Raw genomic sequence first — 144,179 nt, forward strand, 5'->3', positions numbered from 1 at the left:
CGTTTCTGCACAACACCCTAGACGCCATTTTTCAGCAAGACGATGCACGACCACATGAGACCAATGAGATTCTTTTAAGGAATTTGAAAGCAATATTTTATCTGCGGGTTCTAATAATAATCCCAAAAAATTTTGGTCGTACGTAACATGAACGCCACAAATAATTCGATACCTTCTCTTGCTGACCGTAAGGGTAATGTAACGGCTGATGATAAACAGAAGGCCGAAATTCTAAACCTAGCTTTCAAAAGCTCGTTTACGGTAGAGGACTGCAGTACCATTCCCTCTTTCAATCATCGAAAAACCGCAAAAATGGCTGACATAGTGTTTAGTGTATCTGGGACTGTAAAACAATTAAGATCCTTAGAAACCAGGAAGGTATCTGGCCCAGACGGTATCCCGTAAGATTTTATGTTGACTATGTTACAAACATAGCACCATTATTATCCATCATCTATCAGAGATCATTTGAACAGCGGAAAATCCCACGGGACTGGAAGAAAACCCAGGTCATAGCAATCTATGACTGGGTGTTGTGTGATGTCCTTAGGTTAGTTAGGTTTAAGTAGTTCTAAGTTCTAGGGGACTGATGACCATAGCTGTTAAGTCCCATAGTGCTCAGAGGCATTTGAACCATTTGAACCATAGCAGTCTACAAAAAGGGTAGAAAATAGGACTGGAAGAAGACCCAGGTCATAGCAAGAAGACCCAGGTCATAGCAAGAAGACCCAGGTCATACCAATCTATGACTGGGTGTTGTGTGATGTCCTTAGGTTAGTTAGGTTTAAGTAGTTCTAAGTTCTAGGGGACTGATGACCATAGCTGTTAAGTCCCATAGTGCTCAGAGCCATTTGAACCATTTGAACCATAGCAATCTACAAAAAGGGTAGAAAATAGGATGCACATAATTACCGGCCAATTTCACTGACATCGATTTGTTGTAGAATCATGGAACATATTTTGTGTTCAGACATGACTTTGAGAAGCTCATCTGCAGAAACCAGCACGGTTTTAGGAAACAGCTGTCATGCGAGACACAGCTGGCCCTCTTTGTGGATGATAAACAACAGGCTCTAGATGCCGTCTCCTAGGCTAATGCCTAGGTGTTCGACTCAGTTCCGCACTGTCGCTTGCAACAGAAAGTGCGCGATTACGGTCTGTCCGGTGACATATGCGGTTGGATAGAGGGTTTTCTGACAGAGAGCAGTATGTCGTCCTGAATGGGGAGACTTCAACAGAAACAAGCGGAACATCAGGTGTGCCCCATAGCAGCGTAATAGGTCCGCTGCTTTTTACGATTTACATAAACGATCTGGTTGATGGTATTGACAGCGGCCTTCGACTGTTTGCCGATGATGCTGTAGTCAACAGGAAAGTAGTTTCACAAGAAAGTTGTGACCAAATCAATGAGGATTTGTAGAAAATAAATGCGTGGTTTAATGACTGGCAGTTATCTCTCAATATTAGTAAGTGTAACCTAGTGCGTATAACAAAGCGAAAATCCCCATTAATGTAAGAGTACGAAATAAATGCCCAATCTTTGGAAGCGGTAACATCCGTCAAGTATCTGGGTGCTACTATTCGAAATGATTTCAAATGGAACGATCAGATTATCCAAGTAACGGGTAAGGCGAACTCTGTATTGCCGTTTATTGGTAGAATCCCGAAGCGATGCAGTCCTTCAAGAAAGGAAATTGCTTACAATACTTTAGTTCGCCCAATCTTAAAGTATTGTTCGTCTGTATGGGGCCCTTACCAGTTGGGTTTGATTCAAGAGATTGAGAAGGTCCAAAGAAGAGCGGCAAGATTCGTGACTGGTACATTTAGCCATAGCGAGAGCGTTACAAATCTCATAGAAAGTTTGAGGTAGGACACTCTTGCAGATAGACGACGAGCTAAACTGATGGGGCTGTTCACTAAATTCCAAAATCCGATCTTCGCCGAGAATGCAGAGCATGTATTATTACCACCAACTTTCAAATTGCGCAATGATTAGCATTCAAAGATAAGGGAAATTAGAGCTCGTACTGAGGCGATAGGAACAGAGTGGGGTGAAAGGGGGGGGGGGGGGGGAATACGACCTCGGTGCGAATGGTGCCCTCCGCCACACACCGCTTGGTGGCTAGCGGAGTGTATATGTAGATACAGACGTAGGCCACATGACGCTGCACGAAAACGTGCCTTCTTGGTGTCACAGGATGTCAGCTTTTTGCTCTGGCCCACCGCATCACCAGACTTGTCGCCATCGAAAATGTGTGAGATATGGCGACCCAGTGCCAAACCTACACAGATGAACGTTGGAACCAGGTGAACGCCGCATGGTAGGCTATACCACAGGACGCCATTCTTGCCTTATGCTCGTCGATGCCATCACGGATGGAATAAGCTATCAAGGCTCATGGCGGACCCTGTGCCTAATAGGCAACAGGAACACGCTGAACCGAAGTGACTTTAAACATTTCTGCAGATCATACTAATGTACATTTCCTGTGAATATGAACGTCCTACCTCTAGTCGTTCAAGGTTTACGGTTTTTTCTGAACATGATTACGCTTCGACGTCCGACCACGTTTTTTTGGTGCTTCACTTTTTTTGTCAGGCAGTGTATTTGTAATGGAATGACAGATTTTTGGATAAGTAAGTAAATACTGAATTTCGAGCGAATCAGGCCGTGACGTAGACAGCAATCTTTCATTCCTTTGCTCAACTTTCACAAAATCGGACAAGCTCGCTTCTGAACCGAGAGGGCTCTTTTACTTCAAAGTGTGTAACAATGCTCAGGGTCATTTTAAACACTTAGCATGACAGCTGTGATAATACACACACGAACCGTACCTGAGTTACATACTTATTTACATTTGGTATATTAGGGAAGACGTTTGTGGAACCTTTTCTGCTGACGGCAGGACAGTGATTTGCGGCACCGTTATCTTAATACCATATGATCAAGTCCCGTACATATTGTGTTGTTGAAGTTCTATTAGAAACTTCTTTCAAATACCGCAGAAAAAAGTCTATAGTTCCATTAGAAAAAGACAGTGTCGTAATTCGGCGACCTTAAAAGACAAAAATGGTTTGGGACAAACCTTACCTCGATATATTTATTCATTCTGGATATATTTGAGATGCCCTGCCTTAGCTGCCTCGCCCTGTTTACAGTTGATTGTGAAGATAGGAGCAGTGGCTTCTTCAAAGTAAACGTTTCTCTCCAAGCACACATACGTAATGTAGGAGCAGTTTCTATAAGTGTGTGTGAATAGATTAGTGTTAAGGTATACTATAGCTGTATAATACAAAGTGTTAAAAAGGTGTCCAATATCTTGAAAGGTGGCTGTAAAAACCATACTTTAAGAGCTATGAGCATCTGTTGAATAGTAGTGAACATGAACAAGTACTCAGCTCTTAAGGTACATTTTAGAGCCTAAGTTTGCTGGAGATTTTTATCTAGTTTTTGTCCAAACTGCCTCCTCCCAACACGTGGAATGCATAGAGTTTGCCAAGTGCTCATGGCTTTTAACATATGCATTTTGAGCCCATGTTTTTTTTTCCTTATTTTGGTGTGTGCGTCAACTCAAGTTTCGATACATTTTTTAACACAGTGCACATAACTGGACTCTTGCCACATCCCTCAAGGCTCTGCTTTATGATGGAATTTGTTGAACAAATGACTCAATGAAAACACATTCGCGGTTATCGAAAAGAACACGCAAGTTCTGCACATTGCACATAATGTTAAAAATCTATACCTTCAACATGTGCACAGTGGAATTCAGGAATTAGCAGGAAATGAAGTACGAGGAGGAACACAGAGGAAGATTGAGGAACGAAGAGGCTTAACTTGTACAATATGTTGGGTATGAAAGGCTTGACTTTTAGAACTTGATATATACGATTATGACGACGATGACAGTAACCATGGTGTACCCTAAAGAAAATAAAAAGCGAAGATTGAGCACTATTGGCAGAGAGGTCCCTAGGTCAACTTTCGTGGGCTTGTGGATGGCTTGTTATTGCACAATGCAGGCTGTCAGAGCTACGAGGCGGAGCTTACATCGGCTGGGATACAAGACGATTGCGGTCTGACATCTGAATAGGAGCCGAACACGGCTGCCGGCGCCTACGTCGATCTACAATAGTGTCAGCTGAATACAGTCGACGGAGAGCACGGCTCAGCGAAAGGAGCTTCCAAGCCGGTCGTGACGTTCTTAAGGCTTATAAATCCTCGGCCTTCCTTCTCTTCGCTTTGGGTTTTTGTTGCCTCATGTGTCTGAAACAGTATGCGAGTTTCAAGTCACGATGTCTTTTCACTCTCCGAAGACTTCAATGGAGAAGAAAGAAGGCTCTGAGAGAGTACTAAATGCGCTGTCAGGAGGTATCAATAGGTGTGTTGCAGCGCAAAAACTTTAGTCTTGTCAATTCTGGTGCTAAAATGCTTTGAGTTGCTAACGTCCAAAACTTCATCTTGCTGGGTTGAAAGCTCCTGGTGATTTTTTCTTCCATGTTTGCCACTTAAATTTGTTTCTTTAACTCCATCTGCAAAACACAATTTATTTCTTATTACCATTCTTTACCCAAACATGTTTCGTCACTGTATGTGATCCTCAGTTTCTCTTACTTCATTTCTGTTCAAAATGTTTAAATAGCTCTGAGCACTATGGGACTTAACATCTATGGTCATCAGTCCCCTAGAACTTAGAACTACTTAAACCTAACTAATCTAAGGACATCACACAACACCCAGGCTTCACGAGGCAGAGAAAATCCCTGACTCCGCCGGGAATCGAACCCGGGAACCCGGGCGTGGGAAGCGAGAACGCTACCGCACGACCACGAGATGCGGACTTCATTTCTGTAAAAATGTTATACATACTTCGTAGGTGGCTGTTTTCGGCCTGACAACTAGTGGTTGGCTAAAGTTAATGTGCACCTATTCGCAGAGGTCCAGTGCGTGCTCTATCATATGGCAGCGAAACTTGGTAGATATGCTAAAGCGTTAACGTCGAACCGATGTACACTGGAGAAAATTAGTTTGTTTTGGCCACCAGATGCAAATCTAACACTGTGAATGCACGAAAAACGTACAGAAATGTTTCCATATTAATGAATTAGGAACGGAACGTGAGCAGAAAAGGTCGGACAAGTGAGAAGGGCATAATGTTGATTTGATTATTAACCGGGGCTTACACAATTTGTTCAACATCAGCACCAGAGACGTCGAGAAGATACTGTATCCGTAAAATTATGTGATCAATTTAGGAATATCTCAGTCACCAACTTTCTCTTCCGAATGCGAAAATATTTTGTTGAGCGCAACCTACATAGGTAGGAATGATCATAAAAATAAAATAAGAGAAATCAGAGCTCGAGCAGAAATGTTTAGGTGTTCGTTTTTCCCGCGCACTGTTCGGGAGTGGAATGGTCGAGAGATAGTATGATTGTGGTTCGATGAACCCTCTGTCAAGCACTTAAATGTGAATTTCAGAGTAGTCATGTAGATGTAGATGTAGATCGTTAAGTTGGCTTTCTTCTCCGGTTCTGGGTGTTTAACATTTTTTTTGTCATGCGTTGCAGTAAGCAAGGGCTGCATCTTTGCTCCATTCAAATCAATCTGTTGCCCTTTTGTAGCGTGGCAGGTATTAAACATGCATATGCTGTCACCTCTTTTGAGATATCCTAAAAGGAAAGTACGGAATGGTGGTTTGTCATACTTCTGGCAGGAGCGTCCGCTCAAATGTAATCAACAAAGGACATACACTATTGCTGAGATTTTTTTTAACCTACACTAAATCCATAAATATTAGAAAACTTTAAGGAAAACCCATTCACTTCTCTTAGCTCTGAAACCACTGTTAACGCCAGGAATTTCAGTTCAGTTTTTAAATACCTCCATCCATTAAGAAACATAAAATTTGAACAAGATATCATGGCTTGTTAACGTAATTGGTATCCAGAACCAGACAGAAACAATCTCTTTTTCTTTCTGCGCATGTCAGAGTAAAAGAAAGCATTTCTTCTTAGCTGCCTAGGCTTGCCTCATTACTCAACTGCCCTCTTCACTTCCTTCTCCCCTTCTCATACCCCCCCCCCCCACCCCCGTTCTCTCCGCCCACTCTACTGTGTTTAGTGGTCCATTAGCGAGACATTGGAAGATACTTTGGCCTCTCCAATCCGAAGTCTACAGTGTCTGAAGAAACCAAAGCTGAACCCGCTAATGGGAAAGTAAAGCTCTTCAAATTGCAAGTGACTAATAAACCAAACTACCCGCAGAGCTCAGTCTAGGCACATTGCTTCAATGAAAGCAAGATTAAGGTTTCATATCCAGTTGGTATACACACGTTGGTTGTGTACGTGCTATGACGTCTTCATAGGTACATACACGCAAATATTCCTCGACAGTTGTATCATGTACCGCAGCCACGATATGTGCTTTTTCAGTTAGTGGCAAAGAATTATTTTAGATAGAAATAATCATGATCATGTTGAGCTCCACAACTGACACACTAACATGAATGATAACCACCACAGTTATGTTAATACACATTTACTGAGTCACCGCCGGCTTCATTCTTTTAGAACACTATCAGGATACGGAGTTGTGCCAGTATCATGAAACAAAACGTTTGGTTAAAGGCAAAACGTTACCTATTACAATCAAATCTTTTGTTCCCTCATACTGACGCAATTCGGCAATGTAATGATTTTCCAAAACAATGAGACCTGTCCTGACAATAAATCTATATTAATACAGATGTGATGGTTTTGATTAATCACCAATATTTTAATTAGAACAGTATCACAGAGACTAATCTGAGTCATTGGCGCTTTTCCTTAGCTCGCACTGAACGTGAATTTCTCGCACACCAAAGAGTACCAAACTACTGGAGAAATGTAACTATTCAACTCGTACATTGGAAGGGAAACAGAAAGGATGTGCGAACCTATACACCACTATCCATAACTTGGGTCTGCTACACGATTTTTCAGCATATTCTAACGTTGAATATAACGTGTTTTTTTTTTTAGAGAGAAAAGAGCTGCTTTCCAAAAATCGGCATAGACTTACGAAGCATCACCCTTGCGAAGTACATATCATTCTTCACCTTGCAGTGACTGTTATTTATGAAACTTTCTGTTCTTTGTTTGCTTTAACAATATATATATATATATATATATATATATATATATATATATATATATATATATATATATATATATATATAGAGAGAGAGAGAGAGAGAGAGAGAGAGAGAGAGAGAGAGAGAGAGAGGGGGGGGGGGGGGGCGTCGGAGGAAGATTCATGAATTATTTGTTAGTGTTTTAGTGGTTTAGTGGCTAACATAAATGAGTTGCTGCTTTATTGATTTGGTCATTAATTCTTCGTTAATGATAGCTTTGCTGTAATGTCAGTAGTCTTTGTTGTAGCTATTCACTGTAATAGTTTTCATGTCTTGCTCCATGTTGGATGGTTCATGTCCGTGTACTGTGTAACTCCGTCATGATAATTGTCAGAGGTGGAAGCTCGTACGTAACGATTTCGAATGCCTCATTCCTATGATAAAGACAATATAGCCATATTTCCACGTTCTGTCAAACTTCGATGGTTCCTAGCAACCCAGCTCTCAGGACTTTATTTTCTAACAAATGCATTTGTTAGAGTTAGTGTTTCGCAAGCGTGCCGCAGACGGGAAAGATCTGAAAAAATTGCATTACCAGTTGCGCAGTAACGCTGCAACTATTGTGGGTATACCTCGCACGTAGTTTCTCACTGGGTTTTTTTTCGGTCGATAACAACAGTCCACTTGTTCTCAAAAATTTTTTACGCTCTTTGGCATATCCCATTAAATGAATATCACATAAACAGAGATAATGCATAGTACTGTGTCACATTGCTCTGATCTTAACATTGGTGCTCACTTAAAACTGATGTAACTCCATGTTCTGTGAACAAAACCGTTTAGATCGCTTGCTGTATTTCATTATTTACTACTTCATTTTGGCTGCCGCCATCATCAGATAAACTGTTTATGAACTTCTATATGATGCTGTGGATAATAATATTGACATATTTATGTGTGTAAAATACCACACAAGATGAATTTCAAAGGACGGCTCTTAAAGTCAATATCAGATTGACTAATTTGACTTAATGAATGTATATCTCAGTTGTTATGCGATTACAATGACGACATAATTCGTTGTGGAAAGTATGTTGAATCTGTAGAGATTTACAAAACAAATAGTGTCCTCTGCTGTCAACTGAAATAAGTCATGTTTAAGGTTCAGTGTGTTACTGTTAGTTTAATAATCAGTTCATTGTAATATCTCTTTCACTTATCTGAATTTTAGTGACCAGTATTTATGTGAACGAATAGGCAGTTCACTGCATTATTTCTTTCATTGTTCTGAGTTTTACTGACCAGTAGGCATTTGAATGAATAGGTGTTGTACATTGATTCGCGTTCATTTTTACGTGGGCAGAATGGCTCATGACGAGATGACATTAGGATCCTGTTAAACAGATGTCAAAAGTAATGTTTGCAAATTACTTATATTGTCTCATAGGACAAACTGATTGAGCCACTCGGTGGATTACAGTCTTACCTCCATTTTCTAAAATGAGGCAACTTACATCTGGAAACCGTATTTTCTGAAAAACCAAAAAAGAAGGTTGCCGTTTGGTGGATTACAGTTCTATGCCCTTCTGCTGAAATGAACTTGTGTCTGCTGTAGTAAGCTGACACCAGAAACGTCTCCCCAGCAAATCTTGAGTACCAACGTGTCTACGGCAACTGACGAGTTGGTTTTTTCTATTTATCGTTAGCTCGTGTTCTATGAACTTTCCAATAGTATAATGCAATATTTCAGACTGCTTTCTATTTGCCGCTCACTTGCGAAACACTGTCTCTACGTCATATGTTTCGTAGCAAAAAAACTGCCGAAAACTGAGATGATAGTCACTATCGATGTTCTACAATCCTAGAGATATGACTACACTATCTTTACCATATGAATGGCTCATTTCAAAAACTTGCATAAGAGCGTTCTTGTCTGAAAATTACCGTGATGCAACTATATCTTCATCGCACAATTAGGCATATAAATATATAATAACACAATTACATAGCTCCCAGGATGATTAGATTTACAATGTTTCCATGGTGTTAAACACATTGAATTAATTATAATTATTTGGTAGGAACAATGAAATCGAGTGACGTATTCTGTAAGTGCGTTGAAAGCAGCCTGTCCTCAGGGCACGTTCAGCAAGGTTCCGGTAGCAGTACTAGAGTGAGACTTGGAGAATCGTAAAAGTATGACAACGTGGAACCATTCCTCTAAATATAAATCTACAACCATTTCCGGTGATTCATAACTGTGACTACAAAGCAATTCACGTCTGAGCATGCTACACAACTGTAGAATGAGCAAATGCGGTAAAACTACCATAAATTCACGAATGAGCGGTACTGATTAGCCTAGAACGGTTCTCTCTCATCCGTTGGATCCACTAAATTAACTGAAAATTACAAACCCTTTCATGAGGCTCTGATTCTGATGCATTTGTAGTGAAGTGTCAAAAAGTTGAAGTATTGAGTACCTATTGCTGTTGTGCAAAATCCCGTAGTTATGCTAGCAATTACTCGTGTGACGTTTAATACTCAAAACAGTTCATAAGTCTTTTGGCTTCCATGCTTCAGGTTATTTTGAGGATAGCCACGGTTAATTGCTTTGGGAATAACGAGTAACTTTGCAAAATTTCATTACAAATGTATAGGAACGACTTGATGGATGAGAAATTCTTCTTCTCGACCAGCATATTATTCGTAGGTGACAAATGAGCCACGAGAGCTTCCGTGAATTAAACGAGCAAGGAACTGAGGGTTCGCAAACTGGGAGCATCCATTTGTATAATGCCACTGATGGTAGGATCCTAAATTTGTCGCATGTCCTGTAGTTAATGTGAAGGTTTCAATTGCTACAAAGTGAATGAATGAATGAATGAATATCGTATGGCACCGAGCCCTGGTGAAAGCCTTTCTTCTGAGCGTCACTTCGGCGACTTGCTTGTCTTTAAGACCAATGACACACGGTTTTCCCCGGAGGGACTTGCTTGAGCTATGTAGAATAATACTTTCAGAAGCAAAGACATGTAGCTAATACAGGGTTATTACAAATGATTGAAGCGATTTCACAGCTCTACAATAACTTTATTATTTGAGATATTTTCACAATGCTTTGCACACACATACAAAAACTCAAAAAGTTTTTTTAGGCATTCACAAATGTTCGGTATGTGCCCCTTTAGTGATGCGGGAGACATCAAGCCGATAATCAAGTTCCTCCCACACTCGGCGCAGCATGTCCACATCAATGAGTTCGAAAGCATCGTTGATGCGAGCTCGCAGTTCTGGCACGTTTCTTGGTAGAGGAGGTTTAAACACTGAATCTTTCACATAACCCCACAGAAAGAAATCGCATGGGGTTAAGTCGGGAGAGCGTGGAGGCCATGACATGAATTGCTGATCATGATCTCCACCACGACCGATCCATCGGTTTTCCAATCTCCTGTTTAAGAAATGCCGAACATCATGATGGAAGTGCGGTGGAGCACTATCATGTTGAAAGATGAAGTCGGCGCTGTCGGTCTCTAGTTGTGGCATGAGCCAATGTTCCAGCATGTCCAGATACACGTGTCCTGTAACGTTTTTTTCGCAGAAGAAAAAGGGGCCGTAAACTTTAAACCGTGAGATTGCACAAAACACGTTACCTTTGGTGAATTGCGAATTTGCTGCACGAATGCGTGAGGATTCTCTACCGCCCAGATTCGCACATTGTGTCTGTTCACTTCACCATTAAGAAAAAATGTTGCTTCATCACTGAAAACAAGTTTCGCACTAAACGCATCCTTTTCCATGAGCTGTTGCAACCGCGCCGAAAATTCAAAGCGTTTGACTTTGTCATCAGGTGTCAGGGCTTGTAGCAACTGTAAACGGTAAGGCTTCTGCTTTAGCCTTTTCCGTAAGATTTTCCAAATCGTCAGCTGTGGTACGTTTAGCTCCCTGCTTGCTTTATTCGTCGACTTTCGCGGGCTACGCGTGAAACTTGCCCGCACGCGTTCAACCGTTTCTTCGCACACTGCAGGCCGACCCGTTGATTTTCCCTTACAGAGGCATCCAGAAGCTTTAAACTGCGCATACCATCGCCGAATGGAGTTAGCAGTTGGTGGATCTTTGTTGAACTTCGTCCTGAAGTGTCGTTGCACTGTTATGACTGACTGATGTGAGTGCATTTCAAGCACGACATACGCTTTCTCGGCTCCTGTCGCCATTTTGTCTCACTGCGCTCTCGAGTGCTCTGGCGGCAGAAACCTGAAGTGCGGCTTCAGCCGAAAAAAAACTTTGAGTTTTTCTACGTATCTTATGTCAATGAATGGAACTACAGTGAATTTATGAAATCGCTTCAATCGTTTGTAATAGCCCTGTACAAGATGCCAATAAAACTCTACCTACTAAACTGATTGGCGAAAATGCATAGATCAGTAACTAATTCAGGTGCCGTTACGAACTCGCGGAATCTGAGTCGGTGGTTGAACCTAGTTGAGGTTGGAAGAGAGGTCCTAGCTCATAGAGTGACGCAAAAATGTGAATTATTTTCTGTAGCATACCAGTTTCGTAAGGCAGACTTTGAGATCCATACAGAACTACTAAAGGTGTTTGGAGTGCGGAAAGACAAGACTTCAATTTAGGTTTCTGTTTGTGGCATCCTAATTTATGAGAAATCCACTACGGAGGTTAAGGATAGAGGGAGTGGTGGTACTGTATGAGGTGTATATTGGCGTGTTAATCTGTTACTCTTTCGTTTCGCTTCCAAAATGAGGTGTCTGGTACGAACAAATTGACTACTGAAAAGTTTAAGCATACGGCGTATTGCAGTGGTCAAACCGAATGTGAAGGCGTTTTGTTGTTTGTAGGATACAAAGGTGCTGAACCTGTTGTCACTCTGTTGTCGTATCCCAGGTGTCTGTCAGTTTGGCAGCTGATTCCGCTGCGTTTCTGAAGCGCAATCTTCACTCCTGGGTTGATAAGCCACTCAAGAAACACATCGGCTGTGGAAACGTATTCCTTCGTCCTACGTGTATGGTTGGAACTTGGCAACATTGTAGAATGAGACTAGCAACGCTGTGATAGTAGCGTTACTCACTGAAGTGACACAGAATTTCCTGCTAAATTAATTTGACATTTTCTTGGTATTTCAATTACATTTTTTGTACGAATTTACTTGCGGTGTGTCTTCTAACTATCAAATGCATGTTTCTAGCCCAAGCAGAAACTACAACCAATGAAGCTTCAATTTTGTAACTAGTTGGCTGTTTACTATTTCTACGAGAACGTGTCAGAATTATCATCCATTGTGATGTACCTGCTTTCCAATAAAATAATAACAACGTCACATGTGAAGTTTGCTGGTCTGGTGGATTGATAGTTAGGTTGGTATACTTGGCGTCTGGGTTCCAATCTCACTTCAGACGACAGTTTTTAATAGGCACGAAAAAAACCTCTTCAGCTCTTCAAGTTTTAACAATGGCTGCATGGTCAGCGACCGTTTAGAAAGTGAAATTAAAGCAATAACAGCCCTCGGTCTCAAAAATTTTTGCGACCGAGGACTGTTATTGCTCTAATTATACTGTTCAGCTCTGGTTTCTCTCGTTCCAAGTACATACTAAACGTCATGTCCCTTCCTAGACGACTAGAAGTTTGGTTAGGTCACAGAGGTGGAAGCAGCAATATGTAGAAACTTCTCCACCAGTAAACTTACTTAAACTTGTAATTTTATTTTAGTTAATAAACGACATGAATGTAACGTCACACCTCAGTTTTTATTTAAGATTGAGATGCTGAATGTACTTGTTCTGGCCTGGGATTCGTACTCGGATTTTCGCTTTCGTTGTATTTGATCGCTTAAAGATGATACATTTCAATCAATTCGTTGTTTGCTCAAGATTCCAGATTCCTCAAGGTCTGCACGTAAGGCACGTGTCTGGATTCGTACCTTGGTCCAGCATAAAAATTTTTGTCATGTCTCTTCAAGCTCTAGAATGAGCACACTTAACTGCTGGTGGAAAATAATTTCGATTTTTAACGTCTCTTCATTCGTTGTCAACAGTAACCGTTCTGGGGTAACCACAAGCGCCTAAACGAAGAGGAAGAACGCAAGAACAGAGAAGGTGGCGAGGCGACGTCCGTCAGTAGTCCGTTGACAAGGGCCGCACCACGACAGGAGCGACCTCTGCAAGAAGTGAATATAAGCGCCGCTCCTGCCATCCTCGGCCGGACATTAGTGGACAGGATTCGCAGAGTGTTAGCACGGCGTAGCAGAGAGTGCAACGATATCAGATTGTAGTGCTCTACATCCATTGCTTGTTTGAACATTGTGTATAGCAAAGACTCGAATTTATGTTGCATGTCACCCATCGCTTGCGACACCTTTGTACATTAAAGTATTGTCAATCTGCTTTACAGAAATACAACTACTTATTTTATTTGCTCGAATTGTTGTACAGCATTCTGAAAACGCAGCATCCCTTTAGCATCCTATATGAGACGTAACAGCTCTGAGCTGTGAGGACGGGGCGTGAGCCTTGCTTGGGTAGCTGCCGGCACTGTAGCTCAGCGTTTCCGGTCAGAGGGCTGCGTGCACTCTGTAATAAAAAAAAAAATAAAAAAAACTGAGTGAAGGAATTAACGATCAACTTGAACGAATGTCTTGTGTTGTCCGCCCAGACCAACCACAACGAACAATACCAAACAAAATCAAAAAAAAAAAAAAAAAGTATCTCAGTTGGTAGAGCACTTGCCCGCGAAAGGTAAAGGTCCCGAGTTCGAGTCTCGGTCCGGAACACAATTTTAATCTGCCAGGAAGTTTCATATCAGCGCACACTCCGCTGCAGAGTGTAAATCTCATTCTGGATTTAAAGTTAAATTTGCCACTCCTAGCTGCTGGCGAAAAAGAATTTGATAATGTCTCCCCGTGCGTAGTCAACAATATGTGCTGGGTTAGAGTCACAGTCAGCACTTAACTCTTAGCCATGTTATTTTCAGGTCAAACATGCGCACATCTCGCTACTTGTGTAATAAAATTACATGTGATGTCCCTTTTCCCTAGAGAACAACGGTGATAGATGCCGAATTCCATTCCAAAAAATTACTCTTTCATCTCATCCTTTCCGGTCCAGAAATCTCGCTAGTACTGAAAAAATTCGATACGTAACATCTGATTGTGCTTGGTTAACAATCCGTTTAGGTGCTGTGTTACAATCTATGTCCAACACAACTTTACTGTACGCTGTTCCAAGTTTGTGCATGAAAATGAAACCATACTTAACATCTTTTGTGGTTAGAAGGGGCAGTAGTTGATCAGTAGAAGTCCCGGGTCAGTATAAAGATGTTCGTCGTGTAGTTTCAAAAAATGTTCAGATGTGTGTGAAATCTTATGGGACTTAACTGCTAAGGTCATCAGTCCCTAAGCTTACACGCTACTTAACCTAAATTATCCTAAGGACAAACACACACACCCATGCCCGAGGGAGAATTCGAGCCTCCGCCAGGACCAGTCACACGGTCCATAAGTGTAGTTTCAGTTTCAGATTTACTAACTGATACTTGTTAAAAATTGGGTACTTTACGTTTCTTGATGCCTAGTTAGCAATGAAGATCAGCCCTGTGCTTGAATCTCGGCGAGGTATGAAAGCTGTGCTCGATTTTCGTTGCCTGTAGGTACTGCGTTTGTATCCATGTCCAGAACAGAACAACTGATCATGTCTTTTAAAATTCAGTCATATACACAACTAGGTGCTCATGATTTTAATTTCACATTGTGTAAAATAACAAACGACGTATCATGAATACAATGAAATGACTAGTGATTCGTTGTTGATGGTAGGGTTTCCATAGAGCACTTGACGCTGTTAATCGAGATTTTCTAACAGGTTAGTTCATTAATCACTTAATGCAAATAGCGAGTAATAGGTGGTTGGATAATCTTTTAAAGTGTAATGATACTTAGAATTATCGTCGAACAATCAGAGTCCAGATGTTATTAAAAAATCTTACTCCAAAAAACAAAAGAAAAAAAATAGTTGTGCGGAAGGTTTACGGAATGATTTACACGGCTAAGTTATGGGAAGAGGCCCCGCTAGAAAATTAAGTTATGTGCGCTGCATGCAAGTCAGTCGGAACGCAGTTCAGACCGTTCGTATATTTTTTAGCATTATAGTCCATTGAGTACAGCCTTTTGACAGATAGCGAATAAGAATAGAATATACAAAATGAATAAAAATATAAAATTACGTCAGCTGTTACGAACAACACATTGAACAAGACGGATGTAAATGTAATAAAATGTGTCCTTTACATTACGCGGTTACCGACTTGGACGTGGATCTATGGACGTACTAACATATCTTGCCCTGTCAAAGTTTAGCCAGTCTTACATGCAGGAAAATGGAGAAAACTCCGACATGAACTTCCTGTTTAAAACACTGTGGAAATTCCGTATATACATCTTATTGCATAGCTGTTCATTGACAACGCATAATCCGTATCTCATCTTGGATATTTAATAGTCTGCCTAGTATCTAAGTCATCTTATGTCGCTACTGTAGTGTATACAAAACCTTCTTTGTAATCGATGTTAATAAAGTTACATTTGATACTTCATACTCTGTATCAGACGTCACTGATATGCTATAAGACCGATTACCAGTCTGGCAATCAGGTACTTTTGAAGCGCAGATCATGGTGTACATAAAGATGTCCTTTAGCAAATACATACAGGATGCAGAGCATCCAGCGTACAAGATTTGCACAGGAATGATCTAGGAATCGCGGCCGCGATGGCGGGTAGTAACATTTGGTCGCACTAAAGCTTCAAACCCGTCTCAGTGCTGGTTATAATCAGGTGGTGGAAGAAATTTTCGTCGTCAGTTTGTCCAATAAGGGAAGAATAGTTGACTACACACTGGCCCTGATCGCTATGCATAGATTGCTGGTTAGCTAACTAATCTAGACGTAATGTGTTAGGAAGTGAGACATAATCTCTGTAAATCGTAGATGGTTATATGGATGACGATACAAGCTGTTTCATCGGTGTGTTACTTCGTGAGAGGGATAGGCTACGAACTAGCACCAGACTTCCGGATGTTCAAGGACTTTACTTAGTAATAAAGTGATAAACCAGACACGCGAACCATCAAAGTGTCGTCTGGTCTAAATGCTTATTCTAATATATGAGATGTATGAAACGTGCTGAAAATTCTTTCAGGCGATTTATACAGAGGGCTTTAGTAGTAATTTTTTTTTCTTTTGCTCGAGGAAGAACCAGTATTCGCAGTGTTTAAAACCGGCTCTAAATCTGCTCAGTTGACGGTTGCTTTATGTATCATATTTTGTGGAACTATATTAGCATCTATCGACTATGCAGACGATCGATGATAACAAAAACATCAGGTCTTTTATGCTTCTCTCCATAATCGGATTACTTATACCGTCACTGTGACTTACACTATGTGATCAAAAGTATCCGGGCACCCCCCCAAAACATAAGATTTTCACATTAGGTGCATTGAGCTGCCACCTAATGCTAGGTACTCTATATCAGCGACCTCAGTAGTCATTAGACGTCGTGAGGGAGCAGAATGGGGCGCTCCGCGGAACTCACGGTCTTCGAACGTGGTCAGGTGATTGGGTTTCACTAGTGTCTTAGGTTTGTATGCCAGATTTCCACACACCTAAACATCCCTAGGTCCACTGTTACCGATGTGACAGTGAAGTGGAAAAGAAGGGACACGTAAAGCACAAAAGCTCACAGGCCAACCTCGTCTGTTGACTGACGCAGACCGCCGACAGTTGAAGAAAGTCGTAATGACTAATAGGCAGACCTCTATCCAGACCATCACACAGGGATTGCAAGCTGCATCAGGATCCACTGCAAGTACTATGGCAGCTAGGCGGGAGGTGAGAAAACTTGGATTTCATGATCGAGCGGCTGCTCATAAGCCCACATCACGCCGGTAAACGCCAAAAGATGCTTTGCTTGGTGTAAGGAGCTTAAACATTGGGCGATTGAACGGTGGGAAATCATTGTATGGAGTTACCAATCACGGTACAGAATGTGTCGATCCGATGGCAGGGTGTGGGTATGGCGAATTCCCGGTGAACGTTATCTTCCAGCGTGTGTACTGCCAACAGTAAAATTCGGAGGCGGTGGTGTTATGGTGTGGTCGTGTTTTTTCACGGAGGGGGCTTGCACCCTTTGTTTTGCGTGACACTATAGCAGAACAGGCCTACATTGATGTTTTAAACACCCTTTTAGTTTCCCTCTGTTGAAGAGCAATTCGGGAATGGCGATTGCATCTTTCAACACGATCGAGCACCTGTTCAAAATGCACGGCCTATGGTGGAGTGGTTACACGACAATAACATCCCTGTAATGGACTGGCCTGCACAGAGTCCTGACCTGAATCCTACAGAACAGCTTTGGGATGTTTTGGAACGCCTTCGTGCCAGACCTCACCTCTCCTCAGTGCAGCACTCCATGAAATATGGGCTGCCATTCCCAAAGAAACCTTCCAGCACCTGACTGAACGTATGCCTGCGAGAGTGGAAGCTGTCGTCAAGGCTAAGGGTGGGCCAACACCATACTGAATTCCAGCATTACTAATGGAGGGCGCCACGGACTTGTACGTCATTGTCAGCCAGGTGTCCGGATACTTTTGATCACATAGTGTATATTACTAGAAAAGAAATGAGGATCAACATCATTTGCTGTGTTGTTAATACAGTCCTATTAGATGATAACTGATCAACGTAATAAGAGAAAACAGTGAGTCAATGCGCCGGAATATTAACAATAAAAGTAGATAATTCGTGTTCTTCTCAATGAACTTTAATTCTTTCAAAATTTCAACTAAACTACGAGGGTTGTTCGGAAAGTAAGGAACGATCGGTCACGAAATGGAAACTACAGTGAAAATCAAAACTGTTTTCTTTGCACATTTAGGTACACCTTCCAGGTACTTCTCGACATAGCGGCCGCTCCTACTTAGACATTTTTTGGAGCGTTATACCAAATTTCCAACACCATAGTCATAGAAGGCAGCCGTCTGTGATTTCCGATAATTCTCTACGCTGGTCTATAGCGTGTAGCCTACGCCCAGGTGTTGTCTTCGTGTCCAGTGTTTGATGTGAACAGAGATGATACTCAGGACGAGCCAATTAGGGCTGTGTTGTGGGTGATCGAACACTTCCATCGAAAAGGCTACAGGAGCGTCTTCACTGCCCCAGCAGAGTGCGGCTGAGAATTGCCATGAAGAAGGAAGTGCGTGGCAGTTGTGTTAGGTGGGCTGCATTCATTAAGGCGAAGCCTCTCAGCGGGCCCTCCTACTTGGCGGGAGACACCGTTGTTCTAGGCACCTTCACTCGCTCACAGTGCGCGCACAACTGAAAAGTGCGTCTTGATGCGATCGATGGGCATACTAGAGACACTGCCCAAAAGTCTGTCAAAAGCGTTGTCGGATTTTCACAGTGGTTTCCATTTCGCGACCGATCGTTCCTCATTTTCCGAATAGCCCTCGTATATTGCTGAAATGCATCGGAAAGACCCGTTAAGTTTCACTATCTGGGCCCTTGTCCAAGGCTGTCCAAGGAAGAACACCTAATGACAAAGTGAAGTACTGCACTGAAAAAGCGAGAAGGCTTAGTGATGGTGTGTTTGAATCTTGACATAGAGAAACGAGTAGAGACAATTTATTACACTGAAGAATTAAGAAAACAAAAGCTTTTGAGTCGGAATAAACCACAGAATACTTAAGATATCGTGCTCAGCGTAAATGACAAATTAGGAAATCCATCATGTCAGTGGAGAGAGAGAAATATCCAGTATAGCTACGAAGATAAAAGTGTTCTAGGGACATATTTAGTACTCATTGGGATTGGAGATTGCACTAGAGCCAAAGATGTAACGTCACTCACAGTGTCTTTGGTGCACACTCCTGTGTAATCTCTCGGTATCAAGTGTCTGCTTACACCCACCGGTGAGTGAGTAGCCTGCACTTCTGTCCAAGCTGTACCCTGCTCATACATAGCCTAATTTGCAAAGCCACTGATAATTAGGTCACAGTAGTTTCAAGCTTGGGAGGGAATCACTCTGTGGAAAAAGTGATCCGAAACATCCAGTAATGGATATGCATAGGAGGAAGCATAACATCACAATTTGTATTATAAATTTTATTTTATTAATCTTTACTGGTTTCGCGTGTTTTTTCACGCATACCAAAAATGCACATTTAGATTGCCTACACGATGCATGTGGAGTCCATAATGTTGGCTCCGAGAACTCTGGTCTTGATTCTTTTTGTAAGCGTGACTGACTTAATAACATTTCATTTAACGGAACGTAACTTACATACGTACTCCAATTCGTAATAAACCTGTAACTTTGTTAAATGTTCTGCAGATGAACGAACGCTATTTACTGGTAAAATATGTACAACTCAATAATGTTAAAATAGAATTTACGTCGCGATTCTCGTTAGTTACCCCACATTGTTGTTCAGTAGCTTCATTAATGTTTCCCCTGCATTCTACCAAAATTTACTTGAGCACCCTTGTAGGAAGAACGCTGTCAGTATTGTGAGGAAACTCCAGGGCTGCCCTTTGTATTATGTAGCAAATCTAAATGGGCGCCTTCAGTAGATGAGTGTCAAAACACGTTAAACCTTTAAATAATAATAAAATGTCTGATTTCCTAAATAATGCTTGCTTGCTGTAGCTCCTACGTTAATAATCACTTCTGCCACTATAGATCTCAGCTCGTTTGATAAGAATGGTACGGGAGGTGGTCCACTGGTAATCCTTTGGATGTGTAATCTGAAGGCTGACACTTCAAATCCCTACGTTCCAACTAGTATTAGGTTATCCATCCCTCTTGTAGATCACTTCACGAAAATGTCAGGAGGGTTGCTCAAAAGGACACAAACGGTTTTCTTCCTTGTCTTCATCTAATCAGCTTCTTCTCCAACAATAACGGCATAGTTGTTGGTAAGACATTAAATCTTAATCTCCCTAATTCTTTGGCCATGAAAGAGTATCTTTCTAAATTGTGCCCACCCTGTGCTGCTAATCACCTTCCCATATGGGCAGAGTGCAGAAATCACTCAGAAGGACCTCAAAAGCGACTCCAAATAGGTGGATAGTACTCAGTTCGGGTTCCTCATGTTCCGCAGTTACATCACGAATGTGGCCATCAGAGTGATGGAATTTAAGAACACTTCTAATTTCAAGTAGAATTCTATCACATATTCTCTCGTTAACCAGTTTCACGTACACAGCACTGCTCACTATAGACAGGTGGTTGCCAACAAGATCTTTATAATCATTATTTATTTCATCTTTGATAATCGGTTCAAGTGTCTTCAGTCACGCATATTCAGCCGAAAAGTTGATCTTCAGTGTCGATTTGCGGTGGGTGAAAGCCATTCTCCTCCTAAGACAATACAACGCTCTAAGATGGCTGAATTTCGTAAACCACACCGTGCGCGAGATGTGCGGTGAGGACGTAAACAAGACGTGTGTGCCGCTATGATGCAGAAGACAGAATGTGCCGCTTCGCCCATCTGGACGGGATCTCTGACCGACTCGAATTTCCATCTTATCGCACTCTGCAATGCAGCATTCCGCGTCCATTAACCCCTACTCGCAAGTGATTGATTACTGCAGGAGTTTTGACGATACTAGTGCATATCGTTGGACTGTCGGAGGATTAATGATGACTTGCACACAGTTTGCAGTTGCTGTGATAATGGCAGCTTGCTTCAAATGTAAATGAAGTTCAAGTGGATAGGTAAGGAAAAGGTCCCGGTATTCTCTAATACAGTATTGATGATGATATTGCGACATGAAATTAATTTTGTACATAACATAAGTTGTAGGGAAGGTGAATGGCCAGCCTCGGTTTCTTGCGGGAGTAGGGCGCTGGCGAAGGATACACGGTACAGAACACTTGCGGCACCAATTCTCGAGTACTACTTCAATTTTTGGGGTTCCCGCTGTAATGAAACTGGACATCGTTCCACGCTCACCAAGGGTGAAGAACACGATCCATCAGTCGTAGAATGCAGACTTTCATGGCAAAGGTATTTGCGTCCTTGGTGATTTTTGTTTTATGGGCATTAGGTAACGGGCATTGCTGATATCATCAGGGGCTATAACAACTCAGAAAGCAGTTACCATCTCAAACGAGGTCAGCAAGCCGGACTCTTACATGTATCAGTGCAACAGTCGGTCCGTTACGTCAACAAACTGTTGCAGGGGCCAACGTGATATACGGGCCCTGTGGCGTATCTCACAGCACGTGACACTACAGGTCTTATGAATTATCCCGAACGTCTCCAGTGGGGAGCATCAAAGTATTTCAGACCAGTTTAATACTTTGTAGCTCCACGTTCAAATAAAATCACGCTCTCGCTAACATATGGAAAGTTAAGAACTTTATTGGTTACCTTTTCATTGACATACTGGTTTCACTCCTGGCCTCCGACGTAGTCGAACGTTCACGAAGCATGCCGGGCAAGGCAGTTAATGTGACGTCACAAATTCGTTGCGAGGGCCCCTTTTTCCAGCGAGCCCCAATCACTGCCAAACATCGTGCACTAGTGTCGGCGTATATTATGGAACTTGTAGAGGGGACGAGTTGGTTCTGTTTGCTTTATAGGTATTGAAACGCGTACGTCTCATATGTACCAGCGATGGCGAGGCATGACAGAATCTCCGACCAGAGAGTTACTTATCGTTGCTAGTCTGCGCCTGACCGCGCGAGAGTTCAGTTGGTTGTTGCACTCAGTCAGTGCTAGTTGCGAGTATGAAGTTGCGAGTTGTACTCAGTTGGAAGCTAGTCGTGTGTGAGGAGTCGGCGGGCGTCGACATGGGTCTCTGGTCAAGGTTCGGGACGAGGTACATTGTTAAATAAGGTAATGAAGCAGCATTGCGCACATCTGATAATGTAATGTATGTTAATTGTAATTAATTTGTTCAAGAAATGCCCCAATAATAATTTTGTTTTCAAAGCAATCGTTTTTTTTTTAAAAAAAAAAAGAATCATTTCAATTGAAACAATATTTCCTATGCTTTTCCTCCCTGAATCAATTTATCAGATTAATTATTGCACAGGGCCTAAGGTCAGCGCAGCTGCCCTTATAAAATTATCAGGTTGATCTTAGCGTTAATTTTGTGAGGACTTAACATTTTTACACATTTTTATTATCATTGACTTTTATTACTGTGGGAAGCTAACATTTCGCTCTATTCGCAATTCTATTCAATTCTTTTCATTTTCATATTTTTACGGGGAGGTTACACTTGGCTGCATTTATATTTATTTAATAATCATTCATTTATTTTTGTGAGGAGGTTACAGTATTTAGCACTAAAACCCCCAACTTGTCTATTTTCAGTCGATCTTCATTTCTGTTGAAGTCGTTTTTGCATTTTTGAATGTCTGTGGGTCCATGAAGACGCTAGCGTAGTAATGATTGGACCTCGAGAAAACCACAACATGTACAGGAGCAACGAACTCGGTGGTTCTCTACTTCCAGTGCATGAACGGCTACAACTGATCTATTGGTGCTACCCAGACGGTAGTAATTCTCGAGCCCCTTAAGGCGGGGTTAATGCTTCTATTTGTAATTCCAATATACACTTGACGGCATGTGCAGGGAATTTTATACACTAGTTCTTCGCAGTGTTCAAATATCCGCCCACCTTTCTTCTTGGTTTGAACACTGTACGAAAAACATGTCTGCTTATTACACTGCTGATAACAGTTTTTACAAATTGGAGGAACATTTTCTCTTTCGTTGACTGTCTTTTAGTAGAAGCTCCAGATCTTTTAGCGGGTAGTGCCCTATTTTTCTTTTTGTCAGAGTAACTGTTTACTCTGAAGGCAGAGTAATGGAGCTTGTCCTTAAGTACTGAAGTCACAGATATTTTTAGCTCGGTCCTCCAATGTGTCAATTACTTCTTTTATACTTGGGATGACGACCGGAATCTCTGCAAATGTATCTATCCGTGTCAATGGAATTTCTGTAGACTTTTTGCCCGAAGCTAGGGTGGGGATTCCCAAGTACCTCCAAGAATGAAATTTGGCCTTCTTTCCCTTTTTCCATAGTGAACTTTATAATATAATTAACATCATACAGAAAATTTTGAAATTAACAGTTCTTTTTCTCCATGAGGCCAAAGAAATTCAAAAGCAGAGAAACAATTGCATCAGGAAAGGAAGAGGATTAAAATTGGACAAATTCGTATGAACAGTTCGGCTTTCGGACATTGTTTGAGATCGTAACTGCTCTCTGTGTCGTTATAGCCTTTGACGATGTCTCCAGCAATAGAAAAAGGAACATTGGGGAGAGAAATATACCCTGGGGCACAAAACACGTATCACAAAATACGATTTACCAAGTAATATTTTCGCAACTTGTTAGTAGCAGATTGCTTACATTAAGATTAGATGAGTGTAGCTACTATATACTTTTATAGGTTACTTACTCTCGAGAATATGAATAATTTAACAATTTCTTTGGAAAATGCTCTTCTTGCACATTTATTACAGGAAGACGAGAATTTTTAACATCTTACCATTACAAGATTTTTTGTAATCAAATTATTTCAGCTAATTGTCTTTAAAGTTAGTTTTGTAATTTTTTGTTGAAAATACCTTTGTACATATGTTTTGGAAATATGTTGCTGTTGATCCAGCTCGAGTCATAAATGAGTTTTATTAAAATGTTGTCAATACAACAATAAAAATAATTTATGCCGGCATAGGAAGTGTGTCATTTATGAACGAAATGAGTTGTATACTGTAAAATAACTGCAATAAGAGTCACTGAATGACTCATGATTTCTCTGAGCAGTTTTGATATGTAGTTTTTGTTAGAAGTACTGGAGAGTTTGCTGTTGGACGTGGCAATGTATAATTGTTTTAATTAATGTCTGCAATTTAGTGCCTGTGCGTTAATGATCGCAGCAAATCTGGAATCAAGTAGAAAATGACTATACATTTAATCGTATACGTGAAATTGGAGAAACTAAAAATTCCTTTTGCAGTGAATTAAATCATCGAACGAGACAACAGAGCCATTTGCTGGATATTATACGAGAAAAGATAAGCAAATGGCATAATCACTTGCCTTATCATCCTTGTGATCCTCAAACTTAAGAGTCGTTTGATGCAGCTCTGAACGCTAGTCCATCCTGTGCAAGCCATGTCTACGTAATTACGACAAATTATATTCATTAGAAGATGCTTTACTCCCTCTCCCCTCCCCTCTTCCTCCCCCCCCCCCCCCCTCACACACATACACACACTTGCTTGAAGGGTTCGTTGATCTCTCAGGGTATTTTCTCTCAACAGACCGCTACTCTTAGTCTGACTGTTCCTTAATTTTCTTTTTCTCACATTCAGACTGAGTACCTCCTGATTAGACACACCCGTGTGATCTTCAGCGTTCTTCTGTAGCTTCAAATTTCAAAAGCTTCTATTCTCGTCTTGTCTGAACTGCTTATTGTCCATCTTTCACTTACGTACAAGGCTACATTCCAGAAAAATGCCGTGCGTAAGGACTTCCAAACCTTAAGTTTGACAAATTTGATTCCATACGGAACTGTCGTGCAAGCGACTATATATTACAAGGAATGATATCAATACAGTAATCAGTCGCACTCCCATTGGTTTTTTATTATTCTTTTTATATTATTCTTGCTATAGCTGAAATCTGGATATTTAAGAATAAGAAACTGATTGCTGTATTTCTGTCCTTCCTTACTTACATTTATATGTGACGTAAACAAATTTATCTTTACGTACTTCCAGCGTATTGGAAGAATTGCAGGTCAGCAGCTTCTGTTACTCAGTACAACGAAAAACCAGCCAAAGTCGAAAATTTCACTTTTTTTATTTATTCGATGTCTAGTTTCGGACCGGGACCAATTTTCAAATCACCGTAGCACACAGTCAAAATGGTGTTGCGGAAAATACAGAAACCATATCAAAAATATAAACTTAATATGAAATGCAATTTGTTACCACGCATGGAGATGCAACGTTGACTGGTTTTTCGTTGGACTGAAATTTATCTTGTTTAGAAATGCATTACATGCTGTAGCCAGTCGGCATTTTAAATTCTCATGAGTTTAGTAGCGATACACGACTACTACTTTTAGTGCCCCATTTTCTGATCTAATTCCCTCAGCATCGTCTGATTCAGTTCGACCTTTGTTTTACTTTTGTTGATACTCAAGTTATAACCTCTTTTCAAGACGCTATCCATTCCTCTTCCAAGAACTTTGCTGTCTCTGAGAGAAATTTAGTGTCAACGGCAAACCATAAAGTTTTTATTTCTCCTCCCTGGCCTTCAATCCCTTTTCCGAATTATTACTGTTTGCTGAATGTGCAGATTGAATAACATCGGGGGGAGGCTACAACCCTGTCTCCCTCTCTCCTCAACTAAGAGTTCCCTTTCATTCCCTTCGACTCTTCTGCGTCTCGCTTCTAAATGAACATAAAATACACAACATCTAAACAATCCTCTTATTTTATATTAAGGCATGAGGCAATACCCACCACAGAGACTTATAAAGTGTAGATATGAGGATGGCTAAATAACATATCACCTATGTTGCGTGTCGTACTAAAGAGGAGGTTAGACACCAAACTGGATTAGAGGAAGACATCCCAAACAATTCGGAGGTGTCCTGCTATGCTCGTTTCTGGTTGTGTCATTGCGAAAGTGTTCCGGAAATGCTCCGTGAGCTTAGAAGAGAATTCGTAGAAGGAAGAAGACAACATTTTCGCGATACCGTACTGAGGAAGTTCAGAAAACCACCTTTTCCAACAGACTGCAGAAAGATTCTGCTGTTTACAGCGTTCATCTCGCGTAAGTATGGTAACACTGCTGCAGCGATCTCTCCTGTCGCGGTCAAGGCTCACACAGAGGGGAAAGTAGAGGCTGTTACAGTAAGTAGTATCAGTGGCAGTCATAAAGCTATGTTGAAGATTTTGCGACCACGGCTACATTCCAAACCGAACTGTTTGCATCTCGAGCAACAACTAAAATTGGTAGATCATGTCCGTCGCGTTCAAAATTGCATCTCAGTGCAGAAGCATTTGAGGACGAACATTTTGCCTCCAAGTTGATTTTCAACGACGAATCAACCATTCATTAATCTGGAAAGGTCAATCACATCAAGGTACGAGCGTGAGGAACTGAAAACACTAATCAAATAGTGGCACATGAACGAGATTCCACCAAGGTTAATGTTTCCTGTGCAGTGTCACTGACATTGCTGTATGGGATACTGCGACGGGTACATCTTACCTTGATATGTTGAAGTTTTGATTGTTTTTCACTGCTGATTCCGAAAATTTCATCGTGCAGCAAGACCAGACACTCCTTCATCGGAGCATCGATCTTCATTGCTACCTGAACTACGAACTTCTCCATCTCTGGATAGGACGTTGGGGTGAAGATGATGTGGTTCTATTCCCTTGGACCCCCTGGTCGCCTGATCAAACCACCTGTGGGGGTACGTTAAGAACCATGTATACATACCACCACAGCCAAGAACAGTTGGACTGTCCAGAGAAAACGTCAATGCTGCTGAGATAACCGTTGACAGGATTACTACCTAAGGTATGGAACGAACTTTATTACTGCCTGGACGTGTATTGTGTCACCAGAGGTGCACTCACAGAACATTTCCAGAGTGGGAAATTTACGTACAGTACGTTGCAAAATATAGAACATTAGAAATGAATGAATCACTTATCACGTATAGTAGCCCTGTATTAAATTTTTTATTCACCGACCTCACCTTTCCAGAGATTTTAGCACCACTAACCGCAGCAATAATGAAGCGTTTGGAGAGATCTTTAATGAAGTGTGTTACTGAACTATATTTTCATAAAAAGCGAGTATCAATACAAAAAAATCACAAATTGGGGTATTAGCTTCAGAAACACTCAAATCGACATGATGCTTTCTCGAATTGCTTCTACGAGCCAATCACATCACGAGGAATGGCGATCTCGTCGTCCAATCACGGCACAGGACATGGGTTATATTTAATCATGGTACAGGACACGTACCTTCAAGGAGACGTCATTTTTTCGTCGTGCGATCACACAAAACCAGCAAAAAACATTAAGCATACAGAGCCAATAAACTAAGAATCGTTGATGTCTCAGAGTAATATTCAAACTGTAAAGTACGAAGAAAAGTCTTCATTGGTGACAAACATGTCAGTGAAACGAGGAGCAGTAAAATATAGTTTTTTTTTGTCTGGATACTTTCATACTACCTTATTTCTTGTATGTTATGGCACGTTTTTAAGATGATTGTCGCTGTTTGCGGCATATTTTCTGTGCTTTTTCTGTTGCAATTTTTTTCCTCGGCGTACATCATGTCATCTGCAACTGTGTGAGCGGCCGTTAGTGAACGAATACTAAAAGGTGAACTTACGTATGTATTCTTGCTCCGCGTTCTTCACGTTGTTATGCTTTCACCACTCTTCACACTGGACATAGAGTGAAATGAAATAGACGCGAATAGTAAATACGTCAAAAACTAAACTATGAACAAGATTTCGAGTGAAACGCCGGCCGCTGTGGCCGAGCGGCTCTAGGAGCTTCAATCGGGAACCGCGCGACCTCTACGGTCGCAGGTTCGAATCCTGACTCGGGCATGGATGTGTGTGATGTACTTAGGTTAGTTAGGTTTAAGTAGTTCTACGTTCTAGGGGACTGATGATCTCAGATGTTAAGTCCCATAGTGTTCACAGCCATTTGAACCTTTTTTTTTTTTTTTTCGAGTGAAACGAAGTGAAATGCCAGTCCTTTTCTACACTGAAAACGTATTTATTAAAAGGTTTACATATTATTGCACTAGTAATATTAGTATCAAAAAGTAACATTTAGAAATGTAACACAGAAACATGGACTTGTGCTGTATCTGGGGTTTCTTCCAACACACAAATAAAAATTCGGCGCTTTGGAACATTTCATTCTTAACCGACCACTGGTGCAGCTTCCATTTTTTGTATTGTAAAGCACTGTAATCTTACAATGAAATACATGATAATACCAATGCGATGCATTGGGTCCTTATGTCAAGACAATAATGGTCACGGGCTGGGAAATCTGTGATCACTGGCCTACATTCATTTTTCCCCTCGTTGTAGTGTTGTCATTACGTTCAGCATGTTACCAAATGATTCTGCTTAGTTTTTACGGAATTTTGTTTGATGTTATCCTTTTTTACGTGATTCATAATCATTGAAGACGCTGATCGTTTCCGAATAATGTAAGTAACCAGCTGTGTGATCTATCGTCCTGTGAATTAATCGCCGAGATAACATGTTTTGCTGTGACAGATGGGCTGAGCTGGATGTCGTACAATTTTTCGTTAGTTGCTAATTTTTTCACTGACGATCATATAGTACGTGGCTTCAATATTAGATGTTGGGACACTGAAAAGCCGTCCGTAAATGGCTTGCTTCCTGCAGTTGATAGGCAACGAAACGACGCTGTTAAGGTATTAATACCGTAGAATATCATGATGGTTGAATTAAGCTCATCTTTCAGGAAACAAAAATTCGATAACAAAGGATGTAATTTCTGTTAGGCGAAGTCGAGCGGATGAAATGATTAATGAAACAATGACAGCCAGCCACTGTGGAATGATTACTTTCTGGTGGTGACACACTTGGTCGGGACAATGGAATGACGCCTCACACAGTGATGTTAGTCCTCGCCCAAAAGGGGCGTGACCAGCCGTAGCGCCCAACGACTGCGTCCTCACGTGACTTGTGTGTGTGTGTGTGTGTGTGTGTGTGTTCGTTTGTTTGTTTCTTTGTTTGCTAGCGTCTTCTACGTCCTAAATTTATCCCACAGGTAGAATGTGCCCAAGTTCATTCTGCGAAATCTCTCGCTCTACACGCACTGTGAAAAGACTCTCGCCGAGAAATCAAATGACATCGACCTGTATCGATCAATTTCTGGCTTTTACCAACGTTCGCTCTGAGAAAGGTTACTTTTAGTTCGGTATGTCTAATAAAGAGGAAATGACACGCTGAGTTAACTACTGCTGAAATGAGTATAAAATCATCGTCATTATACTTAAGCTGGCTGCTGTGGCCGAGCGGTTCTTGGCGCTTCAGTCTGGGACCGCGCTGCTGCTACGGTCGCAAGTTCGAATCCTGCCTCGGGCATGGATGTGTGTGATGTCCTTAGATTAGTTAGGTTTAATTACTTCTAAGTTTAGGGGACTGATGACCTCAGATGTTAAGTCCTATAGTGTTCAGAGCCATTATACTTAAATTGGACACATTGAACACTAAGTTGTCTGCTCTGCATTTGGGGCTAGGGGGGGGGGGGGGGGGGACTGGAAAGCGTTCACGAACACTCGGCGCATTTTGTATCGATAGACCTAAATGCATTAGCTCTCTCGCAGGGTGTCCTTAGAATGTGCATATAATAAAGTGTGTCCCAGTCTTTATCTGGTAACAAACATCCATAAGGCGTAGAATATGAATGTGAGACAAACAGCTTTTATCTTGAACTGCGTTGGACATATTAAATATTTTACGTACATATGTACTTTCTGTTACTTTGTTTCAGCGCCATTGACGTGACAGCGGAACCCGACGCCATTTGCAAACAACATGTACTCACACTAGGAGAAAGCCCGTTGTGTCCTCTGGTATCACGAGAGACAGGCAACAAAAACAGTCCAGAGAAAATTGTAGACGAGATACCGTAGACAGTCACCATATGTTACAAGCATCAAATATTTCCTGGGACTTCTCACAAAGGCATCTCTCACTGTCTCAATTGGCACGCACTAGCTTCAGGCGTGTCTGTTGCAGGAAGCTCACAGACGCCCCCTGTTTCCTTAAACTTGGCATACCATATCTGAATCCTTTTAACTGTCTACGGTATACCACCAGGATGCTTTTCTGGACTGTCTTTTATGACTGTGTCTCGTGATACCAGCGGTCACATTGGGCTTTCTCCTGGTTTGAGTGCATGTTGTTTGCAAATGGTCTCTGGTTCCATTGGTGTGAGCCGGCCGTTGTGGCAGAGCGGTTCTAGGCGCTACAGTTCGGAACCACGCAGCTACTACGGTCGCAGGTTCGAACCTGCCTCGGGCATGGAAGTGTGTGATGTCCTTAGGTTAGTTAGGTTTAAGTAGTTCTAAGTTCTAGGGGACTGATGACCTCAGTTGTTAAGTCCCATAGTGCTTAGAGCCATTTAAACCATTTTTTTCCATTGGTGTGATGTCACCGAGCCCAGCAACAAACAAAGAAAGTGAGTATGTATGTACACCATAACTTGAATATGTCATATCCAATTAAAGATAAAATGTATTTGGCTATGTGCCATATTTGATGCCTTGTGAATGAAGGTAATCAGGGAAAGACTTCTGACACACCCGGCATAGTAGTGTCCGTCCTCCAAACTGGGTCCCGCAATGTATGGCTATCTATTACAACATTGCTCTACGTAAGACGCCACATGCGTTAAAAATGAACATTATTGACAGGGGTGAACAAGCACATTGCATTTCTGAATTGCTTATCTACAGGGTCTACAAAATACCCGTCTGGGACGGGAATGACATTTTCATTTGTGTCGAAAATGTTTCATCTGCAACGTGTTCAGATGTAGGGATAAGTGAAAAATTTGAGGGGGCCAAATCACCTATGACGGTACAATACTGTTCAGGGTTTCGTGGCCGCTTGTTGGCTTTGAGCTGTTACCTATTGGCTTTTGTATCGGGATCTTCGGCCTCTACCAGCAATGGAGGGTGAGTCTTGAACAGTGTCAGCTACTCGAGCTAAAGAAACGTCACAAAAATCCTTAATCGAACATCAGACGAAGATACCGAGTCAAAATGGTTCTTCTTACAAGACTTCATACCTGAATGTGTCAGTTTTCTCTTCTGCAACTATTGTGCCCTTTTCGTCGGTCGCAAAATGTTTTCCAGCCACAAATTTCTTTATTTCTAAAAATAAGTAGAGATAAATGTTAGTATCGTGATGGATGTTGCTACAGTTCACGCATAAGATGCCTCACGTTTCACATTGCCATAGCATGTTGTCGAGGAGCTCCATTGTATTAACTCAGTTCTTATCATTTTGTAATTTAGGATATTTTCCATCGAGTTGATCATGAATAGTTACGCGGTATTCATTGCTCACTGTTTATATTTTGCAAAGTAACCAATAATTACGATATCTCGTCCATCCAGTAGTTTTATCCTATCATTTTGGTGAAGGAATATGTACATACACATACACCGTCCATCCAAAAATTTCCAGGCTGACTTTACGCCTGGCGTATAAGCGAATTCGGCGTAGTAAGTACTGTGGCTGCTTGAACTAACAACTGTAAGTAACAGAGCTCCACTCGACCAATCAGTTACGAGCAGTTAGTGTTTAGCAGGGCACGTGCGGCCGTAGTGTGTCAACATCGTTGTGCCATACATTGCAGTGCAACATCCTCTCTAAATCAAGCGTTTTTAGACAGTCTACAGGATGTTTTGAAGAACATAAATGTGCGTGCAAAGTTTGTCTCGCACACCACGGCACCCGAACAAAAACGACGACTCGTGGACGCCAGCCGTGACTAAACAGAAACACAAAACGCTGACAGTTACTTTCTGAGAAGCAAATAGCAATGACAAGACTTGGTGTTATAAGAACCTAACAAAAAACAATAAAGTGCAGAAATAGTAAACGCTTTGATGACATAAACGATATTCAAGTCAATGCGATGCGCGAGTTGAACAAGACACCAAAGGAGGCCTTTTCTAACATTTTCACATGGTCTTATGAACGTTCTGTGCGCTGTACTCAAGTGGGAGGGATGTGGGGCACCTGAAGCGTTAAAACCATTACCTTAAATTTTATCTGTGTTTCGTTAATCCAGTCTCGGAGACTTTCTGAACAAATGGGTGTACTACTTTGATTACTTTTTTGGTCGCTGGTGTCCGGTGGGGTGTGTGTTCGCACGTGTCGTCCAGAGCCACAAAGATTTTTCTCAAAACTGTCCTGGTATTATTAAAAAATTTAAGACATACGCCTATCTGCTGGACTCCATAAATGCGGTCGCCTACTCCCAGATTTCTCATCTTTCGGTCACATTTAAAATGCACAAAAACTCTTTCTTCTAATATTTGTTTGGCGTCCCTTTTATTTTACCCTTAACCGCCTATCTCGCAACAGCGTACTGTGACCTTCCTCAACGGTTTCATGTATGCGTGATACCCTGACGTGGCTCATCGTTAAGAGAAGTACTCCCAAATCTGAATTCAGTATCTCGGCGCGTAACTTTTGAAAACGATGAAGCAGACTGCTTATAACCTCTAACCGTTTGGGTGAAATTCCGTAGGTGGATAACGCGCTGAAAGCAAAGCGTTTTTTCATTTTACCCACTTCCAGGGAAAACGCAAACAACTAGTATTTTAAAAAGCTACATGTACAAAAACTACCTCAAATTAATACCTATTGACATACAAAGAAGAGACTATTATCCTGATAATACTTTAGCTTATTCTGACATTGACATGATTGTCACACGAGGGCAACTATTATCGGCAACATATTGCTATGCAATAGAATTTTTGTAGAAGCTTATAGAACCAATCAGGTAAGGACACTATCATGGAACACAGTGACAGAAACAAATTTTATCCTTGGAGATGTACCGTGTAGAGGACTCCACAATGTACATTACGAACAATTGCGTCGTTCACACGGGGCAACTATCACGTGCGAGCTTCTGCACTATGCTTTAGCTTTCCTTTCTACGGAAATTTCTTAGCCAGTTTTTGTGAAGCGAGTCGATTAAAAAACTTGAAGCTCTTATATCTGGCAGCTTCACGATGGTCTAATTGTAATTCCATTATGCGTCACGGTAACAGATATTCCGAATGTAGTCGAACAGTCGCGCATAATGTTTCGATTTTGTGTTGTTTTGCATGCTCTGTGGAGACTTTACGTAACTGTAAACGCCATACACAAATTAGCTGTTTGATGTTCTATTATATATATTTAGGAATATAACTTAACAGAAATGGGAAAATGAGAATTTTATGACACAATCTGACTTCAGCAGGGGATCGATTATTAGGACACATCTTGAAGTATAAGGAGTCATCACTTTGGTAATGGAGAGAATGGCGGAAAGAAGCAATTGCAAAGAGATTACTTTTAGATTACTTACTGGATTCATGCCAATGTTTGTATTCCGCTACAGTTCTTACGCCGTACAGCTCCGTTTCGTCCCTTGGAAGTTATTCACTGATGTCTTAACACATGTCCTTCTTGTAAGTGTTTTCCATAAGCTTCTTTCTTTGCTGATTCTGCGAAAACCTTCCCATTACTTATCTTATCAGTCCATCTATTTTTCAACATCATTCTGTAGCAGCACGCTTGGAACTTTTCGATTCCGTTCTTTTCCGGTTTTCCCACAGTTGGTGATTCACTGCTATACAATGCTGTGCTCCAAGCGTTCATTCTAGAAAATTTTTCCCTCAGACTAAGGCCAGTGTTCGATACTAGCAGGTCTCTCTTGGCCCGGATTGCCATCTTTGTCTGCTCTGATTTGCTTTTTATGTCCTTGCTTCATCCGTCATGTGCTATTTTTCTCCCAAGGTAGTGGAACACCTTCACGTTTCTGTTTCCTGGTCACTGATTTAACGTTAAGTTTATCGCTATTCGAATTTCCGCTGCACCTCTTTACCTTTGTCTTCCTTCGGTTTACCTTCAAATGATAGACTCAACAGACGGTTAATTTTTTTCAACACGTCGTTTAATTACTGTTTACTTTCACTGAGGATAGTAATGTCATCAACTATTCTGACAGTTAATCATTTCACACTGAAATTTAACCCTGTCTTGAAGCATTTCTTTACTTTCATTACTGCCTGTTTGATTTGTGTATTGAGCAGTAAGAGCAAAGACTACATCCTTGTCTCACACCCTTTTTAATTCGAACACTTCATTCTTGGTCTTCCGATCTTATTGGTCCCTTTTGCTTCCTAAACATGTTCTACATTATAAGTCTTTCCCTATACCTTACTACCGTTTTTCTCGGAATTTCGAACATATTGCATCATTTGATATTGTCGAAGGCTGTTTCCAGGTTGGATACAGTAAGTAGGTGAAATGTATGCAGGTTGTACCAAACCATGTTCGGATTGAAGACCACAACAAACAATAATTGATTTACAGGTACATGTTTAGCTCTAATGCACGGGTAACTATATCGATTTAGGATGTTAAAAATGTCACTTTTACATTAACGTTTTTAATCTGACGGGATTTTTTTTACGTTGTTGATCTAGTACGCTAAAACTCGTCATTGCACTGTATCTAACGATTTAAGAATTTGACATGGACTTGTAACGTCCAGTACAAGTCGTACATCTGTAAGAATAGTGTCTTTTTTTTCTTTTGTATACTGTATGATAATAAATCGTAGAAAATTAATTGATAGAAACAGTACCATCATAAGTGCGTTTAATGTCCGTTACTTAATTAGCAGTTGTCACGCAGGAACAGATTTATTTGCGAATTTATCAGTAGCTATGTAGCACGATATGCATAAAATCGTCAAACCGAATTATTCAGTCGTCAGGACACGTAGTTTCATCATTCACGTAGCGCTGCTACGAGACTCCAATTAAATGATGAACTTTATCTTCTGTGATGACGTCAGTGCCTAACAACCGGCTGTCGCTGTTGGGAGTGGAATGCAGGACTCTGCACGCAGCAAGAAGAGACCTTAGAAAGCCCGGTGGTTCGATGGCTTTCTTCTTTCGCTCGAAAGGCACAGAATTCAGCTCTGTATAAAATCCACAGAATTGTGCAAGAAAAACAGCGATACATTTACCGTACAGAGGTACGACGAACATCTACTGCAGGTACGCATAAATCACTTCAGCACTAACCAGAATTCAGTTTGCAGTGGAGAATGAGAAGCCTCCGCTGAAGCACCAGTAATGAGGGATACCTGGAACGGATTCTATACAGGCAAGCTGTATATCAAGACCCATGTTTTGATAGCCTCCAAACTTGCCATTCTAAACGAGGGAACATTTATAACTACGTATTTGAATACTGTTTGTCACCACGCAGTACTTTCCTGGGACACGGAAAACCAATAACACGCATCTTCGAATTTTATCCAATGATTGAATAGCGCCATCTCCTACCCATATTTTGTCACTTAGTCTGGAGTGGACATACTTTCCTCTGACTGTTACAAGACCTAAATATGATTACACTACCCAGCAAAGCGGTAATGATGCAAGTGGTTTGCCTAATTCGTGCAATTAATGAGGCGAGGCGATCAGTAAACATAGGGTGCTATGAAGCAATGGCTCTAGGCGGAAACGACAGTGTTCAGAAAGTTAGGAAAGTATTTTTATATAGCAAGAGTAACAGAAAACAAACTGTGTAGCATGTGAGCAGTCAACGCAGTTATTCAGTTCTGCAGATGATTTTGTGGAGCACATAAGCTTAAAATTCAAAATCATTGTTCAATATGCTGAACGAGGTTGCTAGGGTAGGGAAAGATCCACCGTGGTTCAACAGCCGTGTTAGAAAGTTGCTATGAAAGCAAAGAGAACCATATTTCAACTTAGAAACAACGAGTATTCTCCATCTTGTTCTATTTATGTTTCACAGACGTCGTGTAGAAAAAAAATAGGTATACAGCACTTTATACGGTGGTGTAAAACAATCATTTCTCCCGCAAAGAAACATTGGTATATGGACCAGAATAAAAAGTTTCCTCCAGTTGTGTAGTTAAAATGACTTTTTCGTTATATGTGTTGGCTCGGTGAACAGTTCTATTCGCAACGATTTGTTGTGACTGCCTCGTTTTCGTATGGACCCAGGAATAAATAGGACTAAAACAACGAAGAAACGGAGTTTATTCGCAGAATATAGCTACAGTATGGTAAAAATAATATTTCGGTTACGAGCGAATAAATGACTTTAAAAGTGGACGAGTGTGTGTCTGCGGCAAAGGGTGTTCATGTAGGCCATCCATTTCAAAACCGGACAGATACATGGAGATGATCGTGAGGCCATAACTGATGAAACTGCGGCTGAGTTCAGCAGTTGCAGTTGTTTACTAATTTCTCAACTCTCCGAAAGTAATAGTTTTTACACGTTGAGCATCACGTTAAATAAGAGAAACGCAAGCTGGAATGGTTAGTAAACGCCGAATATATATTTAATGCCTTTTACAAGTGTTTCTCAGAAGTAGAGGTGGATGAGATGTGTGTCCATCACTATGAATTAGAGAATAAGCGACATACAAAGGTGTCGAAACAACCATCTTCGCCTTCAGCAAACAGTTCAAAAGGCGAGGTTGTGCGGGAAAGTGAATGATGGCTGTGTTTTGAGAGATGAGAGGTCTGCCGCTGATTCATTACACACGCAAAGGCAAAAAGGTGCAGAGTGACAGATACTGAGAGCTACTGCGAAACGTGAAACCTAAAATAAAAGCACAGAGAAAAGATGGGATTTCGCTTCATGTGATGCAGCTGGGCAAAAATTTCAGTGGTTTCAAAATCATGTTTTTGAGCGTCTGGAGCACCCACTGTACAGTCTTGACCTATTTCCAAGTCATTCACACATTTTTTGGACCTATGAAGGTGTGTCCGCGTGAATTAAAGTCTTCGTGGCATGACGAAGTTGGGGACGCGCTGCAAGAATGGATGTGCGCAATGCCACTGGGATTCTTCCAGGACGGAATTAGACGCCTGTCTAGAGATGGGTAAAGTGCACAGAGGTTGGGGGAGATAATGTGGAGAAATATCTTCCGGTCTCCATCCGAGTTTAATTCCCAGAAGGTATAGACACCGTTCCTCACAAGAAACTGCTAATCAAATTGTGTGCCTACTAAGTATCCTCTCAGTTCTGCGACTTCATTCGTGATTTTTTGTAAGAAACTTCGCAACTCGGAGTAACTGAAAGTAATCGAGTGAAACAGAAGTGTTATCTGGCTTTCCCCAGGGAAATATTATAGGCCCTCTGCTGCTCCTAATTTAAATAAACGATTCAGGAGGCAATCTTAGCAGCCCTTTTAGATTGTTTGCAGATGGTGCTGTCATTTACCGTCTAGTTAAGTCATAAGATGGTTAAATCGGATTCCAGAATTACTTGGACTCGATATGTGAATGGTGCGAAAAGTGGCAATTTTCTTTGAATAAGTAAAAGTGTGATGTTAACCACATGCGTACGAAAATAAATACATTAAATTTCGATTACAAGATAAACTACACAAATTTATCGCGTTTTCAGTTCAACTAAATACCTAGGAATTACAATTACGAACACATTAAACTGGAACGATCAAATAGAAAAAGTTGTGGCAAAGGCGAACCAAATCTATGTCGTATTGTCAGAACACTTAAAGAGACTGCATATACTACACCTGTCCATCTTCTACTACAGTAATGTTGTGCACTATGGGATCCTTACCGGATAAGGTTGACGGAGTACATCCGAACTCCAAAGAAGAGCAGCTAACTTTCTATAAATCGAAATAAGGGAGAAAGTGTCACGGATATGATAAGCGAATTTGGGTGGCATTCATTAAAACAAGTGTGATGTGAAACAACTTTAATGTCGCCAACGTACATAGGGAGAGATGATCGCCGAAATAAAAACAAGAGAATAATATTAAAAAGGAAAACACTTCCTAATGTTAAAAAAAATGGCTCTGAGCACAATGGGACTTAACTTCTAAGGTCATCAGTCCCCTAGAACTTAGAACTACTTAAACCTAACTAACCTAAGGACATCACATACATCCATGCCCGAGGCGGGATTCGAACCTGCGACCGTAGCGGTCGCGCGGTTCCAAACTGTAGCGCCTAGTACCGCTCGACCACCCTGGCCGGCTCCTAATGTTCTGCAAAATTTTATTTCTTTTTTCACGAACCGGCTTTCGGCTTCTCAGGCCATCTTCAGGTGACAACTGGCTGTGGCACACGTAGATAAACATGATGTGAGATTTACAGAGATAGTATTTGTATAGAAGATACGAAAATGAATGTGTGTTTACATAGAAAAACATTAAAATCATTACATTAATTAAAAAAGGGGGTAAACAAAGTTTTCATGTGGAGATAAATGTAACAAATGGTGTGAAATAAAAAGAATTTACAGTTTTAATATAATATTTGTAAGGAAGTGTTCATTTAAGAAGGGGAAAACGCAAATTGAGTTCGATCATTTAATACAAGGTTGGCATTCTGGGGCATGTTTTTGTTGATTTCTATTATTTCCAGTAGGGTCATCATTTTTCTTTTTCTGACGGGCTGTAGAACACATTTTGCATCGTGTGGATAGTTTCTGCTAAAATGTTCAGCAAAGGTCTAATCGTTCTTCCTTAATCTCCAGCTTCTCTCATGTTCACACAGCCTAACTGCCACTGGTCTGCCTGACTGACCAATATACACTTTTTCGCACTGGTTGCAAGTGATTTCATATACACCACTCCGTGCCAAGGGCTGCATTTTTTATTTACTATTGAATAAAAATTTTGATATGTTGGTGGTATTATAAAATACAAAAAAATGGCTCTGAGCACTATGGGACTTAACTTCTGAGGTCAGCCGTGCGGTCGCAGGTTCGAATCCTGCCTCGGGCATGGATGCGTGTGATGTCCTTAGGTTAGTTAGGTTTAAGTAGTTCTAAGTTCTAGGGAGCTGATGACCACAGATGTTAAGTCCCATAGTGCTCAGAGCCAATTTTTTTTTTTTTTTTTTAATGAGGATAAACAGCATGGACATACGATTGGTCTTTAGCATTTACAGATAAAGCATAGCTGCCGATACAGTAATTCCTGCAAAGTCCTGGCACCCAAACAGCCACAAACATGTAGCTTTCCAGCCACACCGGCCGGCTCTCATGTAGAAAATCACCCTATATTCTTAACGCATTTCGGTGCACATGGTATAATGAGAAAAATGCATAGAAACCCGATGAGGGTGGGGGACATCAGAGGAGTAATAGCGCCAAGGTGTTGCTTCGTACGGTGCATTTACCTGCATACACCAACGTGGAATGCTTGGGCGGCAGTGACCACGGTGCCGCGCTAGTCCGGCCTCTGAAGCGGAGGTCCATCCGTCACGGAGACGGCTGCAAGACACATGTCATCCAGCCTACCAGTCAGCTCTTGTTCTACCATGATTGACTCCAGAGAATCCGCCGAACTTGCTCCACACATGTTGCCAATCCACTTGGTGACTTCGGTAGGCTCCATTCACAGGCACAACGTACGAACTGTAGTATTCATTCCATTCCATCGCTGACTGATACAGCGAGAGGTTTTCATGATGATATTAAAAACGAAACAGTCACCGTTGTAAAGTTATATTTATTTGAAAACAACGCGTTTCGCCATGGTTAGGCATCATCAGACTATTTAAAAGGAAAACGAAGGCTGATTGAAAAACTATTCCATGAACATTGTAAGACAAGGTTCTGAGCTGCAGGAAACATTTAATCAAAACCGCAAATAACACTCACGTTAAAGTGTCAAGCACACTGAGCCGATTGCCGGGGTTCTATGTCAGACACACACACACACACACACACACACACACACACACACACACACACACACACAACCGTCTGGATGAAAACGGGACTATGGGCACCTAGACAAAAAATTTGAGAAATCAGCTGACAGCCACAACGGAAACAAGGTATAACAAACTAGTAAAGGAAACTAATGAATATTTAGAAATATCTTTGAAGTATCATAACAGGAAGTAGAGGATAGCTTAGAGCCACACGTAAATGTTGGCCTGGATGCCAAACAGCGGAGGAGTCTAACCGGCAGTGGCACTGGAATTACTAAATAGTGGATGGCCTCCTACAGCTGCGCTAATACAACGGAAACACAATAGATGGCACTATTAACTTAAGTTGTGGAGAAGGCTAATATGGGACTGAATGACATGTACTTAATAAGAAGGAATAAATTAGATTAAGTTAAAATTAAAATGTAATGAAAAACAAGATTTTTTAGCATTTAATATGGGCCATCGAAATCACGTACAGTACTGTGATACTTAGTGTACATTCTATTATTCATAGGTTTATCAAGGCCTCAGTTCCAGCATCTGCGTTTTACAGATCTTTTTAGAGGAACAATTTCTGCAACTGTTTCGATTACCTTTACGACGATTTTTTTAAGTCTTTGGCATCGACTTACCGCAATTTCAGCATTAATTTTGAGTGATTTTTCTGAAGTTCTTTTATCCCATATATTAGACCATAGCCGTTTTCATTTCTGAATATAATTAATTTCTCAATTAAGACAGAATATTTTTTGAAACCAAAGAAAATAAGTGAAATGTATAATGATGAGGCCTAGAAATCACGAAGATAATTCACGAACTGATTTAAGGAGGCACTTCATTGTTCATAACATATGGAACTACAACGGTTAAAAAAAAAGAAACGTACGATAGAATACATTACACGTATTCGCAATTGCGAAGATGAATATCAGCTGTAGAGTGGAATGACGACAATGAAAATTTGTGCCGGACCGGGGCTCGAAGATGGATTTCCAGCTTACCGCGAGCAGTCATCTTGCCATCCGACTACCCGTGCACGACTCACGGCCAGACCCGAGCTTCCGTATGTCGTCAACCATGGGTCTACAAGGTGTACTCGTACATCCACTATGTATGTTCTCGTACAGATGAGACATTTTACTCGAAAGTATCTTGCGTGGTGTCGTAATTCAGAATAACACAGGCACTGTAGTACCGTCCGACAGAATTCTGAAAGGCGCCTGTTGGAAACGTTTTTCATGTTACGTGACAACGCACGATCTGAGAGTCACTTGTAGGACGCACAGACGTCGCAGTCGATATTTTAGTCTGCAAGTGCAGTCTCATCTTCCGTTACGTCACATATCTGCAAGCACTACTATTTGTCGACCAATCAGTCTCTAGGTGGCTTAGATTCGAGTTCGGTTGGCCCTCTTGACGTGAGACACAGCACACTTTCTTGCTATAACGACTTACTAAGAGTTTAGACTGTTGGTTCCATGAATAATCTGAGATGGGCCTTTCTAAGTTGAAACTTCTAGGAGTTTGGTGAGAGTGTTGCTTGTCTGTACTGCAATGGCGGCGTCATTGCATTTTTACATGGTTTTCTAGTAAAACTGTGTCTCCATGCGTGCAAAATTAGTCTCTTTGTCAGTGTGTGGCTTCGTCTGATTATGCAAGGATCAATATCGATCTTTCATTAAGTCATTCTTGGTTATAGGTCGACTTCCACGTTAAGCTTACTCGCTAAATACTATTACTGGGATTAAAGAGTTTGTGGGATAAATTTTCTGCTCATTCTGAATATGTGGTACTGTATATCGACGTGGTCTGGTTGAGAGTTTTCTTATTTACTATTCATAGAATTTTGTGTTTTTGTTAATAATTGAAGTTAATTTAATACCTTTCATAAATTATTCTCCTCCTGAAATCACTTTACAGCTTTACGACCTCTGACGGTCAACATCACATGTACTCATTTGGTCTTCGTTCGCGGCAGCAGCAGGAGCGAGCACAGCTTACTACAAATGACCTGGCTTCAGTGGAATATATATTACAAACTGCCGTGAGCAGATGAAGTATCTGCTAGTTGTCTAGATAATTTTCAGTCTAATTAAGGTAAGTCGCGAGTTGCAGAGAACTTAGACATGTGCTGCAGCCAACTAATACATCGAGACGTTTCATTTTACTCATGTTTCTTGCTAATATGCCTTAGAAATACAAAGGGCAGTCAAGTCTACGTTACAAACGTCTTTTCCACAAGAACAGACGCAGTTATACTTAGGTGTTGCATTGGGAAGGTCCAAGGTCTTGGCGATAATTTTGTCTTACGTTCCAGACACCTTTTACAGTGTGATTCAAAAATAACTGGACACACTTCGTGGTTGTAATGTTGCATGCTTTCTAAATAAATTTACTTGTAAACGAAAATTCTCAATTCTCTCTTCTCAAAAACTTCCTCGTCGTGTAACGTGTGCTTTAGAAATTGTACTGAAGTGCTGAGCAGTACTGACTGTTGGTTGACCCTGTGTTGCGCATGTGAACAGTGTCATGGAACAAAACTGTAACTGAAATGCTGGACGAAGTACTGAAAATAAATCTAAATAAATTCCAAAAGAAACTAATGGTGTACTTAGTGAAAAATAAATGTATCTCAATAGTGAAGTACGTTATGAAAGTTGCGTAACATGAAGTACAAAGTTTGACTTGAAACATCCACGAAAAAAAAAATACTCCTCAACTTGGTAGAAAATAACTGTTTAATATTACCTACATTGTTCACTGTAAATTCATCTGCTCAATTAGCACAATACCTGAAAATTTTGATTGTGTATTGCTTGCTCACAAGAACGCAAAGTGATGTCTGTCATGAAGTAAAAGTAACTTACCTTACACTCAGCATGCTGCACTGTGTTTAGTGTACTGAAAGCAAATACAAATCAGATAATTTAGCAGATAAGAAAAAATAAACTACTCATTAAAACATTTGTTTCGACCTTTTCAGAAACGGTCTGCGACTTTCCCTTGCGTAAGGTGCAATGTAAACACGATAAAATATTCAAAACTTTACCAAGAATGATGGTACACGGTTTTATTTGAAAGAAAGTCGTTCATTAAAACTTGAACACTGGTTATTGTCAAGAAAGACAGTATAACATAATAAGACCCTAACAGTTAGAAAATTCTCTCACTACTAAAAGAATTACAGATATTTAATGTAATTGCTCTACTTGTAACATAATGGAAACAAAGAAATCAAATTAATACTGATCACCAATATTATTCTTTATCTAAGGGAGAAAGATTTCCATGAGTTATAGTTCTGACAAACGTTTTATTTCTGTGTATGTATTAGTTACCCTAAAAAATTCCTCAAAAGAAACTCCTCTGTCAATAGAAGCAATAACGTTACAAACAAGTTGTCATCTCCGCAATAAAGTATTCCAGATACCTTCCCTCAGATGCACAAATATCAAATCTCCTTGTCTAAAATCTCAGCTGCTCCCTACTATGCTTCTAATAAGAACGCACCAGCGCTGGGGAGCAAGCGAACACCAGATGAAACTTAAACATTGAATCAAGCGTCTTATTCACTGCTCGCGGAGCGTGCTCATTCATCTTTGTCCCAGTACAGTAAAGGTGGAATAATTACAATGGCAAAAAGCATATGAAAACTTTACAACGTATGCATCTGAATAAGAGCAAAATGTTAAATTAAGCTATGACTGGAATGGCATTATTTCCGAGATATGCAGTAGAGTAGGGAGCCCAAGTGCACCACAAAAAACAAAATTAATTTTCCTCAAAAAGTAACGTCATCAAGGGACCCGAAATGCAATACGACTGCATTCTGTACCTTTGCCCCAGAAAGTGTTCAAAATGACATTTATGTTGACAAAGACAGCGACGTGCGCCTTCCCCGGCAGCTGAGTGGTCAGCGCGACAGAATGTCAATCCTCTAGGCCCGGGTTCGATTCCCGGCTGGGTCGGAGATTTTCTCCGCTCAGGGACTGGGTGTTGTGTTGTCTTGATCATCATCATTTCATCACCATCGACGCGCAAGTCGCCGAAGTGGCGTCAAATCTAAAGGCATGCACCCGGCGAACGGTCTACCCGACGGGAGGCCCTATTCACCCCTCTTGGAATGTTGCTTACTCTGTCCACTGCAGCACAGTCATACAGCCGTTTTCAGTTCTGTGCTAGAGTTGTGCTACATACTCAGTTGCAATACCATACAGGAACTCATCGAGACGGCTTAAGATCCGGAGATCTGGTGCGCCAAGCAACTGGTCCTGCATAATTTATCCACTTACCGGTATAAGCAACAATGAGATACTCTCTTGCCTTCCGAATGAAATGTGCAGGAGCATCGTCGTACGTAAGTCATATGTTCGTGTAGCGAGTGGAACATCATGAGGCAGACCACCCAATTGATTTTCCAAGATCTGTCGACACACTGTCAGTCAGGTACTGTGGAAAAATATGCGGTTCGACTAACCGATTGACGACTAAACCATACCACATGTTCACTGCAAAAGTGCATGTTACGAGCATTCACGATTCCCGCACGGTTCTCATCCGTAGACAGTACCCGACGACCGAACAGTGGATCAGCAGCATGGTGCTCGAGTAACCACGAACGGAAAGTATGACGGCTAGGTTAGTTCACAGGTGTCAGCTCCTCTACGTTCTGCAGCCGAAGTGGGTGGAATTGCTGTCTCCGAATCAGGCTCCATACAATTGTTCGAGGAACCGCTATAATGGCACGTATGCGGCGGGTATTTATGGTCGGATCTTCATGTGCCACTTACAGGATATTCTCAACACCCAAACCAGCCTGTCCTTGACACACCCCACATGCCATATTCCCTTAAACGCTTGTCCACAGCTGTGAAAGTCTGATGGTTTAGTACTCTTCTGTTTGGAAATATTTCCATACACCGTCGTATTGCTGCGTATGCATCGCCTCCAGTTGCACCGTAAAGGAGGTACACATTCGCGTATTTACCGTTTGACTGGTAGGCCATTGTATCGTACAAAATGATTGCAATCTACGAGCGACCGACAGAATGAATGTACATGGTGCTGCTACATTACAACAGAGTCATGGAGTACAACGGATCTCACCAAAGTCAAGTAAACGAAGGCATTTCATCCCAGAATCAACGGAGCATTGTAGAGGGGTGTACAAAGCAATATCAGTCGATATGCAGGCGAACACCATACGCCAAAAGCCTGTACTGGTCCATGATGTAATGCCTACAACAAATGACAGTATGCATCATAACCCGGAAATAGAGCAATTTCAGGCAACACTTTATTTAATATTTTACTCTTACTTTGATGGATACATTACACTCACGAGGTGTGTACAGTTACTTTTGAATCACGCTGTGTAATCCGTTGCACTATGAAAGCCCGCTTACTTCCTTAAGTTTCATATTAACAGTAGTAAGACCGTGCTTTTGTTCATTCATCGGTAAAATTTTAGATAAAAAGCAATATTTTCAGTGCTTCTACACCGGAGCCATAATGGCTGTCCACTCTTAGGCTAAATCATGTCCAGGAGTAAAGACTTTCACGTTGCTCACGACAATAACATAGGCCCATTGTCCGAATGCTCAGCGGTGTGGTAAGGCAGTGGCTTTGACATATTTCCTGAGTGCATGGTGATTATAGTACGAGTTAGTTGAGATGATATTTGATCATTCACATAGAGAGGTTAGCTAGGCAGGAGAATATAATGCGTTATATATGGTACCCAGATCTCACATGCACTTCGTTTTCTGATCTCTCGTGCGGTCGTTTGTTTCGGTGTGCTGGGGGCGTAAAAAACCATCACGTAGTTCGCTGTGTCGAGGAGTTAACGCCGTGAATCACCAGCTTCAAGACTTGACGCAAGTGCTCCCAGGTGTATCCTCTCCCGGAATGCGGCTTTTGTTTTCATGAGCCCCAAACAGCTCAGTGGGCTCTCGGCGTAGGAAGTCATAAAATTTATTTCGTAACGGTCCAGCAACTTTTTAACTGCGCCTCTTTACACGCGCGGTCGCCCGCCGCTCTGATTTACGGCTGTCATTTGTTTGGGAGTGGACCCGTGGACCTCGCGCAGGCTTCCGCGACGGCGAGCGTCCTTTTTGTGACGTGAAACTACACGACGCCGCTCTGCGGGTCGCCGCGGCGTTGCGCAAAAACTGGAGACGCGTCCTGCGTCACAATGGACCGTTACGTACGTGCACATTCGCTATACACACACTTCCTGTGCATTCCAGGAGGCCACTTCTAGCACTGGGGCTACGAATAAGCAGTTACACTAGGCAATCAAAAGTACCCAGACGCCCCTGCGTAATGCGGAATTGACCGCTAGATACCAAGAGAGGCTGACCCGACAGTATAAAAGATGGCGGGGACTGTTGTCAGCAGAAAATCAGTACCAGTAGAACGGGTCGGTCATCAAAACTCAGAAACTTCGAAAATGGACAAGTCATTATATGTCGTCTGAATAACAAATCCGTCAGGGATATCTGAACCCTTCTAAAGTTCCACAGATCGACTGTTGGTGACATGATTGTGAAGTGCAAATGCGGAGGAACAGCCGCAGCTGAATCAAGACCAAATGACCTCATGTACTGACTGATGTACTGCGTCCGAGAATCCTGGAGGCTGGTTGTAAAAAAAATCACTTTAACTCAGCGGAAGAAGTAACTCGTGAGATTCAAAGTGTTACCAGCAGCAGAGCTAGCATGTCTGCGCGTAGAGAACTATAAAGAACGGGTTCAACGGTCGAGCAACTCTTCATAAATAACACATTTCTGTAATCAGTACTAAGCAACGCTTCAGGCGGTGGAAACAGCTACGCCATTGGACAGTGGGTGACTATAAACAAGTGATTTGGAAAGATGAACGACGCTGTAACCGATGGTATTCTGATGGGAGGTTTATCGCTTGGTGAAAGTTAACTGTCAACAGAGAAGTACCGAGGACGCGGCGTTTTAGTATGGATGGTTAGAGTGTCGTCATTTTGTTGCGCTTAAGTATATGAACACAGTTTACAGCATACTGTACCGTATACATCAAAGGAACATTAACAGACGATGACAGTTTGTATCAGCACCCCAATACACTCCGACATTAAAGGAGCATCTGTGAGACAGTGGTTTGCGCACAATAATTCTTCTGAAATGAACTAGCCTGTCCAAAGAACCGAACTGAACGCAAAGGAACGACAATGGGACGAGTTGTAAGGCGGAATAACCCATGAGCAAGAACGACATAAAAAGTAAATAATCACTGTCAAAAAGGGCCAAGAGAAGTTTACTGGTATCAAACTTGCCCATTAATTGGAGGAAGAAACATCAGAGTATGTACGTTCCGAGCACAGCAGTCTATGGTAGTGAGACGTGGACGCGGCCACTCCGGCCAGAGGTTGGAGTCCTCCCTCGGGCATGGGTGTGTGTGTTGTTCTTAGTATAAGTTAGTTTAAGTAGTGTGTAAGTCTAGGAACCGATGACCTACCCAGTATGGTCCCCTAGCCATTCACACATGAGACATGGACTGTGGGAAATCTGGAACAGAAGAGAACAGAAGCTTTTGAGATGTGGTCCAACAAAAGAATGTCGGAAAGTAGGTGGACTGATAGGTAAGATAAGGAATGAGGAGGTTCTTCGCAGAATAATCGAGAAAAGGAATATACGGAAAACAGTGACAAGAAAAAGGGGCAGGTTGATAGCACATCTGTTAAAACATCAGGAAATAATTTCCATGGTACTAGAGAGAGTTGTACAGGGTAAAAACTGGAAGGAAGTCAGAGACTGTAATAAATCTAGCAAATATACACGTCAAAAAGAGTTTTGAATCACCTCGGTTCAGAGAGTTCCGGAACTTGTACAGAAAATTTGAATTGAGATCATCATAAACATCATTTCCGCCCTTTTTATTGCTCACGATAACCACACATTACGTGTTGTACCACCATACAGCGAGACCCTCAGAGGTGATGGTCCAGATTGCTGTATACACCGGTACCTCAACTACCCAGTAGCACATCCTCTTGTACTGATGCATGCCTGTATTCGTCGTGGCATACTATCCAAAAGTTTATCAAGGCACTGTTGGTCCAGATTGTTCCACTCCTCAATGGCGATTCGGCGTAGATCCCTCAGAGTGGTTGGTGAGTCACATCGTCCATAAACAGCCCTTTTCAATCCATCCTAGGCATGTTCGATAAGGTTCGTGTCTGGAGACCAAGAGGGCCACTCTAGTCGAGAGATGACTTTATCGTGAAGGAAGTCATTCAAAAGATGTGCACTATGGGGGCGCGAATTTTCGTCCATTAAGCCGAATGCCTCGCCAGTATGCTGTCAATGTGATTGCACTATCGGTCGGAGGATGGCATTCACGCATCGTACAACCATTACGGCGCCTTCCATGACCACCAGCGGCGGAGGTCGGCCCCATATAATGCCAACCCAAAACAGCAGGGACCCTTCACCTTGCTGCACTCGCTGGACAATCTGTCTAAGGCGTTCAGCCTGACCGGGTTGCCTCCAAACACGTCTCTGACGATTGTCCAGTTGAAGGCATATGCGACACTCAGCGGTGAAGAGAACGTGATGGCAATCCTGAGCGGTCCATTCGGCATGTTGTTGGGCTCATCTGTACAGCGCTGCATGGTGTCGTGGTTGCAAAGATTAATCTCGCCATGGTCGTCGGGAGTGAGGTTGCGCAACATGCAGCCTATTGCGCACAGTTTGAATCGTAACACGATGTCCTGTGGCTGCACGAAAAGCGTTATTCAACATGGTCGCGTTGCTGTCAGGGTTCTTCCGAGCCATAATCCGTACATAGCGGTCATCCACTGCAGCAGTAGCCCTTGGGCGGCCTGAGCGAGGCATGTCACCCACAGATCCTGTCTCTCTGTATCTCCTCCATGTCGGAACAACATTGCTTTCGTTCACTCCCAGACGCCTGGGTACTTCCCTTGTTGAGAACCCTTCCTGGCACAAAGTAATAATGCGGACGCGATCGAACCGCGGTATTGACCGTTGTTGAACTACAGTCAACACGAGCCGCGTAACTCCTTCCTGGTGGAAGGGCGCGAGAGTGAGGTCACAATGTTCAAACTCGATGGAGAAGACAGTTGTCAGTCTCAGATACTATGTGAAATCAACCTTACCTGGAAATTTAAGGCTCAGTGCACACAAATGTGGCATGTCGTTGATATCTGCAGGAGTCTTGCTGGGGACCTCCCATTGTTTCGAGTCACCCCTGGATAGCAAATGGAACATACAGAGGTTCAGGTGTAGTTTTCAACTTCAGCTCAGTACTCCATCTGACAAAACAGAAATATGGCACCACCTTTGTTGACTTTATAGAAGCATATTATTCTAACACAAGATAAATCTTTCTCTCTGCACTCCATGAATTCAATGTTTGTTATAAAATGTTAAATTTATTCAAAGAATTCCTCATAAGCACCAAATATAAAAGTTTCTCGGTGAACTTTCAGAATAACTAAAAATAAGTAATGAGAGCAGTAATCTAGAATGGAGGTGGACTATTAACTGCATCTTGGAAAAAACATCAACTGGGAATGTGGAAAATGCACTAAATCAATCTGAAGTAAGTAATCGTGTAAAGTTAAAGCTAAAAAGTAAGGGAGTCGAAATCTAATGCTTTGCTTTCGAAGACGACCTAGCGATCTTTGCCAAAAACATAAGTTCAGCCGCAGTTCAGACAGGTCACCTCGAAATGATTACTGGGAACATAGAACTAAAAAATCTACACCCTAAACGAAGTATAACTTGAATACTCAGTACTCTGTACCCATATACTTTGGATGTACTATCACGTTCAAAAATTAAAAAAGAATTTTTCAAATAAATTGATTAAATGAAGTAAATGACATCAGGACCCGAAATACTTTTAGAGTACCAACCCCCCAAAAACATCTACAATAAAAGATCAGTTTCCATAAATGAAAAAATCAGGCATCATATCACTGTAATAAGATTTCAAGCAATCTACACAGTAGAATGCTTAATTCTATTCTGAGGAGTAGAAACGGAGAGAATACATAAAAGTAGAGAAAAGATCGGCGAAAACTTCTGGGACCGAAACAAATGAAAAAAAAGAGTAGGAAAGTTCAGAAACTTTTAAACACAAATCGGAGAAGTATGGTTTTTTTTGGACACACAAACAGACTGGATCAAGACAAACCAATTACACAAAGTTTTACAGACGATTTTTTATATACCACTGTCCGGGAACGTAGAACACACATCGCTCATTGCCTTTATTAACCATGCATGTCTGGAACTGTCGATTACACTTATCTTGCACTTTTCGTTTTTTTTCCAAACTAGCTATGTTGATTAATAATCGCAAGTCCAACAGGGGTACTTTGTGTCGTTGCAGCACACGACCTAAACGCGCAACAAATAAAAACAGGTGAACACTGTTTACCTACGACAATTTGGCAGTTTGGTGCTCATCGGTAGAGGACGGTAGTTATCGCCGTTGAAACAGTTGTCAACCTATGCGATGAAACAATGGATGACAATGAATTATTACTAATGCATTTGAGTGCACCGTGACTCATAGTGAGTGAGCATGAGCGGTGATACGTCATCCACGACGTCTATGACGCGTCGGCAACGATAGCCAGTTCACGATGAACTTTGGTACTGCTGCTTCAAACGAAGACGAAAAATCATTTATTTAGATTACGTAGGCCGACCTATATCCTCATATATTGCAGTGTCCAATTATTTGGTCGTGTGCCACTAACGGCATTGGCTCGCCATCCCTGACCTAGACGAAATGAATGTTTCTGAGAAGTTCCAAAACAAAGAAAATTTCGCAACCGGAATTAATATCTTCGAGTATTTTGAAGACAAAGATAAACAAAAAAGCAGAAGAATGTTTACCGAGGAATAAATATTAGAGTGAAGAAATAACTAAATATTTCGAAGAAAGAAAAAAGAAACAACACCGAAACAAGTCGGACATCTCCGAAAGAAGAGACGCCAATTTTGATTCAGCTGTCACAATGAATTAAACTCAGACATTGGTTGCAAATGGCTATTCATGTAAATCAGTGGGGAAAGTTGAAAATTTGTGACAGATCGAGATTCGAACCTGGGTCTTCTGCTTAGTAGGCAGATGCTCTGACCAGTAAGCGGTCTAGGCAGAGCGATCATCACTATAGCACGGACTACCCAAGCACGCCCCCCGTCAGAACCAAAGTCCCAACTTATCGTCACACTACGACTGTAGTGCCTCATTCCCCATTATCTCACGGCATTTCGTCAATTCCTGTAGGAGTTGGAGCCTGGTGTGCATCCGCACTGAAGGGATTATAAGCCGTCATCGCCTTAATTGTACATATGTTGTGTCTGTTCTTTCGGACATGGCCTCCCATCACACCCAAATTCCCAACTTAACCACACGCTACGAATATAGTGCCCTTTGTCCGAAAAAGTAAATACCACATATAGAAGATGAACATTAATAAAGCAGAGAAACTGCAGGGACCGTATCCTGACTGGAAATGGAGGAGAAAATGGTCCTACGAGAATCTGTCCAGAAATGCCTCACTGGAATGGTCGATGGAGCTGACGAATGACAGTTCTTCTGACCATTTGCCGTGTGGTTCTTGCGACTTGCAGGCCGTGTAATGGACGCAGCGTACTGTTAGCAGTGGAGTGGTCCTGTATTCATGTCGGAACAAGGCGAAATGATGTTTGTTTACAGTCAAGAAGCTGGAAAAGGTTGAGAAGCAGCACAGCTATACCAAAACAAGAACCCTCAAAGGCATCAATCAAATCCCTCAATCCTTTTTGTGTTCATGGGGCTTTCAGGCAGATGTACATGCAGGGAAGTGGTGGACTGTGTGTACACAAGATTTGGCGGTCATGGTTCTACGGACCTTGAGACGAGCCATAGTACAAGCTCCAGTCAAGTGGTCCACCAACAATGTGTAAGCCGAAGTACATTTATGCGATCACACAAGTGCCCAAAAAGACCTTGGAATGTTGTGTGATGTGGTTTTTGTCTGTGAGCGACTTGATTAGGTACAGCTGTGCTGCCTCCTGACACTTTCCATCTGCGCCACACAGAAACACCAAACGGCGTGTTCATGACATGGATACCAGACTATAATGCTTGCTGATTACGGTACTCTACATCAAGCACACAGCTGCAACACACAAGAAATATACAGCACATGGGCAGAGGAACTTAAATTTGTCAACACCTTATACTGTGGCAATGATGCATTTCCAGACACATGTTCATAGGACCCAGGAATCGGTCCCTGCAGTCTGGCGGTTTTATTACTGTTCATCCCGTATATAATTACGGCGAAAACGGTCAATGATCTCTGCAGTGCGGAAGAAAACAGGCTCAAAGTGTTACAGGAGTGCCGCGCGGAGTGGCCGCGCGGTTTGGGGCGTCCTGTCACGGACTGCGTGGCCCCTCCCACCGGAGGTTCGAGTCCTCCCTCGGGCATGGGTGTGTGTGTGTTGTTCTTAGCATAAGTTAGTTGGGACCGATGACATAAGCAGTTTGGTCCCTTAGGAATTCACACGCATCTGAACATCTCACAGGAATCGGGTAAATGCCGCGAGTAATGAGAAAAATGGGCAAGAAGCACTAAATTCGTAGTGTGTGGATAAGTTGAGAATTTGGATCTGACGGGAGGTGTGTTAGGGTCGAGTCGGCGCAGAATACTGTGGCCAGTAGATGAGCAGTCGGCACAGCACGCGTAGGGAGAGCAATAGTGCTGCAGGTTATGGGCAGACGCTGTAGGGAAATGCATTCGTGGGAGGGGGGGGGGGGGGGGAGGGGGGGGGAATTGGGAGGGGGCGATGATGTTATAAACAAAAGCCTATGCTCACATGTTTTGTAAATATTATATGGAATCCTTCCACGCCCACACTTGAATGATGACCATTAAGAAAGGTGTACTGCCACCTCTGCTTTAGTTACTATCTAAAAAGAACTCAGCTGAAAATGCAGAGATTTATTTTCGCTTGGCTTGTTAACCTTTTGTAACGTTCAGAGAAGCGCCATGGTGGGGAATTTTGTGTAGAACTTACACATTTCTCTAGCCGCCACGTTAAAATCTGCTTCTTTTGCTAAAACACAGCGGAGTCTACACAGTGTCGTCTCACTAACATGTTGTGCAGATGCATGTGGTTCTTTAAGTGAGGAGCTGAGGAAGAGTAAGGTAATTAGCTTATGAACAAGAGCACGCTTGGTACAAAACGAACGTGTAATGTCTTCACTCGTAGCATTTCTCGTGTCACCAGCAATCGATGGCCCCTAAAAAGTACAGTCTTTCATCGGTAAGGTCAGTAGTCAGTGGAAAATCGCGGTAGATAATGACGTTTCTCATAATAACAATATGGAGAAATCGGGTTACCTTCCATTCGGAAAGTGGATGCACTCAGCAACTGTATGTGACTTATAAATTACAGAGTGGAGCAATCAGTCATCCTTTTTAGATTTTTCGTTTTTTGGATTTTTTAGATTTTTTTTAGATTTGAAAAATAAAAAAATGATTGCTGCACTCTGTAATTTATAAATATGGAGATATACTCTCCTTTTGCATGCATCATTTGCCAAAATTTCTTTTTGATATCCCAAACCGTTTATGAAATATGATGAATGTTTTACATATTTCACTCTGGCTTAATCGCTGGCGCGGTGCGATCGCAAGTGAGTGTACTACATCAGATCAATTTACTCGAAATTGGTGACAGATAGACCTCCACTAAATTCTAATGAAAAATTCTGTATCTTAGCTGAATTTCATGTATAGATAGGAACATATAACGTAACATGCACCAAACGCAAAATCATAGCGACCCCTATTTTTCATTCCAAACTTACTCGAATTTCGCGCTGTCTCTTTCTTCCATGTAAATATCACGATACCTATGACCATTATCGAAATGATAGGCTCATCATCATGAGACTTATAACGCAAAAACGAACTTTCTTACCGAATAGTTCCTGTAAAATCGTTTGGAAAAGAAGCAGGGCGTTCACCTCGATCCTGTCATCGCCGACCGGCCGGAAGGTGACACAGTGCCGACATCCATTCCTAACAAACGATTGTACTCGTCCAGTGTTTTGGACGAAAACTAGTCACTGCTCATCGTCCACCTTATCCTGCGCGGACTCTACCCTATGCAGTTCCGATGACCACTATGATTGGCCCTAGTACAAGCTCCAGGAAAGTGGCCCAGTGGTCATCGTAACTGCGCAACTCTAGCATGTCTCCCGTCAGTCCCTAATTCTCAATTCATCCACGTACACTTATGTGTATCCTGCCTGAAAACCGATACTATACCTATCACCAGCAACCCAATGAAGGCCACTTTGAACATCTGTTGTGACATGGAACAATACAGCTCTGTATTGTGTTCTGCGGTGATTTGTTGTCATTGCACGCACCTCGTCCATTTCCGTACACATGCTCATAGGACATTTTCCCCTCCATTCCCAGTCGGGAATACGTCCTTGCGGTTCCTCGGTTTCATTATGTCACCATGTATAATGTATCTGCGTTTCTTTCAGTGAAAGATCACTTGTTTGTCATCACATACAATAACGTGTTTACAGTAACGTGTTTACATATTGTCTTCCTGGTTGGGTCCCCACAGTGGTATTTTATCATTTCTCCATATTCTTATCAATTTATTGACTGAGATTAGAAGTAGTTCGGGAGACATGCTTTAAACTCTGGTTTGTGATTATCTCTGACTATAATCGCTTTTTAGTGTCTACGATGTTTCTGTTATTGGTATAAAGTCTCAATAATAGCTTGGACAGCCTTTCGGCATTATTTCCAATAACTTCTAATTTTCTACACGAACAAAGGCTCTTTGTAAATCCCTTAGAGTTAGATGAGTGTCATAGTTGAATTTCGGACTTTTTTTTACCAGTTTTATTGCGAAAAAATTGTCTCAAATAAATAATTAAGCACACACACACACACACACACACACACACACACACACACACAACTGGAAAACCCTTCCAAACATTTTCAGTTGTGGTACCCCCCCTACTTACTCCACTCCCAGCTTACTATGATGGAACAAACAAGAGAATGAAGTCCTACAACAGCCCGGTCAACACTGAAGTGTAAAGAATAAAAGACGAATAAAGATACGTATCAGTGTTTTAGGAGTTTTGTTTATTCTTCGATCGAAATAGCTTCAGAGATATATCGCAGCCTTTGATTTCTTATTTCTGCATACAGTTTTGTAAGCTGTATTTAAGAGACTAATACCTATGTAATTACTGGGATGGTATGCACTGAATACATCTAATTATAAATTTTAATAGCCTCCTTCGCTAACTCATTGGCTTCCAATTCACTCAGTTTTTTTTATGTAATTATAATAAACTCGTCTAGGAACGCTACAGCTAAGATTGAGAAACATGAAGCTGAACTGTCTTGTGATTTAAATGAAGGTGATATTATTGCACCGAAGTATCAATCTTATCAAGAAAATCCTGTTGGTCCCCTTATGCTCTGCAAGCTACATCTTGCGAAGCCAGTTTCAAGCTTAAAGCCTAAGCATCAATTAGTACATCATAAATAAGTGTATGTGAATCAATACTATATCTCTCTCACTAAACTCAAAAGCTTGAATTAGATCTCATGGATACCTGTACTAATATAAATAAGTGTCAATCTGGGCGTTAAAAGACAAATAGAATAGCATGTGGTTTCATTATGTGCGGGTGTTTATATTGATAGTATCGTTAAGGTTGTCATCGAGATTAGCATCTCCGTGTGGTAAAGGGGTCGCCATGAATGGTGTTTCTACTTCCTTGAGATACTGGAAACAGGTATGAGTAATTAGGGTAATTCTCACTTATTGTTCCGTCTCAGTTGCACACTTTTAGTTAGGTTACATGTTTCTATCACTCTGGATCATCTTCAGATCTAAATAGTTGCGTCAGCAACCCATCTTGTCTACTGAGCACCACGTATCAGAGCACTACATCCGAAACCCGGACTGTGGACAAACAGAACATTTGGAAGACTCTAGGAAGTTTTGGCAGCAAGTTTTACACAGGTACAGTTAGCAGTGTTCCGTACTGCCGTCCAGTCACACCAAATATTGCAAACGAACAGGCCGACGACAGAGTGTATTCCCAGGCAACTCGCGTTGTGGGACCCCTTGTGTGTCCGACCTACGCACCGCGGACCGCATATATTAGGCTCTAATGATTGTTCACAAGGAGCGCCCACTCTGCATGAACGTCACGTGCGACTGAGCGCAATTGGCTCCGCCTCCAACATAGTCACCACTCGTCGTGTGCAGGTGCTCACTGATGAGGAACGATAAATCATTACATACGGCACACACATTACAGGGGGTGAATAACTTTATATCGGAAATATTGTTAACTGTTGGCTAGTTTTAGTGTAGCTCCTGACAGTAACGGAAGAATCGTGTGTTTGAAGCTCATGAGTCCGCAATTTTTAAGTGGTTGGGAACATGCGAACCATCTCTACACAGGTGGTTTAAGTACTTCAGCGCGTCTCGTGACGGACAGACAATTCACAGTGGCCGCTTACCAACTCGCTCCGGAAGCCTCGGTACTTACAGCGGAGCTCACTGAAATACTAGACGTCAATATGCTGACCGCATAGATAAAGATGCAGTAATTATTCTGACATACTCTCGATCAGCATTATTGCTCATACGGAATCACGTCGTCAGTAATACCAGCTACTTGGTGTGCCAGATTATAGACCGCATTTCAGAAGTACAGCATTGTAACAAGATATTCACCACGCCGTGGTTAAAGGGGCAAAGAAATTGTTGGGGCCCTCGGTAAGCATGTCACCCACCTCAGCACAAAGACGTAAAAACGTGTTCCTTACACAGACGTTTTCAATGCGTGGGGCAGCAGATCGCAATCTTGTGGAAAAATAAGTGGCGCTTATCGTACCATCAAAGAGAAAGACATTATACAGCTCTCCTACGCACGACTGTGGTACTACTAACTTGATGTGTACCACAGAAAGCTGAAGGTCACCATGTTCCACGTCCACTTCAACGACACACGGTTGCGACTGCACCTCTATCCCTCTATCAGCTACAGCTGTAATGTGACGCTGAGGACGATATCGACCACAATATTTTCGGATGCCCACTGCAGTACCATGCGACAGCCGAATTTTTGCATTGCTTCGCAAATAACAACTTCCCATGAGTATGACGACACTACCGGAGCACATATGTCACTATACGTTGGTACCTCAACATATACCAACTTCAGTGTGCTACTTTTTTGTTCTCTGTGTCTAACACTCTTCCCGCAGACAGTCACATAATTTATTACCGAATGTTTTCTGCATGGTCTTAACTACACCACTAAATGGATTACACCTGTCAATATAGACAAACCGTTTTGCTTCCACCTGTCCACTCTTCAACACCTGACCTGTTGCCCACATTAAAATAGCTTTAATGACCTGCTGTTGCCAAATGTACTAGCAGGTACTAACCAACCGAAAATCATACCACTCCTAATAGGTGTAATTATTAGTCTGCAAGTGATGGAAATACTGATGTAGTGTCGTTCAATACGTTCTATTCAGACACCAATAAAAATATCTGCACCTTACCTCTAACATCTTGTATAGACATTTGTGTAAGTTTCTGGTGGCTCAACTCATCGTGATTTGATATATACAAAACTAACGCAAATATTCTGTTCGATCTTCGGGTTCACGTGTGTATGTGATTTATATGACTGGATACGTCTTTTAATCCGTAACATGGCATGTGTTGAAAACTGGCGGAGTGGATCGTGTCCAAATGACACAATTATATAAAAATATAAAAACTCTTGGCTGCTATATTTTATTGACTTTTCACAACGGCCATCTGTGGAGCCCTCATCACAGAAACACAACAGCCGTTTGTGGTTACGACCGTGCAGTGAACTTTATCAAATGTACCTGTCGTTGCATTCATTGAGCGTAGCTACACCCCCTCCTCGTCGTTACATTCGTTGTCAAGGATACGATTTCACGGGTGTATTTCCACGTGTTCATCCGAGTTATTGTTTCCAGTTTACGCTCAACACTCCGACGATCGATCTAGTCTCCTCTTCGGGTGCTGCGGGTTGCGATATACAGGTTGATTCCGTGTTGATGTTATACTATTCAGACATGAAGAAGAGGATGTTTATCAATTTGAGGTAAGGGAACCTTCTCTGGAGACGACCAAGTCGAAAATTATAAGTGAAAATCGTTCCGATACCTCTAGGTTGGTGCACAAGTTCGTGGAGTTATTGTTTTGCAAGTTGGTATTCAGGTTGCTATGGGTTTATTTGGTGGTTGTTATTTTTTGTTTGTAGTGCACTATTACTGTTTCAGTTTACAGCGCTGGGCAAGAAAATGTTCTTATCGTTTTAAGGACGATCGTTTTGACGTTAGCGACTCTGCACGCGCAGGAAGACCCTCAGGCTTTGATGAAGATCGTTTAAACACATTAATATGACATGATTCACGTCAAGAAACTCGAACTGTCATATGTTGTAAACTGTAATCATTCCACCATCGTGCGACATTTGAATGGATCAGGGAAGATTAAAAAATCGGCTGTGTGAGTATGCCACATGCTCTAAGCCAAAATCACAAAAATCAGCCGGCGGACACAGGTGCATCTCTGCTTGGTCGTCATCAGTTGGCTCGTAAACGACGCCTACAACATCCAACCTGTATAGTTGATGGTGACGAAAAATGGTGTCTTTATGCTAACGTAAGCAAAAGAAAGGAGTGATTGAGCCCAAACAAAGCAGTAACTACGCGTAGAAAGACCTGCGAAGATAATATTATATGTCTACTGTCTCGAATGCTTTCCCGGCATGTAACCATCACTGCTGACATTTATTGTCAACAGCTAAGATGTCATGTAGACGCAGTCAAAGAGCAACGACCAGGAAGACTGTGTCAAGTGATGCTACTCCACGATAACGCCCTACCTCATTCTGCTAGACTGACAAAAAAAAAGGGTTGGCTTGGGATGTAATTTCGCACCCACCTTTTTCGCCGATCTTGTACCCCCAGATTTTCACCTTTTCCTCTCCATCGACCAACGTTCAAGGAACTCCCTTTCCGGATGAAAACGCGCTCTTAACATGGCTCGACAAGTTCTTAAGCTCAAAACCACGTGGTTTCTGCAGTCGCTGAATTGGAAACTTACCCCAGTGATGACAGACTGTTGCAAATAGTGAAGAGGCATATGCTGCTGATGGCTGTAGCCTTCATTATGATTATATGTTCTATTTATTAAGCTTTTGGAAAAACGTAACGAAAATTCACACCAACCCAATATTATTGTACCAAATAAGGAAAAAAAAGTCCAGTAAACATGGGCTCTGAAGTCCATACGAGTTTATTCATCGTTGCTGCTCTCTTCTGCTGAACAAGTCCTTGTTGCTGCTAAGGTATGTCACTTAGAGCCCATGTTTACTGCAGATTTTTTTCTTCTTTTGGTCCACACTACCTACTCCCAAAACATGGGAAACAAATGGCTTGCAGCAGAAGAGATGCACTGCCAGAGGTATCTGACCGCTCCAGACTCCTTTTATGGTCTTTGGTATTCTTTTTCATAGCCCGTATTGTTATTTCGTGAAGTAATGGTCGGCGAGATCTTAATAAATTGATTCTCGACCCAGAGCATTGTTTAAACTGAATCCTCCATTTATGATGATAGTGTTTTTCGACATTTTTACTTCGATATATTCCTTAACTAGGCTGTCCCAGGAGCTTGCCAATTACACCCATTCTGGTGTCATCAATATGTAATTTCCTGATTATTTTCGAGCAAATGCTTGGCGACAGCTGGAAAGCTTGGTTGTTCTAGTGGGGTGTGTCGCCGATGTTCCTTGCAATTGTGCTTGACTGTTAGAGTAAACGGAAATGGAAATGAGCGTTTGGCATCATTGGCCGGGAGGCCGCTTGCGGGGCAGGTCCGGCCGCCTTGGTGCAGGTCTTATTACATTCGACGCCACATTGGGCGACCTGCGCGCCAGATGGGGATGAAATGATGATGAAGACAGCACAACGCCCAGTCCCTGAGCGGAGAAAATCCCCGAACCAGCCGGAAACCGAACCCGGGCCCGTAGGACGGCAATCCGTCATGCTGACCACTCAGCTATCGGGCCGGACACTGTTACAGTAATCAGACCCACGTAAGACAACGCACATTCGCATACAATATGCTACACACCCGGGCTTTCGGAGAATGTATTTTATCTTTGTTCTCGAGAGTGAAATACATTAAAACCACCAGGCATATCAGCTGTCGCTAAGGACTGCCTCCATATAATCACGAAATCACTTATGAAGAGACCAGTATCATCATGCAAAACTCAAAGTTTGTGGTGCAGTCAGAGGGAGAAAAAGAGTTTACAAACAGGATAGCATCCTTTTGTCTGGACAGATCATGACGCTGGGGGGTCGGTGGGATCCGGGACACATAGCAGGAGACGGTCCAGTCTCATAGGCAAAATAAGGTTCACTGTTAGTTCATCTGCCATTACAAAGTGAAACCATGAACAGTCGCGTATGAAGTGCCTTTGATTTGTGCATTAAAGCTTTATTTTGAATGGTAACAATAAATGCAGATAACAATAACTACAGGTTTATACGGTTACTTTTATGTGGCAGTTCCTCATCCGTATGTATACTAGAGACGTCTAATGGATGTGACTGTTTTAAGCGACTGTTCGGTAATCCTGTAATCTAACAGTAACGGGTCTTTGCATCTGTTTATGCACAGTAAAAATGTTTATGTTGAGTGTCAGGTGCCTTGATCAGTTGTCGATGCCGTTCATGTTTTTCTGCATTTCGCTGCGCTTTACTTGCATCAGGACATTTCTGCATACAGCAGCGACATGGAACTATTGGCGTGGTCGTCTAGGTCATTTATTTACGAGGTGAATCAGTGCCCCTACCGATGCCGTTTTATGCAACCTGGTCTTCAAAAACACCGCTAGAGTTTTTCATAGTTTCTCGCTCGCTATGCGCAAACTGTTGTTCGTAGCACTCCCTCCTACCACTGTAAAAAATTACTGACTACACGAACTATTCCCGATATTCGATTTTTTTTGGTATCTATTCATTGGGCCATTACGCGACCATCATAATTGGCTGTTTCGTTAATATTGTAAATTTAAACGTGCCTCTCAGAGTAAAGAAAGAAAAATTACTGTTTTAAGTGTTACGCGAAAACAAATTACACCGACAGTTCGAATCAAACTTAAGCCTTGGTTTCGCAGTCAAAAGGACTGACGAACAGAACAATGTAATTCTTTATTTTATGCTATTAAAATCCACAAAATTGTTTGGTAAAATTCACAGAACATCAGTTTTACAGTCTGTAAGTGCTCGACTAAGCCGCTGGCGTAATGAGGCCAGTCAAAGAAGATAAAAAAAATAGCCGCTTGTGTACATTTTTCTTGGATAACCCGAAAACTGCGACCTAAAGCGAAAACGTATCCCGCTACAAAATTTAACTTGATTAAATTTCCCGCGAAACGGTTCTGTTCATTATTTTCTGTAAGACTAACAATTTGCGCGTAGCAAGTGAGAGAACATGAAAATCTAGCGTATGGGTTCTGTAGGCAGGATATAGCATAGCGGGTTGCATGGAACGAAATCAGTAGGGGCAACTGCGGCACCCTATATATTGTGAAGTTAATAGTAAATGCATAATGTGTTCGCTATACCAGCTTAAAGGTCTGTACATTTCCTTTATGAGAGCTGAGAAAAACCTTGGTAGTACGCAATCTCCATCATGACTTGTCTTTCAATCCTGAATTTCTCAATGTGCTGATGGAGTCTGAAGGAGGTTGTGGCACTGACATCTATATTCTTCAGTGTGCTAACGTCAACACTGTTTTTCTTAAGGGGTATTAGCACAGATTTTGTTGAACCTGAGTCTAAAGCATTCTTAATCAGCTGATACGTAGTTTAGTTCACGGCATACAAAAGATACACTGAGCTACATCCACTTCTGAAGTCAGCTTGTTTCTTTGCCGTGTTAAACTCTAAGTGTCTTTTACGTATGTGTTGTTAAATTTATCGGATATCTCGTATATTACGAATAAGCGGCTGATGGGTGTATAGCTTTTATGTTTTGGCTGTCCTTGTTCTTCTTCAGGTTAATAATGGGAACGTTCCTTGAGTTCTCTAGGAATGTTTGTTTGTCAACATTCCGTAAATAACGTTTGAAAATTCATGTTGTTTAACTTCTCATCCGTATTTATTTTAAATCGTAACGCCAGCAGTTCTAGGTGAATTCCCTCCCTTCGCACTTCGAATTGCACTGTACACCTCATCTGCATTATATTCGGAATCTCATTATGTGAATCATTACCTGTGCTTGGATGATTCATATCATAAACTGTGCAAACATTTGAATAAACCTTGCAATGCTGGTGCACCAGTCATTATTTTGTCAGCTACTTTGTTACCTTCTCTCGTAACAGATGAAATGTGGTGTCACAGCTACCTTAAGTATGTGCTTCGTTTTCATCATACTTTTATTGTTTTCAATAGATTCTCATGCCAAATTTCAGCCATTTCACACTCCTCTCTACATTTACGACTGTGCTGTTGTGGTCTTCAGTCCAAAGATTGGTTTGTTGCACCTCTTCTATCCTGTGTCTTCCTCTCATCGTAACTATTGTAATCTCTGTCATCTTGAACTTATTTACTGTATACACTTTACAATGTTTCATCTATTCAGATGTACGATAAGTACATAATTTCAGTAAAATATGTGTTAAAATTTAATAGCTTTTTGCATGATATTTGTCTATAACAATAGCTTCATAATTTCAAATGTAGTATCTTCTCTATTACGCACAACTTTCACCAGACGTTATGCTCTCAGCAGATGCAGTAAAGAATTATCAGCTGATATTGACGTGAAAGCAGATAAAATGTGAAAAATTAAAGTTATTGGAAGTCGCCAAGGAATCGGACAATGCTTCGCAATATGCGTGGGAATCGGATACGCGTCCTAATCTCCTTCTACCCCCCCCCCCCTCCCTCTCTCTATCCCTCTCCCTCTCCCCCATCTGTTTGTTAATCTCCTCATCCTCCCCCCTACCTTGTTCATCACCTTCCTCCCGCTCGCTGTACGTCTCTTATCGGACACTCTCTCTATCCATCTCGTACGTCGACCGATATTTCTTCGCCTCCCAGGTGGCATTTTTTCCAAAGAAATAAACCACGAACTGAAATCAACTGAATGTTTGCAACACACCAAATTATCACAAACTGACATCAATTCAGTCTCTGTAACGCACTAAAGGTATGATCACCATCGATAACACACTGAAATATCGCTACAATTGCATTCTTTTTCACAAAATATCAATATTCAGTGCGGACTTTGTTATTATTATGAAAACATACGACAGCGGAACTCTCAAACCAACCGTCACGTTACTCTCATTGACATTTTCGCACTAAAATGCCATTCAAATTTCCTATTTTTCTGGTGGATTTTCCTTTCGCACAAATCTTTACTTGACAATTACGAACACAAAAAAGAAATTAGCCAAATCGGTCGAGCCGTTCCCAAGTGATATTCTTTCACAATTGCGGCAATATATATATATATATATATATATATATATATATATATATATATATATATATATACAGGGTGAGTCACCTAACATTACCGCTGGATATATTTCGTAAACCACATCAAATACTGACGAATCGATTCCACAGACCGAACGTGAGAAGAGGGCCTAGTCTAATTGTTTAGTACAAACCATACAAAAATGCACGGAAGTATGTTTTTTAACACAAACCTACGTTTTTTTAAATGGAACCACGTTAGTTTTGTTAGCACATCTAAACATATAAACAAATACGTAATCAGTGCCGTTTGTTGCATTGTAAAATGTTAATTACATCCGGAGATATTGTAACCTAAAGTTGACGCTTGAAACCTCCGACGTTCAGTTGCGTGTTGTAACAAACACGGGCCACGGTCGGCGAGCAGCATCTGCAGGGACATGTTTACGATGACGACCGTGTTTACGAGTTTGGCTGTAGTGCACTGTTGTGGTTTGGTCTAGCTGTCGCAGTGTCCGCATGTAGCGCTTGCTGCTATTGTTATTCTGCATTTGTCTCCGCACGCAGACCAACTGTAGTACACCGTGTTACCAGACGTCTGTGATAGTGTAGTGTTGTAGGAACTGTGACCATGGTGTATTCGAACTCTGAAAAGGCGGAGATGATACTCACCTATGGCGAGTGTCGACGAAATGCAGCTGAAGCCTGCAGGGTGTATGCAGAACGGTACCGGGACAGAGAGCATCCAACGTGCCGCACATTGCAAAACATCTACCGCCAACTGTATGCAACAGGTATGGTCGTAGCACGCAAACGGGTCCGTAACAGGCCCGTCACAGGAGAAGCGGGTGCAGTTGGTGTGTTAGTTGCTGTTGCTATGAACCCACACATGAGTACACGGGACATTGCGAGAGCCAGTGGACTGAGTCAAAGTAGTGTCATGTGCATACTGCATCGTCACCGCTTTCACCCGTTTCATGTGTCGCTACATCAGCAATTACATGGTGATGACTTTAATCATCGAGTGCAATTCTGTCAATGGGCATTAACAGAGAATGCGTTGCAGCTCTACCTGTTTACCGATGAAGCGGGTTTCACAAACCACGGGGCAGTGAATCTACGGAACATGCATTACTGGTCCGTGGACAATCCTCGCTGGCTCAGACAGGTAGAGCGACAGCGACCGTGGACTGTAAATGTATGGTGCAGAATCATTGGCGACGACCTCATTGATCCTCACTTCATTGCAGGGGCCCAAACAGCTGCAACATACATCGCGTTTCTACAGAATGATCTGCCAACGTTGCTCGAAAATGTCCCACTTGAAACGCGGCGACGTATGTGGTATCAGCATGATGGCGCACCTGCACATTCCGCAAGTAACACTAGGCTGACCCTTGACAGGATGTTCGACGGGCGTTGCATAGGACGTGGAGGATGCATAAATTGGCCTGCCCGTTCTCCTGATCTTACACCTCTAGACTTCTTTCTGTGGGGTACGTTAAAGGAGAATGTGTACCGTGATGTGCCTACAACCCCAGAGGATATGAAACAACGTATTGTGGCATCGTGCGGCGACATTACACCAGATGTACTGCGGCGTGTATGACATTCATTACGCCAGAGATTGCAATTGTGTGCAGCAAATGATGGCCACCACATTGAACATCTATTGGCCTGAAATGTCGGGACACACTCTGTTCCACTCCGTAGTTGAAAAGGGAAACCACGTGCGTACGTGTACCGCACCCCTCATGGTAATGTATATGTGCGTCTGTGAAAATGACCAATAAAAAGGTGTTAGCATGTAGACGTAATGTCTTCTGTTCCTAAGGTCCATCACCGTTCCCTTTGGATCCCTACGTAATTCGGTCCTCTCCGATACACACGATCGAACAGCGGAGGAGTGGTACTCAAGCGTCAACTTTAGGTTACAATATCTCCGGATGTAATTAACATTTTACAATGCAACAAACGGCACTGATTACATATTTGTTTATATGAGCTAACAAAACTAACGGGGTTCCATTTAAAAAAACGTAGGTTTGTGTTAAAAAACATACTTCCGTGCATTTTTTTATGGTTTGTATTAACCAATTACACTAGCCCCTCTCCTCACGTTCGGTCTATGGAATCGATTCGTCAGTATTTGATGTGGCTTACGAAATATATCCAGCGGTAATGTTAGGTGACTCACCCTATATATATATATATATATATGCCAAGCAGCAAGAATAATTCAGTTAATGTTATCAAGATCTGGTTCTACCAGAGAACAGAATAGTATCTTATCTTACAGTTCTTTCATTTCCCTCTTTTTAACCTATTTACAATATTTACGTAAATTTTATATCTGAATTATTAAAATACATTGATGTATCCTGCTTTGCGGAAGAGGCTATATATGTATTATGGCCCACATACATATATAGTAATGAGAAGAGGGAAAATTGGACGAAAATCGTAAAATTATTTCTCCTTTTCTCGTAATATCTCGATGTGTCGCGGTACGCGCGTCACTTGTTTCCCGCGCGCGGGAAGCTGGCTGGAGCGGTGTTGCCAGAGCGCGCTGCGATTAATCGCATCGCGCGTGCCTCTCGCTCGCCAGTCGATCGCCGCCAGTCGTAGCTGGTGGACGGACTCTCCTGGTGCGTGCGAGCGTAGCGTAGCGTCGCGTCTCAGCCGTCCGTGCCGCGTGTGCGCGAGTGTCCGTGATCTTATTTCCTCGTGTGTTTGTGTGGGTGTATGTTCAGTGTCTGCGGTCGTGTGATCTCGTCACCAATTCGCCTGGAGCATCTCCGCTGAAATCGTAAGTATCTAAGGAAAAAAAATTATTCTGTGATATTCGCGTAAATAAAATTTGTGTCGGGAAAAAAAATGCAATGAAGCGAAACGCAAGAATCTCCAATAAAAGTCTACATTTTACCTTTCACAATTTATCCAATTTTCCAGTATAATTATGTCAGTAATGTTGGCCGAGATGTGTTATTTCATCGATAAAATCAGTGTGAAGTGTCTGCGCGACTATCGCACAGTAGTTGCTGTTCCACAATGTATTCAGTTGGTTTGCTGCCTATGATAATAACACCAGCTACTACATTCCAAGGTGCAGTTCTCATCTGTTAAGGAAAAACTTGACAACGGGCGATTATTAATATGCAATTGCTGCTGCGTGTGAGCACATTAGCATGCGAAATTCCTGACGCTCAGTGCCAAGAATACTGGAATATATCTGCGTACCAGTTCAATATTCGACTACAACCTACAAATGATATTTTTCCTGTCAAGATGACACAATGCTTCGCTATCATGTTTCATCCAAGTGCGCTCAAGTTACTATCATATTTTACGCTGTAATGAATTATTTAGTTCAAAATCATAGCTTTCCACTGAAGTAGAACCAGAAATTTTGCGAACAGATTAAATAAAACATAACGTAATATGGATAATTGCGGATGATAAAAATTTTAATTACCTGACAGAACACAAGAGTTTCTTCGTTACCTCAAGTCAGCTATCATGTATTAGAAATTGCTTCAGATAATTTACCAGTAGACCTAACGGGAACTGATAATCACAAAATGTAAAGAATAGAATGTAAGGAAGCATTTTGTCAAAGAGTATCCTTCGTTGACATGAACTCTAAAAAGCGTGGTTCCAAATTTTTTTGCACAGAATAGTTGAAGACATCCATTCATTCATTCATTCACTCATTCTGAAACATCAACGGTGAGAAATCAAAAAGACCTAAGATTTCAAAACCTCTTCATGTTGTTGGTTCTGATTTGCCTTACAGTAAAACGTACCAGCAAGACAATATCGCCGGTACAGCCACACTATGGTGGCCCATTCATCGTAGCTTTCATTATCAGGCGCTGACGAATTAAAAACCTGTAATGATTATTTTCTCCACCAGTAGCGTTATCAGCAGTTGCTTATATCCCTTGACCGATAAATCAGTGAGATAATTGTGTGCCAAATCTTGTTATCAGTAATCTGTTTTTGGACTTGACTTATTGTGACTGAGAGTAAGATTAAAGGGCACATTATCATTTGACCGTGAAACGCTTAACGCTAGTTAGAAAAATCTAGACATTTTTCCGCAGTTTTACCCGCGTACTTGATCCTATTTACCAGCTACATTAATTCAGAATAAAATATATAATAAAAACTGTGTAAGCTACAGGCCATTAAAATTGCTACACCACGAAGATGAAGTGCTACAGACGCGAAATTTAACCGACAGGAAGAAGATGCTGTGATATGCAAATGATTAGCTTTTCAGAGCATTCACACAACGTTGGCGCCAGTGGCGCCACCTACAACGTGCTGACATGAGGAAAGTTTCCAACCGATTTCTCATACACAAACAGCAGTTGACCGGCTTTGCCTGGTGAAACGTTGTTGTGATGCCTCGTGTAAGGAGGAGAAAGGCGTACCATCACGTTCCGACTTTGATAATGGTCGGATTGTAGCCTACCGCGATTGCGGTATATCGTATCGCGACATTGCTGCTCGCGTTGGTCGAGATCCAATGACTGTTAGCAGAATATGGAATCGGTGGGCTCATGAGGGTAATACGGAACTCCGTGCTGGATCGCAATGGCCTCGTATCACTAGCAGTCGAGATGACAGGCATCTTATCCACATGACTGTAATGGATCGTGCAGCCACGTCTCGATCTCTGAGTCAATAGATGAGGATGTTTTCAAGACAGCAACCATCTGCATGAACAGTTCGACGACGTTTGCAGCAGCATGGACTATCAGCTCGGAGACCATGGCTGCGCTTACCATTGTCGCTGCATCACAGACAGGAGCGCCTGCGATGGTGTACTCAACGACGAACCTGGGTGCACGAGTGGCAAAACGTCATTTTTTCGGATGAATCCAGGTTTGTTTACAGCATCGTGATGTTCGCATCCATGTTTGGCGACATTGCGGTGAACGCACATTGGAAGCGTGTATTCGTCATCGCCATACTGGCGTATCACACGATGTGATGGTATGGGGTGCCATTGGTTGCAGGTCTCAGTCACCTCTTGCTCGCATTGACGGCACTTTCAGCAGTGGACGTTACATTTCAGATGTGTTACGACCCGTGGCTCTACCCTTCATTCGATCCCTGCGAAACCCTACATTTCAGCAGGATAATGCACGACCGCATGTTGCAGGTCCTGTACGGGCCTTTCTGGATACATAAAATGTTCGACTGCTGCCCTGGCCAGCACATTCTCCAGAGTTCTCATCAATTGAAAACGCCTGGTCAATGGTGGGCGAGCATCTGGCTCGTCACAATACGCCAGTCACTACTCGTGATGAACTTTGGTATCGTGTTGAAGCTGCATTTGCAGCTGTACCTGTGCACGCCATCCAAGCTTTGTTTAACTCAATGCCCAGGCGTATCAAGGCCGTTATTACGGCCAGAGGTGGTTGTTCTGGGTACTGATTTCTCAGGATCTATGCACCGAAATTGCGTGAAAATGTAATCACATGTCAGTTCTAGTATAACATATTTGTCCAATGAATTCCCGTTTATCATCTGCATTTCTTCTTGGTGTAGCAATTTTAATGGCCAGTAGTGTAGCTTCGGATAAAGGAAACTTTTAGTCACAGGGAAACGTTAGACAGGTCGACGCATTCCATTTGTTAAAACTTCGACTTCATTATTTCTCAGAAGCAAAATTTGTTAGAATTTCCTTGAAAACCGACAAGAGTCAGCAATTTTTTGGGTTTAGAAACCTCACGTTTCCCGTTTTGTTGTATCTTGTCGATGAAAGCCTAAGATAATCACATCATTCTTAATGTTGTCTTTCAATTTCTGTTTATGTCTCCCAGATGATCGGCTGTCTTTAGCGTTCGAACCGTGCGTAGTTTGGATACCAAGAGAAGCACTGTGTTTACTAAACGAATCGATCTTTACGTTATATAATAATTATAGACATACTGCTATAAGTGTATGTATCGTAAAACACGACGATTTTTTTATTTCGTAAACGCTTCAGTAACTTACCCTGAATTTTCATTTTCCCAGCATCACGACGCTATCTGCACATGGTCCATAGAACAATGTTCCTGTATCACATCTGATGATGAACCTGTAGAGGCCCAAAAAACTAGCTAATGGCACAGAGAATCCTATGAAATTCAAAAAGCGAACGGTTGGTCTATAACCTACACAAACCGCCAATCAATATTTTTTCCATCCTTAAATGATCAGTATACCGAATAATAATATATGCTCTCGATTCATGTGTGTTTTTAACGCATTATGTGGGATATATACGAAAGTTAATGTTTTACAATAAAAAAATGTGTTAAGAATTTATGACAGATGTAAAAACAGTTGCGAACTTAGGCTTCCAAAGGTTCCAGAGTCCTCCATCAGGTTGAGTATTTCCTGTTTATGTTAAATGCACCACACTGATGAAGGTCTCTGGCAGCAGTGGATGGAATGTTGATCGATATAACAGTATGACGACATAAACGAAATTTATTCATAGTAAAAACTCTTAAAAAATCGAACTCCAAACCGCTCCATCGTACTTCTTTTTTTTTTTTTTTTTTAACTTGAACATGTATTTTCCTGTGAATATAAATGTACAATTTACGCTCCATTTCTTTTCATTATTGCATAAATTGTAGATACAAGATAGCTATGCAAATGACCAATGAGTAGCAATGAAAAAGGTAGAATAGAATTACAATAATTTAAAAATCTTACGTAACACTTAATTGATGACATTCTCAAGGTAACATGGAACAAAATTTACTTACGGTCATGGAAAAGACTAGAAATGTTTATCATGGTGCGATTGATTGTACACGATTAGCAGATTTATAATATGGAGGAGGAGTATAATTTCGAGCGTGAAACGTACATGGTTGGCGGGAGACACAGAGATCTCCAGCCGATTAAGTGCGTACGAGTGTGGCGTCACTTCGCCCCGTTCCGAGTAGCTGCCTCAGAAGTGTGCCGGCTCTGGTATGCTTAAGGTCTTAATGTTAAGGCCACAGGCAATGCTCCCTGAGTTTCGTCAAAGACACAGAGCGTGTAACGAGCAGCTAACGTGCTCCGAGTGCTGCCTAACTGAAGGAATGCGGCCAGCTCAGTTATCACTACCCTAAATTGAAACAGCCGAATATCTCAAACAGCGCACACTGTGGTTCACTGTGGTTCGACACCTGCCTTGAAACGGATTTCGACGAATCATCTGTATGTTGGAGAAGTCATCATGGAAACGTGTGCTCTCAGCAGTTCCCAGTCAGATGTCATTTTTGTATTACATCTCAAGCCTATAAGCGAACATTTTTGTCACAAAATCTCTGCTATACTCCTCATGACACGCAAGTGTTTTTGTTGTTGTGGCCTTCAGTCCTGAGACTGGTTTCATGCAGCTCTCCATGCTACTCTATCCTGTGCAAGCTTCTTCATCTCCCAGTACCTACTGCAACCTACATCCTTCTGAATCTGTTTAGTGTATTCATCTCTTGGTCTACCTCTACGATTTTTACCCTCCACGCTGCCCTCCAATACTAAATTGGTGATCCCTTGATGCCTCAGAACATGTCCTACCAACCGATCCCTTCTTCTAGTCAAGTTGTGCCACAAACTCCTCTTCTCCCCAATTCTATTCAATACCTCCTCATTCGTTACGTGATCTACCCATCTAATCTTCAGCATTCTTCTGTAGCACCACATTTCGCAAGCTTATATTCTCTTCTTGTCCAAACTAGTTATTGTCCATGTTTCACTTCCATACATGGTTACACTCCATACAAATATTTTCAGAAACGACTTCCTGACACTTAAATCAATACCCTATGTTAACAAATTTCTCTTCTTGAGAAACGCTTTCCTTGCCATTGCCAGTCTACATTTTATAACCTCTCTACTTCGACCATCAACAGTTATTTTGCTCCCCAAATAGCAAAACGCAAGTACCCTATCAAAAAAGCGATCTCGGCGTAATTCTGCATATGTACTTAAACTGGGAAGACGAACTGTCAAAGCGCGCAGGAAATCTCTTTCGTCTTCATGGAATTCAAAAATTTATATATATTGTTCCTCCAAAAATAAAACAAAAACTAGTCGAGTCATTAGTGGTGAATGTTTACTACTGCAACGTAGTTAAACATGGCGTAAACGGTGAATACTTCTAACATTTTGAGTTAGACGAATTGTTACTTAAGGTATGTCTCAAATTCCGTTCTTTGATCACCTCAACACTTACTACGCTCTCTAGGACGAATGCTTTCATACTATTCTTAGTCAATAATGGTCTCAACACTTGTCCCCAAATATCAGATACTACAAAAGTAACACAAAGCGTAACTTACCTGTACCTACGCATACCACTCAATCTTACTTCATCTCCTCCATTTCGAATGTATGAGTCTGGAACGAAGCACTCAGTAACTTACATCTTATCTACAACTACTTTGCGTTCAGGATGAGATTAAGCCTCTGCTTTTTATCATGATTGATGTAGCCTCTCTCTTGTCATACACCAGTTGTCATCTTTCTTTCCCAAGCCTACCCGGTATTTTTGGCGAAGTGTCAACACCATCCATGCTTTTTTTCATCCTTATCTATTGCTGTTTTGTTTCTTTCACATTATCTGCTAATCTTTCTCTGTTAGGCATACTTCTCTCTCTCCTCCAGACTAGTCAACTTCTTCTCCAGATTTGATTCCTTCTACACTGCTGCTATGTCGGCCTCCGCAGCTAAGTGGGCACCGGGTTATATTCCCGGCACTGCCACGGATTTTTCGTTTGTGGAAGGACTGGACCGGGATGCACTCAGCCTAGCTGAGGAGCTTCCTGATTGAGAGTTAGTGGCTCCAAGGTCGAAACGTCAACAACGGCCGGTGTGGCCAGTGTGCTACCCCCCTGCCCCTCCATACCGCATCCGATGATGAATGACTGAGGACGACACGGCCGCCAGTCGGCTATCACGTAGTCTTGAGGACCGGATCGTAGGCTTTCTTTTCCTGCCTTTATGCATTTCTGTCAAATGTAGTCACCGACTTTCGACAAAAACGCAGTTTGCAAAGTATTTAATATTGTTTTAAAATGGTTCAAATGGCTCTGAGCACTAAGGGACTTAACATCTGAGGTCATCGGCCCCCTAGAACTTAGAACTACTTATACATAACTAACCTAAAGAGATCACACACATCCATACCCGAGGCAGAATTCGAACCTGCGACAGTAGCGGTCGCGCGGTTCCAGACTCAAGCACCTTGAACCGCTCGGCCACACTGGCCCGCCAATATAGTTTTAATCAGGGTGACATCATGTCTGAAATACCATATATTTGTTATTATTATTATTATTTATTAGATGTTACTGGACTGTACTGGATCACGCTATCCTCTCTTATTTTCTTCTTGAATTTCGCATCTTTTTTCAGTCTAGTCTCATCCTGTTTTCATCACGGTTTCCTTCTCCTTCTGCACTTCCCAAATGTCAGTCTTTCGTCCGTGCGAGTTTCTGCGTCAAACTTTCTGGGAATTTGCGTGGCCACTTTCTAAATCATTTCAACTAGAATTAAGAGAATAGTTTTCAGTCTCACGTTAAAATTTATTCGTTTAGTCTCGTTGTGGTCAGTCTGTGGATGTCTCTATTAATTTTTAATTTGCGTTTTGGATGTCTCCCACGAGGATGTATAAATTTCCTGTTGTTTTCGGGATTTCACTCGGCGCCAAATTTCCGTTCTGTTTGGGTCGAGAATCCCTCTTATAATTCTGCGTTCATGTTTCAGAATGTTTACCGCGTAAGCTTTTACTCTTATTTTGTGTGAGAGCTTTTCTGGCATACAGGACTTCAGCTTTCCTAACTATGTAGTAGGGCCTAAGTTTTGTACGATGGAGAGACAGTTTGTTATACAAACCCCTAGTTCCTCTTCAGTTTCTGTGGGCGAGTTCCTTTTGCTATTTATTCTCCTCCACTATGTTCAGGGATCTCGTCCAGGTACTTCAGGTACATACACTGTGGACAATTTTGGATTCTAGTGTTTTGAGCACAATAACTGAGCGTTTTTGAAAGGAAATTTGTTATCCAACTTTTCCAGCGCGTTCTTTTGGGGCGTCTATCATTTTATTACCATGTTCTCGTGATTTTCAAGTGTGGCCAAGCAATCTGCGAAGGCCAGGCATGTAATTTCGAAACCATCTTACTCTCTTCTGGTCGCAGTGGTTTCCAACAGTTTTGAAATTTCAGTTTCTTCTCACTCTCTACTGTGCCCAGACCGATGTTGAACAAGAGTGGAGAAAGACTGTCGGGTTTTTCGACTCCGGTTTTGATCAGGAAAGGGGTCAGAAAATTCAACTTGAATTTTAGTTAAGGTCTTGTGCCGGTAAGTATTCAACATTGCACCTGTTACCTTTTTTTATCAACTATTGTCATTGTTATTATTATCTGCTTCTGTATTACACATATTGTGTGTAAAATTCGAAAGACATCTGGTTAGATGTGATATCTTGCCAGGTAAATTAAATGCATAAATAAATGCAGAACTCCTCTTACGGGCCTGAAAACGTGGGGCGCCTGCTGGGGTCCGAAAACATCGACAACATGCACCACGATCTGACAATTGGTCTACTCAAAAGGAAGATAGTTATTACAGATACTGCCTGATAAAAACTGTGATGCAGCCAGGGGGGAAGTAGGAAAAAAACATCTCACGGTTTTGGAGGGTATGTGACGCTATTTCAGTGCTCACAAAATCTGCAAAGAACTTGGCAATCTGAACTCGCTTATTAGTATGACTTTGCACCCTCTCTGCCCTGGATGTATGCACCGATTCGGTTGCGAAGGGTGTCATAAAGCTGTTGTATCCTCTACTGGGGAAAGATGGCCCATAACTGTTCTAACTGGTAGCTGATATCTTGGGAATCAGTTGACGTCAAGTTGGTCCCACACCCATTCTATCATGGACACATAATGGGATCTTACTGGCCACCTGAGTACCTCAACACCACGCAGAAACTTCCTAGAGAGACGTGCCATGTGTGGATGAGTACTGAGCTGTTGAAGAAAGGCACCACGATACTGTCACATGACAGGAAATGCGTGGGGACTTGGGATGTCAGTGACGTGACATTACTGCGTCAGAGTTCCCTCAGTCGCTACCAGCCATAACCTTAAGACGTACCTAATGGCGTCCCATACCATGACGCCCAAGTAACACCGCCGTGCCTCTCCAAAACATTGGAACAATAGAATCTCTCCTCAGGTTCCCGCAGTCTGTGTCTTGGTGTTAACGGCAGCCTATACATGAGACGGCAATTCCCTAGTCCGCCCGATAGGAGACTCCGACTAATGATGCGGGATGCAGGCGCAGATAAGAAGAGCACAATACGGTGCCCAGATGAGGTCGACCAGAAACTAGATGACGAGTAAGCTTGTCCCCACATACAGAAGCAGTCCAACATAGAGCCACTGTCATATTCGTATGCCCCACAAATATGAATATTGCACGTTTCGACCAGGCAGCCAAATGGAGAGCCACAATGAGGCCCCTTTCAGTCTCTGACACACAAGAATTACAGACATTGGCTGTGACTGGGCACTGATTGAAATCAATGGAGAAAACTGAAAATCTATGCTGGACTGGGGTTAGAACCGGGGGCTCCTGCTTACGAGGCAGATGATCACCGTGCCATTCGGACGCACTGGTCTTTATGTATATATATATATATATATATATATATATATATATATATATATATATATATGGTGTTACAAAAAGGTACGGCCAAACTTTCAGGAAACATTCCCCACACACAAAGAAAGAAAATATGTTATGTGGACATGTGTCCGGAAACGCTTACTTTCCATGTTAGAGCTCATTTTATTACTTCTCTTCAAATCACATTAATCATGGAATGGAAACACACAGCAACAGAACGCTGACATTAGGGTTATCGTCAACTGCACGAAGAATTGCCTCGTCCATTGCAGGTGTCCTCGTCGTTCTAGGTCTTCCCCAGTCGCGAGTCATAGGCTGGAATGTTCCGTGCTCCCTAAGACGCCGATCAATTGCTTCGAACTTCTTCCTGTCGGGACACCTTCGTTCTGGAAATCTGTCTCGATACAAACGTACCGCGCCACGGCTATTGCCCCGTGCTAATCCATACATCAAATGGGCATCTGCCAACTCCGCATTTGTAAACAATGCACCGACTGCAAAACCACGTGATGAACACTAACCTGTTGATGCTACGTACTGATGTGCTTGATGCTAGTACTGTAGAGCAATGAGTCGCATGTCAAGAAAAGCACCGAAGGAAACATTACCTTCCTTCAAATGGGCCAACTGGCGGTGAATCGAGGAAGTACAGTACATACTGACGAAACTAAAATGAGCTCTAACATGGAAATTAAGCGTTTCCGGACACATGTCCACGTAACATCTTTTCTTTATTTGTGTGTGAGGAATGTTTCCTGAAAGTTTGGCCGTACCTTTTTGTAACACCCTGTATCGATATTTCAAACGATTAATCGCCATTTCTGTTGTGACGAGGTGAATCTACTTTCGTCCTGCGATAACTCTGGTTTCTTGGATTTTTCTGGGAGAAGGCTCATCAAATTAGAACATATGAAATGTTAGTTCACTTTATTACACAAATAAATAAAATAGTTACTTTGACTATGACACTCTTATTTGCTACAGAATTGGTGGATAATTTGCAACTGTCATTGACCAGCAAAGCATCACTTATTGCACTTATTAACAAACTGTTTTCTTGCAGTACAAAATGCAACATTTACAAAAGTACGTTTCAGCTGAAACATGTCACTGTCCTACACGATGACGTTGTCTGCTGTAGCTTGGATCTCGAACTGCAGAGAGTTCTTGCATGTTCAACACCATAATGACCTTAGCACGAGCGCAGTGCTGTACTTAGAGGGAAAGGCGTGTCTTCTGGAGTGTCTCCCGGATTGCAGCGAACCATCGATAATATCTGTGGCAACGGTATCGATTCGCGTTGTCGACTGCGGTGTGGCACTGTGATCTCTGGACGATACCATAGCCCCCATATCCTTCACAGTGATCACCCAACATCTGATGCTGTTCACGCCGGTACTTTACCAGGCCTGCTAACACCAATAAATACGAACAATACTACAACACCAGGTGGCCGCTCTATTGGACACACTAAATTGCAGCTCTAAGCATTCACATAACAGCCGATGTTGTGTACGTGTACGAATTTACATTGACAACAGACCATGTCTTTTGTGTGGTTCATTTTCTTTTTATCAGTCAGTGTATTTTTTAAGCTCAACTGGATTATATACGTTGTGTTACTTCAGTGTTGAAGTACTGTTTGACTTCCCACGATTTCTTTTGACTTCATCTCCTGCCACAACGAGTCCAAGTCTACGTACACGCTGCAGTAGCCGGTTTTCAGTGTATGTACGTGCCATTTCGTACCTATATGAATGTTTATCACCCGGCCGCTGCTGGTGGAGCGGTTCAAGGCGCTTCAGTCCGAAACCGCGCTGCTGCTACGGTCGCAGGTTCGAATCCTGCGTCGGGCGTGGATGTGTGTGAAGTTCTTGGGCTTGTTAGGTTTAAGTAGTTCTAAGTCTAGGGGACTGATGACGTCAGATGTTAAGTCCCATAGTGCTTAGAGTCATATGAATCATTTTCTTAAATGCCTGTCTGTACCATTCCATTTTCGTGAAGAGAGGGGAAAATGAATGTCTTTATGCTTCTATACGCGCCCTAATGTCTCTTCCCGTATTCTCACTATATCTACGTGAAGTACAGTGAAGCGAAAAAGAAACTGGTATAGGCATGCGTATTCAAATACATAGATATGTAAACAGGTAGAATACGGCGATGAGATCGGCAACGCCTATAGAAGACAACAGGTGTCTGGCGCAGTTGTTACATCGGTTACTGCTGCTACAACGGCAGGTTATCAAGATTTAGATGAGTTTGAACGTGATGTTACAGATGGCGCACGAGCGATGTGACACAGCCTCTCTGACGTAGCGATGAAGTGGGGATTTTCCGTGCGATAATTTCACTAGTGTTCTGTGAATATCAGGAATCCGGCAAAACATCAAATCTCCGACATCGCTGCTGCCGGAAAAAGATCCTGCAAGAACGGTACCAACGACGACTGAAGAGAATCATTTAACGTGACAGAAGTGCGACCCTTCCGCAAATTGCTGCAGATTACAATGCTGGGCCCTCAAGTGTCAGCATGCGAACCATTGAACGAAACATCATCGATATCGGCTTTCGGAACCGAAGGCCACTCGACTACCCTTGATGACTGCACGACACCTGGGTTGTGCAGGGTTGAATTCTGACACCTTTTCTTGAACCTGTACAAACCATAAATGCTGCACGCAGCATCTAGACACTTTTGAGGCACCCTCGTGCACCGCAAGATAAACATCCTGGGAAGAAGATCATCTTGCAATAGGATAATGTGCGTCCTCTCACTGCTTGTGTCACTGCGAAACAGATCAGAATTCTCCCACATCCTCCCTACAGTCCCAATTCCCCACTCATCGACTATCATATTTGCGGGTCTGTTAAGTAACAGTGTGGCCGAGCGGTTGTAGGCACTTCATTCTGGAACCGCGCGACCGCTACGGTCCCAGGTTCGAATCCTGCTTCTGGCATGGATGTGTGTGATGTCCTTAGGTTAGTTAGGTTTAAGTAGTTCTAAGTTCTAGGGGACTGATGACCTCAGATGTTAAGTCCCATAGTACTCAGAGCCATTTGAACTTTTTTTTTTTTGTTAAGTAACAGATATAAGGCCAACGCTATGGGGCAGTAGAGGGAGATCGGTCAAGTAGTGAGTCAGTATCTTAGGGAAGTTAGAATGCATTTCTGTCTTAGGGTTATTTTCAAACTTGAATGATGAGAAAATTTTCTGAAAAGAATTGGAGACTGTGTTGAAAAGTGACAGAAAATATTTAGATTAACATTATGTGAGTGGATTGTCTAAAACACAAAGATCAAAAATTTTAAACAGGTTTTGCTCATTACTTTCAGTACGGCTCTCGTACACACCCAGTTACCCCAGAATCGAAGTCTTCCATTAGCCTCACCTACTGAAAATTCCACACAATCCAGTCACATGGCAGATGGCAATACTAGCAATAGAAGGTGTATAAAGTGTATCTGGGGAACACGCAGTCGTCGTCATAATAAGGAAACGGAGCAATTTATCGTCAGTCCAATAGGGCATGACATTGGCTTTCGGGTCAAAGCCGGGAGCATCTCCGAAACGGCTATGTTTGTAAACTGTTCACGTGCCGCCGTGGTTAAAGTGCAACGTGCCGGGAGTTTATTGTAAAATTATCGATATATTGAAAAAATATCTATTGGTAGTCTTAGTCGACCATGAGTTGCTATCTGACTTAAGTTGTCTCTGTTAAAACGCGCGGTTATGCCCCCAGTATAATATGCATCGAAATTACCATTACACTCTAATTATTAAACAAAAATATGGTGTTTGCTATCTACGAAATCAATAATGCGGTTATTAGCATATGATACCAAATTAAGATTTATTCAGAAAACAGGATGAGCAATATTTCTAGCCTAACATGACAATCCAATACACTCGCTAACCTAACTAGCCTATCATTGGCACAGTGCGTCATCTATTCCTAACTACTTAAGTCAACACTGAACCCGCAAGTGACTCTATTGAAGTTCTGCCTGAACGGACGCAGACTCAGAGAGCGCCAGTCAAAGAGCTAGCGAAATACGAACTCATTTAGAATTACAGTGCCCTACTTTGGCTGATGATTGCTAATATCACCGTAATTCTCCGTGATGGTTACGACGGTCGGCCCAGCCAACGTCGTGATGCCGTCTTTCCCGTGAGCGAGCTTGGCTTTAATCTCCAACGTGGACGTGGTTTGCGTCCGTAAACTCCTGTACGCAAGTGTTCAATTGCGGAGTCCGTCACTAGTCAATACTCAAGCTACTTGCACATATGCCAAGAGTAGTTGGTCGACTCAAGTGCGCGGCAGCAAAGGTACACTTCAGATTGCATATGAACACCGCAAGTTAGTACAAATCTGTTTCTCTCCTCAGGGGAACGGACAATGCTACGTGTGTGGAGTCGTATGCTCTACACTATTCAGACTTGGAGAGTAACCACTGCACTCAATGCCGGTAACTTCTCCAACATACTTCTCTCCTCGTGATGACTGGGTGTTGCGTGATGTCCTTAGGTTAGTTAGGTTTAAGTAGTTCTAAGTTCTAGGGGACTGATGACCACAGCTGTTAAGTCCCATAGTGGTCAGAGCCATTTGAACCTACTTCTCTCCACGCTCTCCAAGCCGGGCAGCCAGACACCGCGACTGCTCTCCTCCACAGCCGTCCCCAGAGTCCTGCTTCAGAGTTTTTGCAAACCTGGCCGTTCTTCGCCGCATGGATCCGTGCGCGTTGGTAGCCAATCACGACACAGACTTCCATGTATCCGCGCGCGTTTGTACCAAACCACGATACAGAATTCTCCCACGGTTGCTGTTGCCGCCAAACTTTTAACACGTATCTCTACGCGCCCTGCGCAAATCCCGTCTCAGTCTTCCGCAAATTTTCCACTGTGGCGCGAAATCGTCTTTCCCTCTTTCGCATATAGCTCCTTCTCACTTCTTGTTGTGATGGCCCAGCCTCTCCGAACGTCTTTGGTGGTCTGAAGTGCCAGCCGACAAAGGGGTCTGGCTGCGGCCATCCCGTTAGTTTGACGTTACATAAACACCTTCCTTAGGGTTTCCGGCCGTGTTCCAGCCTCTGAGCCCATCTCGTTAGTCTAACATGACACACACAACTTTCTTTTCTTGTCTATTCTCTCCTACCGGTGGGCAAATATCAATTATTATTCGGTGTATTAGTACTGATTTAGCATCATGTAAGGTGCAAAATCTGCTACCTTATAAAAGCATACCGTGCATGGCAAAATGGCGCTGTCCAATACCGGCGCCGAATCACCTGTGGTGCACCACAGGCCGTAGAGGACACGGTGAACGACGGCTGTGAAGATGTGTAAGGGCGATTAGATGTGCAAGTGTTAAGCAACTGTCCGGCCTTATGAAGCAAGGGGCTACCAGCAGTGTCTCCTCAACAACCTTTCAGGTAATGTTGCTGCGTACGGGCCTCCTCAACAGGCACCTGGTTCATGCATCCATGCTGACTGCTGATAATCGGCGAAGGAGGATGGAATTTGTGGTTGCAAAACTGGAAATACTCCAACTAGCCTTCCAGTGAGTGGCAACAGGTGGCCTTTTCACATGAATCACGTTTAGCGCTCCATCGGACAATGGTTGTTGGCATGTGCAGTCGTGGACAAAACGAGCGAAACCCCTCGCCTTTTCGTTATGCTGCTCCGCACAGCTAAAGTCTACTATACAGCATAACAGGCAAGGCGACGAAGTGCTACCAATATACTATGCACAGGCGTGAAATTGAAAAACTATCCGAAATTTGTCAGACTGTTTTCAATCATGTGTAAGACTATATTAATGCTGATAAGTGTGTTAACCACAACACCTAAATATAAGATATAAATGAAAGAAGAAACGCTAATTGGTATTAACTGTACTAATAAAAATTTATTTCAGTTTATCGAGATAACATAACTGCTTTAATAAGACAAAGTACCCCAGACCGTTACGAATTAGCAAAATATTATGCGCATTCGGCCGCGAAATGGTCTGTGTCAACGCTCAGACCAGTCATATTGGATTACCGTTGCTGACCTACCATGAAAGTGTGCAAATTTAGCAATGCGTGAAGATTCATAACGAAATTCCGTTAAAAATCATTCGTGTCACACTTAAGTCAGTTCAGTTATTGACAGAAGCGGAAAAAGTAGACAGTAACAAGCATGCAATTCTATAAAAAGTTTATTATCGACATCCACAGGCCGCTGGTACAGAATAAAGGTAGCAATAAAACGTATTGGGGGCGCGAGAATTTCTTAAAACTCCTTTACTCATAGTCTATCTGCTTCCATCGAGATCAGAACCGAAAACAAACCAGACCTCCCTTGCAGTAGCAAAAACCTTTCACTACGCTAGCAGGCAACCCAGGCAAACAGCCCTCTATTATAACCCCAGACATGAATAAGCCGGCAATTTCTCAATGAAAATGGCAAAATGATCTGCAGTTTCTGTTGCATAGAACATGAATTGTCTACCTTTATGTCACCGCTTATGTGACAATCATTCGGGATGTTTATCGAAATAACAAAAAACTGTTATTAGCGAGTAAATTTAGCAGAATAATTCAGCACCACCCCAGGAAATAAACGCCGATGTAGCTGCCAAACGTATTCTACAATGAAACTTCCTGGCAGATTAAAACTGTGTGCCCGACCGAGACTCGAACGCGGGACCTTTGCCTTTCGCGGCAAGTGCTCTACCATCTGAGCTACCGAAGCGCGACTCACGCCCGGTCTCACAGCTTTACTTCTGCCAGTATCTCGCCTCCTACCTTCCAAACTTTACAGAAGCTCTCCTGCGAACCTTTCATATCAGCGCACACTCCGCTGCAGAGTGAAAATCTCATTCTGGAAACATCCCCCAAGTTGTGGCCAAGCCATGTCTCCGCAGTATCCTTTCTTTCAGGAGTGCTAGTTCTGCAAGGTTCGCAGGAGAGCTTCTGTAAAGTTTGGAAGGTAGGAGACGAGATACTGGCAGAAGTAAAGCTGTGAGACCGGGCGTGAGTCGTGCTTCGGTAGCTCAGATGGTAGAGCACTTGCCCGCGAAAGGCAAAGGTCCCGAGTTGGAGTATCGGTCGGGCACATAGTTTTAATCTGCCAGGAAGTTTTATATCAGCGCACACTCCGCTGCAGAGTGAAAATCTCATGCTGGTATTCTACAATGTTTCGAATTCTCCATTAGACGTGCCACAGCCAGAAAACGTTCATTAGCCGAAGTGTTCCTTAAGGTAGCTAGCAATGGGAATGCTCGCACATCTAAAACGCGGTGGCATTAATAGTGGAATCTGAATTACCACGTGTATAGGCAAATGGATTTTGTTTGCATTCCTGTAAACGTGATCTGGATCGAAAGCGTAGCTACGATTAATATGCTGATGTATCGATTGCAACTGGAACATTTCGAATAAAGAGTAGGTAAAATTGTTATGCGGCTCTCATCTTCAGTAACTATTTTCGTTGTTAGGAACCCTACTAGTCTCACTTTCTTGACCGTCTGTCTTTCTACCCAACCCTTAAAACCCATTTACCTCGAGTAAGGGCGGACATAATAAGCGGAAATGTATCGCACTTCCTGTTGTATACGGTTTAAAAAAGTGAGCTATATCAAATGGTTCAAATGGCTCTGAGCACTATGGGACTCAACTGCTGAGGTCATTAGTCCCCTAGAACTTAGAACTAGTTAAACCTAACTAACCTAAGGACATCACAAACATCCATGCCCGAGGCAGGATTCGAACCTGCGACCGTAGCGGTCTTGCGGTTCCAGACTGCAGCGCCTTTAACCGCACGGCCACTTCGGCCGGCTGAGCTATATCAACGCAATCTAAAGATAGGGCGGTTTATGTAAAGAAAATGTACGCGAAAGGTCAAAAAAGGCTCTAAGAACTATGCTACCAAATTTCTTAGGTCATCAGTCTCCTAGATCTAGAACTACTTCAACCTACCTAACCTAACACACATCCATACCCGGGGGAGGATTCGAACTGACGGCGCAAGGGGCCGCGCGGTCCGCGATATGACGCCGTTGAGCGCACGGCTAACCTGGGCGGGCAAGCTATCAATACCATCTGGTGTTACTAAAAAGTTATTCACTTCTGGTGAATGATTTTCTGCGCAGTTCATTTAAGAAAGAATGACTAAAATATATTTGACGTTACGGAAGAGGAAGGACGCCTAATTCATTTCCCCTAGTCTTTATTCATGATGTTAGATTCGCAATCTGAGCATACGTACTATCCATAACCACACTTTAGATCCAAGCTGTGCTGATCAGCATAACGAAAAGGCGAGGGGTCTCGCTCGTTTTGTCCACGACTATACGCCGTGAAGCGACTGAAAGCGAATACCCTGCAACAATCGTCGGAAGGGTGCAGGTTGTACGGCATTCCCTGAGTGATCTCAACATAAGTGTGCATCTATCCTAGGAGACCATGTCCACCGCAACAAGTATTTTTTTTCTCAGCAGAGAAACATTTATCAGCAGGGTCATGTAATATGTCACACCGCTTGTAGTGTGCCTGCGTGGTTTGAAGAGCACCAAGATAACTTTACCACCCTCCATTTGGCACCGAATACCCGGATTTAAATCCGTCAGAATCTGTAGGACCGCCGCGATCGGGCTGTTCGTGCCATGGATCTTCAATCCAGAAACCTAGCGTAGCTGGCACGGCAATGAATTTAGCATTGCTCCACGTACCTGTCCGTACCTTCCAGAACGTCAGTAACGTTCTCCTGCACCTCTCGCAGCGGTCCGGGCTGCTAAAGGTTTTATTCAGCCTTCTGACAGGTGGTCATACTAATTTGACTCGACAGTGTACTTGTCTATCCCATACCATAACACTTCCTTGCATTACCGTTGAAGTTTTACAGTGACGCCTTCTGGACTCTCGGCACCAATTTTTTAATCTTCTGCTAACAGAATCTTCCTTAGTTGTAAACACTGTCTTGCGCTTATCCATATTTAAAGAGGGTTATCATGCGTTACTTAAAGTAGAAATGTTGCCCATTTTTTTCATTTCCTTAATGCCGTCCAACGACGGTGCTTCGCTGCAGACAAAAATACCGGCAGCGATCAATTTGACTATGCTCACAGTTTTTATGTGTATTGAGAACATTCTTATGCGTCCCTGGGGCACTTTCTATGTTACTTTCCCTTCGGTTGAACATTCGTCCTCCAGTATAACGTACTGGGTTCTGTTAGCAAAAAATTCATATCTTTGAAGGTACTCCATATGACCTCACCTTATTTCCTAGTCGTTATAGCGTTCCATGAATGTAGTAGCCTCATCACAGAACACTAAACGTCAAAGGAAACAGCTTCTTCCAAGTCTGTGTCCTATTCCTATTTCTCCTGGTTTTATGTTGGTCCAATCATTTCAGCTGCTCGAATCATTAATCCGGAAGCTGTATCCTAATTTTCGACATGACAATACCTCGTTCCATAAAGCGAATCGAAGGAGGCGATCAGTGTGATATCGTTAAGTAATGCGATGAGTTACTGATCCTAATAAGAGTCAGACTACTGTGTCGCAAAAATGTCTTCAGCAATCACGACTCTGTATTTCGTGCTATAGTTAGAAGATAGTGATGCCTCTTTTTTTTGTAGGTGATGAATAAATATGATCCTACGTATCAGTCAGGTAGTGTTACCGAATAGAATCAGAGTTCTAGCCTCTTACAACGGAAGTGTGTGACGGCGAACACTCAGAGCTGCATGGAAATATGCTTACAATATAAATCACTCATCCCACAAATAGCTGTATGAGACATTGCCAGGCAAAACTGTGAGTCTTATCACGAGAGGTATTTCATCTGCTAGTCGAGGTTTAAGAGATGAACTTCGGTAATACTAAGAAACAAAATTTTTACGTAGTAGGACCAAAACCATATGTATTTCATTGTCGTACTTTATTGCTATACGTACGTCCGTCTGCTTAAAATATTTGCGCCATCTGAGAAACAAAATTTTGCTACTGACCTGACAGTGCTGGACAGCTAATCAGTCTTCAAACTGCCGGTGTAGGATTTCAGTGAAGTGTTCGAAGGTAAGTGGTGCCGAAGAGTGTTCTCATCTGACTAAAGCAACTTTTTCAAATTCAACATCACTTCCGCATTCAAGCAGTCCAGTATCGAACACCATACTAATTACATTTTCAAACGATGATATTGGTATGTCAGTGTCGCAACTTGCCTTTTGCCAAGTTGTAGTTCGGTGTGGAAAGGTTTGATATTTGATGATGAAATGGCGATATCGTAACTTCACTTGCGGTTTTTCACATGTTGGTGTTACAAAATCAACGACTCTTCTCATGTAGAGTTTAAATTTCCTAAAGAAGTATGCATCGTAAGTCACGGCATTTAATGTTCAAATGTGTGTGAAATCTTATGGGACTTAACTGCTTAGGTCATCAGTCCCTAAGCTTAAACATTACTGACCAGCCGCACAGTCCATGACTGCAGGCCTTAGACCGCTCGGCTAATCCCACGCGGCCACGGCATTGATAAATTTGTGTTTTTGGCCCTATTATATCGAAATTTGTTTCTTCGCGTTTCCGAAATTCCTGTCTAAGACCTTGAATTGATCGTTCGTATGTCTCTCGCGATATGACATTCAGTTTTGCATGCGAATGGCTCATAGCACTCTTTTTCGAGATAAACAGTGTAAGTAGGCTTTTTAGGTTTTTTATTGGTAACGCCACGTAGCGCTCGATATGAAAATCACTGGCTGTGCTGTGTGCAGTCTGTGGCTGGGTGGCATTGTTGTAATATTCGCTATTGTAGCGTTGGGCTGTTGGCTGTTACCAGCGCGTAGCGTTGCGCAGTTGGAGGTGAGCCGCCAGCAGTGATGGATGTGGGGAAGTGAGATGGCGGATTTTTGAGAGCGGATGATCTGGACGTGTGTCCATCAGAAACAGTAGTACATTTGTAAGAATGGATGTCATGAACTGCTATGTCCGCCCCCGGTAGCTGAGTGGTCAGCGTGACGAAATTCTAATGCAAAGGGCCCGGGTTCGATTCCCGGCTGGGTCGGAGATTTTCTCCGCCCAGGGACTGGGTGTTGTGTTGTCCCAATCATCATCATTTCATCCCCATCGACACGCAAGTCGCCGAAGTGGCGTCAAATCGAAAGACTTGCACCAGGCGTACGGTCTACCCGACGGGAGGCCCTCGTCACACGACATTTCCATTTTTATATGAACTGCTATGTATATTATGACTTTTGAATACTATTAAGGTAAATACATTGTTTGTTCTCTATCAAAATCTTTCATTTGCTAACTATGCCTATCAGTAGTTAGTGCCTTCAGTAGTTTGAATCTTTTATTTAGCTGGCAGTAGTGGCGCTCGCTGTATTGCAGTAGTTCGAGTAACGAAGATTTTGTGAGGTAAGTGATTTGTGAAAGGTATAGGTTAATGTTAGTCAGGGCCATTCTTTTGTAGGGATTATTGAAAGTCAGATGGGGTTGCGCTAAAAAATATTGTGTGTCAGTTTAGTGTTGATCAGCATAGGTAGAGAGCGAAATGTCTGAGTACGTTCAGTTCTGCTCAGCCGTTTGAAAATCAAATAACGTAAGGGATTTACCAGCACAGTAATTCACTAATTTTTCTAAGGGGACGTTTCAACAGTTTGTATTCTACGCTCTTTATTGTGCGATTCTGAGCGTTCGAGATGACGCACTCCACTTGTTAGAGAGAACGACACAAAACATTCTCTGTGAATCTGTGGAAGTAACACTGTAATTGTCGGGTATTCATGTAGTTGCTGGCTCCCTTTCTGTGTTGGTAAACAAGCGATCTTGGTAAGTAGTAGCTTTACGCCTACAGGCCGTTTAAAAACAACGTACGTGTTAATGCGCCAGTGGCCAGAACTTTAACGAGAACGTGCACTTTAAATGCCGCCCATTCAGACCTGCGCAATCCAGCGTCCTCGACGGCAGCTGCCGGCTACCTGCTGAAAGCCTTGGTTAGCTGGAGTCGTCACCTGTTGCCTGCCGCAGCAGGCAGTGGGCGCTGTACCTCATTACGGCTGCCTGCTGCTCGGCCTGCACCGCGCTCCTTGTCTAGCTCTCTGCAAGGTCTCCCCCCTAGCGGCAGTACACAAACTCGTTAGCCTTCCCTAACTAGTGCCTGCATACTCATGAGCGCTTCCCTTCCTACTGTGAGATACGGCCCTGCTCAGCTAAAATACTGTAAACATCCATCTGCTTTCAAGAATGACCTCTGTGGCATTAAGTGGAGCACCTGTGATGCGCTAAGACGGATGTGTAAGAGGTACAAGCGATATAGAAAAATCGTTCGAGTAATTTCGCGTGCAGAGAATGGGAAAGCTGTGTAGTATTTGTAAATTTGGTATTTAATTGCCCGGCGACTGAAGCGAGGTTCATTACAGATACAACAAAGTTCACGTGCAGCCATCATAGCCGTTTTTTATAAGAATGCTAATGAAACTTCCCAACAGATTGATATTCTGTGCAGGACCGAGATTCGAATAATGCACCTTTGCCTTTCGGGGTAAGTGCATTACTAACATTTTTTTTTGTCTCCGAGACTCAATCCTTTTTTTTAAATGGGGCAAGTTGAAATGTAAGCCACACCAGGATGCGAATCCCGGTCTCCTGCTTACGTTCTTTTTACCGACTTTTCTACTTTTTTATTTTTTTTACTTTCTCAATCTCTTCTTGAAATAAAGAAAGTCTTCCTTGTAGAGAACAAAGAAAAACACCATCTACATGAGCAAAATGTTGGAGGTAATGAGAAAACAAATAAAAATATCCATTGTTTGGACATAAAATATGACGTTCATCATAAAATAAAACTATTTCTTGAAAACGTAAAATGTAAATAAGTATACTTTGTCAACTTCATCATCTCGCTTTCCGAGCACGGGGTCCCGGGTTCCATTCCCGGCGAGGTCAGGGATTTTCACCTGCCCCGAGACGGCTGGGTGTTGTTTTGTCGTCTTCATCATCATCATTCCTCCCCATTACGGTCGGAAGAAGGCAGCGGCAAACCACCTCCATTAAGACCTATATATATATAATGTGAGAAAGAAAACAAATAGGCTGCAGATACAGAGCCATCCGTAAATAAACGTGTGTAGTGGAAAAAAATTAGAAGAATAGAAGTGAAATAAATTAGGAACCGACTGAGCTACTCAATCACGACTCTGGATCCATACTCACAACTTTACTGTTAGAGTTCGATTCTCGGTCAGGTGCGAAGTTTTAATCTGACAGTTTCATAACCTGTGCACACTTCGTTGCATAGTGACAATTTCATTCTGGAAACATCCCCCAGGCTATTGGTGGGACATGTCTCCGCGATGTCCTTCCTTCCATGAATGCCAATCCTCTAAGTTTCACAGGAGAGCTCCTGTGAACTTAAGAAGCTAGGACATAAGGTATTGCGGAATTAAGCTGTGAGGACGGCTTGTGAGTCGTCGCTGGAAATTTGTGTTAAGAGGCTATGGGACTAAACTGATGAGGTCATCGGTCCCTAAGCTTACGCACAACTTAATCTAACTTAAACTAACGTACGCTAAGGACAACGCACACACCCATACCGAGGGAGGACTCGAATCTCCGACGGGAGGAGCCGCGCGAACCGTGAAAGGCGCCTCAGACCGCGGGCTACCCTGTGCGACTGAGACTTCGTCGGGTGTGTGTATTGTGTATTGAACCTGAGACGTAGAAACGACGGAGAGCCTTCGTCCCGCCATAGCCCTCAGTGGTTCACAACCCCACAACAGGCCACAGCAGTCCACCCACCCCACCGCCGTCCCACACCGAATCCAGTGTTATTGTGCCGCAGTCCGGAACCGCGCGACTGCTACGGTCGCAGGTTCGAATCCTGCCTCGGGCATGGATGTGTGTGATGTCCTTAGGTTAGTTAGGTTTAAGTATTTCTAAGTTCTAGGGGACTGATGACCACAGTAGTTAAGTCCCATAGTGCTCAGAGCCATTTTTTTGTTATTGTGCGGTTCGGCCCCCAGTGGTTCCCCCAGGAACGCCTCATACCATACGAGTTTACCCCAAATATTTGAGTGGTAGAGTAATTATGGTGTGCGCATACGTGGAGACAGTATTTCCGCAACAAACGCCGACGTCGTGTAACTGAGGCGGAATAAGGGTAAGCAGAACGCATTCGCCGAGGCAGATGGAGAACCACCTAAAAACCATCCACAGGCTGGCCGCCACACCGGACCTCGACACTAACACGCCGGGCAGATTCGTGCTGGGGACCAGCACGCCTTCCCACTCGGGAAGCAGCGCGTTAGACCGTGCGGCTAGCCGGGCGAGCATCGTCGTTGGGTAGTTCAGTCGGTACAGCACTTACCCATGAAAGGCAAAGGTGTCGAGTTCAATTCTCGGTCCGGCATACAGTTTTATTCTGCCGAGAGGTTTCATATTAACGCACACTCCGCTGCAGAGTGAAAATTTCATTCAAGAATTCTAAAGATCGCTAATGATATAAAAATCTTCAAAAGACCTAAACCATTACGGCCGTTTTCCTGACTCGAAATGTGTAGAATCGTCGGCATTATGCAGCAGAGCAATAGACTACCAGTGGGGGCAGTAGTGCTTCGCAAAACGTCGGTCATCGCACGTTACTACGGACGTGACTTCATAGTAGATAGCCCGCGAAGTACAGTGAGAACACTTGCTGTTATTGTACCGGGTGGTTATAATTAAAGTGCGGTTACTCACAGAGGTCCAGTGTGGGCAGCAACAATCGTATGGCAGGGAAACTTGGTGAATATTCTAACGAATTAATGTGGGACGGGTTTACGGTGGAAAAACAAAACAAACAAACAAAATTAGTTCCAATAGTGGCCACCAGATGGAAATCTGGCGCTATGACTGCAATAAAGACGTGTAGAAATGTTTCCATATGTAATGGATTAGGAACGGGACGTGGTCAAAAAAAGTCAAGACTTGAGAAATGCATAATATTGGTTTAATTATTAAATACTGCTTGCGAAATTTGCCCTGGACACATCGAAGGGGTGCTGCATCCGTAAAACGACGTAATCAACAGTTTCTCGCAGCAGCTCCAGGGTAATCTCAGCAACTTCTTCCTGTATACAGGCTCCAGATCAGGTAGAGACCGAACGTGTCTCTGCAAACGCGTTCTCCTAGATATCCCAAGAGCCAAAAGTTACATGTACTCAAATCTGGTGATCTTGCAGGCCATACATCTGAAAAAACCCTGGAAATAACACGTTCTTGGGAGGCTGCATTAAACGTATCTTTCACTTGGCGAGCTACAAATGTTGCCCCATTTTGCATGAAAACAGTGGTCTCCGGACAGTTGCGCTCTTCCAAAGCTGGTATCACTTTCTGTTCAAGGAAGTCTTGATGAAGTGCAGACGTGACGGTAAACCTGACTGCCCATTTGGATGTATGCTCTTCAAAGAAGAGAAGACCAAGAGTAAACGTGCATGTGAAACCACGCCACACGGTCGTATACGGTGAGTGCAATGGCTCCTCGCGTACAACACGCGGTTTAACGGTACCCCAGATTTGCCAGTTCTGTGTTCACTGCACCCTGCGTCGTAAAATGTGCTTCGTTACTCCATAAAATATTGGCCGTACCCCTGTCACCAACTTCGATCCTTGCCAGAAACCGAAGAGAAAATTCATAACATTGATGCAGATTAGGTTTCACTTGGTGCACCATCTGAATCTTGTATGGGTAACAATATAAAATATACCGCAAAACCTTCCGTACTGTTGACTACGAAAGTGGCAATTCTCGTGAGGCTGCACGAGCACTAACACTACCTGTGGCACATGCTTTATGGTCAACTACAGCAACAGCAACCTCATCAAGAACTTACATCGCGATAGGAAGCCTTGCTCTTCCAAGCTCACCCATGTTTTCGAATTTCGTCTTCTTTAAACCATTTAGTACCATCGTACCTCTGCCCAGAACTTCCAGTCGCCAACACTCTCAATGCAGCACTGTAATTGCTGGCGTTCACATAAAACAGTTTCACTAACAGCGATTGGTTCAAAAATGGGTCAAATGGCTCTAAGCACTATGGGAATTAACATCAGAGGTCTTCAGTCTCGTAGCCGTAGAACTACTTAAACCTAACTAACCTAAGGACACGACACACATCCATGCCCGAGGCAGGATTCGAACCTGCGACCGTAGCAGTAGCGCAGTTCCGGACTGAAGCGCCACACCAGCTGGCACAGCGATTTGTCTCTCTTCTTTATAGACATATCCTTCACTCACGTTATGGCTTGTAAAATGACAGCTTGGATGTCATACAGTAATAAAAACAGTGTACACAATGTACAGCGCCGGATTTGCACCTGGTGGCCTCAACTGGACCGTTTTTCTTTTTTTTTTTTCAATGCGATATAAATCGGTTCCCTTTGAACGCATTAGCATATTCACTCAGTTCCGCTGCCGTATGATAATTACTGCCCACACTGGACCTCCGTGAGTAATTGCACTTTAATTACAACCACCCTGTACACTGCTATATCTATGCCCAAATACGAGATCAGTGCTACAAATTCGAACCACTGCTTATCGTAGTAACCGTGGTAATATGTAAGTGAAGTTACAATTAAGTATTTGTGCCAGCGCCAGGACTCGGTTTTTGATTCATTGCTGATTTACTGCGAATCAGCAGAAATTTCTAATTTTGGATTTCATGCATATTCACAACCAAACATCTTACGCAAATAAGTCATCATAGCGTGGTGAAAGAGGCCGTTAAGTTCAGACGTTCAGATGTGTGTGAAATCATCAATCCCTAAGCTTACCCACTACCTAACCTAAATTATCCTAAGGACAAACACACACACCCATGCCCGAGGGAGGACTCGAACCTCCGCCGGGACCAGCCGCACAGTCCATGGTTGTGGCGCCTTAGACCGCTCAGCTAAGGCCATTAAGTAAGGGTATTCCAAGTTCATGACAGATGACTCAGTTGGTGGGACAATACACCTAAATTGACCATTCAAAAGTAAGGATCAGTTCAGAACAATTTTTTGCAATGAGGCTCTGGAGACACATTTATTATATGTTTGATGCGAAACGTCAACTTCTGCTCAGTGAAGAGTTTGATCGTGACTGCAGGCTATGACGATCAATTAAATTTATTGCTGTTAGCTGTCTGGTACAGGCGAGTGTTGTTGTAGCTAACATGCTACACATGCCGTATGAAGATGCTATTCGTCTCTCGACCATACTCTGAATGTCATGCACTACCAAATGCCATCATTATTCTATCTGTATCCTGACCGTTGATAAGTCATAATAACTGACACCCAGAAAAGTCACACTGAAACTATTGTTAAAATCTTCTTCTGTGGAAAACTATCATTTCTGGTGGCTTAATCACTTCAGAGTAGTTTGAATTTATTCTGTGAGGGTGATTTTCAGAGGAGTGTATTAATTTATGTTGTGAGGATGATTATTAAATTGCCATGTTCTAGATTAGAAAATTGTTCTGAGAATATAGGAAATTATGATTTACTTCTATTCCATTCCTGCAACTGATGCATCTTTTATTTTTGTTGACTGTAAATTCGCAAGGGTATTAATTTAATAAGGCAAACTCCAAGTGAATTATTTGTGATTAACAAGTATAAACAACGTAGAAAAGTTCTTCGAGCTACTAACTGCAACATATGTTATTAAATAAATGTGCCACCCAAAGCAAAGTTACATCTACATCATTTTCCGCAAGGCACCTAACTGTGTGTGGCGGAAGATACTTCTGATACCACAAGCTGTTCCTCCTTTCCCTGTCCTACTCGTGAATGCCGCTTGGGATAAACGATTGTCGGTAACCCTCTGTATTAGCTCTGATTTCTGGAATTTTCTCGGTATGATCATTTTGCGACGTGTATGTAGGAGGAAGTAATTGTCCGATTCTTTTCCGAAAGTGCTCTCTCGAAATTTCAGTGGTAAACCTCTCCATGATGCACAACGCATCTCTTGTAGTGTCTGCCACTGTCGTACGTTGGCATCTCCATAACGCTCTCGCGCGGACTAAACGAAATTGTGCCGAAATGCGCCGTTCTTCGATGGCTCGCCTCTGTCTTATATCAGTCTTACCTTGTAAGGATCCGAGATTGATCAACAATACTCTAGAACCGATCGAACAAGCGGCTTGTAATCCACTTCCTTTGTGGATGAATTAAATTTACATAAGATGCTTCCTATGAATCTGTCTGGTTTCTGCTTTTCCTATCTTTTTTTTTTTTTGTGTGTGCTCATTCCACTTAAGGAGGTATCAAAGGTGTACTGCAGTATAAAAGATAAGAACAATTGACATACATCATTTATGATTAAAATGACATCACGTAATGTATAATATTCTGTTACATACCAAACAAAAGCATAACCGCCAGATTAAAACATACGTTACGATCTTAGAGAAAGGAGGAATATTTTTTTCTTTTGGAAGCAAAGGCGTTCTACATGACTTTTCTGTCATATTAGATCATCAAAAAGGTAAATTAAAGCGAAACATAACTATATTCTGAGTCATTCGATAGAGCGAACATAGCCTGAGGTCGTCTCGTCAAATATGGAGTATCATTGTGAAATTTTACAAGATCATATCTTTCCCTTGACAAGTATTGCTAGCAATATTTTTTTGAATTGTAGAATTTGTGTCGTTCTATGATTGCAAGATTTTTTAAAACATTTTGTGCTAGTTTATATCAATTATGATTATCTTCAAAGCAATATGATCATAGCTGATCGAAACTATTATAAAATATAAGGCGTTCTTTCAATTAAATAGTGATTCAAATTCTACAACTTCAGACTCTGGATCGCTGACATTCACTTCGACCACGTGACACGTAGTCAATATCTTTTCTTTCACGTTTCTTTTTTTTTTTCCTCTGGCTCACTGCATAATAAGACTTGCCATAACGTCCAGCTTTGAATATTACAATGCATAAAACACACACCGTTGCACAGCTCTTGGTGCTGATGAGCGAAATAACGCAAGATGTCTTGCTGGGCGACCTATAGTATGCTGACCCATTTAACTGAACCATTCTGAGAGGAATCGTGACAGTTCACTGCCAGGAAGATCCAAGCAATAAGTCAGAAGTTATGACGCAGCGCCCATACTAAGTAGCTGACTCTGTTGGTTAGTTACAACGTCTACGACAATCTAAACACAAAAGCACTCAAAAGCGCAATGTCTAATACACAGGACTGAAGAAGATTTCTGCTTCTTCTGGATTCCCAAGTTTAGTGTAAAATAAACTGAATTTTCGCCATGTTTTACTTGGTCTGACCACTGATCTCGACAGTGACGTGTATAGCACGATTTGCAACTGAGATCCTGAGGCCCTAAATACACAGAACATGTTCCTTCCATTCGATTTGGTTCAGTTCAGGTTTTTCTGTTGACATGTACCACTTCATTTACCCTTAAGTAGATTTTCCGAATTTTATCTTCTCTGTTGGAATATTTTACAACCCAGAGGAACTATACCTGTTACCTTTCTAATGGCCTAAGATCTTTCTTTTGGGGAGCACAGGATTCTACTCCTTACAACGAGGAGGAGAATGTCATTACTTTATAGAGGTTGTTACAGAACTATTCGTTCAAATTAGTAGAGGAGGTAGAGGACACCGAGACAAATGTATTCCGATAAGAAACATATGATCTCTGAAGTCAATTTATAATGTTAGGGAACATTTTCTTAGTGGTACTGACTTAAGCTGCTGTGTTGGTGCCGCTGACATTCAAAAGTGTTCTGTGTGCGGATTGTTGGATGTACTGGTTGGATGTACCTTTAAATATTAGACAAAGGATTTGCTTCCAGTAGGATGGGGTCCTAGCCCATTTCAGCATCGCTGTGAGGAATCATCTCCGGATCACCACCCACCTGACATCATATGTCTGGCTGTCTTCCTATGTGGGAATATGAAGCAGCTGGTGTATGAAACCGTCGTGGAAACAGAAGAAGACCCTGTCGGTAGAATTAACGGGTACAATGGTCAGTGGACCGACGACGTACCACGTGCATACAGGCCAATGATCGTTCACTAGAGCAGTTCCTATGAATGGCATTGCGATAATTAAAGTGCTAAACTACCTTCTCTTTAAATCGTCCCTAGCATCAGAAAATACAGTCGGAGAACTTATACATTATGTTCTCTACCTTCTGAATTAATTTGAACGAACAGTTTCGTGACACTCTGTCCCATTGATTAGTTTCTCCTTTTAAGCTTTCTATAATTTATTTATTTTATTTATATTTTGCTATAGTTTCTGCCACATCCATGTTTCCGGAAACGTGAAGACTGATCTAATGTTTTAGCACTGATAAAGACTTTTGATCTAACTGATTACTTTCCTAGGGGAGCCGTTAGCTTAGTTTTATTTGTCGAAAAGTTTGACAGATATGCAGAGCTCGAAGATGTAGCTTACATATATTCCCTGCAGGTTTTCGTCCCTTTCTTAACTGATGGCAATGTAGAGTAAGCTGTATACACGCTGCTTGCCTTCTGATTTGTTGCTTATCATCTATGTAGATGTTAAATAGCAACTACTTTGGTTACGTCTATCTGTGATAACTGATTTACAGTACCTGTGATGATTCTAATTTTAGTATAAAGACTATGAATCACTTGGAACCAATGTCTTGACATCCAGTTTGCCACATTGTCTTCAATAAATTCCTTCTGTGACCACTATCAAATGCTTTTCCTGAATCCATAATGGTTAAATGTGTCCCCAAGTAGAACATTTATTTTTTAATTTATTTTTATTGTGAAAACGTTGTAAATACAGGATATCGCTAGAATACGTTATTAAGACGATGAACTGTCATAACAGTGACCAGCAAGGGATTTATTACTTCGTTCAATTCACCTTCTTAAAAAAAATAATTACAACATCTGTGACAAATTAATACAGAGTTGTGCGTCGATATTTGAATCTTGACATACTCCTGTAAATGGCCATGCTCTTGTAACTAGAGTTTAAGAGAATCCAAGATGAAAAGTCTTATATATAACTTTTGTTCCCTCAGTTGTTAAAACTGCAGACTCCTAACTAAGGTACGAGCATATGGCATTGGTTCCCAAGTATGTGAGTGGCTCGAAGGCTTCTTAAGTAATAGAATCCAGTACGTTGTCCTCGATGGTGAGTGTTCATCGGAGATGAGGGTACCATCTGGAGTGCCCCAGGGATGTGTGGTAGGTCCGCTGTTTTTTTCTATCTACATAACTGATCTTTTGGATATTGTGGATAGCAATGTACGGTTGTTTGCTGATGATGTTGTGGTGTACGGGAAGGTGTCGTCGTTAGGTGACTGTACGAGGATACAAGATGACTTGGTCAGGATTTGTGATTGGTGTAAAGAATGGCAGCTAACCCTTAATATAGATAAATGTAAATTAATGCAGATGAATAGGAAAAAGAATCCCGTAATGATTGAATACTCCATTAGTAGTGTAGCGCTTGACACAGTCACGTCGATTAACGATTGGACGTAACATTGCAGAGCGATATGAAGTGGGACAATCATGTAATGACAGTTGTGGGGAAGGCGGATAGTCGTCTTCGGTTCATTGGTAGAATTTTGGGAAGATGTGGTTCATCTGTAAAGGAGACCGCTTATAAAACACTAATACGACCTATTCTTGAGTACTGCTCGAGCGTTTGGGAGCTCTATCAGGTCGGATTGAGGGAGGACATAGGAGCAATTCAGAGGCAGGTTGCTAGATTTGGTACTGGTAGGTTTGATCATCACGCGAGTGTTACGGAAATGCTTCAGGAACTCGGGTGGGAGTCTCTGGAGGAAAGGAGGCGTTGTTTTCGTGAATCGCTACTGAAGAAATTTAGAGAACCAGCATTTGAGGCTGACTGCAGTACAATTTTACTGCCGCCAACTTATATTTCGCGGAAAGACCACAAAGATAAGATAAGAGAGGTTAGGGCTCGTACAGAGGCATATAGGCAGTCATTTTTCCCTCGTTCTGTTTGGAACAGGGAGAGAAGATGCTAGTTGTGGTACGAGGTACCCTCCGCCACGCACTGTATGGTGGATTGCGGAGTATGTATGTAGATGTAGATGTAGATATTCCCGCCAAGACTGTATGTTGGCTGGAAAAGTATTTAGATTGGTCAGTTTCGTCTGTAGAACAATTTTGAAGCGGGCTTCACTGTACTAATGAACCTGACTGTGTAAGTGACCTGGACGGGACTTGTCTCTACAATTGGGCCTATCTCTACAATTGAACATTTGCAAATGGACCTTATTGTTCAAGTGACTCTGACAACAGAAATGGTCTACTGACCATGACTGTACAGATGTAATTCACTGTACAGATCGACTTGACTGTACAGTTGGACTTGACTGTACTACTGACATAATGGTGTACCGTATGCTGGTGGATGTGGCTGACCAAGTGGGCTTTAATGTGAAAGTTGATTTGTTGTGTATAATAAAATACACTTCAAAATGGTTCTCTATCCAAAACTTGGCAATAGAGATAAAAATAAACACTATTCTCAGCAAATACATAATCTTACCACAAAATATTGTCTTTACATTTAGGTGCATGTGTCCCGTGTTCGGCCTAAATTATGAGACGTTAATGCGACGATAACTGATAGAACAAACTTTTTGGCCAATCACTTTCAGCTCATCTGCCCAAATTGACCTGGTGTTCCACTTGTTCAACTATCTGTTGATGGGGATCAGTAGTTTAGTAGAGGGGACGATTTAAGAGAGAGCCTTTTGGGCATTAACTGATCGACAGTTCTGCGGCTATAAACCCACTGATCTTTCTTATATCTTCAGAACATATGAACTTACAGTCATTTGGTATTTCGTTATATCACCTGCCAACGAGAGAACTGGAGCCGTTACGTATCGTTGTGTAACGAAGCAGATATCCCCTGTCCTTCACCGAGTGTCAGCATCTGAGGAAAAACTAGTCGGCCCGCCGGCTGGGTAATGCGATCTGCTGGGAGGCAAGATTACATCCGTGGAACCAGTTTCTTGCTGAAAGCCAGAACATAAATAGCACAGCTGTCTCGTTATCGGCAGGGAAGTTACGCTTGCAGTTTTCTCGCAATTTCGTCTGAGTGAATAATCAATAATCTACCACTTCCTGGAGGCTTGTCGCGTTCGTGAATATTTGGGTCCACGTTGACATGCTATTCAGATACTCCGTTAGTATCCAAGAAGGCTCTCTTAAGCAGTAGGGCTTCCTGCACCAATAACAAGAATTTTATTCCCAATTTTATTACCCGGGTCTTCAAAATATCTTCCAACATCTCTGCTCGTAACAGTGTATCAGCCATGTTAACCATAAAGTTCGACCGGAGGATTATGGTATGCGTTTTATAATTAACGTGCAGGTTATTAAAAACTTTTCGACATACAAATAAAAAATATTTCTTGTGTATCGAGAATATTAAATCGAAACATAAAAGTCGTATCTCATCGCTGATTGTAATTTCATTACTAATTCTGAAGCCTGTAACCGAGAAAAGACCGTCATAAGAAATCTTGAGCAGAGTTATTGACTTGTGGGTGTATTAACACTAGAAGTTAGGACATGTGAATCGGCATTTTCTTTGTAACAGCTGAAAGGATATGCTTCTCTTGGTCTTTTTTCCATTGTTTTTCAATTTGAATGATGTGCTGTTAATCATCTCATTTCCATAGCATCTAACATATTCAAAGTTTATTCTCATAAATTGTATTGACTGTTCCGTTTCGGGTAAAAAAGACGAATGACTTATGTCGTTGTCGAATACGCGTACACACTTCGTTGCGAGGATCCTGTTTCTTTTAAATTTGGACATTTAACCTGCTTTTTTAATAGGCAATATTATACCCTGATACTACCACAAATAGGAGTCTCTGATAGCCGAGTTGAAATGAGTGGAATTCTGGAGTTCGTAGCATGAATATCGACTAGTCTTTTCCTTTCCCGCTTAGAATTTCGGCTTTCATGGTGTTGCTCAGAAGTTTTTTGCGAGGATATACGGGGAACGTTGATCGAATGTAGGAATACTTTTGGGATATTTACTTTTCATCTTGCTTTATCGTTGATCAATGAATTTAAATATTTTTCCTTCTCCTGGTATCATATGTCATATTCATTGATTTGTTTGCTGAACAATGTCATTTTTTTGCTAAAATTGTTCGCTCACATTACCATTCTTTGCTTACGTTGTTTCTCTCCATACATGGATACACTTTTTGCATGAGCTGTTCCTCTTTCATTATTACGTTGCATGAATCAGCGGTAAGACGCTTCTGCCGGATGCGGATAATGCGATATGCGCCTCTTCCATGTTCTAGAGCATTTGAAAACATTATTTAACATTTAATAATGTTTGTAAAAGCACCATAAAATTGTAGAACCTTCTCTAATATTTTCCACTTGAAGAATACATCGATGCGAAAGAGACAGAAGATATCCTGTTGACCACCAAGATGTGACCGGAGCCACTTTAGTCGTATCTCGTCAGCTGCAATAGCTGCTACCACAACACAAACACTACAGTGCACAAATAGGAAGTCAAGAATAGCACCATTTACAAAAGCTAGTCACTGGCGGCGGGTCATTTTGGAAATATCGCCAACTTCACCTGCAAACACTGTACGGTATAAACTGTAGATTAGTGTCTGCTACCCGGCATTACCTCAGTATCTATATATTCCAATTCTATGAGCCCATCTCCTCCTCACTCCTTTCTCTGTTCACCTCCTCCTCCTCCTCCTCCTCTCTGTCTGTTCATCTCCTTCTCACCCCTCTCTTTGTACAGCACCTCTCTCTGCACATCTCCTGCTCTTTCCTTTCTTTGTCCATCTTCTCATACCTCATATCTGTGTACATATCCTTCTTCCCATCTCTATCCGTCCACCTCTTTCTCCCCCTTCTCACACCATATTATCACTTACACCACAATAGAAGGTTGCTAATTCTTACCCCCGCAGTACATCTTTCAGGATAGTAAGTAATGCGTGTACCGAGTTGGGCTGAAATCGGTCAAGAGATTCCGGATCCGTTTTCTACCTACGGCTTTTGTCTGCATACGTACATGTCCCATAAATTTCACATAAATTTAATGTATTTCGTACATATTTGTACATATATTTTCACCTGTATATATAGCATAGTCCGCTCTGCAGTTTCGTTTTCACGCTGCTCATTGTTTAGGACATCATATCTCCTTAGCTATGTGTCGTACAATGATATAATTTCGTGGGTACATTCAGCGGCATATGTGGGTACTGTCTGCTAAACGTGTGCGAATGCCGCGCGGGGTAGCCACGTGGTCTATGGCGTCTTTCCGAGGTTCGAGCAGCTCCCTCCGTCAGAGGTTCGAGTCCTCCCTCTGGCATGTGTGTGTGTGTGTGTGTGTGTGTGTGTATGTATGTGTGTGTATTCCTCAGCGTAAATTAGTTTAAGTTGGGTTAAGTAGCGTGTGAGGCTAGGGGCCGCTGACCTCAGCTGTTTGGATCCATAGAACTTACCAAAAATTTCCAATTTTTTTGTGGGCGAATACTAGCAAATAGTAGTAAATTCAAACATCATGCAGTTCTTCACGCTTCTCAGTATGTGTGACTGCGTATTTTGTGCACTGTATGTCGTACAAAGATATAATTTTGTACGTACATTCAGTGGTACATGTGAATACTGCATGCAAAATGTGGCGCGCATGCAGTTAGTGGTAAAGAATCAAGAAATTAGAGCGTCATGCCTATGCCGCAGTTTTACTGCGTGAAAAGTGAAAACGTATAAAGCGACAAACTTTTTCCATTCATCGTTTTGTGGGGGTTGTCAGGAAGAAGAAATTTCATAAATGTTTGAAATTTTTTGTAATATTTGTTGCTAGTCATTAAGTGTTCTTCTTCTCAAATATTAGATGAATAAAGTCTGGATACTGGCATCGTGGGCTACACTTCTTCCTCCCCACCCCCCTAACACACCCCTTTGATAGGTGTGTGAATCTTACCGCCCACACGATTATTTCCAGACAATAAGTGACATGTGTACGATGTTTGGTTGACAACGGTCCAGTGATTTTGGAGGAAATGCGGAACACACATACACAAATAAATACATACAGACGTACGAAAGCGTTCTGAAAAGTAATGCCTCCGAATTAATATTGGTCGAGGTATTACGTGTAATGTGTATTACACGGTCGACTTTCCCGCTTCGCTAACGCAAGTTGCAACTCTACCGTCGGAGGGCTCCGAAATGTAGCGTGTAACTTGGCGGTGCGCAACGTGGCTACGTCGGTGCTTGGGAAAAGCGTGTTGTAAGCGAGTTTCGAATTCGACGAGTTCGTCCACACGTGGAGTACCCTCTCCTTCAGCACGACAAGGCCAGACCACACACGACAACAGTGACGTCTGCAACAATCCGACGTCTTCCATACAGGCCGGACTAGGTCCCATCTGACTTTCATTTGTTGCCAAAACTTACATAACACCTTCGAGGACTTCAGTCTGGTACTGACGAAACGGTACAAAGGGAGCTGATGTTGTGGCTCCGTCAACAAAGTCAATAATTCCTACAATGACGGTATCAACAAATTGGTCTCTCGTTCATTGAAATGTATTCGTCGCCAGGGTGACTGTTATGAAATTAATATGCAGACACGAATAATAAACACGCAGAACGTTAATAAAGTTCGTTTTATTTAAAAATGTTTAAGAATTTTCACATAAAAGTCTCTGAGGCATTGTTTTTCAACATGCCCTGATACATACGTACATCCATTTTTATAATGTGTATGGATTCCCTATTCTGTATACAGTAGTCAAGAGCAGGAAGAACAAATTGTACATGTACTTTGGTATTATTGGAGGATGAAAGGGCCTCACCTTACTACAGTATCTGTTCCTTCTTCTTCTAACTGAGTTGTTGGTTGCAGGAGATTTACGTCCTGTTGTACTCGAGATTGTTAGAACAATCTCTCACCTTTACAGACTGTAAGAGTAATGTGTACAGCCGACACTGTAATTACGTGGAGGGGCCATGCATCAAAATGATTAATGTATTTTCCATCAGGATGAATATATAAAAGTGAATGAGTGTGAAGAGAGTATTATTGTAGCGGCACACTAGTATAGAGAAACTTTCAGAAACATTTCGAACGGAAATCATGTACCCTGTACGCTACTGTGACGTTATTGCAAAATGGGAAATCTGCCACACATGGTTCCAAACCGTCGCATTGGTAGTGGTAAGAGATGAATCGACAGGTGACACTTTTCTGCTTGGACATGATCTATCCAGTTACCACCATAAAAAGATCTAGCTGTTTGCAACTGCATTTTCGAGTAATTGTTGTTACCGAGCACACTTTTTATTAGTGTTGTTGGTTTTATGTGTCTTGCCACGACTTTCTACCTTGCGTAGCACACATACTCAACATCCTTCAAAATTTCTCGGATGTTGCCCCATCTCTGTCTTCCGCCAACAATTCTTGCCTTCAACGGCTCCCTCTAGCACCTCGAAAGTTATTCCCCTATGTCTTAACACATGTCCTATCATCTTATCCCTTTTCATTATTAGTACTTTTCACATATTTCGTTTCTCTCCGGATCTGCAGAGACCACCATCATTTCTCATCGTAACTTTCCATATAATATTCATGTTACTGCAGCACGAAATCTCAAACGCTTCGGTTCTTCTTTACCGATTTTTCCTCAGTCCATGATTCATTTTCTTACAATGCTGAGCTCCAGAAGTACAATCTCAGAGATATATTCCTCAATTTAATGCTTATCTTTGGTGTTACTATAGTGCTTACGTGACCCGTGCTTAGCACATCATGCACTGTTTCGCTCCCAAGGTAGCAGAATTCCTTCACTTCATCTTCTACCTAGTATTCAGTTCTGATGTTAAATATTTATCGTTAATATATCTACACCCCCTCAATACTCACGTCTGAATCCAAATTCTATGCTCAATTGGCTGTACAATAGCTTCAATAGATTCTGTAATTATTCATTTTCACAGTTGATAGAAATATCGCCAGCGAATTGTGTGATTCACATAAAGCATACATAATGAAGCAGTACAGAACCCATTATGTATGCTTTATAATGGACAGTTCGTCGAAATTACAGTTACAGTTAATTAAATTTGATGTGTCATTAGCGGAAATACTGTTCATAAGCTGTAACTCCATATCACAGCAGGCTATTGAATTCTGCCCTTGTTAGCTGTCCGAAGCCGTGAAATTGCCAATCCCCGCGCTCAACAGAACTTTGCAAAGCACTCGATTTAATTTCGCAACATATGTTTCCCACCGTCAGCAAAGGAACTGTTGGTAGAACAATCAGAAAGCTATATTTTTTTTTAAAAAAAAGTAAAATACTGCGTTCTGGTCCTAGAGGCGCCAGTTGGGCTCCTCTGCTAATGGCGCCACTGAATACGACTCCTCAGTAGGCTTTACCAGACTGAGTGCACTCAGTACCAGCCTTCACACAGCACAGTACCGGGAATCGAACCCGATTCCTGCATGTGACAGTGAACTACGCTGACCACTCAGCTACGTCGGCGGATAGAACGCTGTATTACTGCTATGTTAATGAAACAGTCTTGGGTATGGATCGCTAGCTTCGTTTTAACAGGTGATGCAGGGTTTTAAAGTTGTGTATTTCACACAACTACCCTCCAGCAAAGCGACTGCACATAGATACACTATCGGATCAAATGTATCTGGACACCTGTTAGTGGCCATTAATATGCAGTGTGTCCACCCTTCACCTTTATGGCGGATTGAACTCTGTAAGGGACAAAAAAAAAAAAAAAAGGTTCAAATGGCTCTGAGCACTGTGGGACTTAACATCTGAGGTCATCAGTTACCCAGAACTTAGAACTACTTAAACCTAACTAACCGAAGGACATCACAAACATCCATGCCCGAGACAGGATTAGAACCTGTGACCGTAGCAGCAGCGCGGTTCCGGACTGAAGGGCCTAGAACCGCTCGGCCAGAAAGGCCGGCTGTTAGGGTCATTTTCAATGAAATGTCTGAATGTCTTCCTCAACAGCCAAAACCAGAGAAGGTGGTAATTTTGGACGCTGGAGTCTGGAACAATGAAACAAAAACGACATTGTAACTCATCCCAAAGGTGTTCCATTGGCTTGAAGTCGGGCGCTGGGCTGACCAGTTCATTTCCTCACTCGTGCTGCGTTATGACAGATTGCATTGTGACGCTGCTAAGACAATACTGTAACGCCACAAACTCGGTACTTCTCTGTTGTCACTATACTTAATGACCAGTAACGCTCTCCAGGCTTTCGCCAAACACAGACTGTTTCATCGGATTGCACAGGGTATATCGTGTTTTATCATTCCAAATCACTCGTTTCCAGCATTCCCGTGCCCAATGGCGTCTGACTTTACACCACCTCCAGCGTCGCTTAGTGTTGACTACAGAAATGTGCAGCTTATGAGGAGCTGATCCATCATTGTACCATTCTTTTAACTCCCTACGCACATTCATTGCGATAGCTGCATTGTTAGTAGAGTAGAACTTTGGAGCTCACTTCCGCAGATTTTTTTTTTACAACCATCCTCCGCAATGTTCGATCGTCATTGTCCGTCAGTGCATGACAGCTGCCTAGTCTAGCTTTAGCCACTGTTGTCCCTTCGCGTTTCAACTCCACAGTCGCATCAACAACAGTCGATCTGGGCAGCTTTAGAAGGGATAAAACGTCTTTGATTGTTTTGTTACTCAGGTGACATCCAATGAGTAGTCCACGTTCGAAGTCCCTGATCTCCCTGACCATTCCATTCTGTTCTTACCGCTTCCGCACTGATGACACAATTACTCCTGCTTCCTTTCGTACTGGCGGCTCCACCTCCCTTGACATCTAGAGGCCAATTCCGCATTACATAGGGGTGTCTGTGTAGTTTTGATCATGTAGTTTCTCCACAACCGTTCGGTGCGAAACCAGAACAGGGACTCTTTGCCCGCATTCTGGAGCGTGACAGGTGGCGCTTGGGCATTATTGAACCAAACACCGAGACAATTTTTCGCTGAAAAAAAGTCGCTCAGCTTCGAACGTAAGGGATATGATTTACTACTTCGCATTAGCTCCCCCTGCAAACAACTACCCTGTAACAACGCGACTGCAAGCAGATATGACCACTGCATCCATGATATGACCATTGCAATGGAAGTGTAAACCGAATAACCCCATTTCCCTTTCAACTTAGTCCTGTCAATTTCCTTAATGATAACAACAAATACACTATTCTCCTTCTTCAGCAGCCAGGTCCGACGTTTTGATTCTTTGTCTTCTCTAGGTATTGCGTTACTTTTGCTTAGGATGGTGGCCCGCTATTGGCTACATAGAAGGTATCCGGCCATTGTTGCCTCGGTCTCCCTATAGTATGACCGACTTTCAGCAAAAACCCACGTTTTGGTATCGTTTCTTAATTTGCTCAAAGCACGTTCTGTACGACCGTAGATGCCTTTTCCTCATCTTCTCAACAACAGGCGCTATCGATTAAAATTGCAACAACCATCAAATTGGCATAACGTGTACTACATGTATGGATACGCAAAAAGCAGTTCAATGTACGTAACTGCACAAAGTATGTAGGAGTAACGCCGTCGGCATTCGTACCTCAAGGGAAGATTCACAACAGGCTTCTCATTCATAAATCGCCTTTTAATGTTGGTTGATTGTGAGAAGATCGTGTTGTGCTCCGAGTAAGAAAGAAAATCGTGTACCAACGCTGATCGGAATTCGACAGCGACAGAACCGTGACCTATAAAGACATTGGTTTCTCCTTCTGCGATATTATTTTTCGCATTGGACGGGATCCCACGGCGGGCATGCGAATACGGAATCGATGGATTCAGGAGGAACATACTCACCTCCAAGCGGGATCTCAACAACCCCACGAGACTAGCGCGCGAGAGGACACACATGTTATTTACTCGTGCTTGGAGGATCTTATAGCCTCTTCACGTACCATGTGTCAGGAAATGGGCTTGTTTGCAGCAAGACAGTTATGCACATTGACAGCGCGACGATGCCTGTAGCACCACAGACAGGCAGCACGGAGATGTCAGTTGCTGCATTCTTTGATGCAGCATTAGAGAGAGGTGTGCCAACAGTTGTGTGCCCAATGTCATCCCTTGATACGGGACTGGCAGCAGGTCGCGTATTCAGAAGAGTACCTTTACCACAGTCGATGTATCTGGCTGTAGAGGCTCCTTGGTGATTTGGAGGTGATTACAGCAGCAACAGCGCACTCTCATGCATGGTTCATGGAGATTTTGCATCGCAGTGACCACCCTTGGGTTAACAAAGCTGTAAGCCATGTAAACAGAGAGCCAAGTGGATTGATTTTGACCAAAAAAAGCCTCACTTCTGTGGTGTGCATGATGTTGCAGTTGGGAGATGCGGATACTCAAATCATCGCCAGCGCCTGAACAGGAGGGGAAGAACAGATTACCTTTCTGAAGGAAGTATAAAGAGGGGACAGCACAAGTACACAAGGCAAAATCCCTGTTACTACTGAAGGAAGAAGGGCACATTTTTATGGTTAGTCATGTTACAGACAGTCCTGAAAGAAATTAGAACCAGAACAGAATATAAAACTAATTTTTCCAAAATTGGTTTGTTTCATCAGTACATAAGGGAGCTGAAAAATAAGATAGGATACTTGTATGTCTAGAATATGTGTTAAATTCTGAAGTGAGAGCTGTTCCGTGGCCCTTTGAAAGCTATGTAACCATGGATGGGGAAAGGTGTTAACTAGTATCGTGTTCATTAACATGGAAAAACTGGGTGTTGCAACATACGAGTATTTAAAAGTCAAAAATACTGAAACAAGCCGATTTTGTGTGGAATACTTTTCTGATAATTTTAACAGTCTTCAGATCCCCCCTAGGAAACTTTTAGCTGTTTGTGAGAAATCTAGATGCATACTGAGCTACATGTCAGACAAGAAGAAAGAGCTCGTAGTTTGTGGAGTTTTCAGTGTATCTTTCTTAAGAGTCTCACAGGAAAAATGAGCCGGCATCATTATTTGGCTGTTAATTTTCATCTCGGCTTCGGCAAGATAGTTTGATTCACAACAGTTTTAGAGACCTCAGGCTGAAACAACGTGTACCCAATTCTTATCAGACTATCTCACCGTGTTGAAAAATTAATGTAAGTAAGCAATATAGGACTTTACAACTCTGAGGCATACTCACACAAAACACTGAGTATTATGAATGAAAACAGAATACAATTTTTAAGAGTAAGTTAGCAGATCGTATAGGCTGAGATATACTTAGTAATAGATGTTAATATGAAATTCAGTTTATTCTTTATAAATTTGTTTCAATATATGAAAATTACTTTCCTAAAAGGTTATACAAAAAGGCCATTACAAAAAAACCTAGTAACCCAGGGACAAGTAAAGGAATTAAAATCTCATGTAAGAGCGAGAGGAGACCTTATGCAAAGACTACAATAAATCAAGTACCGGTATTAATTTCAGTCTACAGACATGCAGCAATATTTTAAGTACAGTCATTAAAAGACCAGAAGTATGCCCATTCTGACAGACAGTAATAACGCAGATAATAAGATGAAAACTGTTGGAATATTGTCAAATGGGAGACAGGACAACCAGTCAGTGTACAAGATTACATAACAATTATACTAAATGACAGTTTTGTGACTAACAATTCAACAGCTACAAGAATTTTTAAGAATCACTTTCTAGATGTACCAGAAAAATAGGATTAAATGGTTCAACTGAAGAACCAAGAGTATGTATTAAAAAGTCATTCCACAAAGCTTTAACCAACAAGAAGAACTGAGCCGCATACTCCAAGACAGCTATGCACAGCAAGTAGTTGTAATTTTTACATTATATTACTAAGAATACGATCTCGAACGACCTTGGAAATTTTCGATATCTTTATTCGTTTCCGAGATACAGAAGTTCAAAGTTGCCCTACTGGTACCCGTAAAACGTGAACTTAAAATCTGCTGTGGGGCAAAAATGTAGTTTATAAATTGACGTTGTACGGAGAATTATGTTGTAAAGTGTCCCCGTTATCATCAGAAGGGTTCTGGGTATCCCGTGTTGTTGTTGTGTTGTAATGTTGTAGTACATGCAAATTTTTTTCGCACGTAAAATCCGGTGTGAAGTTGTAAAATTATATACGTTAGCGTTACTTCAATTTAACATAAGTAAACTACCAAAATTTTACGGACCCATAAAGTTCCTTTCATACAACTGACGTGTCCAGCTGTAGCGGGGAATAGACGGGAAACAGGGGAAAAATGTTCCTAGCGGAAAACAAAAAAGGCGAATTTGCTCCTGTTTATTAAAAGACTCTGACAGAAAAGTGGTGTACCAGCTGCTTCATTTTAGCTGCATCAGCGCGTTCAAAAATTTCCAAAGTTATTCGCGCTTTTTTCATACTGAGACAGTGGCAATGGGAATGACACAGGAAAGTAATAAATACTGGAATATAGGAACCAGCGATTGTGGTATAAAAAGACAGACGGGGGACAATGGCATTTTGCAAGAAAAGAGGGACACAGTGGTAATGAAACGTAGTTGACAGTGACAGAACACTGCGAGAAAAAGAGGGAAGGAGGCAATGCCAATGGGAGAGGAATAAAGAAAGGGAGAAAGTGGAAGTGTGTGGGAGCCAGTAGCGGTGAGGGACAATGTCTATGACTGTGAAAATGAGGAAGAGTAAGAAAGCGACAGTGAGAAGAGACAGCAGCATTGGGAAGGAATGTATGAGACAGTAGCAGTAAGAGAGAGCAAGAGGCAGTCCGCGACAGAGAGAGGAGACGGTAGTAATAGGACAAAATGATGGAGGCTATGGCTGTGAGACAAGAGACAGAGACAGTTAGAGACACACAAAGAAATATTGACAATGAGTTGGGTTGAAGAGGTGAATGAGAATGGGCAAGTGAGGATGGATGGGTATTAACGAGTTAATGCGACGGACCAGTGAGCTTGGGCGAGTTGCAATTAAGAGAGCTTGTGAAAGTGAGAGGCTGGATATTAAAAAGAACGTGAATATGTTACTATGCCGAAACTTTTTGCAAAAACTGTTAAGGGTGCTGAGGAAGATAGAACGAGACAGCTAATACCCCACTCGTCAGTCAGAGCCTTTATAAACGGGAACATATTCGCCTCTTTTGTGCTCCGATGGGAGCATTTTTCTGCTGGTGATTGTATGCTTGAAATCTGAATGATTTGTGCAGGAAACAATAGAAGAAAAGCGATTTAAATGTGTGGTTCGATCAATGATCGCTACCTTGGTTTGATATTGAGCTTTTTCTGCAAAATGTTATCTATTTCGTTTCTTGCTTAACTATAAAGTGTCACTAGAGAGAGAGTACTTTCCGTTTCTGTTCCCCCGTAATACTTACATTGGATATTCCAGGTGTCTCTTTTTTTGTGACAGTTCTACTGTACCATCTCAGAACTCGAGCATAATCTGGGCATTGACAGGCTGATCAGAAATCTGATTCCGTTACGTTTCTCAATTATCCTTTACTCATAATTTCGATTTTAGTGAAAAACAATGCTACGAGATTCTCTAGAAATAATGAAATTAAGTAATGTATTAAGAGAACCATTAAGTGCGCGTAGTCCGCAGCTCGTGGTCGTGCGGTAGCGTTCTCGCTTCCCACTCCCGGGTTCCCGGGTTCCATTCCCGGCGGGGTCAGGGATTTTCTCTGCCTCGTGATGACTGGGTGTTGTGTGATGTCCTTAGGTTAGTTAGGTTTAAGTAGTTCTAAGTTCTAGGGGACTGATGACCATAGAAGTTAAGTCCCATAGTGCTCAGAGCCATTTGAACCATTTTTGAAGTGCGCGTAATTTAAAATCAGTTGTCGTAAGCAACAAAGACGCCTATGGTTTGCTCGGACACGCTACAACTGAGATCAAAATTTACGAATGTAGAAATAACGTACTCAGTTAATATAAGCTGACATCTTGAGAGAAAGAATTGGTAAAGTTAGCTATCTGAAGAGGGGGGGGGGGGGCATATATACCCGAAACCGTTAATTGCATTGAAATCGGGGATTTCAAAAGTATTCGTTGCTGGCTGCGTTATTCACCAACAATTATTTATGTTCAGGTCGTTCACAGGATCCTTCATGGACAGAATAACATTTAAATCGAAACACTTTTTTCAAATCTTGGTATCTGAAGTGATGCATTGGCTACCAGTTTTTATGACGCCAGTCTATGTCACAGAGACAATGCTGCAAATGCAACAACGTTGTGTTCTCAAAAGGAAAATATTTTAGATTTACACTTCTGTAAATGTACATGGTCTATTTTGACAACAGAGACATGTGTAAAAGATGACAAAAATGGATTTCGGGAAGTGTTGTAAATGTTTAGCAATTTCCAGTTATAAATGCATAGAACACGAAACATGTCTCTAGCATTAAATTTTCTGTTACAATTTGAAGAATAAGACCAAAAGATAAAATTCGTAGGTATGTGAAGGGAACAACTACTCTGGTTATGTGGGCGTCTTCTACCGGAATATTAAGACATGGTCCTGATCGGATAGGTCCCTTCTTCAGACACTATCATAGTCATTTGTAACAATGTCTATAACCAGTAATGACTTCGTGTAGACCAATCGAAACCTTTAACCTGGCTACAACACTGCGGTCGATTAAGTGACATGATTCTGAAAGCACGCCAAATTCTATTCTCCAATATCAGAGTGGTAGTACTGAAATCAATGGCTTTGACGGCAAACTTCATAATGTACGTTATGATTGTTTTTTGTTACAGTGCTGAGAAGTGACACAATATTTCTAAACATCGATATTTTTTCCTGTATAAACACCTCAAATACTAGATATAAAGGAATAAATGGAGCCTGTTTATCCATTATGTTTATCCATTACGCTTTATTCATTTCGTAACTGATAAAGTCATAAACAACTCTATTTTTCTCCTTCGTTAAAGCTGATCTATTGACTCAAACGTTACTTAGTGGTAATAGCTTCGTTAACTTATGTACTTACCTGTATACATTATGGGCGTGAGCTCGTTTCTGTTATTGTAAAACCTAAATAATTTTTCAATGTCAGATAGTTAACCTTACCTGTGTAAGAAAACTGAATGAAAAAAATATTCAGCTCGTCGTGCAACATTTGCAATTTGACACGAAAACAAAGCATATAAATAGAATGAAGATTAAGAAGAAACAAAAGCACAATATCCATTACAATAACATGAGTCAGCGCTGATGTTAGCAGACAACGATAACGTCAGAACTTTCCTCCCAAGAAACCTCGACATGCAATCATGTGACGTGATGCTACGTTGACGGCCTGTGTGAATGCCGCCATTTGAAATGCATTCCGAAATACTTTGACGTGACGTGAATTGACGTGACGTGACATGAACTGAACTTAAACTAAACTTAAACAAACAACGTCGTCCCGAGATTCCGTGACAATTCCAGCTTAATGTTGACAACATGCGCAGAACGCAATGATCACTCCAGAGATATTACTACGCTACGGTTTCTATGGAGATAAAAAAAGAAGGGAGATGGCGCTATAGACTTACGCTGCACGTTGTTTGGAAGTCAGAGTGGCTAGGGCCTGCTGCCATATTAAATATCCCAAAACATGAGCAAATGACTATTTACTATTACTTCTTGCTCAATATTTCTGTCGTGTGCACTCAACAGCCATTTTAAATACTAAAAATTACAGTGCTTACGTGAATAACATAAAGTCAGGAACGCTTTTCTGTTCTTGAATGCTTATGTCCTCTAGCATCACGATACATTTATCCTCGTTAATGTAACTTCTTTTTTGTTGATATATTTCGGATAACTATGAAGAGAAAATTGTGATGCGAAAAGAATGCTTTCGTTAACCATTTAATTCCACTTTTCCTTTATTTGTATCGATAGCAAATAAAGCTGGAACTCCGAAACGAATGCTTATTTTCTTACTGCTACAGTTTCTTGTTCGTTACATTTTCACATTTCAACTCGTGTGCACAACGTTTTTAATGTTCATGTTTGCAAAAAAACTTACCTACGAATTCTTTGTTAGCCCATAAACCAGTGCAGTGAGGAAAGAAGCAAGGCATACTATCGTACCTAGTGCACGTCAACAAAGAGAACGATTACCGAAATGTCGAAGAAACAGGGCAGCGTGAGGTATACCTCCGCGCAGAATAAAGGTCTTGTTTTATAAGATTATCATTGAATTAGTCTCACTGCAGTTTACACATCTTCTCAGTCTGAAATCTTACCTATAATGTGCCATTCAGTTTCTGTCCAATAATAGCAATTTACAGGATAAAAAAGCATATAATTTTTTTCAACATATTGTAGCATTGCTCAAACGCTATCAATGCGATAAAGGAAATGGTCTCAAACGCTTGGACCCCATAATTCTTTTCCCGGAATATTTCCAGCCAGTAACTTTGAATGTACGTCTACTTTGATCATATGCTAGATTTTATTTTTTAATCGCATTTTGAGATTTTCAAAGTATATAAACCTATACCATGATTTGAAATATACCATTAGTTAGTTAGTTAGTTAGCTTCATGTTACTTGTATCATTTTCACGATAAATCGTAATGATGTAGGAAGTGCCATTTTATATTAACGTCTTTTTTTGTAAATATGCTTCCATGTCATTCAGTTAATAGCATTTTGTTTTTTAATTAAAGACAAACAGATGTTGTGAATTCCTACCCATCACCATTTACACATTACAATAATAGACAGTCTTCGGCGGAATAGGAGCAGTTGCCGAAGAGAGAAGTCTTCAGTTTAGTTTCATATTTTACTTTTGCTGTTTATCGTACATTTTACGTTATTGGGTAAGTGATCAAAACTTCTAGTTGCAGCATTTTCAATCCCTGTTTGTGCTTAGGCAATCTTAATGTGGCGTGATGAACGTAATTTTGTTTCCCCTGTGGTATTGTAATTACGTACATCACTGTTCCTTCATTTAGATTCCGATCGGATCGATTAGTTCACCCGTAAACGGCGCAAGCCGGAATTTTTGAACAAGTACGTCTCAACACAATCAAAGCACCAGATGTTACTTGGGATACGACCACGAAAGTCGATAGATATCCCCAACGGTCGAAACTGGGCACGGAGACGTCTTGGTGACGTCGTGGTGTACTATCAACGCGTCAAACAATGGAGGTATAAATGCGGTGAAATTAATGTGTTTGGCTGTTTAAATATTTTGGCTATTTGGCTATTTAAATATTTAAATATTTAGGACATCCACCATCTTAAGACGTTTGTGACGTAATGACAACTCCCTTGTTTCTTTATCTACATGACGGTTTCGATATAAGTTGTTTCGTTGCGATCAGAGAGTCTGCAAGCATAGGCGTGGCAGAGGAAACCCTTTGCACACGAACCGGAGCTCGCTGCCAACCCTGGAAGACTGATTAATATAGGTAGTCTGTATGACCAGTTTTCCGGCGCAGTTTGATAGAGAAATGACATCGAAAATATCGTCATAAGTAATTCAACTGTTTTTGTAAAACCGACGCCACTGTTTCAATTGTTAAATAAATTAATTAATCTCGATAAAGCCGAAAAGGGCGCGTTAAGAATTGTGACAAGCCTTGCCCTTTTTACACAAACGTTTCTCTGTGTTGGAACGTTATCATTAGTGATTTATGTTTCGAGGTTCAATGAAACACTAAATTTTAGACTGATAGTTACCATTGTCGTTTGCTCTTAGTTAATCGGACCGTTGAAAATCGATGCTGTCTGGCTTTGAATCCTTGGTGCTACATTTGCAAATTATGTCACTTTTTCCGATACGAATGTTATAATCAAAAGGATTGACAATACTTACACTTTTTTCTTTACAGCGTTGCCTCTGAATGCTCTGCTCATTATTACAATACCTTTGCATTTATCTTATAATGATTACCGGTTTCTGTTACAATTCTGAATATCTTCAGATGTTTTAAAACAAGAAGAAGACACGCTAAATATAATCTTAACTAACATGAAACCCACACATGATAAATATAACAGTGTGTACGATACCCATTGTGGTTACAGAATAGTCCGTCAGTTTTTTGTGCTGCGCACAACCTCCATAAGTCATTAATGTACATGCATTACAGTATGAGGAATTACAACAGAGTTTGGGTAAGAGTATTAGCAACTCTCCAAATATGATACGTAAGATGATAAGAGTCATTGTGTTAAAGCAGAACTGATACATAGGTGAAATAAAATTATGGCTAGTGCACAAAACTAAAACTAGGACGGAAGAGAATCTAGCCGTTCACATCAGGAACATATTTTTCAGTTTGGCATATTAGTGTACTTCTCTTTTGAGTGTTCCTCCAGAGGGCGTCGTTTTCCGTGGCTAGAGAAAGGAGACCGCACGGCAATCATATTTTCGTACATAATTATAAATTTAAAGTAAGTGAAGTCCAGAACTCAAATATAAAACTCCCCAAAAGTCTCGAGAAAACCGATTTCGTATTTCCCGAGTGACTTAAATTCAGTAACTCACAGTAGATTTTGTTATGGGCCACATGACTGTAATAGAAAGCTCTACGTGGGCGGCTAGAGTAAATTTTTTTAACAATGGTGCATGTACTACTAGCAGTAACTCACAGTAGATTTTGTTATGGGCCACATGACTGTAATAGAAAGCTCTACGTGGGCGGCTAGAGTAAATTTTTTTAACAATGGTGCATGTACTACTAGCGTTTCCGTGAACCGTAAAATACGTGATGATGAAAACAAATTAATTTGTAATGCTTTTTATTTAAACAATCTACATTAACAATTGTTAATACAAGATCGATCATTAAGAATTTACATTTCGTGTACGTTATGCAATCAGAAACAATAAGCCATGCATTGTTCATAAAAATGACAAGTATATATGTGCTGATTAGCGTATATTTGATGAATTTTATGTTTAAACTAGCTGAGTACCCGGTGTCGCATCCTGCCCCCCCCCCCTCCACCCCCCCTCATCAGTCTCTCTCTCTCTCTCTCTCTCTCTCTCTCTCTCTCTCTTTCTCTCTCCCACCCTCCCTCCCTCCCTACATCTCCTCCTCCCCCTCTGTTGATCACTTCCTTTTTCCTTTGTCTGTCCATCTCCTCCTCTCCCCTCTCTCTTACCCCCACAGTATTTCTTCTCGCCGGCCAGTGTGGCCGAGCGGTTCTAGGCGCTACAGTCTGGAACCGCGCGACCGCTACGATCGCAGGTTCGAATCCTGCCTCGGGAATGGATGTGTGTGTGACGTCCTTAGGTTCGTTAGGTTTAAGTAGTTCTAAGTTCTAGGGGACTGGTGACCTCAGAAGTTAAATCCCATAGTGCTCAGAGTCATTTCTTCTCAGATCGTAAGTAATGTGTGTACCAAATTTGATTCCTATATTCGTATGCACTTGACAAATAGATCTCACTTATGTTTGACATATTTTACACGTTTTTGGACACTCATTGCACCTGTGTCTCTAGCGAATTTTGGTCTGCAGTTTGTTTCACGCAGCTTAGTGTTTACGATGTCATACCTCCTGAAATGTTTATGGTACAATGATATACTTTTCTAGGTACATTCACATGTGGGTACTATCTAAGAAAGTTGTTACGAATAGACTTAGTAGTAAAGAGTTAATAAATTAAAACGTCGTACACGATGTCGCATCTCATTACTCAGTGTCATGTCTCCTGAACTACGAATATGTGTTGTACAATGATATATTTTTGCAGGGACATTCAATGCCATATGTGGATACTGTCTGCGAAATGTGTTGAGAATAGAGTTAGTAGCAACGAAGTTATAAATTTAAACGTCTTGCATTATATAGCAGTTTCTGTCACTTCTCAATATTTGACATCTCTCCTGAACTGTGAGTCTTAAAATGATACAATTTTGCTGGTACATCCTGTGATATATTTGAGTACCGTCTCCAAAATACTTCAAAAATACAGTTAGAAATTAAAACGTCATGCTTCATACGGCAGAACTGCTGCATGAACAGCGAACATGTACTTTTCTCCTTTCTTTTCATCATTTTGTGGCAGTTGTCAGCGAAATATATTTCGTAAAGGTTTGAAATCTTGGGTTACATTTGTTCCAAATCACTAAGTACTCTGTCTCAGATTCTGGATGCCTAAGTTATGCCTATTGACACGCCATGGGCTACACTAATTTTTTTCACCACCAACCCACCCCTCCCATAGTTAGGTGGTTGTTAAGCAGACAACGATTCTTTGCAGGCAGTGATATGTGTACCAAGTTTGGTTGAAATTGATCCATGAGGAGATGTAGAACGAACATACATGCATACGTACATTTTGTAATACGACGCAGGTATTACATCTGAACGAAAAACACGAAAAAATGACAGAAACGAGACTCGAACTAGCGATTACCAGTCTCGAGCGCTACGGACCTCTATTTTGCGTATTTTACGCTTCAAGGAAATGCTCGCAGCACATGCAGCGTTGTTAAAAACGTTTGCATCTTTGGGGAAGCGAACTCAGGCCGCCTACATTATAGGCGATCGTTTTAACTCAGATCCATGTGGACTGTCGGCGGAATCGGCAGTGATTACCGAATTAAAGTTGCTCGGGAAGTTTCAGAGTCGATTTTCCCAATGAGTTGTGAAAGTCGCATCGAAGTTCTTTGGAAAACTGGTATTTGGTTTCTGAACTACACACACAATAAATACACTACTGGCCATTAAAATTGCTACACCAAGAAGAAATGCAGATGATAAAGGGGTATTCATTGGACAAATATATTATACTAGAACTGACATGTGATTATATTTTCACGCAATTTAGGTGCATATATTCTGAGAAATCAGTACCCAGAACCACCACCTCGGACCGCAATAACGGCCTTCATACGCCTGGGCATTGAGTCAAACAGAGCTTGGATGACGTGTACAGGTACAGCTGCCCACACAGCTTCAACACGATACCACAGTTCATCAAGAGTAGTGACTGGCGTATTGGGACGAGCCAGTTGCTCGCCCACCATTGACCAGACGTTTTCAGTTGGGGAGAGATCTGGAGAATGTGCTGGCCAGGGCAGCAGTCGAACATTTTCTGTATCCAGAAAGGACCTTTAACATGCAGTCGTGCATTATCCTGCTGAAATGTAGGGTTTCGCAGGGATCGAATGAAGGGTAGAGCCACGGATCGTAACACAACTGAAATGTAACGTCCACTGTTCAAAATGCCGTCAGTGCGAACAAGAGGTGACCGAGACGTGTAACCGATGGCACCCCATACCATCACGCCGAGGGATACGCCAGTATGGCGATGACGAATACACGCTTCCAATGTGCGTTCACTGCGATGTCGCCAAACACGGATGCGACTATCATGAATCTGTTTACAGAACCTGGATTCATCCGAAAAAATGACTTCTGCCATTCGTGCACCCAGGTTCTTCGTTGAGTACACCATCGCAGGCGCTCCTGTCTGTGATGCACCGTCAAGGGTAACAGCAGCCATGGTCTCCGAGGTGATAGTCCATCCTGCTGCGTTTCACCAGGCGAACTGTTCGTGCAGATGGTTGTTGCCTTGCAAATGTCCCCATCGAGACGTGGCTGCACGATCCGTTACAGTCATGTGGATAAGATGCCTGTCATCTCGACTGCTAGTGATACGAGGCCATTGGGATCCAGCACGGCGTTCCGTATTATCCTCCTGAACCCACTGATTCCATAGTCTGCTAACAGTCATTGGATCTCGACCTACGCGAGCAGCAATGTAGCGATACGATAAACCGCAATGGCGATAGGCTACAATCCGACCTTTATGAAAGTCAGAAACGTGATGGTACGCATTTCTCCGCCTTACACGAGGCATCACAACAACGTTTCACCAGGCGACACGGGTCAACTGCTGTTTGTGTATGAGAAATCGGTTGGAAACTCTCCTCATGTCAGCACGTTGTAGGTGTCGCCACCGGCGCCAACCTTCCGTGAATGCTCTGAAAAGCTAATCATTTGCATTTCACAGCATCTTCTTCCTGCTGGTTAAATTTCGCGTCTGTAGTACCTCATCTTAGCGGTGTAGCAATTTTAATGGCCAGCTCGCCGGCCGGTGTGGCCGTGCGGTTCTAGGCGCTTCAGTCTGGAACCGCGTGTCCGCTACGGTCGCAGGTTCGAATCCTGCCTCGGGCATGGATGTGTGTGATGTCCTTAGGTTAGTTAGGTTTAATTAGTTCTAAGTTCTAGGCGACTGATGACCTCAGAAGTTAAGTCGCATAGTGCTCAGAGCCATTTGAACCAAATGGCCAGTAGTGTATCTAAAACTCTAAAATCCCATGGCCGCGCAGTCGCTTTGTAAGTACAGCACGCAGTTCAACTCCGCAAATGGGCTGGTCCCATCGACCAATGTAAACATGGTAGTGGCGTAACTGTTTCACCGTGAATGCTGCTGTGTGCCTATAAAATGTTTTTATAAAAGACAAAAAGGCCGTGTTTCTGAAAACTGTGTCGTTCGTTGACCAATTTGTCTGGCTTCAAGTGATGCGCAAAAAGTTCATGTTTCTGTAATATATTACGGTAACGCCTCATTGGGCCTGTATGCATTACCTCCGTGTGCTGTTTTGTGTCTTGTGTTTTATGTTTCGCACGATTTATGTGTGTATCTAACGCAGTTTTATTACTCGCACGTAACTGTTCCTTTTATCGAGTACTGAAACTACGCCCTGTCGGTCCTATATAAATCTTGTCACACTCTGCACAATTTCCTTTATATACATCCCATCTACTGAATTTTTCTACGTGGTCGTCAATCTTATATATCATAAGATTGAAGACCACGCAGAAAAATTCAGTTTTACTGGAACCTTATGTATGAAATGCTTTGCTGATTGTTTTAGAAAAAAACATCTTGCTATTTTTTGTGATATGTTTCCTCTGCTTGCAAGCGTTCTTGTTGCGTATTGTTTTGTTTCTCGCAAATTGCAGTTCACTTGTAATTCTCTTATGCATTTTAGTTACGTCACTTTATTTTAGAGTCATTCGCCACTGCCACTTCCTTGAGGATGTCTAATTTGCGCTGCTTTTCGAGTTCGGTCAAAGGGCCGGCCGGAGTGGCCGAGCGGTTCTAGGCGCTTCAGTCTGGAACCGCGCGACCGCTACGGTCGCAGGTCCGAATCCTGCCTCGGGCATTGGTGTGTGTGATGTCCTTAGGTTGGTTAGGTTTAAGTAGTTCTAATGTCTAGGGGACTGATGACCTCCGCTGTTAAGTCCCATAGTGCTCAGAGCCATTTGAACCATTTTTTTTTTCGGTCAAAGGCGGCTTTAAGGATTGATTAATAATGAGTAACCCGTTTCACGCTCGGTTATTATGTTAAAGGAACAAGTTGTTTTTCTCTATATTTAGCACATATACCCGTCAGTATTTTTAGAAATACTTAGGTCGAGAAGTTTATACCTTAATTTCCATTACGTTCAACTGTAAAGCTGATTTTAGGATTTTATTCGTTAATTTTGGGTTCTAGGTGTTCGATGTACGTCCCTTCTTTAAGTTGTATTATCGAGTCGTAGGTATATGAGAGCGTGCGGAAAAGTAATGCCTCTGAATCTTTTATGCAAAACCTCTTAAATCATTTTAAATAAAAGAGCACGCTGTTTCTCACGCACCAACATATTACACCATCATCTTACACATAATATTTCGAAGCCCTCTAGCGGTTGAGGGCTGGTTCAAATGGGTCTGAGCACTGTGGGACTTAACATCTGAGGTCATCAGTCCCCTAGAACATTATTAAGGTTCTACATCTTGCTTATTCATGTCTTCATATTTATTTCTCAACATAGTCACTCTGCTACGAACAGATTCCTCCCGACGGCAGGCCAGTTTGTTGATACCGTCACTGTAGAATGTTCGACTTAGCCGACGGAGCCACAACCTGACGTCTGGCTCATGGCTTCACACGATCAAAGTGAAGTGCTCAAAGATGTTCTTTAAGTTTTGGAAACAGATGAAAATCGGATGGGCCGAGTCGGACCGTATGGAGTATGATCGATGACAGTGAAACTAAGTCGTCGGATTGTTGCAGATGCCGCAGCATTCGTGTGTGGTCTGGCATTATCATGTTGGAGGAGAGGGTGTTCCATGTGTGGACGAACTCTTCGAATTCGACTACAGCACGCTGTTTCTCATGCACCAACATATTACACCATCATCTTACACACAATATTTCGGAGCCCTCTAGCGGTAGAGGGCTGGTTCAAATGGATCTGAGCACTGTGGGACTTAATATCTGAGCTCATCAGTCCCCGAGAACTTAGAACTACTTAAACCTAACTAATCTAAGGACATGACACACATCCATGCCCGAGGCAGGATTCGAACCTGCGAACGCAGCAGCAGCGCGGCTCCGGGCTGAAGCGCCTAGAACCGCTCGGTAGAGGGCTGCAAATACGTACACTCGAAGAATAACGATTGAGAATGTTAATAAATTTTGTTTTATTTGAAAAGCTTTTTCCCGTAAGAAATTCGGAGGTATCATTTTTCAGCATTCCTCGTATGAAAATACACGACCCTGCCTGTGATGCGCCGGTAGTTAAAATGTTTCCAGGCTCAGTCAACAACCCAGAAAGAAAGTTTCCCCGTCGCTACACCATTGTTCTGTTTATAAAAGCCCGCATCTCGTGGTCGTGCGGTAGCGTTCTCGCTTCCCACGCCCGGGTTCCCGGGTTCGATTCCCGGCGGGGTCAGGGATTTTCTCTGTCTCGTGATCGCGGGGTTTTGTGTGATGTCCTTAGGTTAGTTAGGTTTAAGTAGTTCTAAGTTCTAGGGGACTGATGACCATGGATGTTAAGTCCCATAGTGCTCAGAGCCATTTTGTTTATAAAATTTGTTGTTGATGTTAAAGAAGTTTGTGCTTAAAATAAATTCAAACACATGTAACATTCCATGTAATTCTGCAAGACTTAGTTTTTTCTTAACTGTGATATTTTGTTGCACAATCTGCAGTGTTTCATTATTGACCATGTTTGTAATTCTGTATACTACGTCCAAAGAAGCGAAACTTGCTTCAGCTGGTATAAGGATGTCATTTACTTCATTAACAAAAATATATGTTGTTATGTGCTGCATAATTTTTGAAACATGTGCTTTCGTTTCAGTCTCTTACATAAAGGTTCGTTAAAGTCTTTCTTGGATGCTTTTTGCACAATGGAAATTAGCTATGCGTTTTATTATTTTTTCTGCAGTTTTATTTGAGCTCTCGCTATGGATGTCCTAGCATTCATGTTTATAAAGCGACGCTTTTGCATATGAATAAATAAAAATTGTATGGGGTTTAGTTTTTTAAGTTAGTCTGAAAATTTTTAATTGGATTGTTATTTATTTGTTTTATGAAGCTGCTTGCCCATGAATTCTCAGATTGCACCGTATACAAATTGCATTCGTCTGTAATTACGAATGTCTTACCTTTATCCAGTTTAGCAGCTTCAGTATTTTCTTATTTTAGTTTTGAATTTATTTCATTGATAATGTACGACTCGTTTTAGTTCTGAAAGTGTGTTAAGGTTTCGTCTTCTAACGTTTTCGTCTCATTCGTAGCTACAGTCATTTCTTGGTATTTAGTTTCGTATGTGTACCTGCCGCTTTTACTGTTCCAATTGTATATTTAATGTATTGCTTCTTTAAATGAGCATGAGAGACGAATTGTAATCGTTTCTATAGCATTTGCTGTTCCTTATCAGATAATTGTATCTTGAAAGCTCTGTCATGTGCTGTTTTTGTATCTTGTACATGATATTCAGATTTTTACTTTGAGTTATGTAGCTTGTCGTTGTGTCTTTTAGAGATTAATTTCTATTCAGCTTGAACTATTACATCAATTTCTCTGGGGATCGCCTTGAAATTTAATGAGGAGAATGGAAATCCTAATTTTAAGTGTTGGTCACATTCTGTTCTGCTTATTTGTATGTGTTTCACCGTCTGTCCTCTTCTGTACGAACATTGTAATACTTACTTTACATGTGAACGAAATCCAAGTTATATGGTGTTCAAATGGACACTATCTCAAAACCATGGCTATCTAACCTCTGAGAGCGTAGGTCTATTTAAATGATGTCTTTTCTAGACACAATGCAGGAACAGAAACTATTTTCTGCTAATTATTAACCACACCACTTTAGGGGCTACACATGTTAGACTTCCGACTGACGAGGTACTGACATACCAACGATCTCCAGCTCAAAACTGATAAGGCTGTTGCCACCCTGGATGCTTTGTCCTGCATTAACTGGGGATTTGATCGTAGGACTGTATTACATCTGTACAAACAGCTAATAAGGAGCAAGATTCAATACAGTTGCGTGTTACATGACTCCAGTCCCACGCTCCAATTGCAGATTGTAGACCATATACAATCCGCAGCTCTGACATTTGTGTAGACTATTAAAAAGATACCCATATGCGTCGCACAAGCAGAATTGGCAGTTCCACACTAGTTAAAAGACGAAGGCTGATGCATATTGAGGGGAAGATACTCTATCAATCATCCATTACAATGCTGACTGGAAAGGAAATCTATCGACAGCAACCACAGACAACAGTGTCCAGGCAATCATTTCGGCAAGCTGATGAACCTGTGTGGGTGGAGGGATGGACGAGATTTTCCAACGCTGAGGACGTTGACACAGCGTTTCTCGAATGGTTCCGTGGGCAAAGAGCGTATATGTAACCAGATTTTACGTTAAAAAATTGTGGCTTTTATTGTAATGATTCAGTCAGACTAACGTAATTTGTTGGCTATCTCACACAACTATTCTCTTACCTTTACACTTTTTGGTTGACAAACACATTGTATTCTATATTCTGTAACGAAGTCAGACAAATTCCCTGTTTGCATTGTTATGAGACTCAATTATATCTGGTGAAGTTGGCTTCGGCCGCAACCAATAAACTAAAAATATTTAAATTGATCCATGGTAACTTAAGGCATTCTTTAACCAACCAGGAACGAGGTCCATAGTGCCGTTCGTTTAACCAACTGAAAACGTTGTATACAAATATTATTGAACACTGCTGAAAAAATTAAGTTTTTCTTGAATTACCCAGGTAGAAAGTTCATAGTGACATTCTGTTAATTAACTGAAATCGTAACGTGCAAATATTATCAAAAACTGACTCTTAGGGTAATCTGTTGTTTCATAGTGACTAGCAGTCCAAAAAGGGACGAGAGAATGTTACACTTGCATTTCTGAGAGCAGGCGATCCAGTACATTAAAACCAAAAACATTTAAAATTCTCCCTATCATAAATCTGAAAGGCTGCCCCTTCACTTACAAATGATAAATTAACAGTAGTGACTCTGACGTGCAATAACCAACGATAATCTTATTTCATATTACTAAAACATCTATTAACGAATGCTTACCTCTACGTACAGAAGACGTCAATATAACAGACTGTGTTTGGCTCAGCCTTTCTTTAATTGATGAGAGGGTGCGGCCGGTAGAATTCCGTAATCGTGTCTCTGAGTGCGAAGAAACATGCCATACAGCCAGTAGATCAAGAACCAGTAGCCCTTCACTCGTAATATAGAGACCTTCGTCCTCCAGGTCCCTGTTCCAACAGGGCAAATCGAAGATTCATACACAAGAACTCATACGGCACGTGCTCAGAACACCACTCAGCTATAGCGTCTCACATGCAATATATAACGCCAGCCCACTGTACCGCCAATCGCACGAAGGGTATGCTTCAGCGATTTGGTTGGGAAACACTGTAACATTCTCCATGGAGCTCGGATCTTTCATCGTAGGATTTTCACATCTTTGGCGACCTGAATAAAAACATGCATGGACGCCAGTTTCAGTCGGACAATGAAGTGCAAGAGTGACGATGGTTGTGGATCTGTAACCCGCCGATGGCGTTCTACGAAAGAGGAATTGATCGTCTCGTCTACCAGTGGTGATTGATTTTCAATGGAACCATTCCATGGTCCCGTTGTAAAGAGTGTTACGTTTTCATTTGACTGCCCCTCATAGATTTCTACACTCGTAATAAACTGAATGGACGAGAATCAGTGGAAGTGTTGTCCGATGCGAAGATAGTATATATGGCACCCGAATGATGCGGCTAGGTGTTGTGTCCGTCGAGCGTGGAGTCACCATACATGTGCAGCTCGTTACAGTACGTCGCGAGTTAAGACTAGCAATGTGGAGCATGGATCATAGCATATAGGGGATGGCATAAGATTTAGGATTTCCGAAGTCAATGGATTCTAGGGTGAATCTTCAATATCGCACAGGATGAACCAAATTGTTTGATGAACCAACGTCACCTCCATTCGATCTGCTGTGAGTCAAATGGCCACCGGTTTGATTGAGGAGCGTCAGGAACCATTTCTACCACGATTGTACCGAGACAGATACACAGTATATGCTTCAGCAGCCTAGAGATATCACGTCAGGTAACTTCCCACCACGACGTTTAGTCACTCAAATTATGACAGTAAAGCACCCAGAAAGGGAGAACTTGGAGATATGAGGAACCTACCAGTGTCACGTTGCACCCCTTCTGTTCTTGAAGCATACATGGATTCTCTCTGGAAGAGTGTCATGAAGCTGTAGTACCTTCTCCTGAAGGACCCAGGCCCATAACTGTTGTAATCAGTTCAAAATAGTTCAAATGGCTCTAGCACAAAGGGACTTAACGTCTGAGGTCATCAGTACCCTAGAACTTAGAACTATTTAAACCTAACTAACCTAAGGACATCACACACATCCGTGCCCTGTTGTAATCAGTCCTCAATATCCTGGGTACTGCTGCAAGGATGTAGTTTACGTCTGAATTGGTCCCACACGTATTCGATCAGGAGCAGACTTGGAAATCATGGTAACCACAGGAGTATCTCAATATGACACAGTTTATAGAGACCCGTGCCATGTATGGACGAGCGTTGTTCTGTTGGAAACTGACACTACAACAGCATCGCTTGATGACTGACACATGCAGACCCAAGATGTATGCGACGTACAGTTATACCATCTGCGTTCCCTCAGACACTACCAGCAACGATCTTAAGTCATACTCGATTGATTCCCACATCATGATGCTCTCTCTCTACAAAACATTGGAAGGTTGGACCTTTCTCCTAGTTGGCACTACGCTCGCCGACGATGGTCATCCGAGCCAATGGAGTGAGACGCCATGCATCAGCAGATCATGCTTTCTGGTCAAGGCTCGACTCCAAACGCAGCCATTTACGTTGTGGTGGTAATGGCAGACTACACATGGTACGGTTGGTTGGTTGGTTTGGGGAAGGGTTTGGGCAAGGGGAGGGAGGGGTGGGGGGTGACGACACAGAACGTTGCAGGGAGTCCATTACTTGTGCTCGGATGGCAGGGGCAGATATGAAGGGGTTACATTGTGTTTGGTGCAGAACACAGCGATCTTCCCTTGTGGTGATGAGACGTGGTCAGGCGAAACCTTGAAGACGAGTGTGATTGCCCCCACCTTCCCATCGGGCCATGGTCGCATGTCAATGGCTCACTCCAGATAGTGGACCATTCGATGAGCCGGCCATACCGAGCCCCATAATGAGGGCACTTTCAAACTATCAGGAGCTAATAACGCTACGCAGTCGAGTACACGGCATCTCCGCGTCCTTCACTTCATCATCTGAGCTTTCACGCCCCCTTACATTCCTTGCCAGGCCTGGTAAGAACACTAAACAAGAACAACACTAATGCACTGCCGTGCCGTCCGAGCTGCCACAGAAAATTCCAACTCTAGACATTTACATAGACGCAGATGGTCTGTCCGTGTATGAAGTTACATTGACATCCAACAATGTGTTTGGGGTGCTTCGCTTTTCTTCAGGCAGTATGTATATATCAGCTGTTTTTGATGTTCAGATGCCACTCAGCTTTCAGAGAGTGGTATTTCGACTAGCGAGAAAATATTTCTTAGTAACTGGAATACATTAAAGTAGTTCTTCATGTAAGATGTGGAACAAGATACGACACACAGTGGATCAATATGAAGAAGAAATGATATGGCGCTTTGGTCACAATGCTACAAAAAATTTCTGTTAAAATTTGTGCAAGTATGATATTTCGCTTTCATATTATAATACAGAGAGAGAACCGAGCGAGGTGGCGCAGTGGTTAGCACACTGGACTCGCATTCGGGAGGACGACGGTTCAATCCCGTCTCCGGCCATCCTGATTTAGGTTTTCCGTGATTTCCCTAAATCCTTTCAGGCAAATGCCGGGATGGTTCTTTTGAAAGGGCTCGGCCGATTTCATTCCTCGTTCTTCCCTCACCGGAGCTTGCGCTCCGTCTCTAATGACCTCGTTGTCGACGGGACGTTAAACACTAATCTCCTCCTCCTCCTCCTCCTCCTCCTCCAATACAGAGAGAAACGCCAACGGAATGGTAATCAAATGAATAAGATTTGTTCACAGGACATAGATAACAGAGACGAGCAGAATCCGGCAGCAGACACCCACTTAGAACTGCCGCACGTAATCCACGGGTGGCCCATGTTGCGTTAATTCGCCAAATGAGGGCGGCTGGTTGCCTGGGACACAGCTCTCTACGACCTGCCTTCCAGGAAACAGAGTACACGTGCGCATGCGCTGTCTGCAAGCGACGTGCCACGATACTGCTTGGTAGTCGCAGGCGTGGCAACACAACATCCCCTTTTGAATGAGCACCAAGGATACAGGAGCGGAATCGTATAACAATCAGCCATTTCCTTCTTGCTGGTAAGAATTGTTTATACAGCTGCAACAGGGTCCTAGGGTCGGCTCCCCAGTGAGTGAAATACAAAGCTTTCAGCATGTTAATTTCTGTGAAATTTGAGCTGGATTTCGTTGGTACGTCTTTGCCATGTTAGTCTAATGTCTAGCCACATACCCAGAAATTTAACGTTAGTAGATGCGAAACTAGCACGGCTATTAATTATCAGGAAATAACTTGTGTTTCTACCCCGTGTCTTGGAAAGACAGCCAGATGGCATTTCACAGGCACTACATTCCTTACTGTTTCCATTGACCCAGTTATCATAATTTTGACACCTCACTGTAGATAATTCAGAGTAAGGTTTGGTCCTTGACATTCGCGTACTGTCACTAAAGCGAAACGACACTTGTAAACTGTTCCTCAAAATGCCAAGACTGATAAGTAGAAGCAGACAGGTACGACTCAACTCTTCATATGTTTTTCAATGTGGAAAAGTGTTATAAAATTCCATGTAATCGTCGCAAGATGTGTTTAAAATGCGTATCGCACAGTTAACTAAATGAACACAACGTGTGTGATGGATAATATCGTTTCCTTAATCACAGGGTAACCTGTATGTAGGAGCTTTGCGAGTAATTTTAAAAAGAATGTTCATATAGACACTTACAATAAGTTATTGTTTTAGTGTGTTAGTTATCGTGATCGTCAAGCAATCTTGCGCAAGAGACTAAGCCTACTGGATCACAGTTTTAGTACTATCACCCTCACTACATTTACATCACAGTACTCAACAACTCACACAATCATCATAGGCTGTGTAAGAGATTGTATCCTGCACACACTGAGTGTCCCAGTGGGATTTAATATTCAGAGAAATGGCAGGAATGGTCATTCGAAGCAAAAAAGTGTACTGAACTTGGACTCTAAAATGCGTACCTTAAGAGACATAAGCAAAGCTTCATCTTCTATACTCTGAAACAAATCTCTTGAGCTCTTTTCTTTCCATATTTTGGAAAGAGGTAGTACGGACCAAACAAGAAAAAAATATCCTGGAAACGTAAGGCTTAAAGTGCGTACATTAAGAGCCATGAGAGCCTCTTCACTTCAGCTTCTGAGAAACAGATGTTTTCTACTGAACAAATACTCATAGCTCTTAAGGTATGCTTTTCAGAGCCCATGTTTACTGTACAATTTTTTCTACTTTTGATCCACACTACCCCCTCCCAAAATATGGAAAGCAAAGAGCTTGCAGTGGAAGAGAATTGTTTTACAGTACCGAAGATGAAGAAACATTCTTACATCTTAAGGTATGCATTTTAGGGCTGATGTTTACTAGACGTTTTTGCTTCATATAATCGTTCGTGCCATATCCCTGAATGCTGACCATTCCTCCTGGGACACCCTCTACAACTGAGAGCATGTTCTTGAGGAGAGACCTTCTGCACCGTACCTCCAACTGTCTGCGAGGCTGTCACTTCACAGTCGGGCTAGTATACTACGATATGAGGGAACAACGGAAGAAAAATGTTTACAGAAAACGGGAAATGTTATTTGTCTGCTAAATAACGACAACTACTACCTAAGAACTCATCAGTTAAGCTGCACATATTGTTACACACTAAGGCAACCGTGGAACAAGAATGGTACATCATCAGAGGAGTGTACACATTCGGGTTTCCTGCAGAGACAGTTCTGCAATGGGATAAAAGGTGCATCACAGTGCGGAAGTGAATGGCACCGCAGCTGGAAAGTATGATTCCGGTGGGCAAAGCGTCTCACTAGCACGCAGATTCACCGCAAAATTCTGGCTACGTATGGAGCAAATGCAACGCTGCGTTCATCAGTAATAATAGATACGGAGCAAACAATTTGAGCAAGGCCGCACAGACGTGAGTGATGCTGATGGCGAAGGAAAGCCATCGATATCGACCACAGATAACAATGTCCAGGCATTCAACGAAATAGGACGTCCAAGAAGACGTCCACACAACGGTTCCCGAATGGGTCCGTGACCAATGAGCGGATTTCTAGCGTCCAGAAACTGAACGATGATAGGTAGTGGGTTCGAACTGTTGTTACTGGAGATTTGGTGGCTATGTTGAAAAATAGTGTAATGTATCTATGTCACATTGAAATGTAGTGCGTAGTTCGATAAAAGTTACTTGGCACGCCATAATAACGTGTAACATACTTTTTAGCAGTTTTCTCGCAGACAATCTTTTTGTTCACTGTTTGTCCGTGTGCCTATTATTACATATGAGTGGAATCGATGCATTGTATCCATTAATTTCCCCTTGAATTTTGTACCTCGACTGTTATTAGCTACTATGTGCTCTAATTGTACAGGATACTCAGGTATTATTGGATACCATTTACATTTATAGTACCGAAATGATCGAAACGGCCGAAAGCAAAGCTATCAGGGACTCTAACTTACTGTTGTTTGTTTCATCTCGTGTAAAAGTAATTTTCGAAAAAAATTTTATTAAAAATAAATGAAAAAGAACATATTAAATGGAGGGTAGTAAGAAACAGTAATAGTATGAAATAGGTAATATGGAGGACAGGGTTAAAAATACTGAAAACAAACTGTGATTAGACTTAGACTATACATTATGCCTAATACAGTTGACACGTCTGCGGTTTTGTAGAGCTTTACCTGCAGAAAAAATTATGTAAGTTTCATTCTCTGCAACAGCACAATGTAAGTGGACCAATAGAGAGCAAGACATACATTTCACTTGGACCTCCTCTTTTTTATCGTCTGAAAGTTTTCCATTCCAGAAGAAACATTTTGCATCATTGTCTTCCAGTGCAATGGGTAATACAAAGTCTATATTAGACCACACATCAACATTGAAAAATTCATTAGTAGTACTTGAGTCACCATTCGAAGTAAACTGCAATTCCTTGAACAATCTCTATTTCTTCTTTTGTTTGGAGTTTTTTGGTTTCTGGTGTTTCAAGTTTTTGCTCTTTGAACCTCTGTGACCTTTAGTCTAATGCTTATCTCTTGGTTCGACCTCTGAGTGTTTTTTGATTGGACAGTAGGTTAACATAGACAAATGTCCCAGCTTTTCTACCTCTATTACACGTCTTCTTTGTCGGTGGTGGTGATGATTTCTCAAAGGGCAGAACCGAAGTCTGGATAGACAAGACGCGGATGCATATCAAAACATGAAAGAACAAGGAATAGTTGCATCAGAACTCTAATGTGTGGCATATAACAAGACATTCCATCTTGGAAATATATCCCTTATATCACTGAACTAAGAAACGACTAAAGCATAATGAGCTACTATTCTCTGAATGCACATTACACTTAATTTCTATGTCTAAGACACACATCTAAGAGATGCAGCGCGGGATTAGCCGAGCGGTCTAGGGAGCTGCAGTCACGGACTGTGCGGCTGGTCCCGGCGGAGGTTCGAGTCCTCCCTCGGGCATGGGTGTATGTGTTAGTCCTTAGGATAATTTAGGTTAAGTAGTGTGTAAGCTTAGGGACTGATGACCTTAGCAGTTAAGTCCCATAAGATTTGAACTTTTTTGAACATCTAAGAGATACTAAAATTTTTTATAAACTTGTCTACAGAAATTTCTCTAAACTGAGTCGCAAACTTTCTTGAAGAGCGAACAAAGTAACGCTGGCGAGCGGTCGAGTTTTACTACAGAACATGATGGGAGCCCTCATAAGTAGTATACTACACTCCCATGAAACAGCAACACCTACGTTAGGTACTCTATGATACCCGAATCCCCTCTACCTACAGAAACGTCTCTAAGTCAACAGACATAAACCTTAGGTAGCATGGTCCTATTTTTATCATATTAGTCGACCACAATATTATTGCTCCTGTGTGTGAGGCCTCTTCGGACGGCTTATTGTGAGTTTTTATCCTGATATTTCACGATGGCACGCTAAGCCACTTGATAGTATATGCACAACTTTGTTGAAATCATTCACAGTGCGATACGCTTCACTTAGTCACCACTGTAGTTGGTTACTGTAACGTCACCGTGTGTTTCCCATAACGAACGTGGGAGATTAGGTGCAATAATCTCACGATCCGGTAGTAGTATATCAAACCTCATTAAATAAATATACCACGCCAGAGAACATCGCAGTTCCGTTGCGCAGCAGGGTGGAACGAGAACCGCACTCGCCAGTTAATGTGTGTGTAGCACGTGCGGTAGATATCTTAGGAGGCTCATACGTCTCCCACCAATTACGATCAGCGTGTTGACCTGGGAGTATAATTGCCTCACTGGCCTGAATGAATCAAGCTGTTGTCAAGGCCACCGCTGTAACGCGGGCAATGCAGTCGCGGTAAGGCGGTCTGAGTCTGCATACACTTCCCCACAAAAAGTCTTAATCTATTTACACAGTCGACATTGAGATACGCTCGCCTAACTTGATGTCCACCTTAAATACACGGCGGTCGTTCCATATTATGGTCGAATAGTGAATACTATATTACAGTAGCGTATCTTGAGAAGTCAAGTATAACAATTCTTTTACATTTTATGTAAAAAGTGCTGTATTGTTCACAAACAGGATTCCAGAATTTCAAAGTAATTCCCTTTAGTTGACTCATTATTTTACCCAGCAGCACCCGTTTTCTATTAGATGGGACATAAAATGGATCTATTGCTAACATGAGCGTTATGGTGATTAAAAATATTAGCACCGTGCATAGATTAGAAATTAAAACATTTTGCAAAATCACAATAATATTAATTTAAAATAAAAGTTGATTAGCAAAAATTTTTACTCTCACTAGAGGAAGAATGAATCAATCATTGAACCAATAAATGTATGTGAATATTGGTACCCAACGTTTCATGAGCGATGTGTGGGCTGAGCAGGAAGTTCCAGTAACAATAATTCCCCCAACAATAAACGCTCGCTTTACTGTGCTTGTTGATTCCCCGGCTAGCCGGCCGAAGTGGCCGTGCGGTTAAAGGCACTGCAGTCTGGAACCGCAAGACCGCTACGGTCGCAGGTTCGAATCCTGCCTCGGGCATGGATGTTTGTGATGTCCTTAGGTTAGTTAGGTTTAACTAGTTCTAGGTTCTAATGACCTCAGCAGTTGAGTCCCATAGTGCTCAGAGCCATTTGAACCATTTGATTCCCCGGCTGCTACTGCTGTGCTTTAACATACAGAAAGATGAATAATGATTTCAAAATATTGTTGGAAAAGCTAATACAATAACGAGTAACCGTTTATTCTGATTAATCTGTCACGTGCTACAAGTGAAAATGACTATTTCGCTCATGTTAGTGGCTAATAAAAATACACTTTGTGATCAAAAGTATTCGGACACCCCCATAAACATACGTTTTTCATATTAGGTGCGATGTGCAACCACCTACTGCCAGGAATCCAATCAGCGACCTTAGTAGACATCGTGAGAGAACAGAATTGGGCGCTACGCGGAACTATCGGGCTTCGAACGTGGTCAGGTGGTTGGTTGTCACTTGTGTCATACGTCTGTATGTGAGATTTCCACACTCCTAAACATCCCTAGATCCACTGTTACCAATGTGATAGAGAAATGGCAACGTGAAGGGACACGTGCCGCACAAAAGCGTATAGGCCGACCTCGTCTGTTGACTGGCAGATACCGCCGACAGTTGAAGACGGTCGTAAGGTGTAACAGGCAGAAAAAAAAATGGCTCTGAGCACTATGGGACTTAACTTCTGAGGTCATCAGTCCCCCAGAACTTAGAACTACTTAAACCTAACGAGCCTAAGGACATCACACACATCCATGCAGGATTCGAACCTGTGGCCGTAGCGGTCGCGCGGTTCCAGACTGTAGCGCCTGGAACCGCTCGGTCGTTTCGGCCGGCGTAACAGGCAGACATCTAGCCAGACCATCACACAGGAATTCCAAACTGCATCTGGATCCACTGCAAGTACTATGATAGTTGGGCGGGAGCTGAGAAAACTTGGATTTCATGGTCGAGCGGCTGCTCATAAGCCGCACGTCACGCCGGTAAATGCCAAACGACGCCTCGCTTGGTGTAAGGAGCGTAAACATTGGTCGATTAAACAGTGGAAAAACGTTGTGTGGAGTGACGAATCAAGGTACACAATGTGGAGATCCGATGGCAGAGTAAGGGTATGGCGAATGCCCGGTGAACATCATCTGCCATCGTGTATAGTGCCAACAATAAAATTCGCAGGCAGTGGTGTTATGGTGTGGTCGTGTTTTTCATGGAGGGGGCTTGCGCCCCTTGTTGTTTTGCGTGGCACTATCACAGCACACGCCTACATTGATGTTTTAAGCACCTTCTTGATTCCCACTGTTGAGCAATTTGGGGGTGGCAATTGCATCTTTCAACACTATCGAACACCTGTTCATTATGAACTGCCTGTGGCGTAGTGGTTATACGACAATAACATTCCTGTAATGGACTGGCTTGCGCAGAGTCCTGACCTGAATTCTACAGAACACCTTTGCGATGTTTTGGAACGCCGACCTCGTGCCAGACCTCGCCGACCGACATCGATACCTCTCCTTAGTGCAGCACTGCGTGAAGAATGGGCTGCCATTCCCCAAGAAACCTTCCAGCACCTCATTGAACGTATGCCTGAGAGAGGGGAAGCTGCGATGGAGGCTAAGGGTGGACCAACACCATACTGAATTCCAGCATTACCGATGGAGGGCGCCACGAACTTGTAAGTCATTTTCAGCCAGGTCTCCTGATACTTTTGATCACATAGTGAATATCTCTGTGATTAACCACAAAACTAACAGTAATGCCTCACGTTCTAGAAAGGAGGTGGGTGTGATGTGGCAGCCGTATACTTGACCTGAATTCCTTAGGTTTCTATCTATGGAGACATGATCAAAAGTATCCGCAAATTCAGAGACAATGCGAATTGACCACATGATATTCCGAGAGGCGGACGTCCAGTATAAATGATAGAAGCAAATAGTATGTTGTCGATAGAGAAGCCGCAACTACAGAATGGGCCGGTCAGGAGAGGTCACTGACTCGAAAGTGGACTAATCATTTGATGTCATTTGAGTAACAAATCCATTAGGGTTATTTCAACCCTTCACAAAGCTACCTGAGTCGACTGTTGGTGATGTGACTGCGAAGTGGAAATGCGAAGGAACAACCACAGCTAAACCAATAAATTACGAATCACCTTGAAGAAAATGACTTATTGATTCATAACCAACATGGATTTAGAAAATATCGTTCTTGTGCAACACAGATAGCTCTTTATTCCCATGAAGTAATGAGTGCTGTCGACAAGGGATCTCAGATCGATTCCATATTCCTAGATTTCCAGAAGGCTTTTGATATCGTTCCTCACAAGCGACTATTAAATTGCGTGCATATGGAGTATCGTCTCAGTTGTGTGACTGTATTCGTGATTTCCTCTCAGCGAGGTCACAGTTCGTAGTGATAGACGGTAAATAATCGAGTAGAACAGAACTGATATCTGGCGTTCCGCAAGGTAGTGTCATAAGCTCTCTGTTCCTGATTTATATAAATGATCTAGGTGATAATCTGAGCAGCCCCCTTAGATTGTCTGCAGATGACGCTGTAATTTACCGTCTAGTAAAATCATCAGACGATCAATTCCTAAAAATGTTCCAATGTACGTGAAATCGTATAGGACTTAACTGCTAAGGTCATCAGTCCCTAAGCTTACACACTACTTAACCTAAATTATCCTAGGGACAAACACACAAACACCTATGCCCGAGGGAGGACTCGAACCTCCGCCGGGACCAGCCGCACATTCCATGGATCAATTCCAATTACAAAATGATCTAGAGAGAAAAGTGACAATTGGCACTAAACACAGTAAAGTGTGAGGTCATCCACATGACTACTAAAAGAAATCCGATAAATTTTGGGTATACGATAAATCGCACAAATCTAAGGGCTGTCAATTCGACTAAATACCTAGGAATTACAACTACGAGCAACTTAAATTTGAAAGGCCACATGGATAATATTGTGGGGAAGGCGAAATAAAGACTGCGCTTTGGTGGCAGAACACTTAGAAGATGCGACAAACCCACTAAAGAGACAGCCTACATTACACTTGTCCATCCTCTGCGGGAATGTTGCTGCGCAGCATGGGATCCTTACCAGGTAGGATTGAGGGAGGACATCGAAAAAGTGCAAAGAAGGGTAGCTCGTTTCGTGTTATCGCGCAATACGGGTGAGTGTCACTGATTTGATACGCGAGTTGGGGTGCCAGTCACTGAAACAAAGGCGGTTTTCTTTGCGGCGAGATCTATTTACGAAATTTCAGTCACCAACTTTCTCTTCCGAATGCGACAATATTGTTGACACCCACCTACGTAGGGAGAAATGATCATCATAATAAAATAAGAGAAATCAGAGCTCGAACGGAAAGATTTACGTGTTCCTTTTTCCCACGCGCTATTCTGGAGTGGAATGGTGGAGAAGTAGTACGAAAATGTTCGATCAACCCTCTGCCAGGCACTTAGGTGTGAATTGCAGAGTAACCATGTAGATGTAGACAGGCATCATGTACTGACGGACAGGGACTGTTGAGTATTGTGAAGACTGGTTGTAAATACACTCCTGGAAATTGAAATAAGAACACCGTGAATTCATTGTCCCTGGAAGGGGAAACTTTATTGACACATTCCTGGGGTCAGATACATCACATGATCACACTGACAGAACCACAGGCACATAGACACAGGCAACAGAGCATGCACAATGTCGGCACTAGTACAGTGTATATCCACCTTTCGCAGCAATGCAGGCTGCTATTCTCCCATGGAGACGATCGTAGAGATGCTGGATGTAGTCCTGTGGAACGGCTTGCCATGCCATTTCCACCTGGCGCCTCAGTTGGACCAGCGTTCGTGCTGGACGTGCAGACCGCGTGAGACGACGCTTCATCCAGTCCCAAACATGCTGAATGGGGGACAGATCCGGAGATCTTGCTGGCCAGGGTAGTTGACTTACACCTTCTAGAGCACGTTTGGTGGCACGGGATACATGCGGACGTGCATTGTCCTGTTGGAACAGCAAGTTCCCTTGCCGGTCTAGGAATGGTAGAACGATGGGTTCGATGACGGTTTGGATGTACCGTACACTATTCAGTGTCCCCTCGACGATCACCAGTGGTGTACGGCCAGTGTAGGAGATCGCTCCCCACACCATGATGGCGGGTGTTGGCCCTGTGTGCCTCGGTCGTATGCAGTCCTGATTGGGGCGCTCACTTGCACGGCGCCAAACACGCATACGACCATCATTGGCACCAAGGCAGAAGCGACTCTCATCGCTGAAGACGACACGTCTCCATTCGTCCCTCCATTCACGCCTGTCGCGACACCACTGGAGGCGGGCTGCACGATGTTGGGGCGTGAGCGGAAGACGGCCTAACGGTGTGCGGGACCGTAGCCCAGCTTCATGGAGACGGTTGCGAATGGCCCTCGCCGATACCCTAGGAGCAACAGTGTCCCTAATTTGCTGGGAAGTGGCGGTGCGGTCCCCTACGGCACTGCGTAGGATCCTACGGTCTTGGCGTGCATCCGTGCGTCGCTGCGGTCCGGTCCCAGGTCGACGGGCACGTGCACCTTCCGCCGACCACTGGCGACAACATCGTTGTACTGTGGAGACCTCACGCCCCACGTGTTGAGCAATTCGGCGGTACGTCCACCCGGCCTCCCGCGTGCCCACTATACGCCCTCGCTCAAAGTCCGTCAACTGCACATACGGTTCACGTCCACGCTGTCGCGGCATGCTACCAGTGTTAAAGACTGTGATGGAGCTCCGTATGCCACGGCAAACTGGCTGACACTGACGGCGGCGGTGCACAAATGCTGCGCAGCTAGCGCCATTCGACGGCCAACACCGCGGTTCCTGGTGTGTCCGCTGTGCCGTGCGTGTGATCATTGCTTGTACAGCCCTCTCGCAGTGTCCGGAGCAAGTATGGTGGGTCTGACACACCGGTGTCAATGTGTTCTTTTTTCCATTTCCAGGAGTGTATTTGCATGAAATCAGCAGAAGGAATCACTCGTGAATTCCACAGTCCTATCAACGTTCTAGCCAGTGACTGTGAGTAGATAATTAAAAATATGGGGTACAATATTCGAGCACTTCCTCATTAGCGATACATTTTTGTAGTCAATGATAAGTGACGCATGAGATGGTGTGAGACCTACGCCATTGGACGATGGATGTCTAGAAATGACTAACTTGGAGTGATGAATACCGCTATAACTTGCGGCTATCTCATGGAGGGATTTGGGTAAGGCGAATGCCTAGAACAAAGGTACCTGCTATCATGGACAATACCAGCAGTGAAGTACAGCAGGGATAGTGTTACGGCATGGGGGCATTCTTCGTGGTTAGACTATGTTCCCTTATTACACTTTTGAAAATGCTAAATGTGGAAGCATACGAACAAATCTTACAGCATAGTATATTGTGTATAGTAGTGTACCAGTTCAGAGAGGATGACTACTTGTATCAGCACGGCGGTGCCCCCTGTCCTTAGCAGCATCTGTGAGGGAATGGTTGGTGGACAATCATATTCCTGAAATGGACTGGCCCGCCTAAATTCCCGACCTGAACCCGATGGAGCATCGGGATGAGTTTGCGATGAGTTAGAACTTAGACTTCGCTGTAGACCTCCAGCGCCCTACCTTTTCTGGTTTCGGCTCTTAAGGATGGATTGGCTGCCATTCCTACACTGACATTCAGACACCTCACTGAATGCGTCCCCAGCTGATTTGAAGCCATAAAAAAGCGAAGGACGGACATAAACGTCGTTAGTGTCCACTAACAAGTGTCCAGATACTTCTGGTGAGATGGTGTATGTGTCCAACTTCGAGGGCAGTTGAGAATTTTTTATACTTTGGGAAGCAGGGCTGAAGGATGAGTAATAGTGAATTGTAACTACACTGAGCACCTGCTGTAATGTCAACTGATAGATGGCTGTCATAGCCCATATCTCAACGAGTGCATGTTTTATGACGTATTTTAACAATACATTTTTTCAAGTTTTCGCTAGTAGAGTTTCCAGTAACGACAAATGGTTTTGGGTAACCTTTATTTTTATCAAATTCTGTTCAGCTGTTCCTAGCACGACTGCTTTTTGGTTTCAGGTACCTGCAGAAGCTGTTGCACGCGCCCTGCAAACAGGTCTGTGAACGTCTGCCACTCTAACCGTTAGTTGGGTAATACCACCCACGCTGCCGGGAGGACCCGGAATTTGGCGTAGTTTGAGTGTTAGTTTATTAAGGGGCTCCGGAACGCCCTATACTTGCAATGTTAAAATAACGCTTATAAATTACATCTTTCCTCACAAAGTATTTGAGGTAGGAAGTTGAACTTTTTACAGATTATTTATTGGAATATGGGCTACAACTTAACACAGGGATTTTACAAAATTTTAGTTCAGTTATTAAAGATGATTTTTTTCAATTGTAATGAAAATTCACAACATTTTTTGCAATTTTTTATTTATATATTCAAAAATATACAGTTTTTTGGAAAAAGGCTGTGTTAAATTATGCAGAAGGTACTGTGTAACATTTACTGAAAGTTTGAAACAAATATGTTCGGAAGATCCTTAGAAAACATGTAATTAGTATGAGAAAATAAAAGTTTTGGGAATCGAGCGACAAAGATTGGATTAACTTTTTGGTGCATTCCTGGTCCATAGGATGGATTATCTTCATCCTCTGCAAACTCCTCCTCCAGCTTCCTCTTGATCTTCCTCCTGTTTACTCTTGCTTGTATTTCTAGACTCTTTACAGCCCTGTCTGCAGCCCGAGGGCGTTCCTTGTCTAAAGCAAGCATCGCTCGTTGTTGTGTTCGTAGATTTTGCTACCATTTTCTTCAGTTGCAGTTACTGCAACACTTTTCCAAAAGGTGGTCATGTATGAACACTTATCACATTTCAGTTGTATTTCACTAGCAAGTCCTACGTGCTTTATTATGGAGAGTTCCAGACCAACTTCACTACAATGACTACATCTTACACAGTTTGAAAAAATTCCTTTGAGAACCGACATATCAAATATTTCATTCACATCCGATTCGCCCATAAAACATTCATAGTTTTCACTCATTGAACCAAGCTTCTTCTGTGAAGTATTTTCTTTCCCACTTTGACTGCTATGGGTAGGTGTACTGAGAGGTTAGGTTCACTCACTTGGTTATCGTCTTTATTGTTTACAGTAATAACACATACCTTTGGCTTTCCAACATTTCTCCTTTTCTTAAAAGCCTTCAGAGGATTTCTAATAACTTCACTTTTACTCATTATTATACTTCAACAAAACAGAGACTCAAGAAACAGAATTAATTACGAATATTTTCGAGATAACGACAGAGTAAATAAACATGAAACAATCGACAATCACACCAGCGATATATATTGAACCATCACAGGTCAGCCACAAAACATACTTTATCTCACATCACTAAAATGTACCTGATGAACACGGACGTTAATAATAACACCATTTGACAGCAGTTTAACAGCGCCACAGTGGGTCACGCCCATGTAGAACACATTTCAAAAAAAAATTTAAAAATAGTTGTAGTCTTCGGAATTGAATAAATTGCATATCTATTAAAAGGTAATAGTCTGCAGATTCAGAAAACGCAAAAAAGTAAAAATTGAACTTTTCATGATTTTGAGCCTTTCCGGAGCCCCTTAAAGACGGGTCGAAGTTTTACGTGATATTGCTTGGTGACACAGAGGGTTTGACTAACATAGTATAAAAAGTGACACAGTACATTGTTTTTATTTTTACTTCTAACTGAGCTTCTATGAACGGTGCGTTAAAAGTCACAAGTTTTTTCTTTGCTTAGGGCTAGTTCGTGATGATGATGTTTGGTTTGTGGGGCGCTCAACTGCGCGGTCATCAGCGCCAGTACAAAGTCCCAATTTTTACACAGTCCAATTTTTTTACACAGTTAAGCGAGCCACTGTCACGGATTATGATGATGATGATGATGAGGCTTAATTGTTGAGGACAACACAAACACCCATTCCCCGGGCAGAGAAAATCCCCAACCCGGTCGGGAATCTAACCCAGGACCCCGTGATCCAAATCCAGCAACCTAGCCACTAGACCACGAGCTGCGGACAATAGCTATTTCATCTGCCATCTTTGACATGCACCAACATCTCTTGAGCCCCTCGTATAAGATCGCGTTTCTTTCTTCCGACAGAGACACTCTGGGCACCTAGTAGATATTTTCAATTTTATGAATTTACCACTGTTCCCGCGTGTGTTTTCTCTGGTACTAAACTGTTGCATGTCTCGTTTGCGTCCTTCAAACCATATCAAACCTGTTTTGTTTTATAGTGTTCTCAAGTTCTCACTCCCGTGTACATTCTGCAGACGTGCCAGTACACTTGTAGAAAGGAAATTTTGTTGGCATAAGGTAATTAAATAATCAGTGAATCCGAACATTTTAAATTAATAGGACTGAAGATAGATGAAAAAACTTTGTTTTCAGAATGACATTGCAGATTTTGTGCATAAACTACCCCTGTAACTTGTGCCTTATCCAAAACCTCTCTAAATTATAGCTGTGAGTGTTTTATTAACGGCGTAATTTTCCTGTCGGCGTATCTCAACTGTGCCTCAGGAGCGAAATATGCACATACTCATCTCATTGGTCACCTTCTTCTCCCACAAATGGCGCACCCCTGGAAAATGCTGCCACCTGGCAACACTTCTCGCAGTCTTGTTAATGGTGCCCATGATGTCAAAGAAAATTGTATCGTCTAAACGAGCCCAGCGGGCTCACGTCACAACATCCAGCATACAACGCGAACCTTCCTAGTACCACGAATTATGCGCACGCATGACAAACCGCTACTCAAAGATGCTCATGGAAAGTCTGCAGCATGCAGCCGTAAATCAGATCACTTTCGAAAGCAAGACTGTTCAGCGAAACGGGACTACCAGTAGACTGTTGACGATCCCAGCGGAAGCAATCAGCGTCTAGTATTGAAGTCAAATGTGACGGTAGAACTTACCTTAGGTGATTGCCTACAGCTGTTAAATAATTTCAAAAAGCATACTTGTGCGATCAGTTGTACAGTTCTATGTTTATTCTCTAGCGCTTTCAATTGTTACATCATTTACACAGAGAAAAACATAGTAGATCAATTGATCAGCCACATATTTCACTTGAGTTTTCGAACACAGCAGCAAGTCGCAGTTGGTTTTTTTTTTTACTGACCGGTTTCACTCTTCAAATGCACAAGAGCTTCATCCGAAAATACAGTTTAAAGTTGGCTGACAGCGTTAAAGATTGCCTTTACAGTTGTCTGGCAGCTCATAAGATTAATTTGGTACAGTAGCAAATGTACTTTAAACGTATTTTCAAAGGTAAGTTTAAGTACTGTAGTACAACCAAATTAATCTTCAGAGCTATGAGAAAACTATAAAGGCAATCTTTAATGCTGCCAGCCAATTTTACACTCAATATTCTGATGGTACTCTTGTGTATTTGATGAGCGAAACCGGTCAATAAAAAATACCAAATGCGACTTGCTGCTGCGTTCGAAAACTTAGTTGTAAAGTTGGTCCCCCTGCAGACAATGACTGCTCATGACACATTTCGGTCATATATGTAGAAAACACACACACTCATAAGTAAGTCTGGAGTTATCATTTAATGTCCACTATTGTAATTGTACCAAGGCTCAGTGTGGTTGTATACATTGCATTAAGACAGACCATTATGACAAGTATACATGTGTTTCATTTGTATGGCTCATATATGACGGAAATGTATGGTTGATCTAGTGACGCACAATGTTTTTCTTCGTGAAGATAAAACCGGTAGAGAATAAACATAAAATCACACATCTGATGGCACAAATATGTTTTTCCCAAATGTGACGGTGCCTAATAACCTTGAAGATCCCCAGAATGAGATTTTCACTCTGCAGCGGAGTGTGCGCAGGAGAGCTTCTGTAAAGTTTGGAAGGTAGGAGACGAGATACTGGCAGAAGTAAAGCTGTGAGGACCGGGCGTGAGTCGTGCTTCGGTAGCTCAGATAGTAGAGCACTTGCCCGCGAAAGGCAAAGGTCCCGAGTTCGAGTCTCGGTCGGGCACACAGTTTTAATCTACCAGGAAGTTTCAACCTTGAAGATGTAACCTTTAATGATACGGCCACGGCATCCTGCAGATTTATACAATATGACATAACATACAGCTAAAATGAAAACTAATCCATTCTTCACACCTTGTCATGTGAAACTTCCGTCAGTTGATATTGGTGAGATACCACACCGCAAACTCCTTACCTTCCTGTAAAATATTCAGCGTAAACGAAAATATGTATTGTGAAACATGCCCTACATAAATACTTTCTTCTACATAAACACTGGACCCAAGAAATGACACCAGCTTTAAAAAGAATGGAACACAATGAAGAACAGGTACAACATATTATGCGCAACGATAGAATAGCGGACGTAAATGAACATCTGAATGAATTCTAGGACCATATTCACATGTAATAAATTCATAGCCTGATTTCAAGAAGTGTAACCTAACTTCTTCTATTTAGAAACCTGGAATTTAAAGACACAGCAGTCACATTGTACACCAGGTGTTGTACGACCATCTCTCTCTGAATCTACAGGTTACGACGTTCTTTGAAAAGCAAGCAAATAAATGGCAGAATCGTTCCGCTGATTGCTGTTTTAAGAAACGTATGTACTGGTTATAGCAGTTGCTCACTATCACTGGTATTCCTGCTGAAAGCAAACAGTGTGTAAAGTTAGTGCTTTAGTTCGATGTAGGCTGCACAGTGCACACAATATCGTGAAAAAAAAATAGGGTTCTAAAATATGACTTTAACAGTGGAAAGTGATTATGAGTAAACATCGTGCACTTTAACTCAAGTGATTATTTCATCTAAAGCATAGTCATAGTTACGTTGAAGCATATAGTCGTCCATGTGTGAAACACGTAGTGTAAAAGAACGCCACAAAAGAAAGGAGTGAGCAACACGTATGTATGCATTAGAAATGGCTGAAACATTTCAGCAGCCGAGAGTGTGATTAATTCAATGGCTCTAGTATTCGGATGGGGTAATGGAATCTAGATTCTGTACTATGCGTCGAATACTGACCACCTCACCGAATAACGAACGTTGAGTTAGAACACAGATAAATGCCCATTAAAGACCTGGAAATCCTGCAGATAAAGCTACACCAAACTGCACAATGCGGCTCAGAATCTCACCCAAATCTGAGAATGATCAACATAAAGCGATTTCAAAGCAACATAATGCATTATTCATCGATGGCAGCGCCGCTGCAACCGGGGAACGCCGACAGGAGGATCAAGTCAAGACTAGACTGCCTTTGTGCCTTTTAAACGGCCGGTGCACAGCAAAACACAAAGTCGCGCTCGTTTCCCATTGGCCAGCCCAACAGTTCGTCACAATGTTTCACTTAGGATACCCATTCTGACATCGGCAAAAACTATCATACTTTCAGTAATCTACTGCTTGTGCAGAAACATCTTTGCAGCATAAGTAAGCGATTTAGAATAAGCGGAACAAAGAACAGTTCTGGAAGTTGTCATTGACGGAAACTTTCATCACTTATTGACTAAATTGAAACTCAGCCCCTCCTGTGGCCTTTTGTGCATTTGGTGATCGTCGTATTTAACGGAAGAGTTTCTTTCCGTTTGCTTCTCACGTTTAAACTGCATTTCCACTAGTTGCTGTGCGCCACAATCTCGCAATCAAACGCCACATCGCTTCTATTGTCTGCCACCTAAATTCACTTGCATTCGCTAGAGTTTTGCTTCTCTTTTTGGAGAATATTTAAGGCAAGATCGACGAAGAAAAATTCATGGTGGTGTCTGACCAACGGAACTCTAAAGAAGGAAAGAGAAAGGCTGGTTTTTGGTGCACAGAAAAAAGCCATCATAACTGACGCCCGCAAAGCGAGAATCGTTAAATTAGCGAAAGACGCAAAGTGCAGACGAAACAATTGATCATATCCCGAACTGTTACAAAAAGATATGTCAGCCTGATTACAAGCAGAGGCACAATGATGTGCTATGAACTGGAACTTATGCCAAAATAACCACCTGCAGGTGTCATGGAATAGGTGGGATTGCAAGCCAGATGAAGTTATCGAAAACGAATGTACCAGACTACTGTGGAACTTTCGACTTCCGGTAGATCGAATGCTGGCAGACAGTACGCCAGACATCACAGCTGAGGAGAAAAAGAACTTGTGGATCACTGACATTGCCATTCCAGGTGCGCTCAGAATCAACGAGAAACAACTTGAAAAAGTTGCGGGATACGAGGACTGGAAAATCGAACTACAGCGACTTCGGCGTAAACCAGTGAAAATGAACCTCGTTGTTCTCAGCACACT

This window comes from Schistocerca americana, chromosome 2 (assembly GCF_021461395.2).
Source record: "Schistocerca americana isolate TAMUIC-IGC-003095 chromosome 2, iqSchAmer2.1, whole genome shotgun sequence".
NCBI lineage: Eukaryota > Metazoa > Arthropoda > Insecta > Orthoptera > Acrididae > Schistocerca > Schistocerca americana.